This window comes from Thalassophryne amazonica, chromosome 8 (assembly GCF_902500255.1).
Source record: "Thalassophryne amazonica chromosome 8, fThaAma1.1, whole genome shotgun sequence".
In the NCBI taxonomy this organism is placed as follows: Eukaryota; Metazoa; Chordata; class Actinopteri; order Batrachoidiformes; family Batrachoididae; genus Thalassophryne; species Thalassophryne amazonica.
Window position 1 is genome coordinate 115,597,023 of NC_047110.1, and position 144,179 is coordinate 115,741,201.

A 144,179-nucleotide genomic window follows, 5' to 3' on the forward strand; every position below is an offset into this window, starting at 1 on the left:
AAAATTTTGAATTTTTTTTTCACTCTCTCATATATTTTATTCAACCAGGTGAGCTTCAAGGCCCTGCTAACATAATTTTATTTCCTGCCTATTAAAGTGATGTTGAAAATAAAGATTACTGCAACTGATGGCAAAAAATTGCATTTTTTATTACTATATTGATAATCATTATTGTGTGGACTGCTCTGGTCTGCACTGGACGGTTCTGGACGGTAGATAAACGCGAGGCAGCGAGTTTGAAGCAGAACACCGGCCTGGTGGAGCTTCCAACGGCTGCGACCACAACTCGAGACCGAGGTCGAGCGCGGGCCTCCGAGCGAAAACGGACAACGACCGTTACACAAAACCACAAGGAGCAAACGATCCTCAGGCAACCATGGAAACCTTCGTCCAACAGACGAGCGTTCAAATCATTATGACGGTAAAACGTCACTTCTATATTATGAGTTACGACGTTAACTGCTTGGTTATTTTATTTAGTAAGACAAAGTACTACAAACATAAAATGAACATTTAATTACCCGGATAACAAAATTGAGTATAAAAACTTTTCCACTGTGGTCCGTAAACTCGGATGACAAAACAGAAGAAAATAGAACCACAGACGCTCGACAGTAGCTGTGCTAAGCTAAGCTAATGCTAACGAGAGAGAACACCTACCGGCAGAAAAGGATCTAATAGCCGCTGATCCCGACTTGATATGGCGCAACAAACACCAGCATGACTCCGTGACAAACACCGAGTATGTGTCGCTGCGGTGGTTTACAAATTACAATCATCCAGTTTAACATCGAAGCGCCAAAAACAACAACAACAACATAAGAACTACAGCGAAGCTCGAATCTCCCCGCGCCAAGCCCCTCGCCCCGCCCACATAACAGTGACGTCTACAACTACTCTTCGTCTGATGGATTTAGAGAGGCTTGGAAACCGGAGAGGGGCATTACCGCCACATACAGTACTGGAGGGCGCACAGCAAACTTTCAGGGAGGAAAAAACCTCTATGGGAACCATCCCCTTATCGTGGTGGAGAGGTTTGTGTGCCGCTATGAACCTGACAGCTGTGTTGTCTGGAGCCTTTGTTTGACTGCCTCAGTGACTTCCACCAGGGAAATTACTGAAAATCCTCCATCAGCTTCCAGCTCTGCCCCAACTATAGAGGGCGCTCCGGTCTGATGCAGGAGTTCCTTCCAGTGCCGGATTACATCCTCAGTTGATGTCAAGAGAGTCCCATCCTTACTGTAGACAGCTTGGATGGTTCCCCGTTATCCCCTCTTGAGGTGCCTCACAGTCCACCAGAAGCACCTTGGTGCCGACCGAAAGCCCTTCTCCATGGTTGCTCCAAACTCCTCCCACACCCGCTGCTTTGCCTCCCCCACAGCAGAGGCTGCTGCCCTTCGGGCCTGTTGGTACCTTGCAACTGCCGAGATAACTTATCCCGGAAGGACTCCTTCAGTCGGACGGCTTCCCTGACCACCGGTGTCCACCACAGTGTTCGAGGGTTGCCACCCTTTGAGGCACCTAAGACCTTCAGGCCACAGCTCCCCACTGCAGCTTCAGCAATGGAAGCTTCGAACATTGCCCATTCTGGTTCAATGCCCCCAACCTCCACAGGGATGCTAGAGAAGCTCTGCCAGAGGTGTGAGTTGAAGATGTGTCGGACAGTGGGCTCCTCCAGATGTTCCCAGTTCAGCATAGGGTGCTCTGGTACCACTACACTTATGAGCATCCTTATGTTCGAACATGGTGTTAATTATGGACAGTCCGTGACTAGCACAGAATGTTGTGTGGGCCACCAGAAGAGGAGGTACTGCTGGCCCACCACCAGTGGGCGCCCTGCCTGAAGTGCGGGCTTCAGGCACGAGAGGGCGCTGCCGCCATGGACACAGCCGGGGGTGACAGCTGTCACTCATTATCTCTTGACAGCTGTCACCCATCTACTCTACATCATCTCACTCCATAAAGACCAGACCAGTCCGTACGTTTGACTGTAAATGAGAACCATGTGGAATCAATTTGTTTCTTTGTTTTTGACAAGATGACTCACCCTGTGATCCTGGGGCACCCCTGGCTGCAACAGCACAGCCCTAATATCAACTGGATCAATGGGACAATAAGCGAGTGGGGATCATCTTGCTCTGGGAAATGTTTGATCAGGTCAAAATCTCCACCGCTTGCTGTTCCTCCTGATCTCGTGAGAGTACCAGCCTGTTATCATGATTTAGCGCTAGTATTTAGCAAGGCTTAAGCAAAATCACTTCCACCTCATCGTGTTTATGACTGTGCCATAGATCTCCTGCCTGGGGCAAGTCCACCCCGGGGAACACTGTATTCGTTGTCAGGCCCAGAACGCACTGCTATGCAGGAATATATTCAGGAGTCTCTTGATGCCGGGTTGATTCGGCCCTCTTCATCACCCGCGGAAGCGGGGTTTTTCTTTGTTGAAAAGAAAGATAGAAAGCTTTGTCCTTGCATAGATTATCATGGGTTAAATGATATTACCGTGAAGAATCGCTATCCGTTACCTTTGTCATCTGCGTTTGAATCACTAGAGGGCACCAAAGTGTTTACAAAATTGGATCTCCGGAATGCATATCACTTAGTCAGAATTAAGCAAGGAGACGAGTGGAAGACGGCATTTAATACACCTACGGGGCATTACGAATACCTGGTGATGCCTTTTGGCCTTACTAATGCACCAGCCATTTTCCAGAACCTCGTTAACGATGTTTTACGTGAATATCTAAACAAATTCGTCTTCGTTTACTTAGATGACATTCTAATTTTCTCATCTGATCTTGAAACCCACATCCAGCATGTAAGGTCTGTGCTACGCACCCTGCTGAAGAACGATTTGTACGTAAAAGCTGAGAAATGTGAATTCCATAGAGCCACAGTGTCTTTTCTGGGGTTCGTTATTACAGAAGGGAGGATCCAGATGGACCCTGATAAGGTAGCGGCAGTACGTGAGTGGGTGGTACCCAGCAGCCGTAAGGAGGTGCAGAGGTTTCTTGGGTTTGCTAACTTCTATCGTAAATTCATCCGTAATTTCAGCTCGGTAGCCTCTCCACTTTATCATGTGACCTCGTCCCTTCGAGCGTTCAAGTGGACGCCGGAGTGTGATGAGGCATTCAGGGTCCTAAAACAATGCTTTACGTCAGCCCCTGTGCTGCTCCTTCCTGACCCCGCTCGGCAGTTTGTGGTCGAGGTCGATGCTTCTGACGTTGGCGTGGGAGCCATTCTGTCACAGATGTGTCCCACTGACAGAAGGCTACACCCGTGTGCCCATCTGTCTCATAAGTTAACTGCAGCAGAACGCAATTACAGCATCGGCGACCGGGAACTGCTGGCGGTAAAGGTGGCCTTGGACGAGTGGCGGCATTGGCTTGAGGGGGCACAGATGCCATTTCTAGTCTACACTGATCATAAGAATTTGGCTTATTTATGCACAGCTAAGCGCCTCAATGCCCGCCAGGCCCGTTGGGCGATATTTTTCAGTCGCTTCGACTTTGTCATCACCTATTGGCCCGGTTCTAAGAACGGAAAACCTGATGCATTGTCTAGACAGTATGATGGTCCTAATGCCCGGTAGAGCCTGGTAATATCCTACCTCCATCTTGTTTTATCTCTGCCATCACCTGGGAAATTGAGACTCGGGTAAGGTCCGCACTTGTTAATGAATCTATTCCCGCCGAATGTCCTTTGGGGAAATTGTTTGTCCCAGGAGCCCTCAGGGGGGAGGTCATTGATTGGGGGCATAGCAGTCGGTTTTCCTGCCATCCAGGAATTAAGAAAACCATGTTTGTTGTGCAGCAACGGTTTTGGTGACCTTGTATGGAAACTGATATTGCAGAGTTTGTAAATGCCTGTCAAGTTTGTGCCATGCACAAGTCTACCACACAACCTCCTGCTGGTATGTTGTTGCCACTGTCAATTCCCAAACAGCCTTGAACTCACATTTCCATAGATTTTGTCACTGGCCTTCTGCCATCTAATGGACACACGGTAATCCTAACAGTAGTAGATCGTTTGTCAAAGATGTGTCATTTTGTGCCTCTGTCATAGTTACCATCTGCTAAGGAACTCACTGAAATCATGTTTACTCATGTGTTCGGTCTTCATGGTTTTCCACAGGACATTGTTTCAGACCGGGTTCCTCAGTTTGTGTCGGGTTTCTGGAGGGAGTTCTGCCGTCTCCTCGGGGCCACATCCAGTCTCACATCTGGGTACCATCCTCAAGCTAACGGTCAGACTGAATGCTTTAAACAAGAATTGGAAAAGTGTCTCAGAATTTTATGTTCTCAACATCCTTCCACTTGGGCATCTCAGCTATCTTGGATTGAGTTAGCACATAATAGTCTGCCTTCTGCTTCATCTGGGTATTCTCCATTTCATGTAGTTTTTGGCCATCAACCATCTCTGTTTTCACCCGTTAGCCTGCGTTCCCCGGTTCCCTCGGCCCTCAGTCTGATCGTTGGCTGCCAGCGAACCTGGGAGAAGGCTCGTCGAGCCCTCGGTCGTTCTTCCATTTTGTATAACGCCGCAGCAGACCGCAAGCGATCAATCGCTCCTGCCTATTCTGCAGGCCAAAAGGTTTGGTTGTCTACTTATCTCTCAGTGGGGTTCCACAAAAATTGGCTCCCAGGTTTGTTGGTCCCTTCTCCATATCCAAGGTTATCAACCCTCGTCTCCGGTTGCTCCCATCCATGCGCATTCATCCCACATTTCATGTTAGCAATATCAAACCTTTCCGGTCTGGTTCTTTGTGCCCTCTGGCCGTTCCCACACCTGCCGCCCAGTGCATGGATGGGGGGCCTGTTTTTTCTGTTCGGCGGCTACTTGCTTCGCGCCGTCGGGGCCGTGGGTTCCAATATTTGGTTGACTGGGAGGGTTACGGCCCCGAGGAGCGGTCATGGGTTCCCTCTCGTTTTATTTTGGACCCCGGTCTTGTCCGTGATTTTCATTTGGCCCACCTGCTGCTCCTGGGCCATCTGGAGCCGGCCCTTGGGGGGGGGTCCTGTCAGGAATTGAGTTTTGTCTGCTTTTATTTCTTGGCTTTGTGGGGTTTTTTTTCAGTTGTTTTCTGTTTTGTTTGTTCTCTTGTTGGAGTTTTTCCTCTTTGGGTCTGTCTGTCACTTTTTCTCTTGTCTGTCTCTGCTGGCTCTTGGTGGTGGGTGTTTCCCTCTCTCTGGCCACACCCTCATTCTGGTGTATTTCATGCACACCTGCTCTCAATCTGCACCTCATCACCTGGGTGTATTTAAGCTCCTCATTTTGCTTTACTCCCTCGCCAGATTGATGCGCCTAGTGCCTTCTCTCCAGCTCTGTATCTTGTTTTCTTGTTCGGCCTGCTTCATGTGTTTTTTGACCACCTGCTTGTTTCCTCGACCACGCGTTTGCCTGATGTTCCTAGTTTTGTTATTCCTGTTGGACTGCCTTTCTGTGTACCGGACCCCGTTTACTGTTTCAGTAAACTGTTTTTACATACAGAGCCTGTTGTCAGAGTCCTGCATTTGTGTCCAGCCTGCACTATCTTCCAGACCTGATAGGGGGCCTAAGACGGACCACTGTGGAATCTCAAATTTCATGTCACTAAGGTTAGAGGTAGTGTTACTGTACAAAACACAGTGAGAACGACTGGTCAGGTATGACGTCAACCATGCAAGGGCACTCCCAGTAATCCCAAAATGATTGTCCAGCCTATCGAGTAGAATATGATGATCCACGGTATCAAACGCAGCACTAAGATCTAATTGCACCAAAACCGTAGTGGTATCCGAGTCCAATGCTCGCAGAAGGTCATTCACAACTTTAGTGACCACCGTCTCTGTGGAGTGATATTTTCTAAAAGCAGACTGCAGTGGCTCAAAAGATTATTCTCAGTAAGATAGTCCACGAGCTGCTGTGAAACCACTTTTTCCAAAATTTTAGAACAAAATGATAGATTCAATATCTGCCTATAATTTTTCAATGCAATAGGATCAAGATTAGATTTCTTAAGTAATGGTTTAATCACTGCAGATTGGAAACATTCAGGAACTGATCCAGAAGTTAAAGAAAGATTAATCATTTCCAGCACAGTCGGCCCAAGAGTGGGCCACAGGTCCTTAAACAGTTTTGTTGGTATAGGACCAAATAAGCAGGTTGTGCTTTTTGTAGACGTTATGAGTTTCGTTAACGCGCCTAATGAAATACTGAAATACTATATTCTGTAAATCTAGATAATACCTCAGTAATGGCACCCACCTCAATAGCAGGGTGTAGTGGCTGGGCCAAGGCATGCTGAGATATGCTCAACCGAATGTCTTCTATTTTCTTCTCGAAATAATCCAAGAAGTCCTGTGCTGAAAAGGGAGAGCAACTAACAGGTGGCTTTCCATGAATGAGAATTGCTACCATGTCAAACAAAAACTTTGAGTTATGCTTGTTTTTAATTGATCAATTCAGAATAATAGGTCCACTTTGTAGCCAACAGTGCATGTTTATAATACATCGCTGCAGTAATAGACAGGGTTGTTGTTCCACTAAACGTGGCAGCGAAACTGTAAACCTAATAAGTGAGTGATCAGAGACCACTGATGCAAGTGGCTTAATATTGATATTTGTTACAGCAAAGCCACGTGCAGGAACCAGATCCAGGGTATTTCCACTAATGTGCGTCGAGTCCTGAATGCATTTCTGAAATCCTAATGCATCCACAATTTCCATAAATAATATGCAGAGGGGATCAGAAGACTTATTTATATGAATGTTAAAGTCACCCATGATCAGAATGTTATCTGCACTAGTCAACAAGTTAGAGATGAACACACCAAATTCATCTAAGAAATCAGAGTATGGGCCAGGAGGCCTATAAACAATGAGAAAATAACATAACTGATTTCCATTTTTCTGATCCTGACAACACGTGGCATCGTGGGCAGAGCGGAGAATCAGATGCTCAAATAAATTATATTTGTGACCCCCAACAGTTAATAAGGTAAACTTAGATTTATATATAAAAGCAACACCCCCGTCTTGCTTTGTATTATGAGAAACATGACTAAATGTGTACGCCAGTGGGCAGGCCTCATTTAAGGGGAGGACAGCTGTAGGTTTAAGCCAGGTTTCAGATAACCCAATCATATCTAAGTGATGATCCATAATTAGATCATTAAACACCAATGACTTCAAGGACAGTGATCTGATGTTAATGAGACCCAAACTAAGGACCTCAGTGGGGATGACAGTTTATAATGAAGCCATGTAGAGATTGAGGTCCTCAGCAGCTGGCGACACAACACATCGCTGGCTGCTGAGAAACCTTTTGCCTCTCTTGAGCTTCCAACCGCATCCTCGCACATTTTGTGGATGCACAAGGGAAGCACAAAGAACTTCATCCTGTATAAAGACTGCACAGGAGTGGGCTCACCAGACAGCCCTGAGGGGCACCAGTGCTGAGTGTGACGGGGGAGGAGAGGCAATGGCTGAGCTTAACAGCTTGTGAGAAAGTCCATAATCCAGGTGCAGGGGTGAGTGTGGAGGCCCAAGTGGAGTAGTTTCTTTATCAGTATGTCTTGTATGTAGTTCTGAATGTAGAACTGTAATCAATAAAATGCATTTGAATGTAGGATCTAGGTGTTCCTGAGCTTTGTGAACAATAACAGTGATGGCATTCTCTGCCACCCATTTTCTGTGTATGTAAATTAGTTGGGGTCAAATATGGGTGGGAGGCAGGTTTTAATGTGCCTCAGCACTGTCATCTCTCAAGGCATTTTGTGACAATAGGAGTGAAGACGACAGGTCTGTAGCCATTCAAACTGTCTACAACAAGTTTCTTTGGGACTGGGATGATCATGGCTGATTTAAAGCCGGGTGGAACAATGGCCAGTGACGGTCACCTCATGTTGGCAGCAAACAGCAACTCCAGCTCGTCCATTTTGTGTGATGGACTTGGCATTGAAGAGGAATGGGGCTTTTTCCTCAGCTGGGCGAGCAGGTCCACCTGACAGCTTCCTCTCTCGATGGACCACAACTAGATGTTGTTGACTCTTTCAAGTACCTGGGCTCCAACATATCTAACAGCCTGGACACTGAAAACACTGTACAATTTGATAAAGTGACCATTACGATGTCCAGGCTGGCTGAGAGAGAGTGGAAAAACAGAGAGACAGCAGGTGCATTTTGTAGCAGCAGCATCGTGTCTCAGAACTTCCTGTGGCACTTCCTGTGGCATCTGTATGTGCCACAGCAGATGCTGGTCTTTTATTTACCTGCCGAGGCAGATGCTGGTGTTTTTGGTTGATTTATTTATTTCAGATGTGAACATGTAAAAGCATCAGCAGACCAGAGATGAAAAAATAAAAATACAAGTATTAAAAAAATGCCTTCAAAATCATTCATTCATAACAAGTGAATCCAGGACTAGTCCAAAGTGCCAGCAATGACAAGAATAAGTAAAAATCAGATCCAACCAGTGAAACAATACTGTAAAAAAAAGTCTGTGAAATTAACAGGGAAATCCTGTGAAATGCCGAAATAAACCCTGTAAAAAGAAAACAATAGAGTCGTATTTAAATGACAGCAATAATTTGTAAAATGTGGAATGAACGTGAACTGTGAATTTAACAGTAGAAATATGTGAAAATACTCATATGCCATTGTATTTACAAACAGCTGTAGTTTAAACACCAGCTGTAATAACACCAAAAAAAATTAGAATGAACAACATTAAAACAAGATCACATTTGAAAACATCGTGCTTTTTGAAGTTATCTTATTACAGTGGTACAGTGTTGCTATAATGTGTATAAGGTAAAACAAAAAAGATAATTTTGAATATGGAGTTTAACCCATCAATTACAAAATCTTAACTGATATTTCATTCTACAGATCTGTCGGGATTATATTAAAAAGTTTGAGTCCAAAAATAATGAAGGTGGGTTCTCAGTGAGTCTGAGTTATTGGAAGCAGTAAGTCTCAGGATCTGAGGTCTACAGGAGAAACATATGTTAACAAGAGCAGTATGAGATTTCTGACATCCGCCAATCCGGATCCGGCTCACCTCCAAAATTCAGTGGTGTATTCTAGGCCCTAATATCTATCTGTGGTGAAAATCTCATCAAAATCCGTACAGTAGTTTGACAAAATCCTGCTAAAAGACAGATGAATAAATAAATAAATAGATGCCGATGATTTTTATTACATCCTTGGCAGATGTACAGTAGTGTTCAGAATAATAGTAGTGCTATGTGACTAAAAAGATTAATCCAGGTTTTGAGTATATTTCTTATTGTTACATGGGAAACAAGGTACCAGTAGATTCTCACAAATCCAACAAGACCAAGCATTCATGATATGCACACTCTTAAGGCTATGAAATTGGGCTATTAGTAAAAAAAAAAGTAGAAAAGGGGGTGTTCACAATAATAGTAGCATCTGCTGTTGACGCTACAAACTCAGAACTATTATGTTCAAACTGCTTTTTTAGCAATCCTGTGAATCACTAAACTAGTATTTAGTTGTATAACCACAGTTTTTCATGATTTCTTCATATCTGCGAGGCATTAATTTTGTTGGTTTGGAACCAAGATTTTGCTGGTTTACTAGTGTGCTTGGGGTCATTGTCTTGTTGAAACACCCATTTCAAGGGCATGTCCTCTTCAGCATAAGGCAACATGACCTCTTCAAGTATTTTGACTGATCCAAACTGATCCATGACACCTGGTATGCGATATATAGGCCCAACACCATAGTAGGAGAAACATGCCCATATCATGATGCTTGCACCACCATGCTTCACTGTCTTCACTGTGAACTTGAATTCAGAGTTTGGGGGTCGTCTCACAAACTGTCTGTGGCCCTTGGACCCAAAAAGAACAATTTTACTCTCATCAGTCCACAAAATGTTTCTCCATTTCTCTTTAGGCCAGTTGATGTGTTCTTTGGCAAATTGTAACCTCTTCTGCACATGTCTTTTATTTAACAAAGGGACTTTGCGGGGGATTCTTGAAAATAAATTAGCTTCACACAGGCGTCTTCTAACTGTCACAGCACTTACAGGTAACTCCAGACTGTCTTTGATCATCCTGGAGCTGATCAATGGATGAGCCTTTGCCATTCTGGTTATTCTTCTATCCATTTTGATGGTTGTTTTCCATTTTCTTCCACGCGTCTCTGGTTTTTTTGTCCATTTTAAAGTATTGGAGATCATTGCAGATGAACAGCCTATAATTTTTTTGCACCTGCGTATAAGTTTTCCCCTCTCCAATCAACTTTTTAATCAAACTACGCTGTTCTTCTGAACAATGTCTTGAACGTCCCATTTTCCTCAGGCTTTCAAAGAGAAAAGCATGTTCAACAGGTGCTGCTTCATCCTTAAATAGCGGACACCTGATTCACACCTGTTTGTTCCACAAAATTGACAAACTCACTGACTGAACCCCTGGCAAAAATTATGGAGGATGTTCATTCAGTTGTTTAATTTTGTAGAAAAAAAGCAGATCACAGACATGACACAAAACTAAAGTCATTTCAAATGGCAACTTTCTGGCTTTAAGAAACACTATAAGAAATCAGGAAAAAAAAATTGTGGCAGTCAGTAACGGTTACTTTTTTAGACCAAGCAGAGGGAAAAAAAATATGGACTCACTCAATTCTGAGGAATAAATTATGGAATCATGAAAAACAAAAGAACGCTCCAACACATCACTAGTATTTTGTTGCACCACCTCTGGCTTTTATAACAGCTTGCAGTCTCTGAGGCATGGACTTAATGAGTGACAAACAGTACTCTTCATCAATCTGGCTCCAACTTTCTCTGATTGCTGTTGCCAGATCAGCTTTGCAGGTTGGAGCCTTGTCATGGAGCATTTTCTTCAACTTCCACCAAGGATTTTCAATTGGATTAAGATCCGGACTATTTGCAGGCCATGACATTGACCCTATGTGTCTTTTTGCAAGGAATGTTTTCACAGTTTTTGCTCTATGGCAAGATGCATTATCATCTTGAAAAATGATTTCATCATCCCCAAACATCCTTTCAATTGATGGGATAAGAACAGTGTCCAAAATATCAACGTAAACTTGTGCATTTATTGATGATGTAATGACAGCCATCTCCCCAGTGCCTTTACCTGACATGCAGCCCCATATCATCAATGACTGTGGAAATTTACATGTTCTCTTCAGGCAGTCATCTTTATAAATCTCATTGGAACGGCACCAAACAAAAGTTCCAGCATCATCACCTTGCCCAATGCAGATTCGAGATTCATCACTGAATATGACTTTCATCCAGTCATCCACAGTCCACGATTGCTTTTCCTTAGCCCATTGTAACCTTGTTTTTTTCTGTTTAGGTGTTAATGATGCCTTTCGTTTAGCTTTTCTGTATGTAAATCCCATTTCCTTTAGGCGGTTTCTTACAGTTCGGTCACAGACGTTGACTCCAGTTTCCTCCCATTCGTTCCTCATTTGTTTTGTTGTGCATTTTCGATTTTTGAGACATATTGCTTTAAGTTTTCTGTCTTGACACTTTGATGTCTTCCTTGGTCTACCAGTATGTTTGCCTTTAACAACCTTCCTATGTTGTTTGTATTTGGTCCAGAGTTTAGACACAGCTGACTGTGAACAACCAACATCTTTTGCAACATTGTGTGATGATTTACCCTCTTTTAAGAGTTTGATAATCCTCTCCTTTGTTTCAATTGACATCTCTCGTGTTGGAGCCATGATTCATGTCAGTCCACTTGGTGCAACAGCTCTCCAAGGTGTGATCACTCCTTTTTAGATGCAGACTAACGAGCAGATCTGATTTGATGCAGGTGTTAGTTTTGGGGATGAAAATTTACAGGGTGATTCCATAATTTATTCCTCAGAATTGAGTGAGTCCATATATTTTTCCTTCTGCTTGGTCTAAAAAAGTAACCATTACTGACTGCCACAATTTTTTTTCTTGATTTCTTATTGTGTTTCTTAAAGCCAGAAAGTTGCCATTTGAAATGACTTTAGTTTTGTGTCATGTCTGCAGTGTTGCCACAGTTACTTTGAAAAAGTAATCCAATTACTGATTACTGATTACTCCTTGAAAAAGTAACTTAGTTACTTTACTGAATACTCAATTGTAAAAGTAACTAAGTTAGATTACTAGTTACTTTTTTAGTTACTTTTCCCAGCTGCTGACAACAACCCTCTGCCACCTCAACATGACAATGATACTTGTTTTGCCAAAACTTACTTTATAGTCACCGTTTCTTGACTTCAATGAAAATAAATAGTTGTTTTATAAAAAGTAAAATAAAGACCTCTTTCTTGACCTCATATTTAACTGTTGACAGCACTGTAACAGTAAAACTTGCAATTTTGAACCTACATTGTTTATAAATGTAACTATTAAATTCATTCTAGCATTTTTCTAACATTTAAATTCTCTCTAAATATTTTACTTGTCGAAATTAATATTATTTTAAGTAGTATTAGTAGTTGTAGTAAAAAAAGGCTTCAAAACTGGACCTTTAATCTAGGGGTGTTGTGGGGGGGCACATCCCTGCCCCACGCCCCCATTCCATCTGGATTCGCCCCTGCTTTGGCGTTTGAGCACAAAGAATGGATAACATTTATTTATGCAGAAAACGTGACCAGATTTACAGGTAAGAAAGTTTTATTGTGTTTTCACATCATGTGGTCCTCAGAAAGAGAGTTTAGGTGCATTTGAGTGGAAAATAGTGTTAGTTGTTGATGCGTCGCGGAGGATCAGCTGTTTTTAACGAGCAGATACAGAGCGGCTCAGCTCAGAATTCTAAATAAAGGAGGAAAAAAAGTATAAAAATGTCTTTGTAAAGCTCAGTGCAGGTGTGCTGTTATCACTGCGCTTTAAGAGGAGACGACGAGTCGAGCAGCTGCAAAAAACCGCGGATGAAAAGCTCACAGCTCACTGAAAGTGGGCAGTTCAGTCGAACCCCGACCTCCTGCCCACAGACCAAGTTTAATGCTGCTATCGACCCACAATGAAAAATAATAGTAACACACAGTGACATGGAGAAGTAACTTTAATCTGATTACTGATTTGGAAAGATTAACGCGTTACTAAGTAAGGCGTTACTTAGTAACGCCTTACTTAGTAACGCCTTACTAAGTAAGGCGTTACTTACGCGTTACTAAGTAAGGCGTTACTTAGTAACGCGTTACTAAGTAAGGCGTTACGGGCATCACTGCATGTCTGTGATCTGCTTTTTTTCTACAAAATTAAACAACTGAATGAACATCCTCTGAGGCCGGTGATTCCATAATTTTTTGCCAGGGGTTGTATTATTGTGAACACCCCCTTTTCTACTTTTTTTTACTAATAGCCCAATTTCATAGCCTTAAGAGTGTGAATATCATGAATGCTTGGTCTTGTTGGATTTGTGAGAATCTACTGAATCTACTGGTACCTTGTTTCCCATGTAACAATAAGAAATATACTCAAAACCTGGATTAATCTTTTTAGTCACATAACACTACTATTATTCTGAACACTACTGTAGTTGTTCTTGGACACTTGAGCTTTTTGAGACTCAGTACTTTTATTTGAGTTCTTTTTTTCCAGCAATAGCTGACTTTAAAGTCAACCAGTAACATCACTGTTTTTTTTTTTTTTAACCAGAATTAGAGCAGCTTTAAAATTTGATCCTGCACAAATTGAAATTGTCCTTTATCACCATTTCCCCCTGTTTTTACCCCATAACTCCAGAACATTCAGTCAGTTTGTCCAAACCATCATTTTTTTGACTCTTTATGATCAGACACAAAATGTTGTTATCGGGTCTGAATGACGGATTTCGCTGGATGCAAATGCAGGACTCAGACAACAAGCTCTGTAAGAAAAAGCAGTTTACTGAAATGGTAAACAAGGTCTGGTACACAGTAAGGTAGTCCAACAAGAGTAACAAAATCAGGAACATCAGGCAGAAGGTGTGGTCAAGAATACAGGCAGGTCGTAACAGACGTGAGGCAGGCGGGTCAAGAATACACAATACAGAGCTGGACAGAAGGCACTAGGCGCATCAATCTGGCGAAGGACTGAGGCAAACAGAGGAGCTTATAAACACCCAGGTGATGAGGTGCAGATTGACAGCAGGTGTGCTTGGAGCGCTCCAGAAAGAGGGTGTGGCCAGAGAGAAGGAAACACCCACCACCAAGAGGCAACAGAGACAGACAAGAGAGAAAAGGATAGACAGACCCAAGCAAGAAATAAAACAAAACAGAACAATTAAACCAAAACCAAGAAAGCAGCAAACAGAACCCAAAGCCTGACAGTGGTGTAGTTTACAATATGACTGGTGCATTTTTAAATGTTGACCTCTAACTGGCTACAGCTGCCACCCTGTATGGCCACCATACATTTGCAAGTCCCCATACTGTAGATTAGTGACCAAAATTGTTGTGTGGGCCGCCAGAAGAGGAGGTACTGCTGGCCCACCACCAGAGGGCGCCCTGCCTGAAGTGCGGGCTTCAGGCACGAGAGGGCGCTGCCGCCACGGACACAGCCGGGAGTGACAGCTGTCACCCATCATTTCATCACTCCATAAAAGCCGGACGTCATCTCCACCTCATTGCCGAGATATCATCTACCTGTGAAGGTAATTCTCTGCTAAACTGAAAACACTGACTAACAGTCTGAACTTCTTTGCAGCTGTTTTCCTGTAAGTGTTTCCTTATCTGTGGGATTGGCGTTTGATGTGATCAGCGACGGCTTCGCTTCACACTCCAACCAGATAAGTGGTTAACAGGAGCTGCACGTGTGTGTGATTAGAGGTGGAGGTGACTTTCCACCTTCTGACTGTTTTTGTTACTGGGTGTGCACACACCCACATCTCACTGTTTGTGCTCCTCACCAGCAGTACCAGATCCGACAGTCGGGGACGGTGATCAGCTGTGAATTCGGGACTTGGCTCCAATATTCACCAGGTTCTGTGGCGGTGGAAATCGTGTGGTTCCGGCTCTTCTCAGGACAGACGTCTTCTATCCTCGAGCCTGCCCACACGTCACCTTTGTGTATTGACTGCTGTCAGATTCTGTGATTGTCTGTATAATCGTTGTGCACATTCACAACATTAAATTGTTACCTTTTGGCTCATCTATTGACCATTCATTTGCGCCCCCTGTTGTGGGTCCGTGTCACTACACTTTCTCCAACAAAAATGCCAGATCAGCAGTTTTACCACACTGGGTGTTACTCACCTATCTGACCTACAGTCTTAAAGTATAAAGTACCTCAAAGTGATACTTGAGTGAAAGTAGAAGCATCTTACCATAAAATTACTTTGGCAAAAGTTAGTCTCGTTTAAAAATATTACTTGCGTGAGTCTTAAAGTATCTGACATTTACTGTACTTAAATATAAAAAGTAAATTTCTCATATAAAATGTACTTTAAGTAAAAGTAAAATCTAAAACGAGTGGAGAGTGAAACGGCAACGCAAACAGAAAGTCAGTGTGGTGTCTGGAGAAACCAGGAGGGGGCCTCAGCCCCTTTTCCTGGAAGACCCACACACACTTTTCTGTTAAACGCAACAGCCAGGCTCTTGTCAAACAGAACAGTCATTTATAGTTACACAGTTGTGTCAAATTTAAGGAAAAGTTAAAAAAAAAAAAAAAAAAAAAACCTCTTCAAGCGTCCCTACCAACCACTGCAACGCAACAAAATGCATAAAATGCGTAATGCGGCGGTCTTTGTGCTCTTGAATCCAAAAAGTGGCGCAACTTTTCCTTCTCTGTGAACATTTCAAATAAAATAATGAAACGAAACAGCTACGCCGGCCAGTTTTGTCGGTACTGAAGTTTTCCCCTTAAGTGTGTGCTAACTCCAATCATGCGCTGGAGTCCAGCAGGAGCTGATCCGTGTGTGTGTGTGTGTGTGTGTGTGTGTGTGTGCGCACATTTGGAGTCCAAAGCTGAGATGGTTTTCATCCTCCACAGTCTCATCTGCCTCAACGGAGGCACAGATTCAACCTGTCGTCTTTTATATTGTTCGTCTTTTAAACTTGTTATATGTCAAACATGACACTTGATGCTGCAGGAGAGGAAGGCGCTGCACTCCGGCTGTAGAGAACTGTATCTGCTGCTCTTTTATATTGTAGTAACGAGTAACGAAGATGGTTAAGGGAAATGTAGTGGAGTAAAAGTGAAAGTTGCCAGAAATGTAAAGTACAGATATAACAATAATTCCAATGAAGTTGGGACGTTGTGTAAAATGTAAATAAAACAGAATCCAATGATTTTCAAATCCTCTTCAACCTATATTCAATTGAATACACCACAAAGACAAGATATTTAATGTTCAAACTGATAAACTTTATTGTTTTTGTGTAAATATTTGCTCATTTTGAAATGGATGCCTGCAACAGGTTTCAAAAAAGCTGGGACAGTGGTATGTTTCCCACTGTGTTACATCACCTTTCCTTCTAACAACACTCAATAAGCGTTTGGGAACTGAGGACACTAATTGTTGAAGCTTTGTAGGTGGAATTCTTTCCCATTCTTGCTTGATGTACGACTTCAGTTGTTCAACAGTCCGGGGTCTCTGTTGTCGTATTTTGCACATCATAATGCGCCACACATTTTCAATGGGCGACAGGTCTGGACTGCAGGCAGGCCAGTCTAGTACCCGCACTCTTTTACTACGAAGCCACACTGTTGTAACACATGCAGAATGTGTCTTGGCATTGTCTTGCTGAAATAAGCAGGGATGTCCCTGAAAAAGATGTTGCTTGGATGGCAGCATGTGTTGCTCCAAAACCTGGATGTACCTTTCAGCATTGATGGTGCCATCACAGATGTGTAAGTTGTCCATGACATGGGCACTAACACACCCCCATACCATCACAGATGCTGGCTTTTGAACTTTGCTCTGGTAACAATCTGGATGGTCTTTTTCCTCTTTTGTCCAGAGGACACAACATCCATGTTTTCCAAAAACAATTTGAAATGTGGACTCATCAGACACAGCACACTTTTCCACTTTGCGTCTGTCCATTTCAAATGAGCTCGGGCCCAGAGAAGGCGGCGGCGTTTCTGGATGTTGTTGATGTATGACTTTCACTTTGCATGGTACAGTTTTAACTTGCACTTGTAGATGTAGCGACGAACTGTGTGAACTGACAATGGTTTTCTTAAGTGTTCTTGAGCCCACGCGGTAAGATCCTTTACACAATGATGTCGATTTTTAATGCAGTGCCGCCTGAGGGATCAAAGGTCACGGGCATTCAATGTTGGTTTTCGGCCTTGCCGCTTACGTGTAGAAAGTTCTCCAGATTCTCTGAACCTTCTGATTATATGAGCCAGAACATCTTCAGCCCCAGGCCCCAGTGGTATTCCATACCTCGTGTACAAGCGCTGCCCTCAACTCCTTCGGCACCTTTGGAAGATCTTGAGAGTGATCTGGCATAGGGGAAAAGTAGCAGGTCAGTGGAGATGCGCAGTGTGTGTGTGTGGATCCCCAAGGAAGAGGACTCCAAGAACATCAGCCAGTTTAAAACCATCTTGCTGCTAAGTGTCGAAGGTAAAATCTTTTTCAGCATCCTGTCACGACGACTAACAGAGTTCTGTTATGTGTCGGACGCAGCCCGGAGAACCGACCAGCGTTTGAAGGACCCAGTATGAAATAAGCAGAGCACGGTACAAAGGATAACTGAATTTAATAAACATAACAGTGATGTGCTAAATACAACAAATGAGTGCGCGGTCTGGCGTGGTGGATAAGCGGTGCGCTCCTAGCAGCGCAAACGGTCCGGAGCCAGAACCAGTTCGGACCCAAGGACCCCGCCGACGCCCCCCAGGTGGCCGCGACAAACCGAGTCTGTGAAAGAAGAAACCATCATGTGAGTCCACACTCCACACACAGAGAGACCACTCAAAGGTGTACATAAACAGCAAACATTTCCTGGCTTAATCACTTAATCAGCTTCCCACCCTGCAGGCATGGAACACCCAGTTCACATTATCACTGCAGTGGAAGCTGAATAAACGACTAACATAACAGCTCAATATAATAAGGTGTGAGGGACACCACATTTACTGACTGTACAAATGTTAGTCACAAAACCTAACGTACCTCAGGAAGTGTGCTGACGAGCGTGAGACCTCACCCCCTCCTCTTTCACAGACCATGGCATCAAACCTGGAAGTTCTCTGCATCCATAATGATGAGATGGCTCTCAAGACGACGATCTCACCCGTCTGGTCACAAGGTCGAGTCTCTGGCAAATACACACTGTGTACTCCAGACTTAAATGCCACCATGCTCCAATCCGTGTAGATGCACCACAGCTGTGAGTCCTGACGAGCTGCACATGATCAGCCTCAGGTGATCAGGGTGAGGTCCTGATAACTCAGCCACACAGCCACTCAGTCCTAAATGCGTGCCACCTGGAAGGAAAAACAAAAGACAGCACAGAAGACAGAAACAAAAGGCAGCCAGGCCCCCCCAGCCATACAACAAGTTCCTTCTGAAGAATCGTTATATTGATACATCTGTTCAAAAGGGTGGGATCCCTGGGGTGCCCGGCTGTTTGGAACATACTGGTGTGGTGACACAACTCATCAGGGAGGCTCGCGAAGGGAAAGATCTCACTGTACTCTGGCTGGACATCGCCAATGCAAATGATTCCATACCTCACAAACCTGTTGCACTCACCCTCCATCAACATCATGTTTCCAATAAAATCACAGACCTTATCAGGGATTATTACAACAATTCCAGGCTAAGAGTCACTGATGGGTCAGGTACATCAGACTGGCATCAACTTGAGAAAGGAATAATAACAGGCTGCACCATCTCAGTCATACTTTTTGCCCTTGCCATAACCATGATAGTTAAGTCAGCAGAGGTGGAGTGCAGGGGATGGCTTGGTCTGCTGCACAGTTTGAGCAGCTCCACCCTATATGGTACAAGTAGCATCCACCATCTTCCATTCAGCGGGGTCATGGTGTCAAGTCCTGCAGTATAGGGAATCCAGGGATTCAAAGGTGGCAGTGGCTGGCATCCAGGTGCATACAGGTAGGAAATGGAGGGCAGACAAAGCTTTGGAGGTGGCAGAGTCATGGCTGAGGCAGAAGGCAGTGATGGGGTCCATAGCCATGGGGCATGCAGGGATTGGCTACTTTCCAGTAACCAGGGTGGACAAGGCCAAGGGTAAAGAGTGACAGCGTCTTGTTCAGGAGGAAGTGTGGGCAGGCATGGAGGAAGAACGAACTAGCAGGATGGTGGGAATGGTGCAACAAGGAGCTTGGACTAAATGGGAGAATGTCCTGCAACGAAAGATCACCTGGTCCAACATCTGGAAAGCAGACCTCCGGTGCATCAGGTTTTTAGTCCAGGCTGTTTATGAAGTTTATGGGTGATCAAAATGGCCCAGGGGATCACTGGTTGCTCTCTGCCCAGCCTGGAGGACATTGCCAGCTCTCGCTACCTCAGCAGAGCTGTCAGCATCAGCAAAGACACATCCCACCCCAGCAACCACCTGTTTGACCTACTACCCTCCGGCCGACGGTATAGGTCAATCAAAACTAGGACAGACTCAGGGACAGCTTTCTCCCCAGAGCGATCACTGCTCTGAATAATAACAAATCACTCTAATCCGCACCTTCAAGTTTCTTGTGCAATATCTGTAAACCATGTGCAATATTCCCGTGCAATATGATTCCACAGTTGTATGTAATTCTCGTTTTACATTTTACAGGGTCCACATTTCATTTTATTTTACCTGATGTTTATATTAGTTGTACATATACTCTAAATAATTTATTGTTAAATTTCACTATCTTTTATTTGGCAAAAAATTACTCGCACCACAGAAAGCACCTTTTTGGAGTTGCACTCAAATCTCGTAATGCAAATTACAATGACAATAAAGGCAAGTCTGCTGTTCTTAAACTGTTGCACTATTTTTTCACACAGTTGTTCACAAAGTGTTGATCCTCACCCCATCTTTGCTTGTGAACGGTTGAACCTTTTGGAGATGCTCCTTTTATACCCAATCATGACACTCACCTGTTTCCAATTAACCTGTTCACCTGTGGAATGTTCCAAACAGCTGTTCTTTGAGCATTCATCAACTTTTCCAGTCAGTTGTTGCCACTGTCCCAGCTTTTTTGAAAAGCGTTGCAGGCATCCATTTCAAAATGAGCAAATATTTGCACAAAAACAATAAAGTTTATCAGTTTGAACATTAAATATCTTGTCTTTGTGGTGTATTCAATTGAATATAGGTTGAAGAGGATTTGCAAATCATTGTATTCTGTTTTTATTTGCATTTCACACAACATCCCAACTTCACTGGAATTGGGGTTGTACGTCAAAATTCTACTTTAGTACTGCAACAAAGTAGAAATACTTTGATACATTACAACACTGCTGGCCTACGGACTGACTTTAATCTGAGCATGTTTTCTTCTAAATGTTGTGGTGACCCTTCAGGGTGTAAAAAAAAAAACACACTTGATGAGCTGTACACACAGTAAATGACAAATGACAAAAGGTGTAATTCAATTCAAAAATGTGTAATGAATAAAGAACCTTCCAGATTTACACTCTGTCTAAGGACAGAAAAACAAAAAGCTGCCATGCACCTGCTGCTACTCCCAAGATTAAATCTCCTGTATACAAGTTTTGAAGAAAGGAGCAAATGCTACATCCACCCAATATTAATGACTTTTTAACCTTTAAAACACTATTTGTGGCCTATAATTTATTGTATTAAGTGGTCATTTAATTCATTAAGCATATTTAACATTCAGTTTTATTATAAATAATCTATCATACAGTTGAATTTAAGGTTCATTAAACTGGGGGGGGGGGGGGGCAAGTTCACTGATATATTTGAACATTTTTAAAAAGTAAAAGAAAAGAAAAGTAAAGAATGGCTTTCCCTAGTCACTAATTACTTTTATAAAGCTGTAACTCAGTTACTAAGTCAGTTACTTTTTGGGAGAAGTAACAAGTAACTAAACAGTTGTATGTAAAAATTTGTGCCCCCCTGATGATTTCCATGATTTTCCTTTTATAAATCATTGGTTGTCTGGATCAGAAATTTCAATTAAATATATCATATAGCAGAAAAACACAGTGATATTTGAGAAGTGAAATGAAGTTTTTAGGATTTACAGAAAGTGTGCAATAATTCTTTGGCAGGTGCATAAATTTGGGCACCCCAACAGAAAAAATACATCTATATTTAGTAGATCCTCCTTTTGCAGAAATAACAGCCTCTAAACGTTTCCTATAGCTTCCAATGAGGATTCTGGTTGAAGGTATTTTGGACCATTCTTCTTTACAAAACATCTCAGGTTTGTTGGTTTCCGAGCATGGACAGCCCGCTTAAAATCACACCAATCAATTTCAATTTCAATTTATTAATTTATATAGTGCCATCTAATGACATAGTCGTCCCAAGGCGCTTCACATAACACACAATTTATGACAACACAAAGTAATTTTGAAATCAAAATTTAAAATCATAAGGGCACAATAAAAAGGTAAAACACAGTAGAATAAAAAGAAATTACAAGGCAAACATAAAAACAGAATAGATTAATGATAAGACAGTCTAAAAAAGTGGGTCTTCAATCTTGATTTAAAAGTCTCCACCGTGTCAGACTGCCTAATAACTGCAGGTAGATTGTTCCAAAGATTTTCAATAATATTCAGGTCTGGGGACTGAGATGGCCATTCCAGAACATTGTGCTTGTTCCTCTGCCTGAACGCCTTAGTAGATTTTGAGCAGTGTTTAGGGTTGTTGTCTTGTTGAAAGATCCAGCCCCGGCACAACTTCAACTTTGTCACTGATTCATGAACATTAAATGGACTGCATTTATACAGCGCTTTTCCATCTGCATCAGATGCTCAAAGCGCTTTACAAATAATGAAGTGAGGCTGCTGCCATATAAGGTGCTCACTACACACCAGGAGCAAGGGGGGATTAAAGATCTTGCCCTTAGTGATTTTCCAGTCAGGCTGGGATTTGAACTGAGGATCTTCTGGTCACAAGCCCAACACCTTAACCACTAGACTCAGGTCATTTGAGAGTTGTTTAGAGGCTCCCATGTTGTCACTCATTAGAAGAGGCGCAAAGAGGGGAAACATTTGCAAATGGCCACCTTAAATACCCTTTCTCATGACTGGATTCACCTGTGTAAGAAGGTCAAGGGTCAATGAGCTTACCAAACCAATTTTGTGTTCCAATAATTAGTGCTAAATGTATTCAAATCAATCAAATGACAAGGGTGCCCAATTTTTTGCACCTGCCTAATTTTGTTTAAATAATTATTGCACACTTTCTGTAAATACTAAAAACTTCACTTCTCAAATATTAGTGTGTTTGTCTGCTATATGATATATTTAACTGAAATTTCTGATCCAGACAACCAATGATTTATTAAGGAAAATCATGAAAATTATCAGGGGGACCCAAACTTTTACATACAACTGTCATTACTTTTTAAAGTAACTTGCCCAACACTGATAACTAATATGCAACTTTTGTGAAATGCTGATGTCATAGCCGTTATGCACATTCCATGTTTTCTTTTCCGTGTGAACGGCGGGCAAGATGGTGGAGGGAGCAGACATGATGTAACTGTGCTGAAGAAACTCAGTCTGGACTAGCATTCATGAACAAGAACATCTCTATAAAAAAGTAAAGACACACCAAGAATCACAGCACCTTCCCAAAGCACATGGAGACCAACCTTAAAGGCACTAAAAACATTCAGACTTCACCTATGAAACCCCAGCACCCCCCAAAAATGAAGTCAGATGAAAGTGCTACAGTTCTTGTTGCAGTCAGCCCTCTTCAAAAGTCAATACTTGATCTCAAAGCTGATGTACAACAAAACACATTAGCTGTGATGAGTCTCACTAAAGCGGAATTCAACCCTGCAGAAATCCAAGAATGCAAAGGGAAAATAAAGAAACTGGAAAACAAAGTAATCCACCTCCAAAAGACAAACACAGAGCCGGAGAGAAAGACAAACATTTGTCTGTGGTCCCAGCTCTCTTCGGGTCATTGACCAGGTCCTCCTGTATAGTTCTGAGCTTTCTCAGAATCATCCTTACCAAGGTGAGATCTTGCATGGAGCCCCAGCCTGAGGAAGATTGACAGTCATCTTGTGTTTCTTCCATTTTCTAATAAATAATCATAACTGTTGTTGCCTGCTCACCAAGCTGCTGCCTGTTGTCCTGTTTGTGCAGGTCTACAGTTTTGTCCCTGGTGTCCTTAGACAGAAAGGACATTTCTCTTTCATCTGTGATGGGCCTGAGAGACTTAACAAAAAGACAAAGTTTTGTTTCTTGTTCTGTAAAGGGAAAAAAGCTAATTTTGTTTTCTTGAAAGAAACACATTCTAAGAAAGAAGCCACTGTTTTTTAGTCTGAGCATCAGCAAAGTTTACTTCAGTCATGGCACTTCATCATCAGCAGGGGTCGCTGTTTAACACCTTTCCAGGCCAGAGTGTGTCAGATGAGCACAGTCACCGATTGATCCTTAAAGAGAGTTATGAAAAGACCTAAAGGACAAAAACTGTTCTTGTTTATGATCGAATTTCCAGTTGATTGATCATCCTTGCATATAACTATTTATTTTTTTCTTTTCTTGTTTTTGTAACTGTTGTATGATTCTACGTGCTCCTCATGTTGTTTTGCTGTTACTCAAGTTTGTTAAAATGTACCCATGTTTGTTATTTGGTATGATAATAAAATATGTTAATTTAAACTCACTTGTTTTCAGGGGTTTCATGTGTGTGTGCAGGTATTTCATGAAATGACACTGCTTATGTTAAAGTTGTGTTTCTGTGTGGAAAGTAATGAAGTTAAAGAGGCATCGCCCTCTTATCTGCACACTTTACATCTGATTGATCACTTTTGTGGATCATGATGTGTCACAACATTTTGAAAACCTTCACACTGGGTTACAATGTTCTGCAACGCCACGATTACCACACATTACTCACTTGACATGTCCCGACTGGGTATCCAATTTTTTTTTTTGTAAAAACAGTTAAAAAAACAACGGTGAAAATTACTTAAAATCAGTGTTGCCACAGTTACTTTGAAAAAGTAATCCAATTACTGATTACTCCTTGAAAATTAACTTAGTTACTTTACTGATTACTCAATTGTAAAAGTAACTAAGTTAGATTACTAGTTACTTTTTTAGTTACTTTCCCCAGCTGCCGACAACAACCCACGTCAACATGACAATGATACCTGTTTTGCCAAAACTCACTTTATAGTCACCCTTTCTTGACTTCAATGAAAATAAATACTTGTTTTATAAAAAGTCAATCAATCAATCAATCAATCAATTTTTTATATAGCGCCAAATCACAACAAACAGTTGCCCCAAGGCGCTTTATATTGTAAGGCAAAAGCCATACAATAATTACAGAAAAACCCCAACGGTCAAAACGACCCCCTGTGAGCAAGCACTTGGCTACAGTGGGAAGGAAAAACTCCATTTTAACAGGAAGAAACCTCCAGCAGAACCAGGCTCAGGGAGGGGCAGTCTTCTGCTGGGACTGGTTGGGGCTGAGGGAGAGAACCAGGAAAAAGACATGCTGTGGAGGGGAGCAGAGATCAATCACTAATGATTAAATGCAGAGTGGTGCATACAGAGCAAAAAGAGAAAGAAACACTCAGTGCATCATGGGAACCCCCCAGCAGTCTAAGTCTATAGCAGCATAACTAAGGGATGGTTCAGGGTCACCTGATCCAGCCCTAACTATAAGCTTTAGCAAAAAGGAAAGTTTTAAGCCTAATCTTAAAAGTAGAGAGGGTGTCTGTCTCCCTGATCTGAATTGGGAGCTGGTTCCACAGGAGAGGAGCCTGAAAGCTGAAGGCTCTGCCTCCCATTCTACTCTTACAAACCCTAAAAGTAAAATAAAGACCTCTTTCTTGACCTCATATTTAACTGTTGACAGCACTGTAACAGTAAAACTTGCAATTTCTAACCTACATTGTTTATAAATGTAACTATTAAATTCTTTCTAACATTTAAATTCTCTCTAAACATTTTAGTTGTCGAAATTATTATTATTATTATTATTATTATTATTATTATTATTATTATTATTATTATTATAAGTAGTATTAGTAGTTGTAGTAAAAAAAAGGCTTCAAAACTGGATCTTTAATCTAGGGATGTTGTGGGGGGGCACATCCCTGCCCCACGCCCCCAGCCCATCTGGATTCGCCCCTGCTTTGGCGTTTGAGCACAAAGAATGGATAACATTTATTTATGCAGAAAACATGACCAGATTTACAGGTAAGAAAGTTTTATTGTGTTTTCACATCATGTGGTCCTCAGAAAGAGAGTTTAGGTGCATTTGAGTGGAAAATAGTGTTAGTTGTTGATGCGTCGCGGAGGATCAGCTGTTTTTAGCGAGCAGATACAGAGCGGCTCAGCTCAGAATTCTAAATAAAGGAGAAAAAAAGCATAAAAATGTCTTTGTAAAGCTCAGTGCAGGTGTGTTGTAAGAGGTGAGGACGAGTCGTAGCTGCTGCAAAAAAACGCGGATGAAAAGCTCACAGCTCGCTTAAAGTGGGCAGTTCAGTCGAACCCCGACCTCCTGACCACAGACCAAGTTTAATGCTGCTATCGACTCACAGTGCAAAAATAATAGTAACGCACAGTGACATGGAGAAGTAACTTTAATCTGATTACTGATTTGGAAAGATTAACGCGTTAGATTACTCTTTACTAAAAAAAGTGGTCAGATTAGAGTAACACGTTACTTAGTAACACGTTACCGGCATCACTGCTTAAAAGATGGCTGTTATGACTGTATACAATGTTGTATTATATACTTACAAGGTCTGTTAGAAAAGTATCGGACCCTTTTATTTTTTTCAAAAACCTGATGGATTTGAATCATGTGTTCTTGCATAAGCAAACCTTGAACCTTCGTGTGCATGCGTGATGTTTTTCACGCCTGTCGGTTGCGTCATTTGCTTGTAAGCAGCCTTTGTGTGAGGATGGGTGGAGTCTCTTGTTGTTTTTTCTTTGCAAGGAAAAAGATGGAACAACTGGAGCAGCGCGACTGCATCAAATTTTGCCACAAACTGGGCGACAGCCAGGTGGAAACCATTCGGATTATTCAGACGGCTTTCGGTGATGATCCTCTGGGCATCACACAGATTAAGGAGCGGTACAACCGGTTTAAAGACGGCCGCACAACGGTGGAGAGCGAGCCACGCTCTGATTGGCATCACCACGCTGAAACGACCGGATCATTTCCAAAGTGAACGCTGTGATGATGTGGGACCGTCGTGTGATTATCCGAGAAATTGTGGAAGAGGTGGACATCAGCACTTTTTCGGCACATTCCACTGTGACAGAAGATTTTGCCATGAAAAGAGTTGCAGTGAAATTCATCGGCACGAAGCTGATGGTGCAGCAAAAGCGCCTTTGTGTTGAAGTCTCACAGGACATGTTGTAACATGCCCAGCTCATCAACCATTCAGAAGATTCAGACGGCTTTCAGTGGTTTTTCAGTCGTGTGACTATCCGAGAAATTGTGGACAAGCTGGACATGTCAGGGCATGTTACAACAAGTCATGTGAGACTTCAACACGGAGGCGCTGTTGCTGTGCCATCAGCTTCGTGCTGATGAATTTCACTGCAACTCTTTTCATGGCAAAATCTTCTGTCACAGTGGAATGTGCCGAAAAAGTGCTGATGTCCACCTCTTCTACAATTTCTCGGATAATCACACGACAGTTCCACATCACCACAGAGTTCACTTTGGAAATGATCTGGTCGTTTCAGCGTGTTGATGCTGATCGGAGCGTGGCTCGCCCTCCACCGTTGTGCAGACGTCTTTAAACCGGTTGTACCGCTCCTTAATCTGTGTGATGCCCAGAGGATCGTCACCGAAAGCCGTCTGAATAATCTGAATGGTTTCCACCTGGCTGTCGCCCAGTTTCTGGCAAAATTTGATGCAGTTGCGCTGCTTGTCGTTCCGCCATTTCCTTGCAAAGAAAAAACAACAAGAGACTCCACCCATCCTCACGACGCAATCGACAGGCGTGAAAAAAATCACGCATGAGCACGAAGGTTCAAGGTTAGCTCATGCAAGCACACGTGATTCAAATCCATCAGGTTTTTGAAAAAAATAAAAGGGTCCGATACTTTTCTAACAGACCTCGTATTATTACATCTTGTGGGTGTCGTTGTTGTGCTACACTCAGGCGTCTGACAGCACAGCAGAGGAAGTTGAAAGTTGGACTACTATGAGAGCTTTCCTCATATCCCAGATTTAGCTGCAGGAAAAATGCTTTTAAAAGCAACAGAATTAAAGCTGTTATTTGTGTGAGAGTCCGTACGGGTCACTTTCTGAACTCTCCGGGTGTGTGTCCTCTCTGGTGATGACCCTGCATCAAGATGAAGGTTTCATTTGTCCTCCAAACTCTCCACCATGCACTGCAGTTTGTCCACCAGCACTGCAGAACACACAGACTGATTCTGTCAGCAGAAACACTTTGTAACCACACATTAAATCGAGAAATCACTCAATAAAACTGTGAAATGTGTCGTGACTTATTGTCTGACATTAGTTCCCATCCCTGCTGTGAGGTGCAACAACATATTAAGATTTTGAACATGGTCAAACTAAACCTTTATGCTGATGATGTGACAGTGTTCATAACGGTACCTCCTGCTGATGGCCTGCTAAAGCTCTCGAAGGCCCGGCATGCATTGACCAGCTCTCCCAGTGCATCCGGACAGTCTTCAGGAAGAGGCTCTGGACACTTTTCCACACAAACCTTGTCATAGATTTGCTGACTTGAACAACCTGAAATAATAGCACCAACAAGAAAAGAGTCCGATAAGAGCAGGGACACAGCTGTAAGTTTTTTTTTTTTTTTCACCAAAAATTAACTTCTCAAATAAATAAATGAGACCTTGCTGCACAATTGCGTAGCTTTTGTCACCATCTAGCAGGAGCTGTGAGCATTTCAGGGCTGTTGTGTGCACATCCTACTTGAAACCCAAAATTCAATTAAAGAAAAGAAAAAAAAGATATTTATAAATGGCAGAAATGCATGATTTTTTTTTTTTTGGGGGGGGGGGGGGTACGCAAAGCTTTGACCTCTCAGTATTAATATATAAATAGTTTGATTATGAGAGTTTTACAGATGCTAAAGGTTTTGCTGTACAGGTGAACGAATGGACGGTTGGAAGGACAGCAACGTCTCTTGACAAGTGCAACTTACAGTTGTGAATGATAATAATAATAATAATAATAATAATAATAATAGTGGCATGAAGTAAGTCATTAATATATGAGAGAGACTCTTCAGCTGCTCGCTTGTTTTCACTTGGGGTCGCCACAGCAAATCCGAGATGGATCTGTATGTCGAATTGGCAGATGTTTTATGCTGGATACCCTTCCTGACGCAACTCCACATTACATGGAGAAATGTGACAGGGGTGAGATTTGAACCGGGAACCTGACATACTGAAACCAAGTGCACTAACCACTTGGCCACCACCCTTGCAACTCATTAATATATCTTCTTCTTTGTCTTTCAGCTGCTCCCGTTAGGGGTCGCCACAGCAGATCAATCGTTTCCATCTCACCCTGTCCTCTGTAACTTTCTCTGTCAAACCAACCACCCGCATGTCCTCCCTCAGCACATCCATAAACCTCCTCTTTGGTCTCCCTCTTCTCCTCCTGCCTGGTGGCTCCATCCTCAGAATCCTTCTCCCTATATACCCTGGGTTCCTCCTCTGCACATGTCCAAACCATCTCAATCTCACCTCTCTGACTTTGTCTCCAAACCGTCCCACCTGAGCTGTCCCTCTGATATGTTCATTCCTATTCTTGTCCATTCTCGTCACTCCCAAAGAGAATCTCAAAATCTTCAGCTCTGCCGCTTGTCTTTTTGTTAGTGCCACGGTCTCTAAGCCGTCCAACATAGCTGGTCTCACTACTGTCTTGTAGACTTTCCCCTTCACTCTTGCTGATATTCTTCGGTCACAAATCACTCCTGCCACCTTTCTCCACCCACTCCACCCTGCCTGCACTCTCTTCTTCACCTCTCTACCACACTCTCCATTACTTTGAACAGTTGACCCCAAATATTTAAACTCATCAACTTTCACCATTTCTACTCCTTGTAACTGAACTATTCCACTGGGCTCCCTCTCATTCACACACATGGACTCAGTCTTGCTTCTACTGACTTTCATTCCCCTTCTCTCCAAAGCATATCTCCACTTCTCCAGACTAGACTCAACTTGCTCTCTACTCTCACTGCAGATCACAATGTCATCTGCAAACATCATAGTCCATGGGGACTCCTGTCTGATCTCATCCGTCAACCTGTCCATCACCACTGCAAGCAAGAAAGGACTCAGAGCTGATCCTTGGTGTAATCCCACCTCCACCTTGAATGAGTCTGTCATTCCGACTGCGCATCTCACCGCTGTCACACTATTCTTGTACATGTCCTGCACTACCCTAACATACTTCTCTGCCACTTCAGACTTCCTCATACAATACCATAGCTCTTCTCTTGGCACCCTATCATAAGCTTTTTCTAAGTCCACAAACACACAATGTAACTCTTTCTGTTCTTCTCTGTACTTCTCCAACAGTATACTCAGAGCAAACATTGCATCTGTAGTGCTCTTTCTCGGCATGAAACCATATTGCTGCTCACAGATCTTCACCTGTTTTCTAAGCCTAGCTTCTACTACTCTTTCCCATAACTTCATGCTGTGGCTGATCAACTTTATGCCTCTGTAGTTACTGCAGCTCTGCACATCACCCTTGTTCTTGAAAATAAGAACCAGCACACTTCGTCTCCACTCCTCAGGCATCCTCTCACTTTCCAAGATTTTATTAAACAATCTGGTTAGAAACTCAAATTCAAATTCAAATTTATTAATTTATATAGCGCCAATTCACGACAAAATCGTCTCAAGGCGCTTCACAACATAAAAAACAATTAAAAATTTAAAACACAATAAAAACAACCATAAAAGAAAGACAGCAGTAAAAGAATAGAAGATTAAAAACACATCATAACACTAATGATAAAACAGGGAAAATAAATGAGTCTTTAAACGTGATTTAAAGGTCTCCACAGTGTCCGACTGCCGAATGTGTGCCGGCAGATCGTTCCACAGAGCTGGGGCACGATAGGAAAAAGCTCTGTGACCGGCAGACTTTTTATTCACCCTGGGAACACACAGAAGTCCTTCACCCTGAGAACGCAGGGCCCGAGCTGGTACATAGGGGCTTATCAAGTCAGCCAGATAGGGAGGTGCAAGTCCATGAACAATTTTATAAACTAAAATCAGTACTTTAAAATCCAATCTTGCAGAAACAGGAAGCCAGTGCAGGGACGCCAAGATTGGCGTAATGTGGTCAAACTTTCTGCTCCGTGTCAAAAGTCTGGCAGCAGCATTCTGAACCAATTGAAGACCCCTGATCCTGGACTGCGGTAAGCCAGAGAATAGAGCATTACAATAGTCCAATCTAGAAGAGACAAACGCATGAATCAAAGTCTCAGCATCTGCCATAGACAGAATAGGACGAATCCTCGCTATATTTCGCAAATGGAAGAAGGCAGTCCTTGTAATGTCTCTAATGTGGAGATCAAAGGACAACGCAGGATCAAAAATTACTCCAAGGTTCCTCACTTTATCCATATGATGTATAACACACGGACCTAAGCTAAATGCTAGCTGATCAAATTGATGCCGATATCTTGCTGGACCAAAAACCATAACTTCAGTCTTATCAGAATTTAAAAGTAGGAAGTTACTAGACATCCAACTTCTTACTGATGCAAGACAATCTTCCAAGGATTTTATGTGAGTAAGATTACCAGCAGTTATTGGCATATACAATTGAGTGTCATCAGTATAGCAATGAAAGGGAATCCCAAAACGCCACAATATATTCCTGAGGGGTGCTACATAAAGAGAAAAAAGCAAGGGGCCCAAAACGGATCCCTGAGGAACCCCAAACTTCATGTCTCTACGATCGGAGGAGGTTCCATTACACAATACACAGTAGGAACGACTGGACAGGTACGACGTCAACCATGCAAGAGCAGTTCCAGTAATCCCAAAGTGATTCTCCAGCCTATTGAGTAGAATATGGTAATCCAGTGTCAAATGCAGCACTAAGATCCAGCAGCACCAGGACCGTAGTGATATCCGAGTCCATTGCTCGCAAAAGGTCATTCACTACTTTAGTAAGTGCTGTCTCTGTGGAGTGAAATTTTCTAAAAGCAGAATGCAGTGGCTCAAAAAGATTATTCTCAGTGAGGTAGTCCACGAGCTGTCGCGAGACCACTTTTTTCAGGATTTTAGAACAAAATGACAGATTTGATATCGGTCTATAATTCTTCAATACACTAGGGTTGAGATTAGATTTTTTAAGTAATGGTTTGATCACTGCAGACTTAAAACATTTAGGAACAGATCCAGAAGTTAATGAGAGATTTATAATTTCCAGCACAGTTGGTCCAAGAGTGGGCCACAGGTCCTTAAACAGTTTTGCTGGTATAGGATCAATTAAACAGGTTGTGCTTTTAGTAGACGTCACGAGCTTCGTCAGTGCGCCTAGCGAGATACCATCAAAATCTGTAAATCTGGATACCACCTCAGTGGGCGCATCCACCTCCACAGCAGTATGCAGTGGTTGGGCCAAAGCCTGCTGAGATATACTCAACCTAATATCCTCAATTTTCTTCTCGAAATAATCCAAGAAGTCCTGTGCTGAGAAAGGAGAGTGAATAACAGGTGGCTGTCCATGAATAAGAAGTGCTACAGTTTCAAACAAAAACTTGGAATTATGCTTATTTTTATTAATCAAATCAGAATAATAGGCACGCTTTGTAGCCAGTAGTGCCTGCTTATATTCCAAGACAGCATCTCGCCATGCAAGATGGAACACCTCTAACTTAGAACTACGCCATTTCCGTTCAAAACCTCGAGCCTTCTGCCTAAGGTCACGCAGGTAACCATTAAACCAAGGTGAGTATGCCTTGGGAAGGCGTGTCCTCAAGAGAGGAGGCGCAACCTTGTCCAGTGTGGCCTTGAGCGCTGAGTTCAAGCCATCCGCAAGACTATCTACTGATTGAATATTCTCTAACCCCGAGGCCAAAATTTCAGGCAGTCTGGCTTCGAGTTCTATCATAATTGAAGGAGTAATGCGTCGCCGCAAAGAAAGACAAGGCTTTTGATCCACTAGGCGTGGCAACATAAATGCACACCTAACAAATGAGTGGTCAGAGATCACCGAGGCAAGAGGCAAAATGTCAATGTTTGTGACAGCAAGGCCACGTGTGAGTACCAGATCAAGGGTATTTCCACTAGTATGTGTTGAATCCTGAATACATTGCTGGAATCCCAGTGCATCCACAAGTTCCATAAATGACTTGCAAAGGGGATCAAAGGGCTTATTTATGTGAATATTAAAATCACCAATAATCAAAATGTTGTCCACACTAGCTGACAGGCTAGAGATGAATGCACCAAATTCCACTGTCATCTCTCCTAGACATTTCCATGCCTCCACTGGAATGTCATCTGGACCAACTGCCTTTCCACTCTTCATCCTCTTCATAGCAGCCCTCACTTCTTCCTTACTAATCTCTTGTACTTCCTGATTTACTCTCACCACATCATCCAGCCTTTTCTCTCGCTCATTTTCTTTATTCATCAGCTCTTCAAAATATTCCCTCCAACTTCTCAGCACACACTCCTCACTTGTCAGCACATTACCATGTGCATCTTTTACCACCCTAACCTGCTGCACATCCTTTCCAGCTCTGTCCCTTTGTCTGGCCAATCGGTACAAGTCCTTTTCTCCTTCCTTACTATTCAACTTCTTGTACAGCTCGCAATATGCCTTTTCCTTCACTTTTGCCACTTCTCTTTTCACCTTACACCGCATCTCCTTGTACTCCTGTCTACTTTCTTCATCTCTCCAACTATTCTTTGTCACCGACCTCTTTCTCCTTATGCTTTCCTGGACCTCTTCATTCCACCACCAAGTCTCCTTGTCTTCCTTCCACTGTCCAGATGTCATACCCAGTACTGCCCTAGCTGTCTCCCTCACCACGTCAGTAGTACTTTTCCAGCTGTCCAAAATTGCTTCCCCTCCAACCAGTGCTTCTCTCACCTGCTCGCTAATTTCACACAACAGTCTTCTTCCTTCAGCTTCCACCATATGATCCTTTGTTGAGCTCTCACTCTCTTCTTCTTCTTTACCTCTAAAGTCATTTGGTAAAAGTAAATCTCTGAAAGATGCAAAATTACAGAAATTGTTTTTTGACAATTAATTTCTAAGTATGATAGCTACCTTTTTGCCCTTCAGGGAGGCCTAGTGGCCCCAGGATTCTCCTATAACTGTTGTGTGGGCTGCCAGAAGAGGAGGTACTGCTGGCCCACCACCAGAGGGCGCCCTGCCTGAAGTGCGGGCTTCAGGCACGAGAGGGCGCTGCCGCCACGGACACAGCCGGGAGTGACAGCTGTCACTCATTATCTCATGACAGCTGTCACCCATCTACGCTTCATCATACTACTCCATAAAACCCGGATGTCATCTCCACCTCATTGCCGAGATATCATCTACCTGTGAAGGTAATTCTCTGCTAAACTGAAAACACTGACTAATAGTCTGAACTTCTTTGCAGCTGTTTTCCTGTAAGTGTTTCCTTATCTGTGGATTGGCGTTTGGTGTGATCAGCGACGGCTTCGCTTCACACCCCAACCAGATAAGTGGTTAACAGGAGCTGCACGTGTGTGTGATTAGAGGTGGAGGTGACTTTCCACCTTCTGAATGTTTTTGTTACTGGGTGTGCACACACCCACATCTCACTGTTTGTGCTCCTCACCAGCAGTACCAGATCCGACAGTCGGGGACGGTGATCACCTGGGAATTCGGGACTTGGTGGCTCCAGTATTCACCAGGTTCGGTGGCGGCGGAAATCGTGTGGTTCCGGCTCTTCTCAGGACAGACGTCTTCTATCCTGGAGCCTGCCCACACGTCACCTTTGTGTATTGACTGCTATCATATTCTGAGATTGTCTGTATAGTCGTTGTGCACATTCACAACATTAAATTGTTACCTTTTGGCTCATCTACTGACCGTTCATTTGCGCCCCCTGTTGTGGGTCCGTGTCACTACACTTTCCCCAACAATAACATGCAGCACACACCAGAATATTTACAGAGGAATCTTTGAAATGGTGATAGAAGCACCAAATTTGGCACAAATACTCATGAAGGTGCCTTGACACTTGCACATATTTGATCTGCATGCTGGTATGCAATCTGCTGTACCACAGAGTCAACTTATTGTAAACCATTATAAACTGTGCACGGCTGCATTCAAGTGTGCAAAGAAAAATTTGAAATGTTCAAAATCTCTGGCCGGCATTAATTTTGTGAACTTCACGTGAACATTGCACCAACAATTCAAAAACACTGTGTGTCATTGTGAGTCACTGCATCAGTGCAGCGCATCACAGCGCAGCTCATCTGAAGGATTATAACAAGATGTTAAATCTATCAAAAACATAATTTTACAGATACTCATAAGAAGGAATGAACATGCAACTGTTTTACCAAGCCATTACAATATAAACATTACAAATAATTACCTTTGAGACATTTCCAAATGCGTTCTCCACCTCATGAAGCACATGAGAGAGAGAGAGAGAGAGAGAGAGAGAGAGAGAGAGAGAGAGACAGAAAAGCTGCAGCTGTAGAAAATTTCTCTGTGATTCTAGAGCGATTAGAGGTGGTTTCATCTGCTAAGTTCTGAGAGTAAATGATTAATCCACTATAAAATAATTATTTCATATAGCGCACCATCCAGCAGGACAAAGCGGTCGTATTTGCATGACAAATTGCGCAGCAGTGCGAGGGTTAAATGCATTCAAGTGCCAAGGTGCCTTTAGACATCAACTCTTTTGAAAAAGCAGACGGGCCAATTGAATTTGCAATTGGTGACCAGATGGGGTCATTGCAGAATTCCACAGGGGTTAAAACTTAAAAATGCTCCAATCATATTGAAAAATATGCCACATTATTTGTCTGGTGCCCAACAAATTCTGGGAAAAGACCTTTCTATATCACATGTATATTGCTTTCTATATCATTCTCATATCACTTCCTGTATCACTTCCTACATCACAACCTACATTATTTCTACATCACTTTCTACGTCATGTCCTATATCACTTTCTACATCACATCCTATATCACTCTCCACATTACTTCTTATATCACTTTCTACATCACAATCTGCATCACATCCTATATCACTCTCGCCGGGTTTCTGTCTCTGTTGGTTCGCTTTAGGGTGAGTTATTTTTTCAAGTCTTCAGCACCATTTCTGCTCATCTCATAGTGACATGGAGTCAATGTGAAAAAACAGAACACCACCTGTTCTTTGTTTTCTTACGTGCTGAATCCATTAAACACAATCACACTGATTAAAAAACGAGCTTGGCATTTTTAACCCCCCCCAAAAACACACACAGAGTAGTTATATTTTCCACATACCCGCCCGCGATCAAATCATGAGTGGACACCAGTAATCTGCTGGGAAATAACGATACCTTCTGAAAGAAGTTACTGTTGGAGGAAGTTTGAAATGCAGACTTTTTTCTTTTCCTGAATCCATTTTTACACACATTTGTGAGCAGCCTTTTATCACGGCGATGAGTTACTGATTTACCGGATGGGATTACGTCTAAAATTCAATCGGCCGGTTGCTGCTGCTTTGATACTTACCATCAAAGGGCTTCTTCCTTGTTGCAATTTCCCACAGGACAATTCCAAAGCTGAGAAACAGAAATCGAGGGTGGTTTAATTCCTATTCTTTATTTCATTCATTTGATTCATTAATAGGAATCAGGTTAGAGAAACAGACAAGTAAGAAGTTAATAATAAGAGACTAATTTGTTTCAAGAAGTGAAGTGAGCAACACAATCAATCACATCAGATGTGCCACTGAGCAAGGCAGCACCTGCTTTAAGGTGGCAAAGTGTTCTGACCTGTAAATCTCACAGTCTTTGCTGTAGGGGTGGTTGATGTCACTGAGTTTCTGGGGACACGAGTAGCAAAGAGACTTAATCTCTTTGCCCTTTGTCATCTTCTTCAGCGATGTCTCTGTTTTAGCGAGTTCAAATCCTCCAAGCTGCACCACAACATACCAACACAGACAAAACCTCACATCAGCTCAGCGAGCAAATGTCATCCAACAATCCCATAATGCATTGGTTGGTTGGTTTGTTACATGTTGTATGTGTTACATGTGTTGCATTTGTTAGATTTGTTGCACATATTACACGTGTTGCATTTTTTGCATGTGTTATATTTGTTGCATCTGTAAGGGCCCCTTCACACACAGTATGAATGTGGTCAAAGTGTGCATGAAGCAGGAATCATATGCAATACATGTAAAATCGTAGCTGCCTCTAACACCTCGTACACCTGTTGCTATAACTATTTATGCACACCAGCAGCTGAAAGACAGAGTGTGCCTTGTGCGAGCCCATCAAACCCTCTCGTGGCAGGTGTTGGCCAAATTCCAGCTGACAAACATAAACATCTAATGCCACTCACATGGCACTTAGAAAATGTGTGGCCATTTGCGCTGTTGGCACGAAAACAGTTAGCAGACGATCACTGTCGAGCTGGATGTGAAATTTGTCTAAGTGCCCCCACGAGTGTGACTTTTCAAACAGACACAGTGACACGTTGGTGTGTGTGCTGAACTGACGGGGTGTGTCTGCCCACAGGAGCCGTTGTGGAGATCTGTGGATCTGGACGTCCCAGCTGGAGAACACGTACTGTGATTGGACGGACATGAACTAACAACTGTCCACTGTGATGCGCGTGTGTCTGGTTGCTGTCCTCACGTGGACATACATAAAAACATATATCACTGTTGCAATAGGCTGCAGCGAGTGAGCACACACTGCGCACATTGACAGGGTGTCCCAGGTGAAACGGACCGGCTGAACACGCCGCCAGCAGATGTGGACATGATAAGAGCGCCCTGCTTCTCATTCAAGTCATTTCATGTCTGTACATCTGTGACCATGGGTCATCTACAGAGGAATAGACAGTTCATTGTATTGTATTGTCCGCTTGATAAGAGGGATTCAATAAAATGCGGTGTTTGTATATGGTGTGTGGTTTTATTTTTTTTAAATACGTCCATGTCCTTCTTGATATCAGGCATTTTCCCACAGCTTTTACAGGACGGCGATGGTAGCTCAGTGGTAATATTTCTGGCTGGCAATCGGAGCTTTTGGAAACTGCATGTTCGAATCCCGTGGGTGGTATGTATTTTTTATTTTTTCACAGCAGCTGTGCGATGTGGTTACACATGCTGCAGCTGCTCGCGCTGTGTTTCTGCGTGCATGAAACCATCGCAGCGGCATAGTTCAAGCCTGCCCGTCAGCCTGATATTTTCGTGGTTCCCTCATACGAGCTGTTCTGCTGTGATTTGCCCTGATTTGTACTTATTCTCCCAAGTACAACTTGCTCCCAGAAAAATTTCCAGAGAGAGGCAACTGGGAATCATCCAAATCATAGGAACCAGGAGCAGGTGTCATGATTGGGTCTGTGGGGGTTTATTGTTTGCTCTTTTGTGTATTCTGTTAGTTTTTGCACTGGGGTTTGGTGGCTGGATTTCTTTTGTGTTGTTTGGTGTTGGGCGTTTCCCTCCTGTCTGCCCTTCCTGTGGCCACGCCTCTTTCTGGATCTTTCCTCACACACCTGCGGTGCATTTACCCTGATCACATCCCATTTATTAGTCACACCTTCTTCCTCTCTCTCTTGTGAGATTGTTGTGCCTCTTTTGAGTGTTTGTCTTCAGAGTTTTCACAGTCCTGTTTTTGCTTTACCGTGTATCGACCTGTCTGCCTGTTTCTGGAACTTGTCTCTGCCAAATGCTTCAGTTACTGTTGCTATTTTTGGACTGTCTTTTTGTGTACCGACCCATGCAAGCCCTGACATTAAACTCTGTGAAGCTGAGACCTGAATGCTGCATTTGTATCCAACCACTCGGTGCCGTCTGGCCCGTCAGCAGGAGGTCCACTCTGAGCTCTTTCTGGACGTCAAAGGTCAACACCCCATCCCTGTTGGTGTTTTTACATGTTCACATGTTGGCAAACCGCATGTTTTCATGGAAAGGATTACAGAATTACAGCGTCTCACTACATCAGCTTGTCAGACTGGGCGGAGGCCCGTCTACCATGGTGGCTGGACCCACAATGCAAACTCCCGGACTAGGTTTAGGTGTAGGAGAAAACATGGTCTTTATTTCAGGCTCTGGTTCGGTACACATGTGATCAAGCCGCGGAGCAGAGGTACAATCAGGATCAGGCAAAAATGCAGTCATAGTTGAGCAGGGGTCAGAGGCACAAGCAAACACAGACGTCCGGGACGAGGCAAAAGGCATGGTCGAGAAAAACAGAGCAGAGGTACGATACACGGTGAAGCAAAAATCTGAACTGACAAAGGCGCTGGAATGTGTACGAGACAACAAACTGGCAGTGAGCTGTGAGACTGTGATGGTTTACATAAGGAGCAAACAAATTAGGGTGATGTGAAGCAGGTGCGTGGAAGTCACTGGAAGGGGGCGTGACCAGGGGAGCCAAAGGCTGTGCAGAGTACAAGATAGTGAAGGAAGGAAAGCACAGAGTGGAGTGAAGTAACAGACAAATACACGTGAGCTGGAGCAAGAGTGGGAGTGAATGAAAACACAAAGCAAAAATAAACAAGGTGGGAAACAAAGACATGGGACAGGTGCAGGACGTGGAGTGAAAATAAGTAACTGAGCGTGAGACAAGGAATGAAGACATGACGGGAGGTGCGAAGTGGAAACAAATGGCAAAAACAGAGCAGAGCTAAATTGTAAATCATGGTCAGAATATCATACAACACCAGGAACCAAAATCAAACATGAGCACAGAAGCAACTACAACTGCTCAGGAAATCAATACAAAAGCAGAATAAAACAGGAACAGATTAATAAACAGAAATCAAAACCCGTTATAAAAGTATAACAGAAAACAGATGAAAGCTAGAAGAGAAACAATGAAAACACAAACCGGCAGAACAAAACTAGAACAGAACTGGACAAAGGCTAAAGTATGGAAAGTAACAAAGAGATAAGAAAAACATAACAGAATAACTCATGATGAAAATAATCACTGATAAATCCAAACTGAAGCAGACGGAAAACCACAAAAAGGGGAAAAACAAGGGCTCAGCGCCCAGACCCGGCCAAATCCATGACACAGCTTCCGTCTGCTGCTGCAGAAGCCACTCAGAGTTCCTGACAATAAGTGACACTTGGAATCACCAACATGACGAGTTAAGCATGTGGATCAGCTGGCAGGAAATGAGCTTGGTGAGCTTGAATGTGACAGAAAAAACACAGAATTCCTCCGTTATTATGAATCTTATAATAATTGCTGGTACGTATCTGTGCATGTGTCACGCGGGGGTTTCTGGACTATGTCTCAGCGGCTAATCTGCTTGAAATGTGACATGCTGGGGGTGTAGCGGTGCATAATTCATTATCGTCCCAATCGGGCCAGAACCCTGAAAGTTATCGGGGTCTAAAAAAAACACCTTTTCCATATGGGACTGAGTTCAGCCAAATTTGGTAAGTGGGTTCAGCTGTGTGTTGCCAAGTACATGCCTGAATTAGGTCCCAATCAGGCTGGAACCCTAAAAGTTACTGGGGTCAGAAAAATACACCTCGTCCCAAAAGGGAAAGTTTTCAACCTATCTAATGCTTCTACAACCCCTGGCAAAAATGATGGAATCACCGGCCTCAGAGGATGTTCATTCAGTTGTTTAATTTTGTAGAAAAAAAGCAGATCACAGACATGAGACAAAACTAAAGTCATTTTAAATGGCAACTTTCTGGCTTTAAGAAACACTATAAGAAATCAAGAAAAAAAGATTGTGACAGTCAGTAACGGTTTTGTGTCATGTCTGTGATCTGCTTTTTTTCTACAAAATTAAACAACTGAATGAACATCCTCCGAGGCCGGTGATTCCATCATTTTTGCCAGGGGTTGTATATTCAAAGGTCAAAATACAAACTGTATGTAAATCTGAGGTGCTTATCCAGAGTCTAATGACTGTCAGTCTCTGCTCAGTGCACCAAACATTTACACTTTTTACTGAATCACAGATTAATTTTACAAGAAACTGTTCAGTCTTCAGCAGTAACCTTTTTTAGAAGACTTTTAAAACCTGATCTCTGGTTTCTCTTTGTGGCCAGATAAATGAAACATGAGAATGACGGCAAGATTAATGGGAGTGCAACAGTAATAACACTGTCTTACCTTGACTCTGTAGCCTTGAGCCACCAGAAACTTGTTGCTATTGATGCATCCATGAACTTTACTTTTTTCTTCTGTTTGGTGCAGTCTGAGAAACAACAGCACCACTCATTAACATGCAGGCGACGCAGGACCGGTGCAGGTCCTGACCTCTGCAGCAGGCGGTCAGTTCCTGACCTCTGCAGCAGGCGGTCAAGTCCTGACCGCTGCAGCAGGCGGTCAGGTCCTGACCTCTGGAGCAGGCGGTCAGTTCCTGACCTCTGCAGCAGGCGGTCAGGGCCTGACCTCTGGAGCAGGCGGTCAAGTCCTGACCTCTGCAGCAGGCGGTCGGGTCCTGACCTCTGCAGCAGGCAGTCAGGGCCTGACCTCTGCAGCGGTCAGGTCCTGACCTCTGCAGCAGGCGCAGGACCTGACAGTTGCAGCAGCAGGCGGTCAGGTCCTGACCTCTGGAGCAGGCGGTCAGTTCCTGACCTCTGCAGCAGGCAGTCAGGGTCTGACCTCTGAAGGAGGCGGTCAAGTCCTGACCTCTGCAGCAGGCGGTCAGGTCCTGACCTCTAGAGCAGGCGGTCAGTTCCTGACCTCTGCAGCAGGCAGTCAGGGCCTGACCTCTGCAGCAGGCGGTCAAGTCCTGACCTGTGCAGCAGGCGGTCAGGTCCTGACCTCTGGAGCAGGCGGTCAAGTCCTGACCTCTGCAGCAGGCGGTCAGGTCCTGACCTCTGCAGCAGGCGCAGGACCTGACAGTTGCAGCAGCAGGCGGTCAGGTCCTGACCTCTGCAGCAGGCGGTATACTACAGTAAACTTAATGAACAACAGGCAACTTATGATTCCAGTGTTGTAGAACATTGACTGTGTAATTCAGGCTTAACACACAAATCAACCTTATTCCAGCAGGACTAATGAGGGAAGCCACCAAGAAAGGCCAATGACACCATTTTGGTTGTTTGTTTGTTTTTGAAGAGAACAAACACAAATCAAATCAAAACAACAACATTAGATTCTCAAATTCTTCCTTTTTTCTATGACCCCTCTGATGGAGCTGGAGGCGTCAGTGGCTGTGATTAGAGAGATTGACTATGTTTACATGCAGCAAATAACCCTTTCATAACCGGAATATTAGCAATAATCCGGTTGCGCACGGCCATGTAAACACCCACAAAAACCTGAATATGGTCATATTCCGGTTTGTAAAAACCCCAAATATGATCCCTGGGTTACTCCTTTTCTAACCCGAATATCAGGTCATATAAACGCGCATCGGGATATCCCCATAAAAAGGAACATTATTTTGTGTTCTGTGCATGTCCTAGCCGCAAGGAATCTTGGTCTTTTGAGTACGGCAACTACTTGTATGCGGCGCACGCAACCCACCGGAGACCACAGAAGCAGAGGTAAACAGCGCATTGTGTTCTGCGTCCTTAACAGGCGGGCCGGTTGCGGCACCGGTTGGCATCACTGTGATTGCTCTGCCTCCGATGTGCTTACTGAATCTGCCGGCTCGGTAAACGCCGCAGTGGGCCACTTCACACCGCCCCCCTCTCTGCTGTGTGGAGTTGCGCCAACTCTGGCAACAGGTCCAGAGACTACGCTTGCTGTTTTGATGTGGAGCGCTCCGGCATTTGCGGAAAAATCCCCAGCGCTGCAGGGTCTCAGTAACCGCAGCCACAGAGCTCCATGGCCATGACTTGGATTCTTTGCGGGTCCCGCATCCGTACCGCCGGAGGCAGTGAGTGAAGGGAGAGCGCGCGCATTGAGCTCTGCGTGTGTCTGTTATAATCTTCTCGCCCAGATGAAAAAAGAGAGTGTTTACACAGGAGAGAAAAATGAGAAAATGCCTGTTTGAGAAAAGTGTATAAAGTGTGTAGTGAGGGGTTTTACACGAAGCAGAATTTGCACGAACGCCAGATCAAATCAAGCACCGGTGGAAGACGTGTGTCGCTGTTGAGATGGGGAGATTCCAAATGATACCAGTGACCATGTGTACAGGAGTAACTCTGTCTGCTTAAGCATGTAAACGGGTTATTCCTAATGATTCAGAAACCGGAATATGGACCTTAACCCGAATATTAACGGCATGTAAACGTAGTCATTGATGCTCCACCGATCACAGCTTCACGGTGGAGCCAAAGGCAGAAAGACGACAGACGAAATCCAGGTCTGAGTTTCCTGGAAGACAGGTGCACTTAAAATAGATTCCTCTGCCTTCATTTATCAAACTGTGTGCTAAAGGTTCTAAGTTGTGTTGTAGGAACAGTCTGTGTGTTATTCAGTGCGTGTTCTCGTCAGCACTTTGGTCTCTTCAGGACGTTATTTCTGCGAGTATCAAGATGACTTAAGAACGTCTAATCAGTGGTGGCCACACTGGGCCTATGGTTGGGATGAAGTGACTTGGTTTTGGTAAGGACCCATCAGTATCCAAGGTCAGAGATCAAGGTCAACATTTTGGCTCCAGTTCTAATATACAGAGAAATGGCTTTTAAGAAAAGCAGGTTGTGTGTGGGAGCGAGAACCGGCGCCAGGCGTCGCTGCATTTTAAAGAAATAAGTCTGGGTATTTTGTTTTCAGTGAACCTGACTGTTCCAAAGCCCATCTGACATTCTGGACATTTTGACAAGCCTGTGATGTCCCTCTCTGAGGACTTTTCTGCTCATCAGATTTGCCTCATTGACCCACCAACATGCACAAAGACGTCACAATTTGTCCAGACTCACCGGTAGAGTCCACGAGCTGCATCCCAGCACATACGCGCTTTCCTGGTCCAGGACAGTTTGCAGGAGGAGTCCAGAACCTCCCGGAGGCTCCCCTTCTCACAGTACTCCATGACGATGAGGAACTGTGGTTTGGGTCCTACAGGAGGTGCCAGTGACACGTCAGTGCGGTGATTGGCAGGTGCTGGTTGTAGTGTTGTGTCCACTCACCGTCCTCGTCCTGGACGCAGATGCCAAACATTCGTAGGATGTTGGGCGACTCAAACCGCTTCATGGTTTCCACCTCCTTGTTGAAGACGGCTCGTATCTCACTTCAGAGAGAGATGTTTTAGAGATCAGTCGACATGTGCCTGGAGGATCAAACCTCAACAAATCTAATTCAGTCTATCAATTCTCTGTCAATTTTCATTCATTCATTTTCTGCCACTTATCACAGTCACCATGGCAGCAGACCAAGCAGCTCACCCCACACTTCCCCATTCTCGGCCAAATCATGTTAACTCTTCCTGGGAGATCCCGAGACCTGCCCAACCCAGCTGAGACATATACGAAGGCTGTCAATAAAGTATAGGTCCTTTTTATTTTTTTCAAAAACTATATGGATTTCATTCATATGTTTTTACGTCAGACATGCTTGAACCCTCGTGCGCATGCGTGAGTTTTTCCACGCCTGTCGGTGACGTCATTCGCCTGTGAGCACTCCTTGTGGGAGGAGTCGTCCAGCCCCTCGTCGGAATTCCTTTGTCTGAGAAGTTGCTGAGAGACTGGTGCTTTGTTTGATCAAAATTTTTTCTAAACCTGTGAGAAACATCGAAGTGGACACGGTTCGAAAAATTAAGCTGGTTTTCAGTGAAAATTTTAACGGCTGATGAGAGATTTTGAGGTGATACTGTCGCTTTAAGGACTTCCCACGGTGCGAGACGTCGCTCAGCGCTCTCAGGCGCCGTCGTCAGCCTGTTTCAAGCTGAAAACCTCCACATTTCAGGCTCTGTTGATCCAGGACGTCGTGAGAGAACAGAGAAGTTTCAGAAGAAGTCAGTTTCAGCATTTTATCTGGATATTCCACTGTTAAAGGAGATTTTTTTAATGAAAGACGTGCGGACGGGTCCGCGCATCGGGACGCAGCCGACGCGGTGCGGCGGCACAGGAAAAACACCTCCATGTTGATAACCATTTGTAAAATCCAGGTGGCTTTTGATGGCTTTCAGTGGAGTGAGTATATGAGAAATTGTTTAACAGCTGGACATGTTCCAACTTGTCCTTAAGGCTTCCAACAGAGGTGTTTTTCCTGTGGCGGAGCGTCACGGCGGCTGCGTCCCGACGCGCGGACCCGTCCGCACGTCTTTCATTAAAAAAATCTCCTTTAACAGTAGAATATCCAGATAAAATGCTGAAACCGACTTCTTCTGAAACTTCTCTGTTCTCTCACAACGTCCTGGATCAATAGAGCCTGAAATGTGGAGGTTTTCAGCTTGAAACAGGCTGATGACGGCAGCTGAGAGCGCTGCACGACGTCTCGCACCGTGGGAAGTCCTTAAAGCGACAGAATCACCTCAAAATCTCTCATCAGCCGTTAAAAGTTTCACTGAAAACCAGCTTAATTTTTCGAACCGTGTCCACTTCGATGTTTCTCACAGGTTTAGAAAAAATTTTGATCAAACAAAGCGCCAGTCTCTCAGCAACTTCTCAGACAAAGGAATTCCGACGAGGGGCTGGACGACTCCTCCCACAAGGAGTGCTCACAGGCGAATGACGTCACCGACAGGCGTAGAAAAACTCACACATGCGCACGAGGGTTCAAGCATGTCTGATGTAAAAACATATGAATGAAATCCATATAGTTTTTGAAAAAAATAAAAAGGACCTATACTTTATTGACAGACCTCGTAATCTCTCCAACATGACCTGGGTCTTCTCTGGGGTCTCCTCCCAGTTGGAGTGACCAAGGAGCATCCTCACCAGGTGTACAAACCACCTCAGCTGTCTCCTTCTGATGTAAAGAAGCAGCTGCTCCACTCAGAGTCTTTCCAGGATAGCTGAGCTTCTCACCCTGTCCAGGAGTGTAAGTCCAGATACCCAAAGGAGGAATCTCATTTTTGCTGCTTGTATCTGTGATTTTATTCTTTCAGTCGTTACCCAAAGTTCAAGGTGAGGACAGGAGAGGAAATTGACTGATAAATTGAGAGTCTGACCTTCCAACTCAGCTCCTTGACCGCAATGTTCTGAAAAACATCAAACTCCACCCCAATCTGCCCATCAAGCTCATGCTCCAACTTACACACACCCGTGAACAAAACCCAGAGATACTTAATCTCCTCCTCTTGGGGCAGTAACTCTCCCCTGACGCAGAGGGGACAATCCACCCTTTTTCAACAGAGGACCACGGTATCAAGATTTGGAGGCACTGATCCTCATCCCAGTTGCTTCACACTTGGCCTCAGACCTGCTCAGTATGCAGAACATAATCACATCATCCACAAAAAAAAAAAAGAAAAAAAAAAAAAGAACCGGACACCCTCCAGTCCCTGACTGCACCCTGAAATACCGTCCTTGAACATCACAAACAGGATTGGTGACAAGAGACACCCACCGGGAGCAGGTCTGATGTGATGGTGAGAATGCGGACAGAGCATATGACTTTGGTCATACAGAGACCGGATCGTGCGAGTCTAATTTCTTATGTCTGGGCTTTTGGTTTATTCATTTCTTGATTCAGGTTTTTAATAAATAATCATTTTGTATTTTCTTGTGTTATCTACTTTTGGTTTCTTCTCTTGTGTTAATAATTCTGGTTCCTCCCTGTTTTACTCACTTGATGTTCACTTCCTGTTTTAGTTTGAAATTCTCTTCCTGTGTGCTGCTTTCCTCCTGTTACCTCACTCTCCTGCTGTGCTTAAAGTTTCTCTCTCCAGCTCCTTGGAACATGTGCGTTCTTATTACGTCCACCAGGGAGGATGTGATAAAATCATAGGTGTTTGTCTGTCTCTCTGTTTTCAGGAATACCTCAAAACTACTGCACAGATTTTGATGAAATGTTCACCACAGGGTCATTCCATGTGAAATCATCCAAGCTGAGGCACATTTGCTGGCTGACCCCCTCAGATTTTTTTAAACAATTCACAGATGTAAATCCATCAATATAATGGAGAAATCCAAAGTTTTGGTCCATAGGTCAAAACAAATTGAAACAACAGCCCATGGGAATTTTATTTTTTTTTTTGGTTTGTTTGTTTATTCTTAGATTTTGGATAATTGGGTTTTGGCCAAGTTTGAGCTTCTACTGCAGGTGCTCTGTTGAATGTGGGAAGCTGGTATTTGCTACTGAGAGCTAACTTTTCCTATAGAACCAGAAAATGCAGTCATTGTTATATCTACACTAGTTTTGGTACAATAGAGGGCTCAAAATTGCCGAAAACCAATAATTGCAAATATTTTCACATCTTTTAAGCATCATTGCTCAAGAAATCTGCAAGATGGGGAGTTAATATTTGGCACAATTATAATGACAATATGTTTTTACAAGGAAATCCTACTTTTATATACACATTTTAAACAGAAATGCTACAGATGAAATTTTTCTGTGCCGCCTTTTGAAATTTTACCAAAAATTGATCATTTTCAAGGTCATGTTTGACCATGTTGACAGTAATTCAGCTCTTTCATATTTGTACCACATAATGTCACAGATGTCAGCATGATGTGGTATGAAAATGGTTTTGGTGCTAAGCTTTGTTTTTAATTACGAATTTTTATGCTACAATAGATTTTTACTGAAACTTTTTGTGTCTTATACCCCATCAAACATAGCTGGAATCACGCAGAGTGGCATCGGATTTATGAGTCGGTGCACATCTGAAAAGTGTTCTGACACTCAAAATGTTCTGACAGCCATCTGCGGAAATCAACACAGTTGGTCAAAATCGGCCGGCGGCCCCGAGTGTGAAGCATATGTTCAAAACTCTCTGGGCGCTGTTGAGATGGCAGTCCATGTATAATCTGACCGCAATTTACATATTCTGACGGCATCAAAACAGCATCTGAAACAATCTGATCGTGGTTGATTGAGCTCTGAGATCAATCAGTCACAGCAAAGCCTGTCGGCATGTTGTGTCATGTTTGTCCACCTCCACTGGATCCTGGCCAGGAAGGGCCAAGGAAATGTTATGTAATAACATGTATGTGGCACTGTGCATGTGTCAGAGGTACAGTGCAGCGCCCAGCAACGCAGCTGAACAGGATGTCACTGCTGTAACGCATGCATTATTACACATACACCTCCTAAGTCTGTAGCAGGTATGATGTGGAAATGTTTGCCCAGCACATGATGACATAAATAAACATGTAACTCACCTTCCTTACCTTGCGTTCCACAGTGCAGGGCAGACAGTTGGTCAAGTCCCTTTCACCCGGCTGCGTGCGTGCGTGCGTGCGTGAGTGAGTGAGTGAGTGAGTGAGTGAGTGAGTGAGTGAGTGAGTGAGTGAGTGAGTGAGTGAGTGAGTGAGTGAGTGAGTGACAGCTCCAAAGTCTGTGCCGTCTGACAGCAGTCTGTGTCATCTGAGTGTTGTCTGAAATATCTTTGAGCTGCATCCTGCAGGTGTGCACGAGGCAGTCCGGATGCGTTCGGACCATGGCTGACCACGCCTCTTTTCCTCCCGACTGCATTGGATTATGGCAATATTTGCCATGTCGGAATGGCTTCTCCACATTCTTGCAATGTGTGATGGAACTTTACTAGCTCCAGACCTTGTCATCATTGTTCATTGAATCTTTAACCCCTTAATGCCCATCGTCGCATATATTCTACAATCTCTGACTCAAATATGCAACTTACCAAATTGACCTGTATGCCTGTTGTCGCAAATTTGCAACATACCATCATTATTACAACATTATAACATAAAGTCATTACCAGAATACCGAATATTACTATCTAGTTTTTGTGCAAAAGTGAAATGAATAATCTCAACATTATTTACCATCTACTTAAAGGCAAAAACACACACAAAACATTTTTTTATATACAGCTATATAAATTTGGGCATTAAGGGGTTAATAACAGTCAGTATTACCTTATGTGCCCCTCCAAAAAGTATTCCTTCATTTTTATTAGCAATAATTGATACTTTATTGATTGATATATATCACCTTTTAAAGTTATTCCATTGATTTTGTGATTCTGACATGTCTGTCTCTTTCCTTAAATAGACATAATTTAATCATGATGACATAGTTAAAATTTGTCTGGACCGGCTTTGGAAAATTATTGTGCACGTTAGGTAAATATAAAAAGGTGAAGGTAAGTTGGGTTGTCATAGCTGCATCAAGTCAGATAGTGACATGGAGTGCCAGGATTTACTTCCATGTGATCTGGGCAGCACTTTACATAATAAATGCCACAAAACCACTTGGGCTAGAAAAACTGGGATACTTTACATCAATGATCTTACCAGTGAGGACAAGGTGGGATTGGTTTGGTGGTCTGGAGTATAACTATAACTCCATTTGTTTGCATCATGAGAAGATGTATTTATCTGGATATGAAAGTCGGCAACATGTCTGCGCAGATCCTAAAAATGTTCATGCCAAGAAAAGAACTGGTGAGTAGTAGTTTTCTTTGCATTAGCATGTAATATTGAAAATAGTGATAAGTTCCGCTCGACATGAAATGAGCTTAACAAAATATTCAGAGTTAAAAAACAAAGCTGAGCACCAAAACCATTTTCATACCACATCATGCTGACTTCTGTGACATTATGTGGTACAAATATGAAAGAGCTGAATTACTGTCAACATGGTCAACCATGACCTTGAAAATGGTCAATTTTTGGTAAAATTTCAAAAGACGACACAGAAAAATTTCGCCTGTAGCATATCTGTTTAAAATGTGTATATAAAAGTAGGATTTCCTTGTAAAAACATATTGTCATTATAATTGTGCCAAATATTAACTTCCCATCTTGCAAATTTCTTGAGCAGTGATGCTTAAAAGATGTGGAAATATTTGCAGTTATTGGTTTTCGGCAATTTTGAGCCCTCTATTGTACCAAAACTAGTGAAGATATAAAAATGACTGCATTTTCTGGTTCTATAGGAGAAGTTAGCCCTACCAAGTAAATACCAGCTTCCCACATTCAACAGAGCACCTGCAGTAAAAGCTCAAACTTGGCCAAAACCCAATTGTCCAAAAACTAAGAAAACAAAAAAAATTCCCATGGGCTGTTGTTTCAATTTGGTTTGACCTATGGACCAAAACTTTGGATTTCTCCATTATATTGATGGATAAACATTAGTAATTTTTTTCCTAAAAATCTGAGGGGGTCACCCAGCACCCCTGGATGATTTCACATGGAATGACCCCACTCATGGATATTGGGCCATGGAAGACTCTACTGAATTTTGGAGGCGATCTCCAAAATATTTTGGAGATCGCCTCCAAAATATTTTGGAGATCGCCTCCAAAATATTTTGGAGTGGATCAGGATCAAGATCCAGAATCTGAATTATTTCTTAAATTTTCACCATTTTGAGGATCATATCAAATCTGCTTGATGGATTTTGACAAAATGTAAATTCCATGTGGCTGTTGTACAAATAAAGAGTTAGTGTATGAATTTGTCAGTGATCTGGAACAATATGGTTCTGGTTCTGCAGCAGAAAGATATGACATCAAGATGTAAACCAACATCAGGAAGACGCGGCTCTGTTCAGCTTTTGAATTAAATATCACATTGTAACATCGTGATCAGTCCAACTGTTCTGGATCAGGGTGCAGTTATGGCATTGTGCTGTGGAATCCAGATCCGGGTCAAGTCTGGGTCACAATGTCAATCACATATCTGTTATTTTGAGTCCTTGTCAACCCTTGGAAGACGTCAGAAATCTCCAGTTGCTCTTTTTTCCCAGTATTTTCCTTGCTGCTACCCTGTTTCATGTCAGCTGCTTTCTTGCTGGTTTTGCCTGCCTCCTCCTGGTTGGCTACCTTTCTGTGTGAGGAACATTTCTGCCTGTTTCTTAGGTCCTGCCACTGCTTTCACAGACTCCTTCGTTCCGCTGACTGATGTGCTGTGGTTGTGACTTTGGCCTGCTTAAGAACTTTGAGTGAAGAATGTTGGAGACCTGTTCTCTGCACTGGGGTCATCAGTACTCAGCTTGTGACACGAAGGGTCACATGGCTGTACTTTAGATCCTGCACAGTTATCTAATGTACAATGTTGTTCAGATTCTGAGTGTGTGTGCTCCTGTAGGTTTTTTCTGTAAAAGCTGCAGAAGACCTCAGTCTTCACAAATACCCCAGATGGACCTGGTGTCGCAGACCAAGCGGTCCCCCCTAAAAATCAGTCTGCCCTGCCTTCACTGCATACCTTGTTTCGGACCACAGCAGCACATCTGAGACAGAGTCTCTTCACCCAAAATTATCAAATGGATTCATGTGATTATGACAAGTAAAACCTCTTAAATCATTCTAAAGTCAGTTTGAAGCAGAAACAAGGCAATAATCAGTGACGCTTTGAAATGTCCGACCTGCAGTGAACGCATCAGCTAGCAACTCGTTTAGCTGCAGCGCTCTGATCGCTTCCTCTGCCTTTTCTGATGAAATATTGCTGAATTTATGTGGAAATGATTCTTGTACAAAAGCTTCAGATATCTGTCGCTGAGACAAATGATGACTGGAGGCAGTTTGAAGCAGAAACAAGGTAATAATCAGTGAACCGCGGCTAATGACGCATGCACAGTCAAGGTAGGGTGGACCGATTTTTAGAGGGGACCGTTCGGTCCGCGACCCTGGTTGTAAAAGCTTCCTGAGGATGCACTCGGGCCTGTGGGTGAATAATAAAAACCCCAGACTGTCCACTGTCCTCCTTGTGACCATTGTAAAGACTCATCAGACTCTATCTGATGAAGTATGCAGGATCAGTCTGGATCATATCAGCCAGAAGGTCAAAGGTCACCCTGCCAGGTTCCCCTGAAAAAACAAACACAGCCCCCTGTTGGGGAAGGAAGTTTTACTGACCCGGGACTGGTGTTGATGAGGTCAGTGTATCTCTTGATGGCCACAGTGAATCCATGGAACTCTCCTTTGTAGACTTCTGAGGTCGGGGTCTTCATGAAGGGTTCTTTGGGATAACTGTACTTCAGCTCCTGTGGTTTGATCATTCGGATCACTTCACTCATCACGCTGGGTTTATTTACTAAGAAAAACATGTTATGTGGACAAGTGAGAATAAAAAAGACAAATGATTGTCCATTCTGAGTAACGAGTAAAGACACGTCAGTTTACATGGAATATTTAATAAACAAAAGGAAAAAAAATCAGTGACGTAAACGTAAACAAATACAACATGGTGCAGCAGCTTTAGGATTTACATCACTTGAAAACACACACACATAGAAGTGTTTGTACACGCACACATATATACGAGGTCTGTTAGAAAACTATCCGACCTTTTTATTTTTTTTCAAAAACCATATGGATTTGAATCACGTGTGATTGCATCAGACAAGCTTGAACCTTCGTGCGCATGCGTGAGTTTTTTCACGCCTGTCGGTTGCGTCATTCGCCTGTGAGCAGGCTTTGAGTGAGGTGTGGTCCACCCCTCTCGTCGTTAAGGAAATGTCTGAATGATTTGGATCTTTGCTGCATCAATTTTTTTCCAGAAACTGTGAGAGACCTCCAGGTGGACACCATTCGGAAAATTCAGATGGCTTTCAGCGACAATTTTATGGGGATTACACGATTAAGGAGTGCTCCAGACAGTTTAAAGACCGCCCACAACTGCTGAGAGCGTGCTGCGCTCCGAGCGCCGATCAACAGGCTCAAACCCTGCTGAAACAACCAGATCATTTCCAATGTGAAGGCTTTGTTGATCCAGGACGTCGTCTGACTTTCACAAAAAGGCAGAAGACGTGGACATCAGCACTTTTTTGGCACATTCCACTGTTACAGGAGTTTTTTTCATGGAAAAAGAAGTGGATGAATGCGCCACCGTGCCGCTCATGGTGCGGGACAAAACCACCTCCGTGTTGGTCTCACAGGACGGCTTTGAGATGGCTTCCGGTTGCAGAACATGTCCTGTGAGGCTTCATCACGGCGTTGCTTTGCGCCATACGGCTCCGCCGTGACGTGCGGAATTCCTCCGCACGTCTGTCTCAATGTGCCGAAAAAGTGCTGATGTCCACGTCTTCCACAATTCCTGTGCTAGTCAGACGACATACCGGATCAAGACAGCATCCAGTTTAGAAATGAACGGCACATTCCACTGTTACAGGAGTTTTTGTCATGGAAAGAGGAGCGGAGGAATTACACGCGTCGCGGCAGAGCCGCATGGAGCAAAGTAACACCGTGATGAAGCCTCACAGGACATGTTGGGGCTTGTCCAGCTCATGCTCAATTTCTCGGATATTCACATGACTGAAAAGCAACCGGAAGCCGTCTGAAAGCCACCTGAAAGCCGTCCTGTGAGACCAACACGGAGGTGGTTTTGTGCCGCGCCATGAACGGCATGGTGGTGCATTCATTCTCTTCTTTTTCCATGAAAAAACTCCTGTAACAGTAGAATGTGCCGAAAAAGTGCTGATGTCCACGCCTTCTGCCTTTTTGTGAAAGTCAGACGACGTCCCGGATCAACAAAGCCTTCACGTTGGAAATGATCTGGTTGTTTCAGCCTGTCGATCGGCGCTCGGAGTGCGCCGCGCTCTCAGACGCTGTGGGCGGTCTTTAAACCGGCTGGAGCACTCCTTAATCTGTGTAATCCCCATAAAATCGTCCCTGAAAGCCATATTAATTGTCTGAGTGGTGTCCACCTGGAGGTCTCTCACAGTTTCTGAAAAAATTGATGCAGCAAAGCTCCAAATTGTTCCACCATTTCCTTAACGACAAGAGAGGTGGACCAGTGCTCACTCAAAGCCTGCTCACAGGCGAATGACACAACCGACAGGCATGAAAAAACTCACGCATGCGCACGAAGGTTCAAGCTTGGCTGATGCAATCACACGTGATTCAAATCCATATGGTTTTTGAAAAAAATAAAAAGGTCCGATACTTCTCTAACAGACCTCATATGTATATATAGATACAAGGTTGGGTAGGATTACTTTGAAAGAATACATGTGGATTACATGTATGTATGTCCATACATTTGGATTAGTTGTAATCTGATTACTTTTGGATTACATTTCAAAGTAATCCTACCCAACCTTGTATATATATATATATATATATATATATATATATATATATATATATATATATATATATATATATATATATATATATATATATAACTAACTAAAAGATACATCCTGAGATACACTGGGACACATCTTCAGTGATGTTCCGGAGCTCATCAGACGTTTCGAGTCTTTCAACATCATATGGTCTCCCTCCGGCGAGCCAGCAAGGGTTGATCAGACCCCGGCTTGTGTCCCAGTAGCATTTGCCCACAGATCGCTCCTCCTGATCCAAAGCATCTGGAGGCTCTCTCTGCTGCCTCCATGGTGGACTTGATGGCTTTCCTTTTTGCAGCCCTCGTGATACCAAGCAGCCAGTACACCTTGCATAGTGAGCGGCCAGCAAAACCCCTGCACCCCACTTCAATGGGCTCACAGCGTGCTTTCCAGCCTCTTCTTTGGCACTGCTTGACCAGCTCCTGGTACTTTGATCATTTTCGCTCATTTGCCTCCACTATGTGATCCTCCCAGGAAACTGTCAGCTCAATCAATAGCACCTGCCTTGAAGAAACTGACGAGAGCACGATATCTGGCCTCAAAGCAGTTGTTGCGACATGGTCTGGGAACTTGAGCTGTTTGTCCAAATCCACTTGTAGATCCCAGTCCACTGCTGAGGTGAAAAGGGCAGCTGCAGGTAACTGAGATGGTACACCCAGTTATGATGCCCTTTTCAAGGCGGTGCCACTCTGATGTTACACTCCCAGAAGTGACTCTGCACCTGAAATTCCCGTAGTAGTTCAGGATGAGGTCCTGGGTACATGATGTCGATCCAGGGTAGTCTCCATGAGCTTGTGAGGTATGGAACCATAGGCATTGGCCAGGTCAAGCCAAAGCACCACAAGGTCTCCCTTACCCTCCTGTGCCTCCCTAATCAGCTGGGTGACAACCCCGGTGTGTTCAAGGCATCTTGACACCCCTGGGATCCCACCTTTCTGGACCGAAGTGTCAATGTAATTATTCTTAAGGATGAAGTCTGTCAACCTTCTGGAAAGGATGTTGAAGAAAATCTTCCCCTCTACACTAGTAGCGAGATTGTACTGAACTGCTCTGACTTTGTGGAATTCTCCTCCTTGAGTATCCAGACACCCTCCGCCTGCCTCCACTGGTCCGCAACAGCTCCTCTGTGCCAAATCACACACAGGATCTTCCAGAGGATTCCAAGAAGCTCCAGGCAGCGTTTGTACACCTTGTAGGGTAGTCCACTGGGTCCTGGAGCTGATCGTGCTCTGGCTGCAGTCACCACCTCTTGGATTTCCTTTCAGGTGGGCTCAGAGGTGATGAAATCAACAGTGGGAGATGGCATGTCCAACAAGGCAGTTTGAGGCCCTAGCTCATGCTCTCTTTCAGGGTCGTTCAGGTTGCTTTCCAGGAACTGGTCTACCTCTTCCTTGGAGCAAACGAGCCGCCCACTGTGCTTCTGCCCCAACAGCTGTTTGGTGAATCCGAATGGATTAGCTATGAATGCAGTTCGCTTTCTCGCTCTCTCTCCTCCGTCTCCTGTGCCATTCAGCTCTGCGCAGGGTCATGAGTTCAGGTCATCTTCCTGATGGGGTTGTGTGTGTGTGTGTATATATATATATATATATATATATATATATATATATATATATATATATATATATATATATATATATACAGAATACAATGATTTGCAAATCCTCTTCAACCTAAATTCAATTGAATACACCACAAAGACAAGATATTTAATGTTCAAACTGATAAACTTTATTGTTTTTGTGCAAATATTTGCTCATTTTGAAATGGATGCCTGCAACACATTTCAAAAAAACTGGGACAGGGGCAACAGTGGTCAAAGAACACCTGTTTGGTACATTCCACAGGTGAACAGGTTAATTGGAAACAGGTGCGTGTCATGATTGGGTATAAAAGGAGCATCCCCAAAAGGCTCAGCCATTCTACAAGCAAAGATAGGGTGAAGATCACCACTTTGTGAACAACTGCATGAAAAATAGTCCAACAGTTTAAGAACAATGTTTCTCAACGTTCAATTGCAAGGAATTTAGGGATTCCATCATCTACACTCCATAATATAATCAGAAGATTCAGAGAATCTGGAGAACTTTCTACATGTAAGCGGCAAGGCTGAAAACCAACATTGAATGCCCGTGACCTTCCATCCCTCAGGTGGCACTGCATTAAAAACTGACATCACTGTGTAAAGGATCTTACCGCGTGGGCTCAGGAACACTTCAGGAAACCATTGCCAGTTAACACAGTTCGTCGCTACATCTACAAGTGCAAGTTAAAACTCTACCATGCAAAGTGAAAGCCAAACATCAACAACATCCACAAACGCCGCCGCCTTCTCTGCGCCCAAGCTCATTTGAAATGGGCAGACGCAAAGTAGAAAAGTGTGCTGTGGTCTGATGAGTCCACATTTCAAATTGTTTTTGGAAATCATGGACGTCGTGTCCTCTCGTCAAAAGAGGAAAAAGACCATCCAGATTGTTACCAGCGCAAAGTTCAAAAGCCAGCATCTGTGATGGTATGGGGGTGTGTTAGTGCCCATGGCATGGACAACTTACACATTTGTGATGGCACCATCAATGCTGAAAGGTACATCCAGGTTTTGGAGCAACACATGCTGCCATCCAAGCAATGTCTTTTTCAGGGACGTCCCTGCTTATCAATCAATCAATTTCTTTATATAGTGCCAAATCACAACAAACAGTTGCCCCAAGGCGCTTTATATTGTAAGGCAAGGCCATACAATAATTATGTAAAACCCCAATGGCCAAAACGACCCCCTGTGAGCAAGCACTTGGCTACAGTGGGAAGGAAAAACTCCCTTTTAACAGGAAGAAACCTCAAGCAGAACCAGGCTCAGGGAGGGGCAGTCTTCTGCTGGGACTGGTTGGGGCTGAGGGAGAGAACCAGGAAAAAAGACATGCTGTGGAGGGGAGCAGAGATCAATCACTAATGATTAAATGCAGAGTGGTGCATACAGAGCAAAAAGAGAAAGAAACAGTGCATCATGGGAACCCCCCAGCAGTCTACGTCTATAGCAGCATAACTAAGGGATGGTTCAGGGTCACCTGATCCAGCCCTAACTATAAGCTTTAGCAAAAAGGAAAGATTTAAGCCTAATCTTAAAAGTACAGAGGGTGTCTGTCTCCCTGATCTGAATTGGGAGCTGGTTCCACAGGAGAGGAGCCTGAAAGCTGAAGGCTCTGCCTCCCATTCTACTCTTACAAACCCTAGGAACTACAAGTAAGCCTGCAGTCTGAGAGCGAAGCGCTCTATTGGGGTGATATGGTACTACGAGGTCCCTAAGATAAGATGGAACCTGATTATTCAAAACCTTATAAGTAAGAAGAAGAATTTTAAATTCTATTCTAGAATTAACAGGAAGCCAATGAAGAGAGGCCAATATGGGTGAGATATGCTCTCTCCTGCTAGTCCCCGTCAGTACTCTAGCTGCAGCATTTTGAATTAACTGAAGGCTTTTTAGGGAACTTTTAGGACAACCTGATAATAATGAATTACAATAGTCCAGCCTAGAGGAAATAAATGCATGAATTAGTTTTTCAGCATCACTCTGAGACAAGACCTTTCTGATTTTAGAGATATTGCGTAAATGCAAAAAAGCAGTCCTACATATTTGTTTAATATGCGCTTTGAATGACATATCCTGATCAAAAATGACTCCAAGATTTCTCACAGTATTACTAGAGGTCAGGGTAATGCCATCCAGAGTAAGGATCTGGTTAGACACCATGTTTCTAAGATTTGTGGGGCCAAGTACAATAACTTCAGTTTTATCTGAGTTTAAAAGCAGGAAATTAGAGGTCATCCATGTCTTTATGTCTGTAAGACAATCCTGCAGTTTAGCTAATTGGTGTGTGTCCTCTGGCTTCATGGATAGATAAAGCTGGGTATCATCTGCGTAACAATGAAAATTTAAGCAATACCGTCTAATAATACTGCCTAAGGGAAGCATGTATAAAGTGAATAAAATTGGTCCTAGCACAGAACCTTGTGGAACTCCATAATTAACTTTAGTCTGTGAAGAAGATTCCCCATTTACATGAACAAATTGTAATCTATTAGACAAATATGATTCAAACCACCGCAGCGCAGTGCCTTTAATACCTATGGCATGCACTAATCTCTGTAATAAAATTTTATGGTCAACAGTATCAAAAGCAGCACTGAGGTCTAACAGAACAAGCACAGAGATGAGTCCACTGTCCGAGGCCATAAGAAGATCATTTGTAACCTTCACTAATGCTGTTTCTGTACTATGATGAATTCTAAAACCTGACTGAAACTCCATTCCTCTGCAGATGATCAGTTAGCTGTTTTACAACTACCCTTTCAAGAATTTTTGAGAGAAAAGGAAGGTTGGAGATTGGCCTATAATTAGCTAAGATAGCTGGGTCAAGTGATGGCTTTTTAAGTAATGGTTTAATTACTGCCACCTTAAAAGCCTGTGGTACATAGCCAACTAACAAAGATAGATTGATCATATTTAAGATCGAAGCATTAAATAATGGTAGGGCTTCCTTGAGCAGCCTGGTAGGAATGGGGTCTAATAAACATGTTGATGGTTTGGATGAAGTAACTAATGAAAATAACTCAGACAGAACAATCGGAGAGAAAGAGTCTAACCAAATACCGGCATCACTGAAAGCAGCCAAAGATAACGATACGTCTTTGGGATGGTTATGAGTAATTTTTTTTCTAATAGTTAAAATTTTGTTAGCAAAGAAAGTCATGAAGTCATTACTAGTTAAAGTTAATGGAATACTCAGCTCAATAGAGCTCTGACTCTTTGTCAGCCTGGCTACAGTGCTGAAAAGAAACCTGGGGTTGTTCTTATTTTTCTTCAATTAGTGATGAGTAGAAAGATGTCCTAGCTTTACGGAGGGCTTTTTTATAGAGCAACAGACTCTTTTTCCAGGCTAAGTGAAGATCTTCTAAATTAGTGAGACGCCATTTCCTCTCCAACTTACGGGTTATCTGCTTTAAGCTACGAGTTTGTGAGTTATACCATGGAGTCAGACACTTCTGATTTAAAGCTCTCTTTTTCAGAGGAGCTACAGCATCCAAAGTTGTCTTCAATGAGGATGTAAAACTATTGACGAGATACTCTATCTCCCTTACAGAGTTTAGGTAGCTACTCTGCACTGTGTTAGTATATGGCATTAGAGAACATAAAGAAGGAATCATATCCTTAAACCTAGTTACAGCGCTTTCTGAAAGACTTCTAGTGTAATGAAACTTATTCCCCACTGCTGGGTAGTCCATCAGAGTAAATGTAAATGTTATTAAGAAATGATCAGACAGAAGGGAGTTTTCAGGGAATACTGTTAAGTCTTCTATTTCCATACCATAAGTCAGAACAAGATCTAAGATATGATTAAAGTGGTGGGTGGACTCATTTACGTTTTGAGCAAAGCCAATAGAGTCTAATAATAGATTAAATGCAGTGTTGAGGCTGTCATTCTCAGCATCTGTGTGGATGTTAAAATCGCCCACTATAATTATCTTATCTGAGCTAAGCACTAAGTCAGACAAAAGGTCTGAAAATTCACAGAGAAACTCACAGTAACGACCAGGTGGACGATAGATAATAACAAATAAAACTGGTTTTTGGGACTTCCAATTTGGATGGACAAGACTAAGAGACAAGCTTTCAAATGAATTAAAGCTTTGTCTGGGTTTTTGATTAATTAATAAGCTGGAATGGAAGATTGCTGCTAATCCTCCGCCCCGGCCCGTGCTACGAGCATTCTGACAGTTAGTGTGACTTGGGGGTGTTGACTCATTTAAACTAACATATTCATCCTGCTGTAACCAGGTTTCTGTAAGGCAGAATAAATCAATATGTTGATCAATTATTATATCATTTACCAACAGGGACTTAGAAGAGAGAGACCTCATGTTTAATAGACCACATTTAACTGTTTTAGTCTGTGGTGCAGTTGAAGGTGCTATATTATTTTTTCTTTTTGAATTTTTATGCTTAAATAGATTTTTGCTGGTTATTGGTAGTCTGGGAGCAGGCACCGTCTCTACGGGGATGGGGTAATGAGGGGATGGCAGGGGGAGAGAAGCTGCAGAGAGGTGTGTAAGACTACAACTCTGCTTCCTGGTCCCAACCCTGGATAGTCACGGTTTGGAGGATTTAAGAAAATTGGCCAGATTTCTAGAAATGAGAGCTGCTCCATCCAAAGTGGGATGGATGCCGTCTCTCCTAACAAGACCAGGTTTTCCCCAGAAGCTTTGCCAATTATCTATGAAGCCCACCTCATTTTTTGGACACCACTCAGACAGCCAGCAATTCAAGGAGAACATGCGGCTAAACATGTCACTCCCGGTCCGATTGGGGAGGGGCCCAGAGAAAACTACAGAGTCCGACATTGTTTTTGCAAAGTTACACACCGATTCAATGTTAATTTTAGTGACCTCCGATTGGCGTAACCGGGTGTCATTACTGCCGACGTGAATTACAATCTTACCAAATTTACGCTTAGCCTTAGCCAGCAGTTTCAAATTTCCTTCAATGTCGCCTGCTCTGGCCCCCGGAAGACAATTGACTATGGTTGCTGGTGTCGCTAACTTCACATTTCTCAAAACAGAGTCGCCAATAACCAGAGTTTGATCCTCGGCGGGTGTGTCGCCGAGTGGGGAAAAACGGTTAGAGATGTGAACGGGTTGGCGGTGTACATGGGGCTTCTGTTTAGGACTACGCTTCCTCCTCACAGTCACCCAGTCGGCCTGCTTTCCCGGCTGCTCGGGATCTGCCAGGGGGGAACTAACGGCGGCTAAGCTACCTTGGTCCGCACCGACTACAGGGGCCTGGCTAGCTGTAGAATTTTCCACGGTGCAGAGCCGAGTCTCCAATTCGCCCAGCCTGGCCTCCAAAGCTACGAATAAGCTACACTTATTACAAGTACCGTTACTGCTAAAGGAGGCCGAGGAATAACTAAACATTTCACACCCAGAGCAGAAAGTGCGGGAGAGACAGGAGAAGCCGCCATGCTAAATCGGCTAAGAGCTAGTAGCTGCGCTAAGCTAGCGGATTCCTAAAAACATGCAAAGTGAATAATGTGTAAATAATTTAGAGGTGATTCAGCAGAAGGAGTGCTTTAGTTAAGGCACGTAAAGATTACACTGGGAAACAAATCGTAATCTAGATAACTAGATCAATCTAACTGCGCAGATTAAACAGCTAACAGATACAGAAAAACACCGCTGTGCTCCGGAACAGGAAGTGATACAATACCGCAGTGAGAGCCAACCACCAGTAGAGGCAAGCAAGAGGATCAGCAAGACAATGCCAAGCCACATTCTGCACATGTTACAACAGCGTGGCTTCGTAATAAAAGAGTGCGGGTACTAGACTGGCCTGTCTGCAGTCCAGAACTGTCGCCCTTTGAAAATGTGTGGCACATTATGAAGCGCAAAATACAACAACGGAGATCCCGGACTGTTGAACAAATGAAGTCGTACATCAAGCAAGAATGGGAAAGAATTCCACCTACAAAGCTTCAACAATTAGTTTCCTCAGTTCCCAAACGCTTATTGAGTGTTGTTAGAAGGAAAGGTGATGTAACACAGTGGGAAAGATACCACTGTCCCAGCTTTTTAGAAACGTGTTGCAGGCATCCATTTCAAAATGAGCAAATATTTGCACAAAAACAATAACGTTTATCAGTTTGAACATTAAATATCTTGTCTTTGTGGTGTATTCAATTGAATATAGGTTGAAGAGGATTTGAAAATCATTGGATTCTGTTTTTATTTACATTTTACACAACGTCCCAACTTCACTGGAATTGGGGTTGTAAATATCCTGTAAATGAAGTGAGACTGGGGACTTTGAATGTTGGCAGTCTGACTGGTAAAGGGAGAGAGCTGGCTGATATGATGGAGAGGAGAAAGGTAGACATATTGTATGTGCAAGAGACAAAGTGGAAGGGAAGTAAGAGCAGGAGCCTTGGCAGTGGGTACGAGTTGTTGTACCATGGTGAGGACAGAAAGAGAAATGGTGTTGGGGTCATTTTAAAGGAAGAGTATGTTAAAAGTGTGTTGGAGGTTAAGCGAGTGTCTGACAGGGTGATGAGTGTGAATTTGGAAATTGAAGGGGTGATGATGAATATCATCAGTGCATATGCCCCACAGGTAGGTTGTGAGATGAAGGAGAAAGAAGATTTCTGGAGTGTGTTAGATGAGGTGGTGGAGAGTGAACCCAAGCATGAAAGAGTGGTGATAGGAGCAGACTTCAATGGGCATGTTGGTGAAGGGAACAGAGGTGATGAGGAAGTATTGGGTAGATATGGTATCAAGGACAGGAATGTTGATGGACAGATGTTAGATGATTTTGCAAAAAGGATGGAAATGGTTACTTTACAAAAGGGAGGAGCACAGGGTAATATAAGAGTGGAGGAAGGTGCACACAGGTGGACTACATTCTTTATAGGAGGTGCAAGCTAAAAGAAATCAGACTGTAAGGTGGTGGCAGGAGAGAGTGTAGCTAGACAGCATAGGATGATTGTTTGTAGGATGACTTTAGAGGCAAAGAGGAAGAATAGAGTGAGAGCTCAACAAAGGATGAGATGGTGGAAGCTGAAGGAGGAAGACTGTTGTGTGAAATTCAGTGAGCAGGTGAGAGAAGCACTGGTTGAAGGGGAAGCAATTTTGGACAACTGGAAAAGTACTGCAGATGTGGTGAGGGAGACAGCTAGGGCAGTACTGGGTATGACATCTGGACAGTGGAAGGAAGACAAGGAGACTTGGTGGTGGAATGAAGAGGTCCAGGAAAGCATAAGGAGAAAGAGGTTGGCGAAAAGGTTTTGGGATAGTCGGAGAGATGAAGAAAGTAGACAGGAGTGCAAGGAGATGCGGCGTAAGGCGAAAAGAGAAGTGGCAAAAGCAAAGGAAAAGGCATATTGTGAGCTGTACAAGAAGTTGAAGAGTAAGGAAGGAGAAAAGGACTTGTAGCGATTGACTAGACAAAGGGACAGAGATGGACGTGGCAGAGCTGAAGATGTTGCAATTCCCAAAACATGAGCTGATACGACCTCCAATAAAATAAAAGTCAAACTAAATGTAAAAATCACTGGGGGAGGGGGGGGTGTCTTGGTGTTAAACAGGTGAGGTTAAACTTTCTTGTTGAGTTTAGTCTGTGACTCCCATTCAGCGACTGATTGACTTACTCATCTCCAGGACATTCTCCACGTTGGCTTTGTGTTCGTTGAACTGTCTCAGGATGGTCTCAGTTTTCTCCTGCTGGTCTCTCATGAACTCCAGAAGCACTGGAGAACAAAGAGAAACAAACCGCACCCCATTCAGTCTTGTGATGCAGAATGGATGATTATGTTTCCGGGTTTCTTGTCCAGGTTCTTGTCCCACGTAGTCCTTTCTGTGTGGAGTTTCCCATGTTCTCCCATGTTCTTATGAACGTTGGTTAGGTGAGGAGGAGACTAAGGAGTTTAAGAACATTGTAGGTTAGTTGAGGAGGAGACTGAGGAGTTTAAGAGCATTGAAGGTTAGGGGATGAGGAGATTGAGGAGTTTAATAAAATTGAACATTAGGTGAGGAGGAGACCGAGGAGCTTAAGAATGCTGAAGGTTAGGGGAGGAGACAGGCGTTTCAGAACGTTGAAGGTTAGGTGAGGAAGAGACTGAGGAGTTTCATAACGTTGAAGGTTAGGTGAGGAGGAGACCAAAGAGGAATGCTGAAGGTTAGGGGAGGAGACAGGAGGAAGTGACTGAGGAGTTTAAGAACACTGAAGGTTAGGTGATGAGGAGACTAAGGAGTTTAAGAATGCTGAGGGTTGGGGGGGAGACTGAGGACTTTAAGAACGTTGAAGGTTAGGTCAGGTGGAGACTGGAGAGTTTAAGAATCTTGAAAGTTAGAGTAGGAGGAGACTGAGGAGTTTAAGAGTGTTGAAGGTTAGGTAAGGCGGAGGCTGAGGAGAAGATGGCAGAAAAGACGAAGGGGAAGCAGAGATATTCTCCGTATGTAGGATGACAGTGAGTCAGTAACACACTACCCGCTTGATCTACGTAATTATTTTATGTTAATTTACTGTCTTAATGTATTTATAAATTGTCTAGGTTCATGAAAATTCAGTAAGGTATGTCTTATATATATATCATGTCATCATATATACACTAGTTAATATTATCATTTTTATTATTATTATCAATATTATTATTAATTAATATTATTGTTTTCTTTTATGATTACTTCTATTTGGTCATTTGATTTTTAAATTACCATAATGGAAATAAGTGTTTTCACTTTCTTGTGTCATGCACATATTTTTAACATATTTACAATTATATTATGTGCTCACAATGAACGTACTAAATAAACTCACACACGTTTTTAATATATAAATATTCAGCATGTGAATGATGTTCATTCAAACATTTTCAAGCTGTGTAACAATTCATTTAATTTTGTTGAGTTTCATTATCATACCAATGACCGGAAAATCACTAAGGGCCCTTGGGCAAGGTCCTTAATCCCCTAGTTGCTCCTGGTGTGTAGTGAGTACCTTGTACCTCGACTCACAGACGGACTCACGGTGCCCTCTGTGAACAGCTCAACATCACATTCTGATCAGCTTTCTGTCTAACTGATCAGAGTTTATCAATGAAAAACTGAAGAAACTGCTCACAGGTCGACCTTGTAGCATTGAATAGGTGACTGTGTGAACAGATGTATGTGTGACTGTGTGAATAGATGTACGTGTGACTGTGTGAACAGGTGTGTGTGACTGTATGGGCAGATGTATGTGTGACTGTGTGAATAGATGTATGTGTGACTGTGTGAATAGATGTACGTGTGACTGTGTGAACAGATGTGTGTGTGACTGTATGGGCAGATGTATGTGTGACTGTGTGAATAGATGTATGTGTGACTGTGTGAATAGATGTACGTGTGACTGTGTGAACAGATGTGTGTGTGACTGTATGGGCAGATGTATGTGTGACTGTGTGAACAGATGTGTGTGTGACTGTGTGAATAGATGTACGTGTGACTGTGTGAACAGATGTGTGTGTGACTGTATGGGCAGATATATGTGTGACTGTGTGAATAGATGTATGTGTGACTGTGTGAATAGATGTACGTGTGACTGTGTGAACAGATGTGTGTGTGACTGTATGGGCAGATGTATGTGTGACTGTGTGAACAGATGTGTGTGTGACTGTGTGAGCAGATGTATGTGTGACTGTGTGAGCAGATGTATGTGTGACTGTGTGAACAGATGTATGTGTGACTGTGTGAGCAGATGTATGTGTAACTGTGTGAACAGATGTATGTGTGACTGTGTGAGCAGATGTATGTGTAACTGTGTGAACAGATGTGTGTGTGACTGTGTGAACAGATATATGTGTGACTGTGTGAACAGATGTATGTGTGACTGGGTGAATGTGTACATGGGTTCTCACTTGTCTTCAGCTCTGCGTCGTCCTCCTTCCCGTCATCCTCGTCTTCTCTCATCCTGGACGTGGCTTCGAACACCCGGTAGAGGATGTCTCTGTGCTCCACCTGCAGAGCTCCGGACAGAATCTGGAAGGCGTCGTTGAGACGCTCGTTGATGCTGCTGAACTCGTCTCCGTGGCTGCTGGACTTCAGAATTCGCTCCACCAGGTTGGCTGAGGCGTACTTCCTGATCAGGTTCTGCGCCGACTCCAGAGTGTATTTGAGCTCTCGGAGAGCCTGGTGTACGTCGGCAGAGATTTGGCTTCTTGCCCTCTTTTTGATGGACTTCAACAGTTCCTCCAGAGCATTGACTCGCTTGGCAACACGGCAACAGCGCTTCTTATTGGCCTTCACATTCTCCACCAGGCTGTGGATCTCCAGCACCATGGACAGGATGGGATCCACCAGGTCCATGACTACCTGGACAGACAGGAAGTCAGAACAGAGCCATGGCAACAGAGACACACAGATCAGGAGGCAAATAAACGAGTTCCTCAATCTGAATGAATGAATTCAAAGTGTTGAGGTTTTTATCTGCACATATTCTGAACCGCCTGAGGACAAACGGACTCCTAACGTGCTCATTGAACACATGTCGGGACAGACACTAGGAACTCAGAGTCAGAAAAGCTTTTATTGGCCAATTATCTAAAAGAAAACAAGGAGTCTGACTTCGGTCTGAGACGAACGCTCTCCTGCACGGCAAGTAGAAACATCGAATCATCCACAGTCAGAAAATGTGCAATCAGAGAAAAATACTTGGCAGTTTTAGACAGCGAGTGACCCGGGGCCGAGTGCCTCCTGTCAATATAACACGACATACACGATTACTTCATCTCATCGGATCAGAAAAAGCTCACAAACATTTCAGAAGTGATGTGGACGATTTTATGGTGTCTTTTGTAGTCCACAAAACCGGGTCTTTTCCCGCTTTTTTTTTTTAAATTCACAGTTTTAGCGCCATATTCTGTGTTTTCAGCAGGTTGTAGAGAAGCTTGAATCTTCGACTGGACTCTTGTAGAGAAGAATAAACAAAAGCCACAAAAGCTAGAGTTTTAAACTTAACCAGACCCCTCCTACCGAGAGGCAGACTGCTATAGGCTAGTGACTAAACAATAGCTCTAATTAGCACCTATTGTGCTCTAGTTAGCACCCTCCTAATGACAGGGCAGCTGTCCCTCCTAATGATGGGACGGACACCTCACCTGCCGGCTTCCTTGACGACTCTCCTGATGACGTGAATGACTCATTACCATGAACAAAAGACTGAAACTGCTTCAACCTGAGTACCCCATTGTAAACAGGGGGCAAAGCGTGTCTCAGACTCCCTCCCCGGTTAAGGCTGGGTTTCAACTGTTTCACATAGAATGCCTCCTTGACCCCTCTCTCAAACCATTTCTTCTCTCTGGCTAATATTTTAACTTCCTTGTCCTCAAACATGTGGTTAGTGTCTGTAAGGTGGAGATGAACTGCAGACTGAGGTCCACTGGTGCCCTCTCTGTGGTGCTGGTATAGCCCTTTGTGTAAAGGTTGCTTAGTCTCACCTATGTAGTGTTCGTTACAGTTTTCCTGACATCTGATAGAATACACTACATTGCTCTGTTTGTAGCTAGGGATCATGTCCTTATGGTAAACTAATTTCTGTCTGAAGGTGTTAACCGGTTTAAAGTAAACTGGGATTTTGTGCTGTTTGAAGATCCTCTGTAGTTTTCCCCCTACTCCTGCTAAATAAGGGAGAGACACTCCTCTTCTTCTTGTCTCTGTCTCCTGTCTATCTGGTCTCTTTGTTCCCTGGGACTTCTGCACTTCGTCCAGGGACCATCGTGGGTACCCACATACTGTGAGGGCTTTCCGGAAAAGTTGTTCTTTAGCCCTTCCCTCTGCAGTTGTGGGCACCTGTAGGGCTCTGTGTTGAAGCGTCCTGATCACCCCAAGCTTGTGTTCAAGGGGGTGGTTTGAGTCAAAGAACAGATATTGGTCAGTGTGCGTGGGTTTTCTGTAAACCCCTGTCTGGAGCTGGCTGTTCACTCCAATCGTAACATCACAGTCCAAGAAGGCTAAATGGTTGTTGCTGGCATCCTCACGTGTGAACTTGATATTGGAGTCCACCAAGTTGATGTGTTCTGTAAAGTCCTCATCCTCCTGTTACTTGATTTTAACCCATGTGTCATCAACATATCTGAACCAGTGACTGGGACAGATGCCCGTGAAAGACATCAAGGCTGTCTTCTCCAATCGCTCTATGTACAGATTGGCCACAATGGGGGATACCGGAGACCCCATCGCACAACCATGAATCTGCCTGTAGTAATTCCCCCTAAACAGGAAATACGTGGTGTTAAGACAGATCTCCAAGAGTTGGCAGATGTGGTCTGGTGTGAGTTTGGTCCTTTCAAGTAGAGACACATCCTCCAGCAGTCTCTGCCTCACAGCAGAGACAGCCTCAGCAGTGGGCATGCAGGTGAACAACGATGTCACATCAAATGACACCATAGTTTCATCTGCCTCTAGCTGTAGGTCCTTGATCTTGTTCACAAAATCTTGTGTGTTCTCCACATGGTGGTCTGAGTTACCCAGTAGAGAAGCCAAAATCCACTTGAGGTGTTTGGCCAAATTGCATGTGATGGAATCTGTGCTACATACAATAGGCCTGAGTGGCACGTCCTGTTTGTGGATTTTGGGCAGTCCACAGATGCATGGAGTGGCGTCCCCAGGGTACAGTCTGTAGTATGCCTTCCTGTCGATGAGTTCCCTGCAGAAGTCCCAGGAAACAAAAAGACCAGATAGACAGAAGACAGAGACAAGAAGAAGAGGAGGGTCTCTCCCTTATTTAGTAGGAGTAGGGGAAAAACTACAGAGGATCTTCAGACAGCACAAAATCCCAGTTTACTTTAAACCGGTTAACACCTTGAGACAGAAAATACACTCAACAAAAATGTAAAAGCAACACTTTTGGTTTTGCTCCCATTTTGTATGAGATGAACTCAAAGATCTAAAACTTTTTCCACATACACAATATCACCATTTCCCTCAAATATTGTTCACAAACCAGTCTAAATCTGTGATAGTGAGCACTTCTCCTTTGCTGAGATAATCCATCCCACCTCACAGGTGTGCCATACCAAGATGCTGATTAGACACCATGATTAGTGCACAGGTGTGCCTTAGACTGTCCACAATAAAAGGCCACTCTGAAAGGTGCAGTTTTGTTTTACTGGGGGGGATACCAGTCAGTATCTGGTGTGACCACCATTTGCCTCATGCAGTGCAACACATCTCCTTTGCATAGAGTTGATCATGTTGTCAATTGTGGCCTGTGGAATGTTGGTCCACTCCTCTTCAATGGCTGTGCGAAGTTGCTGGATATTGGCAGGAACTGGTACACGCTGTCGTATATGCCGGTCCAGAGCATCCCAAACATGCTCAATGGGTGACATGTCCGGTGAGTATGCCGGCCATGCAAGAACTGGGACATTTTCAGCTTCCAAGAATTGTGTACAGATCCTTGCAACATGGGGCCGTGCATTATCCTGCTGCAACATGAGGTGATGTTCTTGGATGTATGGCACAACAATGGGCCTCAGGATCTCGTCACGGTATCTCTGTGCATTCAAAATGCCATCAATAAAATGCACCTGTGTTCTTCATCCATAACAGACCCCTGCCCATACCATAACCCCACCGCCACCATGGGCCACTCGATCCACAACATTGACATCAGAAAACCGCTCACCCACACTGCCCTGAACAGTGTGAACCGGGATTCATCCGTGAAGAGAACACCTCTCCAACGTGCCAAACGCCAGCGAATGTGAGCATTTGCCCATTCAAGTCGGTTACGACGACGAACTGGAGTCAGGTCGAGACCCCGATGAGGACGACGAGCATGCAGATGAGCTTCCCTGAGACGGTTTCTGACAGTTTGTGCAGAAATTCTTTGGTTATGCAAACCCATTGTTTCAGCAGCTGTCCGAGTGGCTGGTCTCAGACGATCTTGGAAGTGAACATGCTGGATGTGGAGGTCCTGGGCTGGTGTGGTTACACGTGGTCTGCGGTTGTGAGGCTGGTTGGATGTACTGCCAAATTCTCTGAAACGCCTTTGGAGACGGCTTATGGTAGAGAAATGAACATTCAATACACGAGCAACAGCTCTGGTTGACATTCCTGCTGTCAGCATGCCAACTGCACGCTCCCTGAAATCTTGCGACATCTGTGGCATTGTGCTGTGTGATAAAACTGCACCTTTCAGAGTGGCCTTTTATTGTGGGCAGTCTAAGGCACACCTGTGCACTAATCATGGTGTCTAATCAGCATCTTGATATGGCACACCTGTGAGGTGGGATGGATTATCTCAGCAAAGGAGAAGTGCTCACTATCACAGATTTAGACTGGTTTGTGAACAATATTTGAGGGAAATGGTGATATTGTGTATGTGGAAAAAGGTTTAGATCTTTGAGTTCATCTCATACAAAATGGGAGCAAAACCAAAAGTGTTGCGTTTATATGTTTGTTGAGTATAGTTCACCGTAAGGACAGGATCCCTAGTTACAAACAGAGCAATGTAGTGTATTCTATCAGATGTCAGGAAAACTGTAACGAACACTACATAGGTGAGACTAAGCAACCTTTACACAAAAGGCTATACCAGCACCGCAGAAAGGGTGCCAGTGGACCTCAGTGTGCAGTTCATCTCCACCTTACAGACACTAACCACATGTTTGAGGACAAGGAAGTTAAAATCTTAGCCAGACAGAAGAAATGGTTTGAGAGAGGGGTCAAGGAGGCATTCTTTGTGAAACAGTTGAAACCCAACCTTAACCGGAGAGGGGGTCTGAGACACGCTTTGTCCCCTGTTTACAATGGGGTACTCAGGTCAAAGCAGTTTCAGTCTTTTGTTCATGGTAATGAGTCATTCACGTCATCACGTCATTGCTTGCCTCTACTGGTGGTTGGCTCTCACTGCGGTATTGTATCACTTCCTGTTCCGGAGCACAGCTGTGTTTTTCTGTATATGTTAGCTGTTTAATCTGCGCAGTTAGATTGATCTAGTTATCTAGATTACGATTTGTTTCCCAGTGTAATCTTCACGTGCCTTAACTAAAGCACTCCTTCTGCTGAATCACCTCTAAATGATTTACACATTATTCACTTTGCGTGTTTTTAGAAATCCGCTAGCTTAGCGCAGCTACTAGCTCTTAGCCAATTTAGCATGGCGGCTTCTCCTGTCTCTCCCGCACTTTTCTGTTCTGGGTGTGAAATGTTTAGTTATTCCTCGGCCTCCTTTAGCAGTAACGGTACTTGTAATAAGTGTAGCTTATTCATAGCTTTGGAGGCCAGGCTGGGCGAATTGGAGACTCGGCTCTGCACCGTGGAAAATTCTACAGCTAGCCAGGCCCCTGTAGTCGGTGCGGACCAAGGTAGCTTAGCCGCCATTAGTTCCCCTCTGGCAGATCCCGAGCAGCCGGGAAAGCAGGCCGACTGGGTGACTGTGAGGAGGAAGCGTAGTCCTAAACAGAAGCCCCGTGTACACCGTCAACCCGTTCACATTTCTAACCGTTTTTCCCCACTCGGCGACACACCCGCCGAGGATCAAACTCTGGTTATTGGCGACTCTGTTTTGAGAAATGTGAAGTTAGCGACACCAGCAACCATAGTCAATTGTCTTCCGGGGGCCAGAGCAGGCGACATTGAAGGAAATTTGAAACTGCTGGCTAAGGCTAAGCGTAAATTTGGTAAGATTGTAATTCACGTCGGCAGTAATGACACCCGGTTACGCCAATCGGAGGTCACTAAAATTAACATTAAATCGGTGTGTAACTTTGCAAAAACAATGTCGGACTCTGTAGTTTTCTCTGGGCCCCTCCCCAATCGGACCGGGAGTGACATGTTTAGCCGCATGTTCTCCTTAAATTGCTGGCTGTCTGAGTGGTGTCCAAAAAATGAGGTGGGCTTCAGAGATAATTGGCAAAGCTTCTGGGGAAAACCTGGTCTTGTTAGGAGAGACGGCATCCATCCCACTTTGGATGGAGCAGCTCTCATTTCTAGAAATCTGGCCAATTTTCTTAAATCCTCCAAACGGTGACTATCCAGGGTTGGGACCAGGAAGCAGAGCTGTAGTCTTACACACCTCTCTGCAGCTTCTCTCCCCCTGCCATCCCCTCATTACCCCATCCCCGTAGAGACGGTGTCTGCTCCCAGACCACCAATAACCAGCAAAAATCTATTTAAGCATAAAAATTCAAAAAGAAAAAATAATATAGCACCTTCAACTGCACCAAAGACTAAAACAGTTAAATGTGGTCTATTAAACATTAGGTCTCTCTCTTCTAAGTCCCTGTTAGTAAATGATATAATAATTGATCAACATATTGATTTATTCTGCCTTACAGAAACCTGATGGAACAGGATGAATATGTTAGTTTAAATGAGTCAACACCCCCGAGTCACACTAACTGTCAGAATGCTCGTATAACTCACAAACTCGTAGCTTAAAGCAGATACCCCATAAGTTGGAGAGGAAATGGTGTCTCACTAATTTAGAAGATCTTCACTTAGCCTGGAAAAAGAGTCTGTTGCTCTATAAAAAAGCCCTCCGTAAAGCTAGGACATCTTTCTACTCATCACTAATTGAATAAAATAAGAACAACCCCAGGTTTCTTTTCAGCACTGTAGCCAGGCTGACAAAGAGTCAGAGCTCTATTGAGCTGAGTATTCCATTAACTTTAACTAGTAATGACTTCATGACTTTCTTTGCTAACAAAATTTTAACTATTAGAGAAAAAAATTACTCATAACCATCCCAAAGACGTATCGTTATCTTTGGCTGCTTTCAGTGATGCCGGTATTTGGTTAGACTCTTTCTCTCCGATTGTTCTGTCTGAGTTATTTTCATTAGTTACTTCATCCAAACCATCAACATGTTTATTAGACCCCATTCCTACCAGGCTGCTCAAGGAAGCCCTACCATTATTTAATGCTTCGATCTTAAATATGATCAATCTATCTTTGTTAGTTGGCTATGTACCACAGGCTTTTAAGGTGGCAGTAATTAAACCATTACTTTAAAAGCCATCACTTGACCCAGCTATCTTAGCTAATTATAGGCCAATCTCCAACCTTCCTTTTCTCTCAAAAATTCTTGAAAGGGTAGTTGTAAAACAGCTAACTGATCATCTGCAGAGGAATGGTCTATTTGAAGAGTTTCAGTCAGGTTTTAGAATTCATCATAGTACAGAAACAGCATTAGTGAAGGTTACAAATGATCTTCTTATGGCCTCAGACAGTGGACTCATCTCTGTGCTTGTTCTGTTAGACCTTAGTGCTGCTTTTGATACTGTTGACCATAAAATTTTATTACAGAGATTAGAGCATGCCATAGGTATTAAAGGCACTGCGCTGCGGTGGTTTGAATCATATTTATCTAATAGATTACAATTTGTTCATGTAAATGGGGAATCTTCTTCACAGACTAAGGTTAATTATGGAGTTCCACAAGGTTCTGTGCTAGGACCAATTTTATTCACTTTATACATGTTTCCCTTAGGCAGTATTATTAGAGGGCATTGCTTAAATTTTCATTGTTACGCAGATGATACCCAGCTTTATCTATCCATGAAGCCAGAGGACACACACCAATTAGTTAAACTGCAGGATTGTCTTACAGACATAAAGACATGGATGACCTCTAATTTCTTGCTTTTAAATTCAGATAAAACTGAAGTTATTGTACTCGGCCCCACAAATCTTAGAAACATGGTGTCTAACCAGATCCTTACTCTGGATGGCATTACCCTGACCTCTAGTAATACTGTGAGAAATCTTGGAGTCATTTTTGATCAGGATATGTCATTCAATGTGCATATTAAACAAATATGTAGGACTGCTTTTTTGCATTTGCGCAATATCTCTAAAATTAGAAAGGTCTTGTCTCAGAGTGATGCTGAAAAACTAATTCATGCATTTATTTCCTCTAGGCTGGACTATTGTAATTCATTATTATCAGGTTGTCCTAAACGTTCCCTGAAAAGCCTTCAGTTAATTCAAAATGCTGCAGCTAGAGTACTGACGGGGACTAGAAGGAGAGAGCATATCTCACCCATATTGGCCTCTCTTCAATCAATCAATCAATCAACTTTTTTCTTGTATAGCGCCAAATCACAACAAACAGTTGCCCCAAGGCGCTCCACATTGCAAGGCAAGGCCATACAATAATTATGAAACACAGTCTACGTCTAAAGCAACATAACCAAGGGATGGTCCAGGGTCACCCGATCCAGCCCTAACTATAAGCCTTAGCGAAAAGGAAAGTTTTAAGCCTAATCTTAAAAGTAGAGAGGATATCTGTCTCCCTGATCTGAATTGGGAGCTGGTTCCACAGGAGAGGAGCCTGAAAGCTGAAGGCTCTGCCTCCCATTCTACTCTTACAAACCCTAGGAACTACAAGTAAGCCCGCAGTCTGAGAGCGAAGCGCTCTAATGGGGTAATATGGTACTACGAGGTCCCTAAGATAAGATGGGACCTGATTATTCAAAACCTTATAAGTAAGAAGAAGAATTTTAAATTCTATTCTAGCATTAACAGGAAGCCAATGAAGGGAGGCCAACACGGGTGAGATATGCTCTCTCCTGCTAGTCCCCGTCAGTACTCTAGCTGCAGCATTCTGAACCAACTGAAGGCTTTTTAGGGAACTTTTAGGACAACCTGATAATAATGAATTACAATAGTCCAGCCTAGAGGAAACAAATGCATGAATTAGTTTTTCAGCATCACTCTGAGACAAGACCTTTCTGATTTTAGAGATATTGCGTAAATGCAAAAAGGCAGTCCTACATATTTGTTTAATATGCGCTTTGAATGACATATCCTGATCAAAAATAACTCCAAGATTTCTCACAGTATTACTAGAGATCAGGGAAATGCCATCCAGAGTAACGATCTGGTTAGACACCATGCTTCTAAGATTTGTGGGGCCAAGTACAATAACTTCAGTTTTATCTGAGTTTAAAAGCAGGAAATTAGAGGTCATCCATGTCTTTATGTCTGTAAGACAATCCTGCAGTTTAGCTAATTGGTGCGTATCCTCTGGCTTCATGGATAGATAAAGCTGGGTATCATCTGCGTAACAATGAAAATTTAAGCAATACCGTCTAATAATACTGCCCAAGGGAAGCATGTATAAAGTGAATAAAATTGGTCCTAGCACAGAACCTTGTGGAACTCCATAATTAACTTTAGTCTGTGAAGAAGATTCCCCATTTACATGAACAAACTGTAATCTATTAGACAAATATGATTCAAACCACCGCAGCGCAATGCCTTTAATACCTATGACATGCTCTAATCTCTGTAATAAAATTTTATGGTCAACAGTATCAAAAGCAGCACTGAGGTCCAACAGAACAAGCACAGAGATAAGTCCACTGTCCGAAGCCATAAGAAGATCATTTGTAACCTTCACTAATGCTGTTTCTGTACTATGATGAATTCTAAAACCTGACTGAAACTCTTCAAACAGACCATTCCTCTGCAGGTGATCAGTTAGCAGTTTTACAACTACCCTCTCAAGAATCTTTGAGAGAAAAGGAAGGTTGGAGATTGGCCTATAATTAGCTAAGATAGCTGGGTCAAGTGATGGCTTTTTAAGTAATGGTTTAATTACTGCCACCTTAAAGGCCTGTGGTACATAGCCAACTAATAAAGATAGATTGATCATATTTAAGATTGAAGCATTAAATAATGGTAGGACTTCCTTGAGCAGCCTGGCAGGAATGGGGTCTAATAAGCATGTTGATGGTTTGGATGAAGTAACTAATGAAAATAACTCAGACAGAACAATCGGAGAGAAAGAGTCTAACCAAATACCGGCATCACTGAAAGCAGCCAAAGATAACGATACATCTTTGGGATGGTTATGAGTAATTTTTTCTCTAATAGTCAAAATTTTGTTAGCAAAGAAAGTCATGAAGTCATTACTAGTTAAAGTTAATGGAATACTCAGCTCAATAGAGCTCTGACTCTTTGTCAGCCTGGCTACAGTGCTGAAAAGAAACCTGGGGTTGTTCTTATTTTCTTCAATTAGTGATGAGTAGAAAGATGTCCTAGCTTCACGAAGGGCTTTCTTATAGAGCAACAAACTCTTTTTCCAGGCTAAGTGAAGATCTTCTAAATTAGTGAGACGCCATTTCCTCTCCAACTTACGGGTTATCTGCTTTAAGCTACGAGTTTGTGAGTTATACCACGGAGTCAGACACTTCTGATTTAAAGCTCTCTTTTTCAGAGGAGCTACAGCATCCAAAGTTGTCTTCAATGAGGATGTAAAACTATTGACGAGATACTCTAACTCCCTTACAGAGTTTAGGTAGCTACTCTGCTCTGTGTTGGTATATGACATTAGAGAACATAAAGAAGGAATCATATCCTTAAACCTAGTTACAGCGCTTTCTGAAAGACTTCTAGTGTAATGAAACTTATTCCCCACTGCAGGGTAGTCCATCAGGGTAAATGTAAATGTTATTAAAAAATGATCAGACAAAAGGGAGTTTTCAGGGAATACTGTTAAGTCTTCTATTTCCATACCATAAGTCAGAACAAGATCTAAGATATGATTAAAGTGGTGGGTGGACTCATTTACTTTTTGAGCAAAGCCGATAGAGTCTAATAATAGATTAAATGCAGTGTTGAGGCTGTCATTCTCAGCATCTGTGTGGATATTAAAATCGCCCACTATAATTATCTTATCTGAGCTAAGCACTAAGTCAGACAAAAGGTCTGAAAATTCACAGAGAAACTCACAGTAACGACCAGGTGGACGATAGATAATAACAAATAAAACTGGTTTTTGGGACTTCCAATTTGGATGGACAAGACTAAGAGACAAGCTTTCAAATGAATTAAAGCTCTGTCTAGGTTTTTGATTAATTAATAAGCTGGAATGGAAGATTGCTGCTAATCCTCCGCCCCGGCCCGTGCTACGAGCATTCTGACAGTTAGTGTGACTCGGGGGTGTTGACTCATTTAAACTAACATATTCATCCTGCTGTAACCAGGTTTCTGTTAGGCAGAATAAATCAATAAGTTGATCAATTATTATATCATTTACCAACAGGGACTTAGAAGAAAGAGACCTAATGTTTAATAGACCACATTTAACTGTTTTAGTCTGTGGTGCAGTTGAAGGTGCTATATTATTTTTTCTTTTTGAATTTTTATGCTTAAATAGATTTTTGCTAGTTATTGGTGGTCTGGGAGCAGGCACCGTCTCTACGGGGATGGGGTAATAGGGGGATGGCAGGGGGAGAGAAGCTGCAGAGAGGTGTATAAGACCACAGCTCTGCCTCCTGGTCCCAACACTAGACAGTCACAGTTTGGAGGATCCCAAAAAATTGGCCAGATTTCTAGAAATGAGAGCTGCTCCCTCTAAAGTGGGATGGATGCCGTCTCTCCTAACAAGACCAGGTTTTCCCCAGAAGCTTTGCCAATTATCAATAAAGCCCACCTCATTTTTTGGACACCACTCAGACAGCCAGCAATTCAAGGAGAACATGCGGCTAAACATGTCACTCCCGGTCTGATTGGGGAGGGGCCCAGAGAAAACAACAGAGTCCGACATTGTTTTTGCAAAGTTACACACCGATTTAATGTTAATTTTAGTGACCTCCGATTGGCGTAACCGAGTGTCATTACTGCCGACGTGAATTACAATCTTACCAAATTTACGCTTAGCCTTAGCCAGCAATTTCAAATGTCCTTCGATGTCGCCTGCTCTGGCCCCCGGAAGACAATTGACAATGGTTGCTGGTGTCGCTAACTTCACATTTCTCAAAACAGAGTCGCCAATAACCAGAGTTTGATCCTCGGCGAGTGTATCGTCGAGTGGGGAAAAACGGTTAGAGATGTGAACGGGTTGACGGTGTACACGGGGCTTCTGTTTAGGGCTACGCTTCCTCCTCACAGTCACCCAGTCAGCCTGCCTTCCCGACTGCACGGGGTCTGCCAGGGGGGAACTAACGGCGGCTAAGCTACCTTGGTCCGCACCGACTACAGGGGCCTGGCTAGCTGTAGAATTTTCCACGGTGCGGAGCCGAGCCTCCAATTCGCCCAGCCTGGCCTCCAAAGCTACGAATAAGCTGCACTTATTACATGTACCGTTACTGCTAAAAGAGGCCGAGGAATAACTAAACATTTCACACCCAGAGCAGAAAAGTACGGGAGAGACAGGAGAAGCCGCCATGCTAAAACGGCTAAGAGCTAGTAGCTACGCTAAGCTAGCGGATTCCCAAACAGGGAATCCGACACTAGACAGGCTGTGGAGCAGCACAGGTAACGCACGACAACAGTGCTAAAATAAAATAAAAATCCACTGAACAGGCTGTGGAGCAGCACAGGTAACACACGACAACAGTGCTAAAATAAAATAAAAATCCACTGGACAGGCTGTGGAGCAGCACAGGTAACGCACGACAACAGTGCTAAAATAAAATAAAAATCCACTGAACAGGCTGTGGAGCAGCACAGGTAACACACGACAACAGTGCTAAAATAAAATAAAAATCCACTGGACAGGCTGTGGAGCAGCACAGGTAACACACGACAACAGTGGTAAAAAATAAAATAAAAATCCACTGGACAGGCTGTGGAGCAGCACAGGTAACGCACGACAACAGTGGTAAAAAATAAAATAAAAATCCACTGAACAGGCTGTGGAGCAGCACAGGTAACGCACGACAACAGTGGTAAAAAATAAAATAAAAATCCACTGAACAGGCTGTGGAGCAGCACAGGTAACGCACGACAACAGTGGTAAAAAATAAAATAAAAATCCACTGAACAGGCTGTGGAGCAGCACAGGTAACGCACGACAACAGTGGTAAAAAATAAAATAAAAATCCACTGAACAGGCTGTGGAGCAGCACAGGTAACACACGACAACAGTGGTAAAAAATAAAATAAAAATCCACTAGACAGGCTGTGGAGCAGCACAGGTAACACACGACAACAGTGCTAAAATAAAATAAAAATCCACTGAACAGGCTGTGGAGCAGCACAGGTAACACACGACAACAGTGCTAAAATAAAATAAAAATCCACTAGACAGGCTGTGGAGCAGCACGACAACAGTGCTAAAAAATAAAATAAAAATCAAAATCCACTGGACAGGCTGTGGAGCAGCACAGGTAACACACGACAACAGTGCTAAAAAATAAAATAAAAATAAAAATCCACTGGACAGGCTGTGGAGCAGCACAGGTAACACACGACAACAGTGGTAAAAAATAAAATAAAAATCCACTAGACAGGCTGTGGAGCAGCACAGGTAACACACGACAACAGTGCTAAAATAAAATAAAAATCCACTGAACAGGCTGTGGAGCAGCACAGGTAACACACGACAACAGTGCTAAAATAAAATAAAAATCCACTAGACAGGCTGTGGAGCAGCACGACAACAGTGCTAAAAAATAAAATAAAAATAAAAATCCACTGGACAGGCTGTGGAGCAGCACAGGTAACACACGACAACAGTGCTAAAAAATAAAATAAAAATAAAAATCCACTGGACAGGCTGTGGAGCAGCACAGGTAACACACGACAACAGTGCTAAAAAATAAAATAAAAATAAAAATCCACTGGACAGGCTGTGGAGCAGCACAGGTAACACACGACAACAGTGCTAAAATAAAATAAAAATCCACTAGACAGGCTGTGGAGCAGCACGACAACAGTGCTAAAAAATAAAATAAAAATCAAAATCCACTGAACAGGCTGTGGAGCAGCACAGGTAACGCACGACAACAGTGCTAAAAAATAAAATAAAAATAAAAATCCACTGGACAGGCTGTGGAGCAGCACAGGTAACACACGACAACAGTGGTAAAAATAAAATAAAAATCCACTGAACAGGCTGTGGAGCAGCACAGGTAACGCACGACAACAGTGCTAAAAAATAAAATAAAAATCCACTGAACAGGCTGTGGAGCAGCACAGGTAACGCACGACAACAGTGCTAAAAAATAAAATAAAAATCCACTGAACAGGCTGTGGAGCAGCACAGGTAACGCACGACAACAGTGCTAAAAAATAAAATAAAAATAAAAATCCACTGGACAGGCTGTGGAGCAGCACAGGTAACACACGACAACAGTGGTAAAAAATAAAATAAAAATCCACTGAACAGGCTGTGGAGCAGCACAGGTAACGCACGACAACAGTGCTAAAAATAAAATAAAAATAAAAATCCACTGGACAGGCTGTGGAGCAGCACAGGTAACACACGACAACAGTGGTAAAAAATAAAATAAAAATCCACTGAACAGGCTGTGGAGCAGCACAGGTAACGCACGACAACAGTGCTAAAAAATAAAATAAAAATAAAAATCCACTGGACAGGCTGTGGAGCAGCACGACAACAGTGCTAAAATAAAATAAAAATCCACTGGACAGGCTGTGGAGCAGCACGACAACAGTGCTAAAAAATAAAATAAAAATAAAAACGAAAGCGTTAGCAAGCTAGTTAGCTTGCCAACGCTGATGAAGGTTAGCTGATAAAAGAGCTCCGTCGCGATGCTTCGACCGTTAGAGGTCTTCTTTAGGCGTTGGAGCACGGTGAAAAAGTAAAAAAAAGTAAAAAAGTCTTGAAAAAGACTGTTAATTCAAAGAACTCAAACAGCTCAGTTCAAACAGCTAACAGATACAGCAGAACACCGCTGTGCTCCGGAACCAGAAAAAAGTCCACCCTCCACCACAATCCAATCTCTTCATTGGCTTCCTGTTAATTCCAGAATAGAATTTAAAATTCTTCTTCTTACTTATAAGGTTTTGAATAATCAGGTCCCATCTTATCTTAGGGACCTCGTAGTACCATATCACCCCAATAGAGCGCTTCGCTCTCAGACTGCAGGCTTACTTGTAGTTCCTAGGGTTTGTAAGAGTAGAATGGGAGGCAGAGCCTTCAGCTTTCAGGCTCCTCTCCTGTGGAACCAGCTCCCAATTCAGATCAGGGAGACAGACACCCTCTCTACTTTTAAGATTAGGCTTAAAACTTTCCTTTTTGCTAAAGCTTATAGTTAGGGCTGGATCAGGTGACCCTGGACCATCCCTTAGTTATGCTGCTATAGACTTAGACTGCTGGGGGGTTCCCATGATGCACTGAGTGTTTCTTTCTCTTTTTGCTCTGTATGCACCACTCTGCATTTAATCATTAGTGATCGATCTCTGCTCCCCTCCACAGCATGTCTTTTTCCTGGTTCTCTCCCTCAGCCCCAACCAGTCCCAGCAGAAGACTGCCCCTCCCTGAGCCTAGTTCTGCTGGAGGTTTCTTCCTGTTAAAAGGGAGTTTTTCCTTCCCACTGTCGCCAAGTGCTTGCTCACAGGGGGTCGTTTTGACCGTTGGGGTTTTTCTGTAATTATTGTATGGCCTTGCCTTACAATATAAAGCGCCTTGGGGCAACTGTTTGTTGTGATTTGGCGCTATATAAATAAAACTGATTTGATTTGATTAGAGCACAATAGTTGCTAATTAGAGCTATTGTTTAGTCACTAGCCAATAGCAGTCTGCCTCTCAGTAGCAGGGGTCTGGTTAGGTTTAAAACTCCAGCTTTTGTGGCTGCTGTTATTCTTCTCTACGAGAGTCAAGACAGAAGTCAGACTACTAGAGCAAGAATTTTAGCTGAGGAAGCTTCTGCGATTTGAAGTGAAACGTCCTCGCGTCAAGCAACCCAGTCAGTCGAACATTCAAGCTTCTCTACTATGAAAACCACCTGGACAACTGAGAGCCTACACAGAAACTTTTCAGCAAGTTATTCCAATGAAGACATCATCAAACACAGGGGCGGCTGCATGATGATTGGATGATCTGTCTGAGGCTGAATCCCTTTTTGATTGACAGCGAAATGAGCGAATCAGCGATCTTTTGGTGTAAACATCCGTGGGAGCATTTTTTAATTTTCATTCTGTTCTGAGTTGAACTGGAGACTTTCCTAATCCTCTTAGCGGCATTTTCTTTTTTAAAAACGACTAGCGACAAATTGAGCTTCTATTTCTGGTGTTTTTTTTGTAGCTGCTTGTGTTTGCAGACTGACTTCTATCACTCTTTCTGACTTCTATCTCAGTTTCTGTTCCTACCGAGCAGCGGGTGCTGCTGAGCTCCTCCACCGTCACAAAGCGCTCACAGGCGGACAAACTTCACACGAGCCTCGCGCCAGTCCCAGCTAGCGAGCTAGCTAGGTAGCAAGCTGCACATAATGGCAGACAATTTGAATGTTGTGGACCAGATTTTGGTGAAGCCATTTGATAGTCTTCCTTACGAAGAAGCCGTGGCTGCTGTCATGACTTCAGCTCTCAATGGTTTGCAGGCCAAAGTTAAAACAACAGCCCCCAGGTCAATGTTTGTGCATTGCTCTGCTCACAGACTGAATCTGGTTCTGTCTCAGGGGGCTAAATGCTTATCTGAGTGCAGAATATTTTTTGCATCACTCTCTGGGTTTGCCACATTTTTGTCAAAATCCACAAAGAGGATGTCTTTTCTTGAGTCTGCAGGCTGCTCAAGGTTTCCCAGAAATGCTCCTACTGGATGGACTTTCACATCACGGATAGTGAGCACTGGGGCAAACAGTTATGATGCCTCCTGCAAACGTTTGAGATGATCATTGCAGATAAGTCCATGGATGATGACACATTAGACTGTGCCAATTTCTTTGTGTTTGTTATTGCAGTAGTCATTAAAACCGGAAATTTGTTCTTGAAAATAGCTGTTGTGAGTTAATTTGTGGGATTGTGGGTGTTCAGGACAAAGTTAGTGTTTCCATGGGTGGTGGGGCGGAGGGAGGTGGTGGCCACGTTAGTGTGTGTGTGTGGGGGGGCCGCACGCAGGGGGTTTCGCCCGGGGAGTAAATCACTCTAGGACCACCACTGATCAAACATATGCAAAGTAACGTACAAAAATTCGTATATAACTCATGTAATCATGATCACGTGACCAGAAAGAAAATGGCAGATGTCCTGAGCAGACACAGAAGGCGGGTGTTCTTATTCTGACGGGTGATTGTGAGCGGTGAATGAGAAGTGCGAGTGGCTTGTGGATATTCGTAGGACTGTGCGTGAAATATGTTGTGTAACTTTACGTATAACATATGATCTGCTTTAGAAGTTACGTAGTTTTCAGCTTCCTGTTTTATTTTGATAGTGTTGTTTGACTTCCTGTCTGTGCCTGCTCCTCCTCTCTCGTCTCCCTGTTCCGGATCCTCTTTGTTGCCTCATGCTGTTGCTCTGTCACGTTTTCGGCTGTGTTCTTTCCTGATGTTTGATCTGTTTATCTTTGGACGTGGTTGTGGGGTCGGACCAATTCCTGGTCTGTCAGCTTGAGCCTCGTTTTGTGTTTTATCCTCTGGATACTGTTGCCGTTGCAAACTCTGTTTTTGTGAATTGAAACCCGACAGATGTAGCCACGGCGACCGTCCAAGTCTTCAGGGTCCTGCTGTTTCCTGTCTGGTTGTCAGACTTGGACTCTAACCAGTGTCCTAAGGTGAGGCCTGGGAGTCTTTGGTCCCAGGTCTCTGTGGAGGATTCTTGGGTCCTGCTGGCATGACGTTGTGCCAAACGGTTACTTTGTGAGAATAAGATGACAGGGGCATCAGCGCCAATATTTTGGCTATGTGGTGTTATTCTTTGGTCATGATGCTCGTTGAGGACACGCCCGCACTTCACCTGGCTGCAGCAGCTCAATGCTGAAGTGGAGATGAACCGGTCATCTGCCTGGGTGGTTGCCATCCAGGACCTAAGACAGTTCTGAGGAGTTGTGGACTGCGGTGACATGTGACCTGACCCTGACGATGGTGACCTTTGTGGCGTGAATCACAATCTCCTGGGAGCGTTTAATTATTGAGCCATTTGTTTCATTCATTCATTTGTTGGCAAACGTCACGGAGCTTCTCTTCCCTCACGATGTCAGATCACATTAAAGGATTCTGGCAAAAACATTTTCTGTTTGTGTCACTTTTCAGCAGCTTCTCCACTCCACGCACAGCAATGATCTCATAAAGCTTTTATCACCAAACTCAGCCAATCACATGCAGATGGAACAGTCACATTCCAGATGATCAAGTTTTACTCACCTGTGGGAAAGTCAGCCGTCCGTCTGAGCACACTGTGACTGTGAAACAGAAACTGGAGGTTTAGCTCCTCCTCCTGCGGTTGGTAACTTCCTGCTCCTGTGACTGTTTCCCCCTTTGAGGTTTTCCTGAGCTGCTTCTGTTCTGACACATCAGCTGAGCAAAACTCAAACACCACCCACAGGATTTCTTATCAGCTCACTGCTCCCGTGTGTCTGAGCACGGGCACGACTGAGCGCCATCAGGTGTCACTCTGGTTCCAGATCAAACTGGACGGTGCCATTTAACTTCAAACACATTCAAACATGAATCACTCTTGACTTTTGCTGGTTTATATTTGTCGATGTGTTTTGACGCTGAATGGTGCTGTTTTTATATCATGTGGCGTCAAAACACATCGACAAATATAAACCGTCAAAAGTCAAGAGTGACTCATGTGAAGCAGCGATGTTCGTTGTGCAGCTCTACGGTGACATCAGCAGTTTCCCAATTCTGCTGGACTGTTCCCTTAAACCGCCTACTTTGAACAGTACTATTAGACGGTTCTTCTTGCCAGGGTTGTTGGAACTGTCAGGTGCCAAAAAAGTTAATGACTTGTTCCCATTTAATTTTGGTATTCCTCAGGGATATGTTCCGGGTCCTATTTTGTTCATTACTTCAATGATGATGTTTAGTAAAGCTTGTGGAGTAGAGGGACCGAGGCACGTAGAGCTACGACCTAAGTCAGCTCCATAATGTGATGCATGTGCCATCTGCCACTCTGTTCTCAGAACTGTGGAATCTTTCAGGCGTCTGTTAATCTGGCTATTCATTTGGCTTCCCCAAATACAGCTGCACTTCAAGGTCACTGTGATAAGAACCTCCTCAGAAGATCAACACTTAAGCCTCGCTCCCTGGTCTTCCCCCCTCCCCTCAGCTTCTCCAGCTCTGACGTGAACTGTGTTAGAACTGTCCAGGACTTTCTCAGACTGCGCAGGGCTGTTCCCTTCGCCCTCCAGACTGTCGGACAAGGCCGTTGACGGCGCCGAACTGGCTGCCTTCCGGAGTGTTCTGATAAACTGGTCCTTTCAAATCTCGGTTGTCGTCCTGTGTCCTTGTTTTGTCTCTGTGATTATTGTTTTTTGTGCTGATGGGATTTTTTTTTCCTCATTGCCGCTGTGTAATGCAGCAGCTATGAGGGGTTTTTTTCTTCTCCTTTTCCCTCATGTTTTGCTTTCATATATATGTTTTATGTACCGGGCCGGCCTGTGTGTTGTGTGTGTTGTTTGTTATGGGTCGGTGTTGGTTTGCTCAGCCCTGCTGTTGACCAAGGCAGGGATGTACATCTGGAGCTGGTCCCCGGGCGCCTAATGGCGACCTCTGCTCCTACTGGCAAATAGGATGGGTTAAATGCAGTAGCCACATTTCATTGTGCAGGAAAGATGTTCTTCTGTTCTGTGCATATGACAATAAAATTTCCTTGATTCCTTGATGTTGGTCTGACCTGACCTGGCTGTCCACGGGGGGCAGGGGCTCCAACCCAACTCCTACAAAGCTTCTGGTGCAGTTACACAGCAGCTTGGTCCTCCTCAGAGATTAGCTTTGAGTGAACCTGTGTTATGATTTGCTGCTTGATTGGAGGAAGTAGGTGTAGAAAATGAATGAATGAACAAAATAAAATACATTTCTAAGATCATTTTTTCAGACCTGAAGTCCATTTTTTTTTTTTAAATCACAGGGAGGAAAGACTTTCTCGTTATTCAACTGAAAATGTTCCAAAATGGTACATGTAGTATATGGATACAGCAGAAGCTGGCCAGATGCAAACTGGCCAGCTTCTGCTTGGGACTCCGACGAGGGCGGTCGCATCTCCTCCACTCTCCCTTATCTCTCTGCTTTAACCTTCTAGTCCCTACTTCACCAGACTTGTGAATTCCTCAAAACTATATTGGATTCTGGATCTATTGGACTACTATTGGATACCATGGAATTGATCAGCTGGTCTCTGAACGCTATTGACAACAAAACGGGGGATCCTGCCTGCCCAGATGGAACGTATCCTGCGGGCTATGTCCTCAACTCCTGGAGTTCCTGGCGTGTGGCATGCTTGGCGCCTTTCTCTGTAGAGGACGTCGAGGACCTATTCATTTTTGGTCTTATGGTAACAGGGCTGGTACTTTTTGGCTTATGTGCTGCCCTGATCTACCAGAAAATTTGCAAGACGGCGGCTTCAAGGACCACGGGCCCTCGCTTGTCCGTCATGATTAACGAGGTTGGCAAGGCAGTGCATTCTCAGACTGCAAATTGGATGACACCCTGGAGCTGATGCGTGCCTTGCAGTTGAAGCTGAAGGTTTCGGAGGCCGGTGAATATTCTTAATTCAAAGTTAGGAATATTCTTAATTTATAATTGGGATTTGGCTGAGTGTGGGGAAACTATAAAAAGTGTTTTTCACTGCTCGGCTGCAACACTACAGGCTATCTAGCATCAAGGTCAATTGCCCACTGTTTTTCCTCCAGTGGAATTTATCCAGGCTCTGGTGAGATTATTTGGCTCCATTCTTATCTCAACCCACAAGGACAACAAACTGACAGACTTACACATGGACCAAAGCATGCTCCAGCTCCTCTTATCACTCTCTGCCCCTCCCTCCCTGCGGCAGGCCTCGTCATGTACGTGTCAGACGCTAGCCGGGTGGCTTATGTGATTAATTTGCTTCGAGGAGAGGCACGCGCCTGGGCTACGGTGCTCTGGGAGCAGAACTCACGGCTCCTAACGTCTTACGCTGGGTTTGTGCGGGAGTTCAAACAGGTTTTTGATCATCCCAACAGAGGCGAGACTGCTTCGAGCGTGCTGCTGTCGATGAGACAGGGGCGCCGGAGTGCAGCTGCGTATGCAGTCGACTTCCGCATCGCGGCAGCGAGGTCCGGCTGGAATAACGTTGCGCTCCGCGCCGCCTTCATGAACGGACTGTCTCCGGTCCTGAAGGAGCATTTGCTGGCTAAGGAGGAACCGCGGGATTTCGATGGGCTTGTCGATTTGGTTATACGCTTAGACAACCGTTTGAATGAACACCGTCGGGAGCAGGCCGGGGGGCGTGGCCAGGCCCGAGCCGCCCCTCTCCCTTCCGGTTCCGAAAGGGTGTCGTCGTCCCCACGCTTCACTGCCAGAGAGCTCCGTGTGGCAACAGCTCCCCCTGCTGACGAAGCTATGGACACGAGCAGGGCCAAAATGAAAGTAAACATCAGACAAAGGAGGCTGGCCCGTGGGGAGTGTTTTTTCTGTGGCTCATGTGAGCACATGCAAAAGGACTGCCCCAAACGGTCAAACTACAACGCCCGTCCTTAGAAACTGGGCTAAGGGTGGGCCATAACACACACGCGGGGAAGCCCCGCAAATCTGCACGAATCCCAGTAACGATACTGAGTGGGGATTTAACCCTTCACGCCCCAGCACTGGTAGACACGGGATCGGAAGGGAATCTGCTGGACAGCAGATGGGCAAAGGAAGTGGGGCTCCCTCTGGTGGCTCTGCCTTCACCTTTGAAGGTGCGGGCACTAGATGGCACCCTACTTCCATTAATTACACATCAGACACAGCCCGTGACCTTGGTTGTGTCTGGGAATCACAGGGAGGAGATCGTGTTTCATGTAACAGTGGAGCGAAACCTGCCACCGGGAGTGCTTAGGATCCTCGGTTCCACCCGGCATGACGGCTACTGAGGAGGTCAAAGTCCCCCCCAATCTGTCGGCGGTGCCAAAGGAGTACCATGATTTTGCTGACGTCTTCAGCAAAGATCTGGCACTCACTCTTCCCCCACACCGACCGTATGATTGTGCCATCGATTTGATCCCGGGCGTTGAGTACCTGTCCAGCAGGCTGTACAACCTCTCACGTCCGGAACGCGAATCAATGGAGACCTACTTCCGGGACTCCTTAGCCGCTGGGCTGATCCGGAACTCCACATCCCCGATGGGTGCAGGTTTCTTTTTCATGGGCAAAAAAGACGGCGGACTCCGTCCATGCATCGATTACAGAGGGCTGAACGAGATCACGGTTTGCAACGGTTTGTTACCTCTGTTGGATTCGGTGTTCACACCCCTGCATGGAGCCAAAATCTTCACTAAACTTGATCTTAGGAATGCGTACCACCTAGTTCGGATCCGGAAGGGAGACGAATGGAAGACGGCATTTAACACCCCGTTAGGTCACTTTGAGTACCTGGTCATGCCGTTCGGCCTCACTAACGCCCCCGCGACGTTCCAAGCCTTGGTAAATGATGTCTTGCGGGACTTCCTGCATCGGTTTGTCTTTGTATATCTGGATGATATACTCATCTTTTCTCCGGACCCTGAGACTCATGTCCAGCATGTACGTCAGGTCCTACAGCGGTTGTTAGAGAACCGGTTGTTCGTGAAGGGCGAGAAGTGTGAGTTCCACCGCACTTCTTTGTCCTTCCTGGGGTTCATCATCTCCTCCAACTCCGTCGCCCCTGATCCGGCCAAGGTCGCGGCGGTGAGAGATTGGCCCCAACCAACAAGCCGAAGGAAGCTGCAACAGTTCCTCGGCTTTGCGAATTTCTACCGGAGGTTCATTAAGGGGTACAGTCAGGTAGTTAGCCCCCTGACTGCCCTGACCTCCACTAAAGTCCCCTTCACCTGGTCGGATCGGTGCGAAGCCGCGTTTAAGGAGTTGAAACGTCGGTTCTCGACTGCACCAGTTCTGGTGCAGCCTGACCCTGATCGCCAGTTTATTGTCGAAGTGGATGCCTCTGACTCGGGGATAGGAGCCGTGCTGTCCCAGAGCGGGGAGTCCAATAAGGTTCTCCATCCTTGTGCCTATTTTTCCCGCAGGTTGACCCCAGCCGAGCGCAACTATGACGTGGGCAATCGGGAACTCCTCGCGATGAAGGAGGCTCTTGAAGAGTGGAGACACCTGTTGGAGGGAGCGGCATTGCCCTTCACGGTTTTCACAGACCATCGGAACCTGGAGTACATCCGGACTGCCAAGCGGCTGAACCCCAGGCAAGCCCGCTGGTCTCTGTTCTTCGGGCGCTTTGACTTCCAGATAACATAACGCCCCGGGACTAAGAACCAACGATCGGACGCACTGTCCCGGGTGCACGAAGAGGAAGCCAAGGCTGAGCTGTCGGATCCAACCAAGACCATCATCCCCGAGTCCACTGTCGTGGCCACCCTCACCTGGGACGTGGAGAAGACCATCCGGGAGGCCCTGGCAAGAAACCCGGACCCGGGGACCGGCCCTAAGAACCGATTGTACATCCTACCAGAAGCCAGAGCTGCCGTCTTGGACTTCTGTCAGGGGTCCAAGCTCTCCTGTCATCCCGGGGTGCGTAGGACCGTGGCAGTTGTCCAGCAGCGCTTCTGGTGGGCGTCCCTGGAAGCCGATGTCTGGGACTACGTCCAGGCCTGTACCACCTGTGCCAGGGGCAAGGCGGACCATAGGAGGACCACGGGCCTCCTCCAGCCCCTGCCGGTGCCTCATCGCCCCTGGTCCCACATCGGCCTGGACTTCATCACGGGCCTCCCGCCATCCCAGGGCAACACTGTCATCCTCACGATAGTGGACCGGTTCTCCAAGGCGGCCCACTTCGTGGCCCTCCCGAAGCTCCCGACGGCCCAGGAGACGGCAGACCTCCTGGTCCACCACGTCGTACGTCTGCATGGGATACCATCGGACATCGTATCAGATCATGGTCCCCAGTTCTCCTTGCAGGTCTGGAGGAGTTTCTGTAAGGAGCTGGGGGCCACCGTGAGTCTCTCGTCCGGGTACCACCCCCAGACAAACGGCCAGGCAGAACGGGCTAACCAGGAGCTGGAGCAGGCCCTTCGCTGCGTAACCTCAGCGCACCCGGTGGCCTGGAGTAACCATCTGGCCTGGATCGAGTATGCCCATAACAGCCAGGTCTCGTCTGCTACCGGCCTCTCCCCGTTTGAGGCGTGTTTGGGGTACCAGCCCCCATTGTTCCCGCTTGTGGAGGGAGAGGTTGGAGTGCCCTCGGTCCAGGCCCACCTCAGGAGGTGCCGCCGGGTGTGGCGGACTGCCCGTTCTGCCCTGTTGAAGGCTCGGACGAGGGCCAAGGCCCATGCAGATCACTGGCGTTCCCCGGCCCCTGCGTACCAGCCCGGGCAGGAGGTGTGGCTATCCACCAAGGACATACCGCTCCAGGTCGAATCACCAAAACTCAAAGACCGCTACATCGGACCGTTCACCATCCTCAAGGTCCTCAGCCCGGCCGCAGTGAAGCTGCAGCTGCCAGCTTCACTGCGGATCCACCCTGTCTTCCATGTGTCCCGTTTGAAGCCCCATCACACCTCTCCACTTTGCACCCCTGGACCTGCACTGCCTCCTGCCCGGATCATCGACGGGGAGCTGGCATGGACCGTGCATCGGCTCCTGGACGTCCGTCGGAAGGGCCGGGGGTTCCAATACCTGGTGGACTGGGAGGGGTACGGACCCGAAGAATGCTCCTGGGTGAAGAGGAGCTTCATCCTGGACCCGGCCCTCCTGGCTGAGTTCTACCACCGTCACCCGGATAAACCTGGTCGGGCACCAGGAGGCGACCGTTGAGGGGGGGGTCCTGTTGTGTGGGCCGCCAGAAGAGGAGGTACTGCTGGCCCAACACCACCAGATGGTGCCCTGCTTGGAGTGCGGGCTTCAAGCACGAGAGGGCGTCGGAGCAACGGAGAGTGACAGCTGTCATTCATCATCTGCACCAGCTGTCACTCATTTACCACATCACCATAAAAGCCGGACCACAACTCCACCTCCCCACCGAGAAATCAGCAACCAAGAGGTAATCTTCTCTGTGGTAATTTTCTCTGCTAACGTAACTCTTCCTTGCAGCCGCTTGCCCTGTGGTGTCCTTATCAGAGCTGGAGTAAGGGCGTGACCGCGACGACTTCGCATCATGCTCCGTAGCAGATAAGTGGTTACACAGGAGCTGCATGAGTGTGTGATTGGAGGTGGAGGTGCTCCCTCCTTGGAGAACATTGACTGTGAGTGGACTACTGAGTGTGCGGATTCACACTCACCTGGATTTTCTCTGTTCTCTGCCAGCAGTACCAGGGTCGACAGCTGAAGGCAGAGGCCACCTGGGGACTCGGGACTTGGCGGCTCCGGTGTTCTTCAGGCCCGCTGGTGGTGGAAGCTGTGTGGGAATCAGCTCTTCTCTCGCCAGAGGTCTTCTATCTTCGAGCCTGCCCACACGTCACCTGGTGTATCATTGGGAATCCATATCTCTGTCTGTATTCCGTTGTGTGTTTCCACAACATTAAATTGTTACTGGTTGGCTTATCCATTGTCCGTTCCTTAGCGCCCCCTGTTGTGGGTCCGTGTCACGACACCTTCCCAACAGAAACAATTTTATTCCCATTAGAATGGGAATACGAGGTCTGTCAATAAAGTATAGGTCCTTTTTATTTTTTTCAAAAACTATGGATTTCATTCATATGTTTTTACGTTAGACATGCTTGAACCCTCGTGCGCATGCGTGAGTTTTTCCACGTCTGTCGGTGACGTCATTCGCCTGTGAGCACTCCTTGTGGGAGGAGTCGTCCAGCCCCTTGTCGGAATTCCTTTGTCTGAGAAGTTGCTGAGAGACTGGCGCTTTGTTTGATCAAAATTTTTTCTAAACCTGTGAGACACATCGAAGTGGACACGGTTCGAAAAATTAAGCTGTTTTTCAGTGAAAATTTTAATGGCTGATGAGAGATTTTGAGGTGATACTGTCGCTTTAAGGACTTTTCACGGTGCGAGACGTCGCGCAGCGGTCTCAGGCGCCGTCGTCAGCCTGTTCAAGCTGAAAACCTCCACATTTCAGGCTCTATTGATCCAGGACGTCGTGAGAGAACAGAGAAGTTTCAGAAGAAGTCGGTTTCAGCATTTTATCTGGATATTCCACTGTTAAAGGAGATTTTTTTAAATGAAAGACGTGCGGACGGATTGCAGCGTCGGCTCGCAGCCGCCGCGACGCTCCGCCACAGGAAAAACACCTCCGTTGGAAGCCTTAAGGACAAGTTGGAACATGTCCAGCTGTTAAACAATTTCTCATATACTCACTCCACTGAAAGCCATCAAAAGCCGCCTGGATTTTACAAATGGTTATCAACACGGAGGTGTTTTTCCTGTGCCGCCGCACCGCGCTGGCTGCGTCCCGATGCGCAGACCCGTCCGCACGTCTTTCATTAAAAAAATCTCCTTTAACAGTGGAATATCCGGATAAAATGCTGAAACCGACTTCTTCTTTAGAAAAAATTCTGATCAAACAAAGCGCCAGTCTCTCAGCAACTTCTCAGACAAAAGAATTCCGACGAGGGGCTGGACGACTCCTCCCACAAGGAGTGCTCACAGGCGAATGACGTCACCGACAGGCGTGGAAAAACTCACGCATGCGCACGAGGGTTCAAGCATGTCTGACGTAAAAACATATGAATGAAATCCATATAGTTTTTGAAAAAAATAAAAAGGACCTATACTTTATTGACAGACCTCGTAACCTCCTTGTGTCTGATGATTTGTGGACGTTCATGCTGGATTACAGTTGCAAATATCCATTTTAAAGCTCAGTTTGCAACCGTATAACCAGCAAATCATCAGAGACAACACGGTTATTCCCTATTTTTATAGCAAAAATCATACAAAGGCAGATACAAGTACCAAATGTGGTGGGATGGTTTCCAGGGTCATTGTTAGAGTAATTATGCACCTGACTGTATATCATCACAATATAATCATAATATCATTAGTGAAAAAGTCAAAGTGAAAAAGGAGAAGATGCAGTGAGTGCGGCCAAGTGTTGATTATTTGGGGGACACACTTACTGCTGAAGGGAGACAAATCCAGCAGCAGAGGAAGTTGGCTATTGTAAACACTCCCAAGCCTGTGACCAAGAAACAGATGATGGCCTTTTTGGGCCTTTGTAATTACTCCAGGGCGTGGATCCCATCCTACGCTGCCAAAACGCAACTGCTGCTGAATTTGATCTATGACACCCCCATGGGACTGACAGACAGGATCACGTGGACTAAAGAAGCAGAAAAGCAGTTCTGTGATTTGAAAGTGGAACTATCGTCTTCTACTGTGCTCTCACTTCCTGATTATTCTAAACCGTTCACACAAACAGTTGATTGCAGATCTGGCTTTATGCAGTCAGTGCTCCTACAACCTTACGGAGGCAAATTGAAACCAATTGCATTTTATTCAAAGAGGTTAGACCCTGTGGCACAGGCACTGCCCCCTTGTGTTCAAGCTGTGGGTGCCGCAGCTGTGGCCGTTGAGTCATCAGCTGATGTTGTTTTGTTTCACCCCACAACACTGTTAGTGCCACATGCCGTGGATGTGTTATTGCTACAGGCTAAAATGAATTTTTTGTCACCAGCCAGACATTTATCTTATACTGCTACGTTGCTGTCACAACCCCACGTGGTCATAAAGCGAAGCACCACACTGAATCCAGCTACTCTCCTCCCCACTGAGGAGGAAGGAAACCCCCACAGCTGTGTTGTTGTTACTGAAAGTCTCCAACTCCCCAGAGCCGATTTGACGGATACTCCCCTATCTGAGGGAGAAGTCTGGTTTGTTGACGGTTCTTGTTCCAGGAACGCTAAAGGAGAGACGCAGACAGGATATGCTGTAGTGACATCACAGAACGATGTAACTAAAGCAAAACAGATAACACACACACACATTCAGCTCAGGCCGCTGAGCTCATTGCTTTGACCAGAGCTTCTATCCTAGACAAAGGCAAAAAAGTAACCGTTTACACAGACAGTCAATATGCATTCTCAACAGTCTTTTTCTTCGCTAAACAAAGGGAGCGAAGAGGAATGGTGACGTCTACAGGCAAGCCCGTAACACATGCTGCTCTTCTGAAAGGCCTTTTATCTGCTATATGTTTACCCACTTCATTGGCTCTGGGCAAATGTGTAGTACACACCAAAGGTACACACATGGTGTCTATTGGTAATAGATTCGCCGACGAGACTGCTAAAACCGCAGCCTCAGGCACATTTGGAATATCTGACATCTATTCCGCAGAAGTTGACCCCACCTTGATTGACGTTGAGATACTGAGGAGCTGCCAACAGGGAGCTCCATTAACAGAGAAAAGACTTTGGACAGATAAAGGAGCTGTGCTCAACACGAAGCAACTTTATTGCAATACTGACAGGCCGGTCCTACCCCGTAGATTGTTCAAAGCAGCAGCCGTTTTGTCGCACGGGCCGAGTCATGTATCCACAGGAGGGATGATAGCCCTCATTAGCAAACAATTTGCAACGTTTGGGTTTAATACTTACTCAAAACACTATTGTATAATGTGCCCAACATGTATTAGGCACAATCCACAGGGGAACGTGAGACCAAAACTAGGCCAGTTTCCACAGCCAAAATATCCATTCCACACACTTCACATGGATTTCATTGAACTCAATCAGAGTGGACCATATAAATACTGGTTGGTCCTCATTGACGCTTTTTCCAAATGGGTTGAAATTGTTCCATCTACAAAAGCTGATGCACTAGCTGTATCAAAAGCCATTTGTAAGACTATTGTGCTAGATTATGGCATCCCAGAGACCATTTACAGTGATAATGGTCCTCATTTTGTAAATAAGGTGATATCAAGGATGGCAGATAATTTGCAAATAACTTTGAAAAACCATTGTGCCTATCACCCACAAAGTGCAGGGTTGGTAGAGAGAACTAATGGAACTGTTAATAACAGACTCAAAAAATGCATGGAAGAAACGAGAAGGCCATGGCCAGAATGGCTTCCTGTTAATTCTAGAATAGAATTTAAAATTCTTCTTCTTACTTATAAGGTTTTGAATAATCAGGTCCCATCTTATCTTAGGGACCTCGTAGTACCATATCACCCCAATAGAGCGCTTCGCTCTCAGACTGCAGGCTTACTTGTAGTTCCTAGGGTTTGTAAGAGTAGAATGGGAGGCAGAGCCTTCAGCTTTCAGGCTCCTCTCCTGTGGAACCAGCTCCCAATTCAGATCAGGGAGACAGACACCCTCTCTACTTTTAAGATTAGGCTTAAAACTTTCCTTTTTGCTAAAGCTTATAGTTAGGGCTGGATCAGGTGACCCTGAACCATCCCTTAGTTATGCTGCTATAGACGTAGACTGCTGGGGGGTTCCCATGATGCACTGTTTCTTTCTCTTTTTGCTCTGTATGCACCACTCTGCATTTAATCATTAGTGATTGATCTCTGCTCCCCTCCACAGCATGTCTTTTTCCTGGTTCTCTCCCTCAGCCCCAACCAGTCCCAGCAGAAGACTGCCCCTCCCTGAGCCTGGTTCTGCTGGAGGTTTCTTCCTGTTAAAAGGGAGTTTTTCCTTCCCACTGTAGCCAAGTGCTTGCTCACAGGGGGTCGTTTTGACCGTTGGGGTTTTACATAATTATTGTATGGCTTTGCCTTACAATATAAAGCGCCTTGGGGCAACTGTTTGTTGTGATTTGGCGCTATATAAAAAATTGATTGATTGATTGATTGAATGTTTGCACCTGGTTAAACTCTACATGCGTATTACACCAGCAGGAACAGGCCTCACACCATTTTAAGTTTTATATGGTAAACCTTATAGGTTACCAGTGTTCCCAAAAGACTTAGAAATTGCTGATGAAGAGACCACATTAGCCGATTATATGAGAAAGTTACTACAAGAGAAAGATGTGTCAAAAGCACATTTACTGCCATCTGATTCTTTGTCCCCACAGGACAGTCCACTGGTTCAGCCCGGTGACTGGGTGTTCGTGAAAGTCATCAAAAGAAAGTGCTGGTCCAGCCCACACTGGGAGGGGCCATACCAAGTGCTGCTGACGACACCCACCGCTGTGAAAATCGCCGAGCGACCCAGTTGGATCCACCTAAGCCACTGTAAGCTACAGCGTGTGCCAGACCCTCCAACGAGTAGTGGGGAAGTCTGACTACAAAGGGGTTTCACCATTTAGGGGTGATTCGTCTCAACGTCAGTGAAGTAACCACCTGATCCCTACTCATTTAGTGTGAGGTGTTTTGGTGACACTGTAAGCTGAGCAACAATGTTACTGGAGGATGCTCCGATGGGACGGCGTGTTCCGACTGGAAAACAGCAGCAAGAACGTCTTGGTCACCAGCATCGCAAAAGTAACTGTTGTGTTGTGGTCTTAGTGTGTGGGATAGTGATTGGATTTCTCACATTGATTGGTCTTCTCACGTGGTGGCTGACCCCAGAGTGGGTGAGAAGAGGAACACCCCACGACAGACACCGTCGATCTGAAGTACTTTCTGGTGATGCTCAGATGCATCACTACAAAGGCAATATCTGGTGGCGCTATATCAACTACACCGCCACCTCCAACAACATGACCAACTGCTATGTTTGTGCTCGTATGCCAACATCGACATCTCACCACAACGTCTACACGACTACCCCCAAGGCCGTGGAGATAGGATGCCTGATGGCGATGGCTACGTACCCCGGCAGGGGTAAGACAATGACACAAGCGGACTACTCACAGCCATATGAGACAAAGGACCCTCTACTCAACCTCGAGTGCAAAAAACCACGTCCCACTGTGTACCAGGCTTGGCCACAAGCGACCTCACCTCAGGTGATGGAGGGTGTCGCCCACTATGGCTTCTATGATGGGTGTGTAATAGGACGTGGAACAAACAATGTAGGAAAAATACCACCCTCTCTCTATAACTTTACTTACACGTATTGTGCATACGTTAATGAGACGGCTGCTCTGTACTGGCACGATCTTGCCTTGTTCAACAAGGTCAGCAGGGTTCAGATGTCAGACAGAGCATGGTGTAAAGACAGCCCGTATAGATGTTTTTGCACATCCACTGCTCCGTCATCAAAAGGTACCAGAGTCCTGTTAAACCACAATTGGCAGTGTGGCACAAACATATACATCAGTCTACCTCCAAACTGGTCTGGAGTCTGCAGTTTGGTGATATTGCATCAGGCTCTGGTGTACATCCCGAGAGACCATCTTCTCAAACTACCCGACCAGCTCCAACCAACTCAACCTGACTACCTGAGTGAACCCGAGACCCCAGCTCATCGTCGGACCAAGCGAGGTTATGAAGAAATTCCGAAGGACCACCACATCTTCTCCACAGGACAAGACATCGCCATGGCCCTCTTTCCTAACTTTGGGATCTCCGCTGTAAGAAGAGAAGTGGAATTCACTAGATACAAATTCCTGCTGTTCATGAATTCATCCTTGACCTTCGCAAAGGCCACTTCGGAGGAACTCACCGCTCTACGACTGATGGTGCTCCAGAATCGCATGGTTCTCGACCTTCTGACCGCACCACAGGGAGGTGTGTGCGTACTAGTGGGAACTGCATGCTGCACCTTCATACCGGACAACACTGCAGACAGCGGAACCATCCAAAGGGCCATCGCTGAAATGACCACCACCAGGAACGCGGTGCTGACTACCATGAACTCAAAGAGCTGGGACTTCTGGTCTTGGTTCGCATCAGGAACTTGGTGGCAACTCCTTTTGAAAACGTGTATACCACTCATTGTTTTGATTGTGTTTTGTGTTCTAATGCTCTGTGTGCTTCCATGTATTCGTAGCATGTTCTTTCGAGTGATGACTCGTTCCTTCCTACAGCACCAAGTCCTGAAGCAACAACAGCAAGAAGAACCCCGTGAACCTGAACCTATGCAGCTTGTCGGTATCAGTGCGGTATATGAAAATGTGTGATGCTTTTATGATGTGCTTATTGAAATTGTGAAAACAAGTGACAAGCATCTGATGTTCTGCATTCACATACGATAAACAGGAGGGAAATGTTAGAGTAATTATGCACCTGACTGTATATCATCACAATATAATCATAATATCATTATATTATCACCAACACAACTTTATATATATATATATATATATATATATATATATATATATATTATATATATATATATATATATATATATATATATATATTGTCACAACGTATATTATCGTTTGTTCTGCATCACATGTCATATGCATGCATATATCTTTTGCACAGTGTAGTCCTGCACGTCTCTGTTGATATCGCAGCCTTGCAGTGAGGTTGTCTGAGGTTTGATGTGGGGAGTTTGGGCTAGCAATCACAGCAAACCCACAGATAAGATTTGTATTAAATATTGTAGCCACCAGCTGCACAGGATGTTTGCTTCCACTCAAGGCGTCTGACAATGTCACTATGACACTATGATAACACCATCTGTTTGACTGTTTGAATGAATAAAAGGATGCTGTACACAGGGAGACAGTTGGACGAGAGTCGAGAGAGAGGTGGTGACTGCTCTGAGACTGCTCTTCCCTCTGCATGCAGCTGACAAAAGATTTGCTGGTCTCGCGTCCATTCATTTTTAAGTGTCCGTAAGGGGTAATGTGTTTTGACCCTGACAGTCATACTGACCAAATCTGAATGAATGGCCACTTGAAAATTCAAGTTGGCGGCCATTTCCAAAATGACCAACTGAAGCACTCCTATTTGATTGTTTTGAGTCATATTCGTGGCGAACTGTACATTAGCCTTCACAGTGGGTCTGTGTTACAGCATCAGTCAAATCTAAGGTGGCACCCCATTTCAACATGGCCACCAAATCAACCCCAAAGTGAGGTGAGTGTTGAGCTTCAGAAGCAGTTGGCTCTCCAGACTCTTGCACTTGAGTCGTGATCTTTTGGCAGTGAAGAGAGGAGCTGCAAGGCTAAAGAGTCTTTGGCAGGCTGCAAAAGTGGGAAACTTGTGTCAAGTCTCAGTTATATCTTCTTTATTTGAGGAAAGGACTGCAACAGATCCATACCTCAGGTGGATGGGCCTGAGATCCGTACCTCCTATGGGTGCCCTGCCTGCCCTGCATGACAGGATTAGCGTTGTGTGGGCTGCTGAAGAGGAGGTACTGCTGGCCCACCACCAGAGGGCGCCCTGCCTGAAGTGCGGGCTTCAGACACGAGGGGGCGCAACCGCCTCGCAGGAGCAACCGGGAGTGACAGCTGTCACTCATCATCAACACCAGCTGTCAGTCATCACCACCATAAAAGCCGGGCAGCAACTCCACCTCGCTGCCGAGATATCGTCTTACCTTCAGGTAAAACTCTCTGCCGTAGTTTTGGTGCCGTACGCACACGATTGTTCTGAACATTTTGCAGGCGAACCTGTTGACTGGTCTGCAGCTGGAAGCTGGGAGGAGACGACGCTCTTTGCTCCTCGGATAAGCAGTCACTCAGGCACTGCACGTTATTGTTCCTGTTTCGGAGGTGGAGGTGTTTTTCCCACCCGTTAACGGAGAGACTGTTTGCTGACTGTTGTACTGCGTGTGTACACACACATCCACCATTAACTGTTTCTACCTCCTGCCAGCAGTACCAGGTCTGACAGCTGGAGACGGTGGCCACCTGGGGACTCAGGACTTGGCGGCTCCGGTGTGCTCCAGATCCGCTGGCAGTGGAAAGCGTGTGGGATCCGGCTCTTCTCTGGACAGACGTCTTCTATCCTCGAGCCTGCCCACACGTCACCTTTATATATTGACTGAATTCAAAATCTGTGATTGTCTGTATTTCGTTGTGCACATTCACAACATTAAATTGTTATCTTTTTGGCTCATCCATTGTCCGTTCATTTACGCCCCCTGTTGTGGGTCCGTGTCACTACACTTTCCCAACAATTAGAAAGAATTTTACTGATCCCTTGGGAAGACTCCCTCAGGGATGTTGAGGTTCCAGCAGCATTGTATAGCAGCACACAGGGTAAGAAGCACACAGAGTATCAAAAGTGAAAGTTTAAAAAAAAAAGTTTGCAAATATAAATACTCATCTACAGCCGCTTATCAAGGCCCACATTCCTCATAAGGATCCATCGCTGTGCCCAGAATTCCCTTTCCTGGGCCACATTAACCACCGCTGACTGGGGGAACCTGAGGCATTCCCAGGCCAGTGTGGAGATATAATCTCTCCACCTAGTCCTGGGTCTTCCCCAGGGTCTCCTACCAGATGGATGTGTCTGGAACACCTTCCCTAGGGAGACACCCAGGGGGCATCCTTAGCTGATGCCCAAACCACCTCAGCTGGCTCCTTTCAACATGAAGGAGCAGCGGCTCTACTCTGAGCTCCCCACGGATCAAATCAAATCAAATCAATTTTATTTATATAGCGCCAAATCACAACAAACAGTTGCCCCAAGGCGCTTTATATTGTAAGGCAAGGCCATACAATAATTATGTAAAAACCCCAACGGTCAAAACGACCCCCTGTGAGCAAGCACTTGGCGACAGTGGGAAGGAAAAACTCCCTTTTAACAGGAAGAAACCTCCAGCAGAACCAGGCTCAGGGAGGGGCAGTCTTCTGCTGGGACTGGTTGGGGCTGAGGGAGAGAACCAGGAAAAAGACATGTTGTGGAGGGGAGCAGAGATCAATCACTAATGATTAAATGCAGAGTGGTGCATACAGAGCAAAAAGAGAAAGAAACAGTGCATCATGGGAACCCCCCAGCAGTCTACGTCTATAGCAGCATAACTAAGGGATGGTTCAGGGTCACCTGATCCAGCCCTAACTATAAGCTTTAGCAAAAAGGAAAGTTTTAAGCTTAATCTTAAAAGATGACTGAGCTTCTTACCCTATCTCTAAGAGACACCAACCACCCTCCTAAGGAAGCCCATTTTGGCCACTTGTACTCGCGATCTAGTTCTTTCAGTCGTGACTCAACCCTCATGACCGCGAGTGATGAGTGAGTGAAATATAAATACAACCACAGTTCCAATGAAGTTGGGGCGTTGTGTGGAATGTAAATAAAAACAGAATACAATGATTTTCAAATCCTCTTCAACTTATATTCAATTGAATACACCACAAAGACAAGATATTTAATGTTCAAACTGATAAACTTTATTGTTTTTGTGTAAATACACTCAACAAAAATGTAAAAGCAACACTTTTGGTTTTGCTCCCATTTTGTATGAGATGAACTCAAAGATCTAAAACTTTTTCCACATACACAATATCACCATTTCCCTCAAATATTGTTCACAAACCAGTCTAAATCTGTGATAGTGAGCACTTCTCCTTTGCTGAGATAATCCATCCCACCTCACAGGTGTGCCATATCAAGATGCTGATTAGACACCATGATTAGTGCACAGGTGTGCCTTAGACTGCCCACAATAAAAGGCCACTCTGAAAGGTGCAGTTTTGTTTTATTGGGGGGGGATACCAGTCAGTATCTGGTGTGACCACCATTTGCCTCATGCAGTGCAACACATCTCCTTCACATAGAGTTGATCAGGTTGTCAATTGTGGCCTGTGGAATGTTGGTCCACTCCTCTTCAATGGCTGTGCGAAGTTGCTGGATATTGGCAGGAACTGGTCGTATACGCCGGTCCAGAGCATCCCAAACATGCTCAGTGGGTGACATGTCCGGTGAGTATGCCGGCCATGCAAGAACTGGGACATTTTCAGCTTCCAAGAATTGTGTACAGATCCTTGCAACATGGGGCCGTGCATTATCCTGCTGCAACATGAGGTGATGTTCTTGGATGTATGGCACAACAATGGGCCTCAGGATCTCGTCACGGTATCTCTGTGCATTCAAAATGCCATCAATAAAATGCACCTGTGTTCTTCGTCCATAACAGATGCCTGCCCATACCATAACCCCACCGCCACCATGGGCCACTCGATCCACAACATTGACATCAGAAAACCGCTCACCCACACGACGCCACACACGCTGTCTGCCATCTGCCCTGGACAGTGTGAACCGGGATTCATGCGTGAAGACAACACCTCTCCAACGTGCCAAACGCCAGCGAATGTGAGCATTTGCCCACTCAAGTCAGTTACGATGACGAACTGGAGTCAGGTCGAGACCCCGATGAGGATGACGAGCATGCAGATGAGCTTCCCTGAGACAGTTTCTGACAGTTTGTGCAGAAATTCTTTGGTTATGCAAACCGATTGTTTCAGCAGCTGTCCGAGTGGCTGGTCTCAGACGATCTTGGAGGTGAACATGCTGGATGTGGAGGTCCTGGGCTGGTGTGGTTACACGTGGTCTGCGGTTGTGAAGCTGGTTGGATGTACTGCCAAATTCTCTGAAACGCCTTTGGAGACGGCTTATGGTAGAGAAATGAACATTCAATACACGAGCAACAGCTCTGGTTGACATTCCTGCTGTCAGCATGCCAATTGCACGCTCTCTCAAATCTTGCGACATCTGTGGCATTGTGCTGTGTGATAAAACTGCACCTTTCAGAGTGGCCTTTTATTGTGGGCAGTCTAAGGCACACCTGTGCACTAATCATGGTGTCTAATCAGCATCTTGATATGGCACACCTGTGAGGTGGGATGGATTATCTCAGCAAAGGAGAAGTGCTCACTATCACAGATTTAGACTGGTTTGTGAACAATATTTGAGGGAAATGGTGATATTGTGTATGTGGAAAAAGTTTTAGATCTTTGAGTTCATCTCATACAAAATGGGAGCACAACCAAAAGTGTTGCGTTTATATTTTTGTTGAGTGTATTTGCTCATTTTGAAATGGATGCCTGCAACACATTTTAAAAAAGTTGGGACGGGGGAACAAAAGTCTGGGAAAGTTGATGAATGCTCAAAGAACACCTGTTTGGAACATTCCACAGGTGAACAGGTTCATTGGGAACAGGTGAGTGTCATGATTGGGTATAAAAGGAGCATCCCCAAAAGGCTCAGCCGTTCACAAGCAAAGATGTGGTGAGGATCAACACTTTGTGAACAACTGTGTGAAAAAAATGGTCCGACAGTTTAAGAACAATATTTATCAACATTTAATTGCAAGGAATTTAGGGATTCCATCATCTACAGTCCATAATATATAATCATTCAGAGAATCTGGAGAACGTTCTACATGTAAGCAGCAAGGCTGAAAACCAACATTGAATGCCCGTGACCTTCGATCCCTCAGGTGGTACTACATTAAAAATTGACATCATTGTGTAAAGGATCTTACCGTGTGGGCTCAGGAACACTTCAGAAAACCATTGTCAGTTAACACAGTTCGCCGCTACATCTACAAATGCAAGTTAAAACTCTACCATGCAAAGTGAACAACATCCAGAAACACCACCGCCTTCTCTGGGCCCGAGCTCATTTGAAATGGGCAGATGCAAAGTGGAAAAGTGTGCTGTGGTCTGATGAGTCCACATTTCAAATTGGTTTTGGAAATCATGGACGTCGTGTCCTTTGGAGAAAAGAGGAAAAAGACCACCCAGATTGTTACCAGTGCAAAGTTCAAAAGCCAGCATCTGCGATGGTATGGGGGTGTGTTAGTGCCCATGGCATGGACAACTTACACATCTGTGATGGCACCATCAATGCTGAAAGGTACATCCTGGTTTTGGAGCAACACATGCTGCCATCCAAGCAACATCTTTTTCAGGGACGTCCCTGCTTATTTCAGCAAGACAATGCCAAGCCACATTCTGCACGTGTTACAACAGCGTGGCTTCATAGTAAAAGAGTGCGGGTACTAGACTGGCCTGCCTGCAGTCCAGACCTGTCGCCCATTGAAAATGTGTGGCGCATTATGACGTGCAAAATACGACAACGGAGACCCCGGACTGTTGAACAACTGAAGTCGTACATCAAGCAAGAATGGGAAAGAATTCCACCTACAAAGCTTCAACAATTAGTGTCCTCAGTTCCCAAACGCTTATTGAGTGTTGTTAGAAGGAAAGGTGATGTAACACAGTGGGAAACATACCACTGTCCCAGCTTTTTTGAAACCTGTTGCAGGCATCCATTTCAAAATGAGCAATTATTTACACAAAAACAATAAAGTTTATCAGTTTGAACATTAAATATCTTGTCTTTGTGGTGTATTCAATTGAATATAGGTTGAAGAGGATTTGAAAATCATTGGATTCTGTTTTATTTACATTTTACACAACGTCCCAACTTCATTGGAATTGGGGTTGTACACAAATATAAATACCAGACATACTGATCAATACTGGTTTACTGGCTCCTACTGTTGCTCTCCTTCCTGTCCTCTGTCTTCCTGTTCCTCCTCCTCCCCCTGAGTGAGGAGTTGTACAGTCTGATGGTCTGAGGGACAAAGGAGTTTTTCAGTCTGTTGGTTCTGCTCTTGGGAAGGAGCAGTCTGTGGCTGAAGAGGCTCCTCTGGTTGCTGATGACGGTGTGCAGAGGCTGACTGGCATCATCCATAATGTCCAGCAGTTTGTCCAGTGTTCTCTTCTCTGCTACCATCACCATAGAGTCCAGCTTCATGAGTCCTGTCTTACTTATATATTTCTTATTCATATCAAAACACAATTTTATTCTTCTGTTAACATTAAAAGTGAAATATCTCGTATGTATATTGGCCTTTTTATTGCCAAATTATGAGACTGCACAACTGTTTATATGGTATGTTTATAGTATATCTTTTTATTTCCGTGAAAGCACAATTTTTATTTTTACTCCTGTTTTATTTGTTTTATGTCACAGTTGATTTGGCAACAAACGTATGTTTCCCATGAAAATAAAAACCTTTGAACTGAGAGAAGTCTGCACACACACACACACACACACACACACACACACACACACACACACACACACACACACACACACACACACACACACACACACACATACACACACACACACACACACACACACACGCACACACACACACACACACATTTTTGTTTCTTGATGATGGTTTTGAGTTTTGGTCTAAATCTGGTATCAGTTTTTACAGACGGTCCTTCCGTGGGTTCCAGGCGGGTCCACACAGACTGGACACACTTTCACCCGCCGTTGATTTGACTCGGGTCCAAACAGGACCTCAGAGGTCTGGTGGGACTGGAGCCTGTGAGCATCGCGTGATGTGAAAACAGATCCTGAAAACAGGTTTGTGACCAAAGAGCAGTTAAAGGACTGAAGCTGTGGCACCAACTAGCAGCTTTGGGACCCTTGATGACATCATCCAACAGATTCCACTTTCCAACAGGCATGACAAGTTAAACCCCGGAGGATTGTGGGAACTTAAAGGTGGAATTCCAGTCATACACGGGGCTTAGCTGACACAATGGCACATGTGTCCCGAGTCCTGTCTATATTTAAGACAACCGGACTCGGTGTCCAAGCTGGACCAATCAGGAAGCAGCTGCCAGCTAAATATTAAAGCTGTGTTTTTTGGGTTTGTGCAGACGACGAGGACGCAGCTCAAAGGTAAGTTTGAGACCTGCAAGCGTTTGACTTCAACTTTTTTGTGTTGATGACAAAATCATCATCTCAACCAATCAACAGAACAGGGCGGAGCTTATGTAACCAGGTGGCAGTCACATGCTGGCGAGATGGGATTAAATTTGGGACTTTAAATCTGCAAGTTTTCATTTTGCACTTTAAAATAATTTTAATGTTTTTCATGGGAGCTTTTTGTTTTCAGACAGTGAGACACAGACAGACAGACAGTGATACACACAGACAGACAGAAAGGGAATCACACAGACAGAGAAAGACACAGACAGACAGACAGACAGACAGACAGGGAGAGAGTGAGAGAGACACACAGACAGACAGACAGTGATACACACAGACAGACAGACAGGGAGACACACAGACAGAGAAAGACACAGACAGACAGACAGACAGACAGGGAGAGAGTGAGAGAGACACACAGACAGACAGACAGGGAGACACACAGACAGAGAAAGACACAGACAGGGAGACAGACACAGACAGACAGGGAGACAGACACAGACAGAGAGAGACAGACAGACAGAGAGAGAGAGACACACAGACAGACAGGGAGACAGGCACAGACAGACAGGGAGACAGACGGAGACACACAGACAGACAGGGAGACAGACAGAGACACACAGACAGACAGAGACACAGACAGACAGGGAAACAGACACAGACAGACAGGGAGACAGGCACAGACAGACAGGGAGACAGACGGAGACACACAGAGAGACAGGGAGACAGTGATACAGACAGACAGGGAGACACAGACAGACAGAGAAAGACACAGACAGACAGACAGACAGGGAGAGAGTGAGACACACAGACAGACAGACAGACAGGGAGACACACAGACAGAGAGAGACACAGACAGGGAGACAGACATACACAGACAGAGACACAGACAGGGAGACAGACAGACAGACAGGGAGACAGACACAGACAGACAGGAAGACAGAGAGAGAGAGACACACAGACAGGGAGACACAGAGACAGAGAGGGAGACAGACGGAGACACACAGACAGGGAGACAGACAGAGAGAGAGAGACACACAGACAGACAGGCACAGACAGACAGGGAGACAGACGGAGACACACAGACAGACAGGGAGACAGACAGACAGACAGAGACACACAGACAGACAGGGAAACAGACTCAGACAGACAGGGAGACAGGCACAGACAGACAGACAGAGACCCACAGACAGACAGGGAGACAGACACAGACAGACACGGAGACAGACAGAGAGAGACACACAGACAGGGAGACACAGAGACAGACAGGGAGACAGGCACAGACAGACAGGGAGACAGACGGAGACACACAGACAGGGAGACAGACAGAGAGAGAGACACACAGACAGACAGGGAGACAGACACAGACAGACAGACAGAGACACACAGACAGACAGGGACACAGACAGACATGGAGACAGGCACAGACAGTCAGACAGAGACACACAGACAGACAGGGAAACAAACACAGACAGACAGGAAGACAGAGAGACACACAGACAGACAGGGAGACAGACACAGACAGACAGACAGAGACACACAGACAGACAAGGAGACAAGCACAGACAGACAGGGAGACAGACGGAGACACACAGACAGACAGGGATGTCTCCCTGTCTGTCTGTGTGTCTCTGTCTGTCTGTCTGTGACAGACGGAGACACACAGACAGGGAGACAGACAGAGAGAGAGACACACAGACAGACAGGGAGACAGACACAGACAGATAGACAGAGACACACAGACAGACAGAGACACAGACAGACAGGGAGACAGACACAGACAGACAGGGAGACAGACAGACAGGGAGGCAGGCACAGACAGACAGACAGAGACACACAGACAGACAGGGAGACAGGCACAGACAGACAGACAGAGAAACACAGATAGACAGGGAGACAGGCACAGACAGACAGAGACACAGACAGACAGGGAGACAGACACAGACAGACAGAGACACACAGACAGACAGGGAGACAGGCACAGACAGACAGACAGAGAGACACAGACAGACAGAGACACAGACAGACAGGGAGACAGACACAGACAGACAGAGACACAGAGACAGACAGAGACACAGACAGACAGGGAGACAGACAGAGAGAGAGACACACAGACAGACAGGGAGACAGGCACAGACAGACAAGGAGACAGACGGAGACACACAGACAGACAGGGAGACAGGCACAGACAGACAAGGAGACAGACGGAGACACACAGACAGACAGGGAGACAGACACAGACAGACAGGGAGACAGGCACAGACAGACAGACAGAGACACACAGACAGACAGGCAGACAGGCACAGACAGACAGACAGACAGACAGAGATACACAGACAGACAGGGACACAGACAGACAGACAGACAGACAGGGAGACAGGCACAGACAGACAGACAGACAGAGACACACAGACAGACAGGCAGACAGGCACAGACAGACAGACAGACAGACAGGGAGACAGGCACAGACAGACAGACAGAGACATACAGACAGACAGGGACACAGACAGACAGGGAGACAGACACAGACAGACAGACAGAGACACAGAGACAGACAGTTGGAGTGTGTAAGTGTTTGTTGTTGTTGCCTCAAACCAAACGTTGCTGCTGTCAATATGTGGATCAGGTGACCAGAAAGTTTCCTGAGGTTGGACTCGGAGTCCTCGGAGACGCTGTGAACTGAAGACTCTTCTTTGACAGTCACAGAGAACATGCGGGTCTCTGTGACACTGTCCCTCGACCCGACTCCCTCGATGCTGTGATATTTGTGGACTCAGTGAGGAAAGAGTGTCTGCGTGTGTGATGATCCTAGATCGAGACTAAGATCCAGGATTTCAGTGACTTCCTGGACTTAAGACTCAAATGTGAAGTGAAATCTGATGATCTGAACTCATTATTATTACTAATGATTAAGTAATGAATTAACTCCAGCGTGGTGTCACTAAGACTCTCGGTGTCCAAATCCTTCTGGACGTGTCTGTGTCCACAGCGATGGATCCTTATGAGGAATCTGATGACGATGAGCTCAGTGATGAAATCATCCAGCTCAGCATCCATCAAGCCTGCCAGGACACCGCCGCTTCCACCTCAGCCGCCAGGTACCAATCCCCCAAACCTCCAACCCTGAAGGTTCTGGTCCAAGCTCATCCCGACTCTTTGTTACTGCCCCTTTAACAGCCGTGAAAACCTCACAGTCCTGTCTGCCATCGAGCAAGGCAAGTCAACCACAACCCTCAGCATACTGTGTGTCTGCTTACTTGTCTCCCTATCTGTCTCCCTCCCTCTCTGTCTGTCTCATTGTCTCCCTGTCACACTGCTGATTGGTGTAGATCATTTTATTCATGTTATGTCACAGAATGGGCGGGGCTGGGGAGCAGCTGTTTGTCTGCAGACATGAAACAAAACCAGCAAACAAATCATCAAATTACACACAAGATTATATATATATATATATATATATATATATATATATAAAGAGCAGGAAGAGAGACATGAACACACCTGCACACACACTAAGAAACTTGCTCAAAGGCATCTCACTGTCTGATGGGGAAATGAACCAAGAACCCTATAGTCCCACTGAGGCGATGAGGAAGATTAATTTAGTCCATGGTGACATTGTGCGGGGGGGGCTCACCCCAGGGTCAGATGGGGACTGACTGGCCGCAGTGGGGTGGAGGAGGTAGTGTTTCAGGCAACTGACCACAGCGACTGCGAGCAGCAGAGAGGTGAGTTAGAACTGACATTTTTTAATAATAATGTGGGCATTTCCTGTTGGTCACGAGTTGAGGACCGACTGCTTCCTGTTAGAGGGACACCCGTCACCGAGTAAGTGAATCTGAAAGAAAGGTTTGAAATCTGAGTATTCCTGGCAAGAGTTACATCATGGAGGTTTCCGGTCAGGTTTGGCGGAAGGTGCTGGAACCCACCCTCCGGGCTAGGGTTAACAAGATGGAAACACAAAATGTTAAAATTGTTGTGTGGGCCGCTGAAGAGGAGGTACTGCTGGCCCACCACCACCAGAGGGCGCCCTGCCTGGAGTGCGGGCTCCAGGCACCAGAGGGCGCTGCCGCCTTATGGGAGTAGCCTGGGTGACAGCTGTCACCATCACCAGACACAGCTGTTCCACTCAGCACAGAGGTATATCAGGAGGACGGCGTCTCCACCTCAGTGCCGAGATATCGCCTAAGACTGAGGTAATATTCTCTGCATTTATATTCTGAACAACCAGCTAAACTTGTTAAACCTTTTCAGGACTGTTGACTACTGATAGCTTCATTGCTTGGATAAGTACTCACCTTCCTGCTGTACTTTGACAAGAGGTGGAGACGGCTTCTCCCCTCTCCGTTACTGGGTGCGGTCGCATCCACACCTGTGTGTTGTTGCTCTCTCCCGCCAGCAGTACCGGATCCGACGAGCGGAGGCAGTGGCCACCTGGGAATTCGGGACTTGGCGGTTCCAGTATTTCCAGGGTTCGGTGGCAGAGGAGATCTGGGTGGTTCCGGTTCGACTGAGACGGACGTCTCCTACCTTCGAGCCTGCCCACACGACACCAGCGGATTCGACCCCAAATTGTGATTGTTGTATTTATTGTGCTCGTTTCACAATAGTAAACCTTGTTATTTACCTTCTCCATTGTCCGTTCATTGCGCCCCTGTTGTGGGTCCGTGTTCCTACACTTTCACAACAAAAATACTGTATTATACATGGCAGCAATGATTTTTCAAATGTTTTCTGAACTGTTCAGGTTAAAAATGATCCAGGAACAAAACTAGTTCCTAAAACCAGGATAGAAACATTTTGCTTCCTGTACAGTGAGTGACGTGGTGCAGGGTTCATTCAGTCCGGGACATTTCTCTTGGTTCTTCACTCTGTACTCTTCTAGAATGCTGAGTGTTGTGTTGTCGGGTAATTCAGGTGAGGTCTCAGTGCTCCAGCAGATGCTGAGGTTCACCTTCGCCTTCAAGGAACTGGACAATCGCGGGTGGCTTCCTGTCCACCGAGCAGCACTACAGCCGGACCCAGAGGTCTTGAAGACAGTTCTGAGACGTAAGTCCCTCAACCATTCAGTGCTTCTTCTGTTTCTTACTTGCAGCCACTGAGTTAACGGGACCAGAGGCCGGCAGGCTAGACTCTGGAACCACGAGAACCACTGGAACCAGACCCTAGCAGAGGTCCTGCTGCGCTGGCAAAATCTAGTTCCAGATCACACCCAGACTTTAAATTCAGTGAAAACCAGCTAATTAGGTTTGAATAATGCTGCTAAGGTGGAATCGGATCCAAAGGGGTCGAGGTCACATCAGGTCAGCCGGCAGTGAGGTGGCGGTTTGAGAGCCGGGATAGCAGAGCTGGACTGAGTTCTTTGTTTTGGGTCAGTGGCTGTTCAGGGGCTGAACCTGGAGGAGCGGACCGCTGCAGGCGGAGAGACGCCACTGACGCTCGCCGTTAAAGCCAGACTGCTGCAGAATGTGAAGAGTCTGCTTGAACACGGCGCTTCACCGAACACCACCAACGCCAAGAACCAGACGCCGCTGCTGCTGGGTAAATGCTCGCCAACATCTCAAAGTCACCGGTTCATACATCACAGGCCAGAACCCGCAGAGAAGCACCGGCTCAGTGTGGACTTAAAGATGGTGCCGCCACAGTTACTTTGAAAAGTTACTTTATTAGTTACTTTTCACAGTTATTTCACTAGCAGCTGCTGACAACTTGTAACTAATAAGGAATGTAACCAGTAACATAACTTGTAATCTAACTTGGTTATTTAACCAAGTTAGATTACTAGTTGCCTTATTAGTTACAAGTTGTCTGCAGCTGCTAGTGAAGTAACTGTGAAAAGTAACTTTTCAAAGTAACTGTGGTAACGCTGCTTCCAGAGATCATACGACAAAGTTCTGTTTGAAAAATCTCTTCAGTCATAAAATTATATTTTCTGTTCCTTCAATGAAATGAATGAACGCTGCAGAACATTGGACAAATGCGTTTCCACACAGGAAACGTCTCTAGGTAAGGCTAGTTTCTCACAGACTCACGGACGCTGAAGAACATAGCGCATTTCTGCTGCTTTTGAGGAAGAACTGCAAAAAAGAAGGGAAAAAAGAGTAGAAAGGAAGAAGAAAAGGTCCACTGTTTGGGTCAGAGAGTGTTTGTGAGCCTAAAAGAACTTTAGCGACGTGTTACAAATGTTTACAAACACTTATAAATTTTGAAGGTACAAAATTTATTTGGGGCAAGAAACACTGCTTGCAATCCTAAAAACTGTTTTGCAACCATTTAGCTTCACAAAACCCAACATTTGCGACGTCCGCTGCTCTGTGACATCTGGGTCGTCATTGATCCGGTGAGATTGATCCACTTCCTGTTGGTCTAAAACAAATTCCACCCTCTTGTTTGCAGCGGTGAGGGCCGGCTGCTTTCAGACCACGTGCACACTGGTCACACATGGCGCCTGGGTCGAGCAGCTTTGTCAGAAGAAGTGGACGGCCATGCATGAAGCCGCCAGGGTCGGCAACGTGGACATCATCATGGTGCTCCTGAGGAACGGTGGACGGGTGAACCAGAAGGACGTGACAGGAGTGACGCCGCTGGCTGTGGCTGCAGAGCATGGACACTTCCACATCACAGAGATTCTGCTGAACTGCGGTCAGTTTGAGTCCAGTTCAGTGACCAAGATGCATCTGTTGGACCCTGAAGACTCTCAGTGAGGAGAAGCTGAAGCAAAAGCAGCTCGGACTTCTTCAGCCTGAAACAAACTGTTTTAGGATTCAGATTCTAAAGCTGTCAGTCTAAAGCACGGCGGCACAAGAACTTACTTCCTTGAAGGTTCTGGTCCAAGCCCACCTGTGCCCTTTTAAACCATTTTAAACCACTTAGTTGAGTGGAGAAACATCTTGATCAAGGACTGAAACAAGAAGTCCAGCTGCTTCTGCCTGAATGTTTAGCTGAGACAGATAAATGAAATCCTGGTTTTCAGGATAAATTTGGGTCCAGATGATCTTACATGTGTGTTTAGAGTAATAACTCTCTGAGTACTGCGTTTTTTTTTTTTCCTTCAAACTGACGTCTCCTGTCAACTGTTCCTACTCAGGCAGCAGCGTGAATTCACAGGCCTGTAATGGGGAGAGTGTCCTCCTGGATGCAGCAGGATCTGGAAACACCGCTTGTATTCAGCTACTACTGGACAACGGTGCCAACCCCAACCTCCCCAGCATCACTGGACACCTACCAATCCACAAGGCGGCGTACGCCGGGCACTATGAGTCAGTACGGCCCTTCCAGCACTCACACCGATGGTTGGGTTTGAAATTTGTCAAATGATCTTTAGGCTCGGTTCTTCAGGTGACTGAAGTCCAAAACCTGCTGAGAACACCAGACACGTCTGTTAGTCACGTCCCTGACAGCAGCACGTCTCGGGTAACGATTGGTGATGAAGAATCCTTTCTGTGTTGAACTTTATCCATGTTAATTCTTGCATAAGTACACAAGAGGAACTAGAACTAAAGATGAACTACAAGCAAAACGTTTGGGAAATTAGTGTCGTTTGTGAGCCAGTGAAAAAAGTTAAAGCTCGCTCATGACTGTAAGGTCATAGATTAGACTCTGGGAGTACATCTACTGCCCTCATTATCATTCAGTTCAGTTCAGTTCAGTTTATTGGCCATTTGCAGTTACAGAAACCACATTGGAAAAATGGTGCAAGAAGCTCAAGTGCGCTGTTGACGTTAAAAACTATACCAGAAGACGTGAACAAACAATTTAACAGACACACTGTTGTATGGCTGGGGGGGCCTGGCTGCCTTTTTGTTTCTGTCTTTTGTCCTGTCTTTTGTTTTTCCTTCCAGGTGGCTTGCATTTGGGACTGAGTGGCTGTGTAGCTGAGTTTATCAGGACCTCACCCTGATCACCTGAGGCTGATCACCTGCGGCTCGTCAGGACTCACAGCTGTGGTGCATCTACATGGATTGGAACATGGTGGCATTTAAGACTGGAGTACACAATGTGTATTTGCCAGAGACTCGACCTTGTGACCAGACGGGTGAGATCGTCGTCTCGAGAGCCATCTCATCATCAGTGGATGCAGAGAACGTCCAGGTTTGATGCATGGTCTGTGAAAGAGGAGGGGGTGAGGTCTCACGCTCGTCAGCACACTTCCTGAGGTACGTTAGATTTTGTGACTAACATTTATACAGTCAGTAAATGTGGTGTCCCTCACACCTTATTATATTGAGCTGTATGTTGGTCGTGTAATCAGCTTCCACTGCAGTGGAGTTTTGTGAACTGGATGTTCCATGCCTGCAGGGTGGGAAGCTGATTAGTAATTAAGCCAGAAAGTGTTTGCTGTTTGTGCACCTTTGAGCGTTCTCTCTGTGTGTTGAGTGTGGACTCACATAATGATTCCTTCTTTCACAGACTTGGTTTGTCGCGGCCACCTGGGGGGTGTCGGCGGGGTCCTTGGGTCCGAATTGGTTCTGGCTCCGGACCGTTAGCGCTGCTGGGAGCGCACCGCAAAACCACCACGCCAGACCGCGCACTTTTATATTTTTTCACATCACTGTTATGTTCATTAAACTCAGTTATCCTTTGTACCGTGCTCTGCTTATTTCATACTGGGTCCTTCAAACGCTGGTCGGTTCTCCGGGCTGCGTCCGACACATAACACACACGGTAAACAAATGCCATGTAAATTCTAAAAGATCTAAAAACTATATCACGAACAAGAAAACAACCAAACGCCTGAGGAAAACAAATATGTACAAATCTAAAATTAAGGAGTTCATAAAAAAGCAAACTAAAAACAAATTAAACAATGGAAATATCAAAGTGCATTGTTAATGTGTAATAAATAAATAATAAATAAAATGCACTATATAAAGTGCATTGTGCAAATCCAAAATTCAAAGTGTGCCATTCAGAATCCTCACAGCTTGTGGAAAAAAACTCCTCGAGTGTCGGACAGTAGAGCATTTAACACAACAGAATCTTTTTCCAGAGGGAAGAAATTCAAACATGGCCATAGACGGATGACTTGAAGTGTCATTAATGATCTGCAAAGCCCGAGTTATAAGTCTGGCTTTGTAAATCACCTCCAGTACTGGCAAAGTGCAGCCGATGGTCCTGCTGGCCGAGCGGACCACTTGGTTTAAAGTCTTTTTTTCTTTTACAGTGAGATTACCAAACCACACAGTAAGACAGCTTGAAAGTTCACTCTCAATTACGCAATGATAAAAGTTTAGGAGAATCTTTTTGTTTTGTGTAAATTCTCTCAGCTTACGTAAAAAGAAGAGACGCTGCCTTGCTCTCTTAACAATATTGGAAGTATTTGAGTTCCAATTCAAACCATGGGAAAGAAACACACCCAAGAATTTACATTTCTCAACAATTTGCACCTCAGAGTTATGGATAATAATAGGATCATGGTTCCTATTGTGACTTCAGTCAGTCACAATAGGAACCATGATCTCAAGAGAACTGCATGACTGAAGTTCTCTTGAGAAAAAATGTTAAAGCTCAAATGATCCACAAGAGCTGAACAGCTGCCGGTAGTTCAGACTGTGGACCTACGTACTGTGTTAGTGTCAAACTGTCTGACCATCGGAAGAATTAAACCTGATCTGGTCAATTCCTGGACTGGGAACTACATTTCCGGTAGCAACATGAACTTGCACACTTGTAAAGGGGGAAGTGTCCTGGATGCGGCTGGATCCGGAAATCCCACCACATTCAGCTGCTCCTGGAGAACGGCGCTGACAGCAACCTACCCAGCAGTGCAGAACTACAGAAGGCGTCAAGTTCTTTTGACGGAAGCAGAAGATGCTCACCTGAAAAAGGACATTCCACGTGATGTTGGTGGGCATGTAGGATGTCCGTGCATGACAGCCGTGTCAGAAGGACGCGGCTTCAAACAATTTCCTGTTCATGTTGCATATTGTCCTCTGGAAGGCAGCAGCACAGTTAGCCCCCCGAGTCCAGAAACAAGTCTTCAGATTTAGTTCTTTACCATGCAAATCTTTTTGCACAGGTTGGAGTGACCTCTCAGGAGAGGACCCTGATTAGAACCAGGTCTCTACAGAGGCTCCTGTTTAGTACCAAGTCTCTACAGAGGCTCCTGTTTAGTACCAGGTCTCTACAGAGGCTCCTGTTTAGTACCAAGTCTCTACGGAGGGTCCTGTTTAGTACCAGGTCTCTACAGAGGCTCCTGTTTAGTACCAAGTCTCTACGGAGGGTCCTGTTTAGTACCAGGTCTTGGTATGGTTGTAGGACTTTAGTCAGAAGAAAGGCTACTTTGAGGGAACATGGGATTTGAACCTGCAGCCATGTGGCGGTGTTCCAGCGCACAGGTGCCTCAGAGTGGATCACCTCAGAGGCCATGTCTCAGCTGGCTTTGGCAGATAGATGGTTAGTACCAGGAGGAGGGGGTGGGTCTTGCTGGGTGGTTGCCGGTCAGAAGTTAAACCCGGGTGCAGGGCAGCAGCACGTGTTTCCGACCCGTCCATCAGATTGACACAAACCGTGTCATTCATTATTCCAACATGTAGTTTTCTGTTGCTTGCAGCGCCCTGAAGATGCTGATACCTGTGACCACCAAGAAGGCCATCAAAGAGGCGGGTCTGAGCCCGGTCCACTCTGCAGTGGAGGGCGGCAGTCACCACTGCCTGAAGCTCCTGCTGGCCTCTGGCTTTGACATCAACTACAAAATGGACAAGAGAAACTCCGAGAACTACCGAGACATGAGGAGGACCGCCTTGTATGTCGCGGTCTCGAACGGCGATGTGGAGTGCACCAGAATCCTGCTGGCTGCTGGGGCTAAGACAGAGCTGGACCCGCTGTGTTGCCTCCTGGTGGCCGTTCGGTCGGGTCGCTACGAAATCGTGGAGCTGCTGCTGGCAGCTAAAGCGGATGTGAACTGTTACTTCACGGTGGTGAGCGACACAGTTTTCCCCACGGCGCTGCAGTACTGCCTAAAGGACGAGGTGATGATGCGGCTGCTGCTCAACAATGGCTACAAAGTGGAGACCTGCTTCCTCTGTCATCATGATGACACCTTTGATACAGAGGATGACGGAGACGGAAAGATTCCAGTGAGTACCAACATATTCTGTGGTCACACACCCACTGTGGACGTGAAATTTTAATTCTAGTCACAGCCTGCAGGGGGCGACACGTTGCACAGCAGCACTGTTGGTTGTCCATTTGGCTGCTCCCGTTTTTTGTGTTCGGGGTCACCACAGCGGATACAACCACATCCGCATTGATATTTGGCACAGGTTTAACGCCGGATGCCCTTCCTGACGCAACTCCAGTGTTACCCGGAGAAACACACACAGCCGCTGGTGTTCCAAAGAGGTCTCCCATCCAAGTACTAACCAGGTCCCGCACTGCTTAGCTTCTGAGATCTGACGGGATTAGACTGATGTTCACCTCTCTCTCTCTCTCTCTCTCTCTCTGCACCTGTCTCACTGTGTCCATCTGTTTCTTTGTCCCTGTCTCATGATGTCCACCTCTCTCTCTGTCCACCCGTCTCATGAAGTTCACCTCTCTGCACTTGTCTCACTGTGTCCATCTGTCTATTTGTCCCCCTATCTCATAATGTCCTCCCCTCTCTCTGTCTCTGTGTCCACCTGTCACAGTTCTGCGAGTTCATGAGTCTCTGCTGTCTCGTGCACCTGTCTGGGAGCGTGGTCAGGATCCTGCTGGATTACGTCAACCACGTCAACATCTGCTCCAAACTCAGACGGGTCCTGGAGAAGCAACCAGAGTGGCCCCAAATATCAGACATCCTCAGTGAGTGTTTCCATGTTAAAGCTGGTCAGTGGATCAGTGAGGTCCAGAGAAAGTTCAGTTCAATTTATTCATACAGCACCAAATCACAACAAGATGCTTGGTAAGATCTAATCTCACCGACTCCCTGAACAAGAACACAGGCGACAGTGGGAAGAAAAAACTCTGATGATATTGAGGAAGAAACCTCAAGCAGACCAGACTCAGAGGGGCAATCCACTGCCTAGGCCACATCGTCACATCGACAGCGACACATCGCCAGTGTAACCCCTAGTGACACAAAGTAATCCTGCACCCTGAGAACGCAGAGCCTGGGTCGGTACGTAGGGTTTAATTAGGTCAGCTAGGTAGGGAGGTGCCAGTCCGTGAACAATTTTATAGACTAGTAGCAGAACCTTAAAATCTGATCTCACTGGGACAGGAAGCCAGTGAAGAGACACCAAAATGGGTGTAATGTGGTCAAAGTTTCTGCTCCCTGTCAAAAGTCTGGCTGCAGCATTTTGAACCAGTTGGAGAGCCCTAATCTTTTCCGGATGAAAAAAAAAGATTAGGCATCTTTTCCGGATGCCCCCTGGATGCCTCGCTGGAGAGGTGTTCTGGGCACATCCCATCGGGAGGAGGCCCCGGGGAAGACCTAGGACACGCTGGAGGGACTACGTCTCTTGGCTGGCTTGGGAACGCCTTGGGGTTCCCCCGGAGGAGCTGGGGGAGGTGTGTGTGGATCAGGAGGTCTGGCCGGCTTTGCTTGAGCTGCTGCCCCCGCGACCCGACTCCGGATAAAGCAGAAGAAAATGGATGGATGGATGGATGGATGGATGGATGGATGGATGGATGGATGGATGGATGGATGGATGGATGGATGGATGGATGGATGGATGGATGGATGGATGGATGGATGGATGGATGGATGGATGGATGGATGGATGGATGGATGGATGGAGAGCCCTAATGCTGTACTGCGGTAAACCAGAAAATAGAGCATTGAGAAAGACATCTCAACCAGGCCGGGGTTCCTCACAATGGACTTCAGACCTGAGAACCAGAGGCTCAGTTACGAACCATGCGTACGAACATTCTCACGCAAAGTGTGGAATTTATCAACATGTACTTAGAAATATGTGTAAATATACACACTGCATTTAGAGGTGGAACAGAGGAACTGTAGCTAGCTCACAGCATGAGCCCTTGTCCTCAAATGATCTTTATGTCCTGTAATTAATCATCACACAGTCAGTAATTATGTGGACTCAGAAACAGACGTGTCCTCTCGTTGGTGTCAAAACCTACAAAGATGTGTGTGTAACCTTTGACCTCAACAACAAGCAGCTCAACCTCCACCTGCTGCCCCAAGACTAGCTAAAGTCCAAAACAAAAGGGGACACCCCCCACAGAGAAACACAGAAACCACAACAACAGTCAAGGATAGGGGACAGACCGCTATGAAAAAACAGAGCTGGAGAATGGATTCTGAGACAACTGCAACAATAAATAATTGTCTACTTTGTCTGTTAACTGTAAAGTTTGATGCTGGTCCTTGCGGTGAACTCATTAAACTTTACCGTAAATGAATCAGAAATGTTGGATGCATCAGGGACAACAGAGAGGATGAGTACAGGAGCCTAGTGAAGGACTTTGCTGCCTGGTGCCACACAAACCATCTACAGCTCAACACCTTGAAGACAAAGCAGCTGGTCATTGACTTTGGGAAGTCTAGACCAAGACCAGTTCTGATGGAGGGAGCTGAGGTGGAGGCTGTGGATTTCTACAAGTAGCTCAGGCTGTGGCTGGACAGCAAACTGGACTGGACAACCCACACCAACCACTTGTACAAGAAGGAACAGAGCAGGCTGGACTTTCTGAGGAGGCTGCTGTTGTTTAACATCTGCAGGAAACTCCTGTGGATGTTCTACCAGTCCATAGTAGCTGGCGTCCTCTTTTACACTGTAGTGTCCTTGGGTAGGGGGCAGCACATCCAAGGAGGACACATCCAGACTGGACAAACTGATCAGGTGGGCTGGCTCTGTGGCTGGCATGAAGCTGAACTCTTTGTTGACGGTGGCAGAGAAGAGAACACTGGACAAACTGCTGGACATTATGGATGATGCCAGTCAGCCTCTGCACACCGTCATCAGCAACCAGAGGAGCCTCTTCAGCCACAGACTGCTCCTTCCCAAGAGCAGAACCAACAGACTGAAAAACTCCTTTGTCCCTCAGACCATGAGACTGAACAACTCCTCACTCAGGGGGAGGAGGAGGAACAGGAAGACAGAGGACAGGAAGGAGAGCAACAGTAGGAGCCAGTAAACCAGGATGCCTGGTATTTATATTGTGCATTTGTATTTATATTTGCAAACTGTTTTTCTTAACTTTCACTTTTAATACTCTGTGTGCTTCTTACCCTGTGTGCTGATATATAATGCTGCTGGAACCTCAATTTCCCTGAGGGAGTCTCCCCAAGAGATCAGTAAAGTTCTACCTAATGGAATCTAAAGGTTCTCAAAGCTTGTTAATATTTTTGTCCATCAGTGATTTGACCTATGAGCTTGAAAACTGAATCACTTCTTGCCCATCAGGATATGAATCCTCTGTAAAAAAAAAAAAAATCTTAACGACATGAAAATTTGTGGGTTCCAGGCTGTTCACAAACAAACAAACAAACACGGGTGAAAACACCACTGTAGTGACCATTCACATTTTTAAACAGAATTCACCAAACAAGAGTGTCATGTGTGAGTGCAGCGGTTTTTCCTGCTCTGCACATCGCGGCGTGTCGCCACAGTGAGCTCCCGCCTCATGCATTCATGTCTCTGATGAACTGAGGTTAACAAGGCTCATCCTTGGCCTGACGACGTGTATTCTGTGCAAACCGACGTCTGCTGACAGAGCCCCTGCGTGGATGGTGACCAACTGTCTGTGATACACATGTAATTAAGCCGTCTCTCACACGTTTCCTGCCTTGCCTGCTGTAAAATACAACAGAAGGCCTGCTCGACCCCCAGGTGCTGCCTCCTCTGCCAGGACATCTGAAACTGTATAAATATCTGTAATTACTGTGAATAAAATACTTGACTTGCTCACATTCTCTCACACATGACTATGACGATGCTGCATGAACGAACATGCAGCTGGAAATAACGGCGCACACCTGCGCTGCTAAAAATGGGGAAATGTGTCTCTGTTCACCCAACACAAGTTCCACACTCGTGGTCACTACATGACCACCAGCGTCCACACCGGTGATCCAGAGGCGATCACCACAACCTCTACACCTTCGCTGACGGAGTCATTAACGGCTCTTATTGGTGGTTGGGTTCAAAACTACTGGTAGACTCGTTGTCGCCACATAGTGGTGCTGCTCATTGCACCTTGACTGTTTCCCTAAAATTTTATTTCTTCACTCTTGTTTTTGAAAGCAAATGGATCGAGGACATGCATGAGCTCTAGAAAAACATCAACAGCTGATCCTGACGTGTGACTGAACGCCGTGAGCCTGTTGGACAGATACGAAGATTTGTTTTTTGTGGTCTTACAGATGAAACTTTGTTCCTACGACAGCGTTTAGAAGCTTCTCCACAGACGGTTTGGTCTCAGAGGATCCTGGTTCTGAGGTTTGTTTTGGCCCGTTGGTCTCAGAATCAAACTCTGATGGTTACGTAGATGTGAAAATTTGGCCATGATTTAAAAAGGCCACAAATCTGAGACGTCTGCTGTCAAGACAAGACAAACGTCCACTTTCCTATAAAAATACTAGCCCAAAGCTCTTGGTCTGGACCTCACTCAGGGCTTGAACTCTTGCAGCTTGTAGGTGTTTGTGGCCCGACAGTTCTGATGGACTTCCTCCAGTCTGGTACAGAACCCGTTTTTTTCCTTTCAGTCTTGTTTTGTCCTTCCATCTTCACACTTTCCTGCCTTTTTCTTACATTCTTGTCTCACCTCGACCTTCTCTCCAGGACTATCTCAGATGTTTCTCCTACTTATGTTCTTCTCAGTTTCTCTTATTTCTTATTCTCACCATCTTTTCGTCTCTCAGTGCCACCGCAGAGCGCCCTCTGCTGGATGTGCTGTGTTCACGTCAGCAGGCTGTTAGGTACATTTATATTTGGGGAAAATAAGTATTTGACCCCCTGTCAGTTTTGCAGGTTTTCCCACCTACGAAGAATGTAGAGGTCTGTAATTTTTATTGTAGGTTCACTTCAACTGTGAGAGACAGAATCTAAAAAAAAAAAAAACGTCCAGAAAATCACATTGTATGATTTTAAAGAATTAATTTGTATTTTATTGCATAAAATAAGTATTTGAACACCTGTGAAAATCAATGTTAATATTTAGTACAGTAGCCTTTGTTTGCAATTACAGAGGTCAAACATTTCCTGTAGTTTTTCACCAGGTTTTCACACACTGCAGCAGGGATTTTGGTCCACTCCTCCATACAGATCTTCTCTAGATCTTTCAGGTTTGGAGTTTCAGCTCCCTCCAAAGATTTTCTATTGAGTTCAGGTCTGGAGACTGGCCAGGCCACTCCAGGACCTTGAAATGCTTCTTACGGAGCTCCTCCTTAGTTGCCCTGGCTGTGTGTTTGGGGTCATTGTCATGCTGAAGACCCAGCCATGACCCATCTTCAATGCTCTTACTGAGGGAAGGAGGTTGTCAGGACTGGATGAGGGCAGGACACAAATGCAGGCTCGACAAAAGGAAATATACTTAAAGGGTGGTTTATTCAGGCTAGGGATCGTTAACAGCAAGGCAGTCCACGGAGCAAAAGTACTTGACAAGGATTAAGCTAAAGACGTGGTCCAAAGAACAAGCAAGGTCAAAACACGAGCAAACAGGTATGTCAGAGCAGAGGCAAAAAACAGGATCCAAACATGACAATAAGAGATAGTACAAGGAAAACCATGAACACCACCCTAACTTGATCAAAACTGAAAAGCATACAAGAACGTGATAAGTGAATCATGGGAAATATTACAATAAACCTACTAAGAACAGACAGAAGAACTACAAGAAAACAAAACTGAAAACCAAAACCAGAAATACCCAAATACTTAACAGAAGAGAGAACAGTAACATAAGCAAACAAACACTAAATGCTGAAACATAAAAACAGACTGTGGATAAACTAGAATGGAACTAAAACATAGCTGTAAAGTAACAAAGAAAGAAAGTGACAAAGCAATATGAGAACATTGAATAAACATGAAGAAAGAGGCAATAACAAAACAAGACTAAAACATAACTGAGGTGAAAAGTAACAAAGGAAGAAAGTGACAAAGCAAAAATCAGAACATGGAAAAAAAAAACCCCACATGAAGAAAAAGGTAATTAACAAAACGAGGCTGATGCCAAAGGAACAGAACTAAATGAAGAAGGGACATATGGGCTGAAGCCTGGAAACGGCCGGGACATGACAGAGGTTGTTTGCCAAAATACATGACCCCATCCATCCTCCCTTCAATACGGTGCAGTCGTCCTGTCCCCTTTGCAGAAGAGCACCCCCAGAGTATGATGTTTCCACCCCCATGCTTCACGGTTGGGATGGTTTTCTTGGGGTTGTTCTCATCCTCTAAACATGGTAAGTGGAGTTGATTCCAAAAAGCTCTATTCTGGTCTCATCTGACCACATGACCTTCTCCCATGCCTCCTCTGGATCATCCAGATGGTCACTGGTGAACTTCAAACGGGCCTGGACATGTGCTGGCTTGAGCAGGGGGATCTTGCTGCCCTGCAGGATTTTAAACCATGACAGCATCATGTGTTACTAATGTAATCTTTGTGACTGTGGTCCCAGCTCTCTTCAGGTCATTGACCAGGTCCTCCTGTGTAGTTCTGAGCTTTCTCAGAATCATCCTTACCCCACAAAGTCAGATCTTGCATGGAATCCCAGGCCGAGGGAGATTGACAGTCATCTTGTGTTTCTTCCACTTTCTGATAAATAATCATAACAGTTGTTGTCTTCTACCAAGCTGCTTGCCTGTTGTCCTGTAGTCCATCCCAGCCTTGTGCAGGTCTACAGTTTTGTCCCTGGTGTCCTTAGACAGCTCTTTGGTCTTGGCTATGGTGGACAGGTTGGAGTGTGATTGACTGAGTGTGTGAACAGGTGTCTTTTATACAGGTAACAAGTTCAAACAGGTGCAATTAATACAGGTAAAGAGTGCAGAATAAGAGGGCTTCTTAAAGAAAAATGAACAGGTCTGTGAGAGACAGAATTCTTGGTTGGTAGGTGTTCAAATACTTATTTGCAGCAGTAACATACAAATAAATTTAAAGAAAATCATACATTGTGATTTCCAGATTTTTTTTTTTTAATTCTGTCTCTCACAGTTGAAGTGAACCTACAATAAAAATTACAGACCTCAACATTCTTTGTAGGTGGGAAAACCTGCAAAACTGACAGGGGGTCAAATACTTATTTTCCCCATCGTATGTTCAGTCAGTGTCCTGTTGTGTGTGTGTGTGCATGTGTGTGAGCCTGATCTGCTCATTTTTCTAACCACTTCCACAATAGCTTTTTATACAAGACCTAAATAGATCCCTGTCATCTGATTGGTGGTTTGTATGTCATGTGATATTGCTCATTTGTTCCATTTTGGGTCCATACGTTTTTATGTTTTGAACCATTGTACGCCGCAACCACCTTAATGTAAAAACACAACGCATTGTGTTTGCGTCTCTGTGTGCATGCAGCAATCAAGCTTCGACGGACCGCACACTCACACGATCACTATCACAACCTTTGACACGACCATGTTTAAAAACAAACATGGTGGGGTTTGTTTTGGTGACAGACAATGATTTGAAAGAACATATTGATGGTGCTCATTCTTCTAACACACACACACAGACAAATCCCGTACGCCATAAGCTGTCTGGAGGCACTTGCAGTATGACAATGAACTATTTTAGGTGTCATATAAAACAAATAATGAATTTTTTTTTTTCATTTTTTCATGTGTAATGGTAAAAGTATTTATTGAGACTCGCTGAACGGAACATTTCATCTTTCACTTCATGAAATATTCTTTCCAATGCATGAATGAACAAAACATTCGTATAACACTGAAAGCTCATGATCACATCCCCACAGACACATTAGCTACAAGAGACTGCAGCAAAGTGAGGAGCTGTTCAGACGTTTTACAGCAACAAGACACAACATTCATTATGCTGAGACCCTGATTCATGCATTTATCTCTTCTAGATTGGACTACTGCAATGTTCTATTTTCTGGTTTACCACAGTCCAGCATTAGGGCTCTCCAATTGGTTCAAAATGCTGCAGCCAGACTTTTGACACGAAGCAGAAAGTTCAACCACATTACACCCATTTTGGCGTCTCTTCACTGGCTTCCTGTCTCTGTGAGATCAGATTTTAAGGTTCTGCTTCTAACCTATAAAATTGTTCATGGACTGGCACCTCCCTACCTAGCTGACCTAATTAAACCTTACGTACCGGCCCGGGCTCTGTGTTCTCAGGGTGCAGGACTACTTTGTGTCCGTAAGGTGAATAAGAAGTCTGTGGGTCACAGAGCTTTCTCTTATCGTGCTCCTGTTCTGTGGAATGATCTCCCTGCATCAATAAAAGTCAGATTCTGTGGAGACTTTCAAGTCCAGACTTAAGACGCACTTATTTTCCCTTTCATATGACTACCATACAGGCATAGTATGTTACTATGCTTTTTACTCTTTTAATTCATTTTATTAGTAAACAGAGCGTGCCGCGGCCTCAACTTTATCTAAATTCTGGGTCTTTTAGTGAAGTTTAGGGCTAGTGGCCGGTGATCACCTTAGTATTTCTTCTGATTTTCTTGTTTAATGCTGACAAATTATACAGTATTTGTTGTCTTTCTGATGTCTGATTCTGTTTTTTCTCTGTTTAAGGTGCAGCTCCATCCAGAGGTGGGTGTGGTGTCTGTTTCTGAAACCGTCTTGTGCACTGGCAACATTTCCTGTATATTTGTTTTGTAATTTGTGTCTGTATCATGGCCCAAGCAGAGGGTCACCCCTTTGAGTCTGGTCTGCTTCAGGTTTCGCCCTCAAATCATCAGAGGGAGTTTTTTTCTTACCACTATCGCCTGTGTTCTCGCTCTGGGGGTTGGTGAGGTTAGACCTTACTTGTGTGAAGCACTTTGTGGCAACTTTGTTGTGGCTAGCATACTGGTATAGTATGTTACTATGCTTTTTACTCTTTTAATTCATTTTATTAGTAAACAGAGCGTGTCGCGGCCTCAACTTTATCTAAATTCTGGGTCTTTTAGTGAAGTTTAGGGCTAGTGGCCGGTGATCACCTTAGTATTTCTGTGTTTCTTGTTGTTTAATGCTGACAAATTATACTGTATTTCTTGTCTTTCTGATGCCTGATTCAGTTTTTCTCTCTGTTTGAGGTGCAGCTTCATCTAGAGATGTGTGTGGTATTTGTGCTGGAGACCTTCCTGTCCTGTGCACCAACAGCATTTCCTGTATATACGTTTTGTGAATTGTTCTGTAATTTGTGTTTGTATCATGGCCCAAGCAGAGGGTCACCCCATGAGTCTGGTCTGCTTGAGGTTTCTTCCTCAGAGGGAGTTTTTCTTACCACTGTTACTCTGGGGGTCGGTAAGGTTAGATCTTACTTGTGTGAAGCACCTTGAGGTAACTCTGTTGTGATTTGTGCTATATAAGGGTGATTCTTAGACTATGGGCACTTATTATGTCCTTTGATCATATTGTATGAAAAACAGAAAAAAGGGGAAATTTCACACTTTTATAGTTATCTTTACAATGAAAGTGTGTTAAGAAATTTGTTCTAGTAGTCTGATGACTTTTTCACCTTTTTTCAGCATCATTATGCAAATATTGCCGTTTTGTGCTTGTCCCACACCCAGACTTTTGATCTTCAATGATAAAAATGAATGGTAAAGAAACATTTTTTTCTAATGTTTTAAAATATCTCTGAATAAAATATCAGTAAAATAATCAAAACATAATTGGGGTATTCAATGTCATACAACTGTTGTGATTTTTTTTTAAACAAAATGTAGTTGTCCCACACTATTGCCGTAATTTCCACCACAACACTGTAATGTCCCTTTAAACAGTTTGTATGAAAGATTGTTTGGGTAGTTTCTATGGAGATAAACAGTGACATCAGAGCACACGTATATAGTGCCAAATCACAACAAACAGTTGCCCCAAGGCGCTTTATATTGTAAGGCAATGGTGTGGTGGAAATTACATTTACAAGGCCAATAGTGCCCGTAGTTAAAGAATCAGCCATAAATGAAAATAAATTGAAATTGAATTATGTCACCAGCTGGGCGTGGCAAAAATAGAAGAGGGGTCCATTTTATGCAAATACTGAGTGACGTGAGACGGGGACTGACAACCTGAGTAAAAAGGCAGCGAGGCATCAGCTGACAGCTTGTGGAAACAAAATAGTCCAAGATGGTGGAAAATGTCCAGCAATAGCTGTAATTCTTGATTTTTTTTCCCCCTCATATGTTGTAAGAGTTAATGAGAAATAAACACATAAATCTAAAAACTCAGTTTTTGTAACCAGATTAAACTTCTCAGGTGATTTACAGACGTCTTACGGAGACGTTAGCATGCCACGAAGTGGTACAGGAACGTCACTGTGACAGAAGCTGGACTCAAACAAATCAAGAGAACTTTGGTTCCGTTAATCAGTTAAGTTTTGGGTTTTCCCTCGTAATCATCAAGCATCTCACACATTAGCACCAAATAACTACGAGCTGGCCACGCCCCCAGAAACACCCCTCAGGCCACAAAATGCCAGGGGCTCGTCACCCTCACGTCGCTAATGTGACAGTCGAATATTAATTCGAAAACATTTACAGGCTGACGGCCATCAGTTTGGTTACCTAAAAACTAACAAACATAAATAAACCTGGATCCTCTTTCCCCCCCAGTGGATCAGGTTGGGGTGTTAAAAACCCCTGACCTTCACGGTGACCTTGAACCGTAGCTCTTGGCTCACACTCCTGGTCGGCTCTTCAATCAGTCACGTCCAAACCGTCCTCATACATTCATCAACCTGATGCTAATGAGGACTAAAGTGTAAGTTGTTTCTGACTCTGGACTTCAGTGATCATTCAGACCAGAACCTTTGAGACCTGATAGCTGGTCCAAGTCTGACTTTCTGAACCTTGCTCTCCAGACAGTCCTCGCTCTCTCAGGCACCTCTGCAGACTGGAGATACGGCGGCGTCTGACCCTGAAGAGAATCAAAAACCCCGACGTCATGAACTCCGAGGTTTTCCCCCCCAGAGTGAGGAGCTTCCTCCTGTTCCAGGAACTGGATCTGTACAACCAGAACACCAAACACATCATGTGAAGAAGACGTGACCGCCACAGACCACACGCCCAAGACAAATATCTGAAGGTATTTTTTTTTTTTTAAATGCTCAAATGCAAAACATTGTTTCCTGTTTCCGAATAAACAAATGCCTGTAAAGACCTTTTGCTCCATCACTGAATTAGTAATTTGACTGTCAGTTTGTCTCATTTCCTGCAAAAGTTCCTCTCAAATGAAGAAACAGTCTAGTTTAGCTGGTTTGTCACCATCTAGTGGACGATATGAGCATTTCAGAGCTTCTGGTACATGTCAGACTTGTTATTCATAAATATCACATTTCAAATGGGAAACAGTGACTCAGTGGTTAGCACTGTTGCGTCACAGCATTAAGGTCATGGGTTCGATCCCCACCTGAGGCCTTTCTGTGACATATAATGCAAAAGACACATTAAATGGGGTTTTCAATGTTAAATTCAAATAGCCATAAAATCTGTAATCTGGATCAGATCCAGATCAAACTTTGTCAGTCGATAAAGGATACCACCCAACATAACACTGACCCTCTTTGATCCTTTTTGACTGAGTTATGAAATTTTGAAAATTCATTCAATGTTAAAAGGATAGGGATTTTTCCAGTTTTCCAAGATTTTTCCTGACTTTGATGTTGAAAATTGAATCACCTCTTGCACATCAGGATATGAATTTTCCATAAAAATTTCAAAATGATTTTTTGAAAATTGTGGGTTGCAGGCTGTTCACAAACCAACGGGTGAAATAATAACCTCTGCCCAACTTCACTGGTGGAGGTAAAAAAAAAAAAAAAAAAAAAAAAAAAGGCATTTTCTCTTAGCACTAGTGACACACAGCTGCTTGCACCTTTGCTTCCCTTTAGGTGTTCGTTTGGCTGGAGAAAAACGCAGAGCAGTAGATCTGGACTGTGCAGAGTGTGTGGTCAGAGGTGAACCGCTGTAATGCATCCTGTGTTTGTTGACAAAAATCTGCACACTAAAGACTTGAGTCTTTCCCAGGATGAACCTGCTAACAGCGTGCAGCTTTTCTAAAGTGAACACACATCAGCTGGAGTGGACAGTGTGACGTGTCACGCCTTGATGAAAGTCTTCACAGAATCTGACTTTTATTGACGCAGGGAGATCATTCCACAGAACAGGGACACAATAACAGAAAGCTCTGTGACCCGTAGACTTCTTATTCACCTTAGGGACACAAAGTAATCCTGCACCCTGGGAACGCAAAGCCCGGGCCGGTACGTAGGGTTTAATTAGGTCAGCTAAGTAGGGAGGTGACAGTCCATGAAAAATGTTATAGATTAGTAGCAGAACCTTAAAATCTTATCTCACTGGGACAGGAAGTCAGTGAAGAGATGCCAAAATGGGTGTAATGTGGTTGTACTTTCTGCTTTGTGTCAAGTCTGGCGGCAGCATTTTGAACCAGTTGTAGACCCCTAATGCTAGACTGCGGTAAACCAGAAAATAGAACATTGCAGTAGTCCAATCTAGAAAATACAAACACATGGATCAGGGTCTCAGCATCAGCCATAGACAGGATGGGACGAATCTTCGCTATATTTCACAGGTGGAAGAAAGAAGTCCTCGTAATATCTCTAATGTGGAGGTCAAAGAACATAGGATCAAAAATTACCCCAAGGTTCCTCACTTTGTCAGTGTGATGTATGACACACGAGCCGAGGCTGTGTTAACTGGTCAAATTGATGCAGATGTCTCACTGGACCAAGAACCATCATTTCAGTCTGATGAGTTTAAAAGTAGGAAGTTAATAGTCATCCAGCTTCTCACTGATGCAAGGCAATCTTCTAACAATTTTATGTGGATGAGATTACCAGCGGTTTACCCTGTACTTACTTTCCAAAGTGGGCCAACTCCTTTCTTCCAGTCCTTTACCATCTCACTGAGGGGTGGGTCACAGGCCAAATGGAGGATCCCGTCTGTCTCAACCCGTACTTCAGCTCCAACAATCTGTTTCCAAGTCTAAAGACTGTCCACCAGCCCCCAAAGCACACAACAGCAGAACCTTCTATTTATTTGCTGCCACCTGCTGGTTACTTTTTGCCATTGTGGCTCCTCAGTGGAGACAGCGCCCATGTCATTGAAATGCCACATGTGGTTCGCGTCTTTAGATTCTCAGTGTGAAGGACTTCAGTCTGTTTGCATAAAAGCTTCATTTGTTGAAGCACTCGGGACCTTGTTTGATTTGAATCTGACTGAGCTCAGCGTGTTCAGAGCTGAAAGCAGGGGAACTCATGAGCAAAAGTATTTGGACAACTCGCTGAAACTTTCTGTCCAGGTGTCTTATTATTTCACAGAGTCAGCAGGTCAAAGGTTGAGCTGATTTAAATTAAAGTGGTACTGTCCTGGCCAAGTGAGGGAAGCCACCAAGACGGTTCAACATTTCTGCTGCTTCAGTCAAAAAAAAAAAAAAAAAAAACGCACTTTATTTCTTTATTAAAGATGTGAAATCTGGAAGAGAACCTGTCACGTGCCAAGTACTTTTAACCACGCCCACCCCTTAATGAGATTAGTTACTCAGACTGACAAACGGATTTAATGATCTGAATGAAGACCAACGAGCTGCTTTCAACTCCAACATGCTGTCGAGACAAAAACGTCTGCGCGACACATTATCGAGCAGGAAATGACACAAATAACCAACGAGCACCGAAAAACAAAACAACAGCCGACAGGAAGGCTGCATGTTTACAAACATTTAAGCTTCTGTCAAATTAAAGACATTTGTTTTGGTTGGGCGGGGTTACGTTGGGGGAGGAGACAGTTTTTTTGTGCTGATGGAGTTAAGTGCTTTTAATGTTCAGATGTCGTGTTTAGCGATAACACGCAATATTGCACAGCTTCATTATCAGAACCATAAAAAACCCCAAAATAAATACACAACGAATCCAAACATTTTCACGTTTAGAGGTTGGAAGAACAAAAGTCGTCCCACTCATCGTCCTCCTCAAAGTCCTCCTCATCCTCATCGTCCTCGTCTTCGCCTGAGAAGACAAAAAAGTAAATTAAGTTATAAACTAAGTCCACCAACACAACAAATAGTTACACACAGAGACAAAAAAACACCAACCATCTGGTGTTTGATTTTGTTTGCAATACGTCTGTCAAACACAAGAATCCACCGAATTAAAACAATGTCCACGCCCCAGAAAAAAGGGCAGTGTCAAGAACATCTACAATACTTTTAAAGAAGTCCTATGTCAGTAATGATGCTGCTCACTACTGGCAGTTAGCTGCTCATGCTGGTTAGGCTTTACTGGCCGCGAATGACAGTGAGCCGCTGGGGGCAGTTGGCCTTTACTGACTATTATTGACAGTGAGCCGCTGGGGGCAGTTGGCCTTGTTGTATTGTAGTAGTATGTTTGTTATAGATTTATCATCTCATATTGTTCAAACGGTGCGCTGACACAACCACTCACTCTGTTCACATCTTTACTCCAATTGACGAGCTGCACGTAATATTGGCGAGCAAATCACGCCACACTGCACGACATTTATGTGTGAAAGAGAATTTTGAAATGTTCAAAATTCTCTTTCGCAACTGCACGCGCTGACGACCATCTCACGTTCAGTCTACACCCATTAAAGACGGGTTTACTCTCCTGCATGACCGTGCATGGTCGAGCAACTGTCAGGGCACCTTTAGTCTTTACTGATTATTAATGACAGTGAGCTTCACTGGCTGCTAGTGACTCTTTCTGGTGGCTAGCCTTTAGCATTGTCTCAGTACGCCGTAGCAAGCGACCTTTGACTGTCACAATCATATCCACAACAAACCCAAACGGAGACCAGAACACTGGTAAAGCCGTAACTGTCAGTTTGAGTGAGCAACTCCAGTTAACATAGAGTTAAGTAGAGTTGCTGGTTTGAATCCTGCTGTGGTCAGTGTGAGGTGCTGCAGAACCTGTGTGCGTCACATGGCACTGGAGTCACCTGAGGAATGGATCGCTTTACTCCTCTTCTGCATTTCTTCTATGAGGGCACCCACGATGCCTGTGGCGGGCACCGGTGTTCCGGACTCCAGTTGGTCAGACACCTGCAGAGACAGATCCAGATGGAGTCACAGAGAGGCCGCTCCCAGAACGTGGATGGCCCGCAGTGTGACTGAGTGAGTCCTGACATCACACTTCTGAAAAATCGCCAGGACAGGAAGTGGTCTAAACCCGACATCATTTAGTCCCTGACGGACTAAATGATGCACTTTCTGGAACTTTCTCACTGTAAAATATTTACTTATAAACATTAAAGTCAGCCCGGTGACAGACTGAACTCCGCCTCTCGCCCAATGACTGCTGTGATAGGCTCCACCCAAGTGACCTTTAACTGGACTACATGGGTTGAGAAAATGAATTAATGAATAACTTACAAACTTCTGTTTGGTTTCATGTCCAGGACCTGATGTCATCGGTTACAATTTTAGAAGCCGAGTGGGCGGAGTCACTCCGTTAGCCAATAAGAACAGCTGGGATTTAAGGTGAAACATGAACAGTGTGGTGCAGGTCTTACAGTCTTGAGCTGGATCCCCTGTCGGATCTGGTCGAGCAGGGCATCCCGGCCCGTACTGGACGCTGGCACTTTGTGGTTCTGCTCCACCTTCTTCAGTTGGGTTCCTCCTCGGATCTGCTCCAGCAGCGCCGACTTCCCATCCCGCCCCAAGGCGGACAAATCCCGGCCTCTGCCGTCCAGTTCCAGAGGGGGCGGAGGAGGAGGAGCTGATGCTGGAGCAGGGGCGGCACTCCCTCGACTCCCTGGAGGCTGTTGGACCAGAGGTGGAGGGGGAGGTGGAGGCAGAGCGACGGGTGACGTTGGGGGAGGAGGCGGAGCCAGTGGCTGATGGGCTCCTCTGGTAGGAGGTGGAGCACGGGGAGCACATGGTCTACAGGGAGGAGGAGGAGCGGCTGAGACAGGGACTCGAGATGGAGGAGGGGGAGGAGGGGCCCCACGGCCTCCTCTGGCTGGAGGAGGAGGAGCTGAATTGTGTAGAGGTGGAGGAGGAGGACCACAACGAGAAGGAGGTGGAGGAGGTGCTGTGGAGGGTGGGACAAAAGACGGGGTCAGAGACAAAAAAAACAAAACAAAACAAAAAAAAAACTATGACATCACTGTGACATGATTATGTTCTCAAGAAACAAAACAAAGAGGGTTTGTCGCCCTCTAGTGGCTTTTCTGTGCAGGTTCTCATTAGAACAGAGAACCAACCTCGAGACACAAAACCAGAGGTGCTCGGCTCTCACCCTGCCTCCTCAGCTCGTTCTTCACCGCCTCCACGCCGCCCTTCTTCTCAATGAAGTCGTAGATGACTTTGGACGTCTCTCGGTCCTTCAGCTGGGCCTCCGAGATGCCGCACATGTCAAAGAGGTTCTTGAGTGCCGGGTCCAGGTTGTTCAGCTGAAATATCAGAACTCGACTTTAAAATCCGCACTGACAATGACGCATGTGCATATGCAAGCGCTGACCCAGTGTAGGACCATATAGACACTGAGTGTTAAACACCGGCTATCAGTGTTAATTTAACACTGGTGATTTTTGTTAAATTGACTGTGTAGAGGTCCTTCAGAGCTGCCTGGGTGTTTTGGTGGCTTCCCTCATCAGCCTCCTTCGTGCTCTGGTTTGGAGATGGACCTCCACCAGACAGATTTATGGCACAGTAACAAACCCCCCCTAAAAAATTGGTCCACCTGCCTTCACTGTGCATGGGTGTCATTTGGGACCACAACAGCACATCTGAGTCTGACTCTTTTCACTCAAAGCGATCGAAGGGAATAATATGATTATTAGCCATCAGATGACAAAGTAAAGCCTCTTAAATCATTTTAAAGTCAGTTTTAAGCAGAAATGAGGTGATAATCGGTGAGTCGCTACTGACGCTTTGAAATGACAGAGGTGCAGTGAACACAGCAGCAGATCATGTAGCTGCGGCGCTCTGATCGCTTCCTCCATCTTTTATGATGAAATAATGCTGAATTTCTGTGTAAATGATTGTTGTACAAAAGCTTCAGATATCTGTCGCTGAGACAGATGACTGGAGGCAGTTTGAAGCAGAAACGAGGTGAAAATCGGTGAACAGGCGGCTGACGCACAGAAATGACGCATGTACAGTGAATGCAGGGGGACAGATTTTTAGGGGGGACCGCTCGGTCAGCGACACTGGGTTTCATAATGACGGCTGTCAGTGTTCATCTCCTGAGCTCTCTGAAGGAAGCTGGCTGTAGAAGTGATGGTTTGTAATAATCCCTGTAGTTCGTCCAGTTACTTCTGGACCAGGCTCTGTGTACACAATCAAACCAGCGCTGATGGACGTACTGTTGAAACCCTCTGAACGACTGCTTGTTATAACCAAGTCAACAAGTTAAGCTTTGGTTGTTTTTGAAGGACAATGAAGAAGAACGGAGTCAAAGGTTTCAGAGCTAAATTATGGTTCTTCAAGTCAGGTTCTTCCTCAGGAGTCACCTCAACAAGGTTCATGGTACCACGAGCAATAATATGAGAAGCTTTGGCCCAAATCAAAAGCCTGGACTTAAAACAGTCCAGCAGAACCTCAGAGTCGAAGCCGTGGACCTGACAGAGGGGTTGGTTTCGTGTGATTGTGGTGTGTGGGTGCACTCACGTCAAAGCCCGTGTTTGGGTCCCAGCCCACGTGCCCGATGTGCCTGAAAAAGACAGACATGTGGTGAGCATGTGCATGCAGGCGCTGCTCTGATTGGTCAGCGTGAGGTGGGTGTGGCTCACTGGAAGTTGCTGGGGGTGCCGATGTCGGCTTTGGTCAGTTTCTTCTTCCTGGCTTTGGTCTTCTTGTCCCTGGCGGTGAGGCTGCTGTGACTCAGCACGTTGTTGCGGTGATGAGGCTGCTGGTGGATTTGCACGTTACTGATCTCTGGGTTCTTGATGTCCACTGTGGCCATGGGCAGAGCCGGACCTGTAGGAAGAACAGCAAGGATGTCGTCACCTGAAACCACCGATCCAGTTCAGAGTAGCTAAACGTGGATCAAAGTGAATCATCGGAGCGCCAACTGTGGCACCGAGGAACCTATCAGTCATCAATACGTGTTGATCACACGATCCCCAACCTGCTGCTGACAGGTTTCAATCGTTTACCACAAAATTATGGGATCTGTTCTTAGGTCAATGATCTAAATGATTTGAGATCAGGTTGAGTTCTGGTTCAATCATCAGTGTCTTTATGACTGTGGGGTGTAAAGGAACATTTCAGCAGCTAGAGGGCGCCACAGACTCAAACCCCTGGACTGGTTTTGTGGCTCATGGTCAACATTTGTTCCTCATTTTCAGAAGATCAACATTCAGAAAAGTAGCAGATCAATCAGTTGACAAATCATTGCGATCAGGAGTTAATTACTGATTGATCATCGTCAAACCCCCGGAATGTGTCCACGCGCGTTGGACTGATTCAGTCTCAAAGTGCCTCACCTTATTTACTAAGAGCAACACTAAGCCCTGTTAATCCAAATCCTCTGACTCGCCACAAACACCCCACGTTTACACCCGCCCCAGAGCCTGACCCAGACCCTGGACCGGACTGACAGCTGTCCCGCCTTCACAGCAAAGTGTGAGAGACAGCATAGTGTGGACAAATTGCAAGGATCTGTTCCTCATATAGAGCCACGTCCACAACTCAAAACCATCTCAGCTCCATGCCCACAGAACAGAACCGACCCAGAACTGCACCCCCCAGCACAAATTCATCTCAGTTCCCTGTCCACAGTCCATCACTAGGAGCTCCCAAACACAACGAAAAATAAAATAAAGGACAGGACAATAATCACAGATCCACATATGGGTCGAGTCATGTTCATTATCTGGAAAAGTGGTTATTAGATTAAAATTTTATCATTTGTTATTCTGTCAACACCAACAGGTGACAGTCAAACAACCGCATGAGAGACCGTCCACGGTCCGAATGTCCTGTCATTCAGTGATGTCGAGTCGATGGGGTGGGGGGGGGGCTCTGAAAAGCAGATTAGTGGCAGTGATGGAGGATTACAGACAGAACCTAACGTGGAGCAGGTCTGACCACAGCTGGCTTCAAAGATGACCGGACACCATAAGGTGCAGACCAAATTAACATGTTCATCCAACCGTTCCAAAGCCAACAACCATATGTCCACAAACTCTGAGTCCACACAGTTTCTGCACAAATGGACTTAAGCCACCGTGCACACCGGAGACCGGTGCCCCCTACAGAGCCTGGCCTGAATTACAAACGATCACAAATGCCCTACTGTTCAAGACAATAAATAAATAGACACCGTGTGAAACATGCACCTGTCTTATGTTGCCGTCGGCTGAGGAGGTCGTTGATGGCGACTCTGAACCTTTTGGCCTCTTCATCGCTGGCAAAGTTCAGACCGATCTGACAAGTCTGGAAAAATAATATGAAGTAAAACAACTGTGACATCAAACATCACAAACTCTTCTTCACACGTACAGTAACAAAAACATGCTGCTTTAATGTCTGTAAGTAACAGATGCACAGGTCAAAAAAACTTTAATGTAGAGTTTACAAACACTGTGCGTGGACTTCACAATAAGAGTCTGCCGTTTGTTTTGTGGTAAGAGTCTGCCGTTCCTTTCGCAGTAAGACGCTGCCGTTCATTTGGGGGGCGCCACTGAGCGATGAAGGAGTAAGATGCATCTTCAAAAGCTCCATCAGCGAAATCCTTTAGAAACTACTTTTAAAGGTCAACAAGTTTGTAATTTATATGTTACAGGAGTGATCTTATTTCTAAAACATTGCAACCGTGCATTTGACTGGATATTTCAACATGAAGAAGGAGAAATCCAACAAACAGAAAACAGTTCAACGAGGCCCAGACAAAGCAGCCATCTTGCTTGAACCGGAAGCTGTTGAAGAATCCAGCGACAACAAGGTGGATCCTTCCAATGGAGCTGTACTAGCAGCTATTACAGCGCTCAGAAGTGAAATGACCAAAATAAAAGATATCTGTGAGAATCTGGACAGACGCACTGAGTGGGTTTATAACGATCAGAGGAGAAATCACTGCAGCTAACAATATCGTTCAAGCATCCATCACTAAGTTTGAAGCTAAATCCCAGATGCTACAGGACAAAGTCACTGATTTTGAGGAGGCGCCATGTGACCTCAAAAGTGATGTTGACACACTAAAACAAAGGAATGAAGATTTAAGAGGAAGAGCACGGAGAAACAACATCAGGATTACTGGCATCTGTGAGGACCTGAAAACGGCAAAACTTAGGCACTTTATTGCCACGTTGTTAAAAGACGTCCTCAGCCTGGATGAAGCGCTGCTCATCGACTGGGCCCACAGAACTCTCCGTCAGCGGTCGAGTCCCTCTGAGCCCACGTGCTCGTTTGTAATACAGCTCCAGGAAATGCTCCATAAAGCTGCTGCAGTGAGAAACCTCCATTACCAAGGAAAAAATATAAGGATCTTCTCCCAACTACCCTCCATTGATGACAAACAAAGAGCCAGGCAGCTATTACGCAACCAACCCGGCGTCAGATATGGTCCACTTTATCAAGCAAGAATCCAGGTGACCCACAATGGCCTCTAGAGATCCTTTACTGACCCACAGAAGGCCTAGGAGTACGCTGAGCGTCTCATGGAATTCGTTCGCATTCTTGCTTGATGTACGACTTTAGTTGTTCAACAGTCCGGGGTCTCCATTGTCGTATTTTGCACTTCATAATGCGCCACACATTTTCAATGGACGACAGGTCTGGACTGCAGGCAGGCCAGTCTAGTACCTGCACTCTTTTACTATGAAGCCACGCTGTTGTAACACGTGCAGAATGTGGCTTGGCATTGTCTTGCTGAAATAAGCAGGGACGTCCCTGAAAAAGACGTTGCTTGGATGGCAGCATGTGTTGCTCCAAAACCTGGATGTACCTTTCAGCATTGATGGTGCCATCACAGATGTGTAAGTTGTCCATGTCATGGGCACTAACACACCCCCATACCATCACAGATGCTGGCGTTTGAACTTTGCGCTGGTAACAATCTGGATGGTCTTTTTCCTCTTTCCCTAAATCCCTAAACTCCTTGCAATTGAATGTTGATAAAGATTGTTCTTAAACTGTTGGACTAATTTTTCACAGTTGTTCACAAAGTGTTGATACTCACCCCATCTTTGCTTGTGAACGGTTGAGCCTTTTGGGGATGCTCCTTTTATACCCAATCATGACACTCACCTGTTTCCAGTTAACCTGTTCACCTGTGGAATGTTCCAAACAGGTGTTCTTTGAGCATTCATCAACTTTCCCAGTCTTTTGTTGCCCTTGTCCCAGCTTTTTTGAAATGTGTTGCAGGTATCCATTTCAAAATGAGCCAAGTATTTGCACAAAAACAAAAAAGTTTATCAGTTTGAACATTAAATATCTTGTCTTTGTGGTGTGTTCAACTGAATACAGGTTGAAGAGGATTTGAAAATCATTGTATTGTTTTTATTTACATTTCACACAACATCCCAACTTCATTGGAATTGGGGTTGCATATTTATTTCAAAATATTCCCATATTTCTAACAAAATTATTTTTTAAAGAAAAGTGACTATTATCCAACCTTTCCTGTGGAATTACAAGACTCAATCATCCATCCAAAAAAACAACAACAAAACCCCCCCCCCCCAAAAAAAAAACACTCAAGTAAATCTAAGCTGAACGGGGTCTATACCTTCCAAACTTCATAATGTATTACTGGGCATGTGCCTTTAAAAGTTTGAATTGTTTTTTACTATAATTCTCAACACCGTCCCCACCTGGGTAGCCATAGAACTGGAAGACTGTGAGCTTATTCACCGGCCGCCCTTGTACTTTCTACAACTTCTCCTGACAAATCAAAATACAGGTAAAATCCAATAATATATAATTTAATCTGCATTTGGAAGCAAATTAAATCACATTTGACTTACAAATCAATGGCCCTTTCTTTTACCAATTGCAAAAAAAAAAAAATCCATCTTTTGCCCCTTCTACAACCCCTTGCAAAAATGATGGAATCACCGGCCTCGGAGGATGTTCATTCAGTTGTTTAATTTTGTAGAAAAAAAGCAGATCACAGACATGACACAAAACTAAAGTCATTTCAAATGGCAACTTTCTGGCTTTAAGAAACACTATAAGAAATCAGGAAAAAAAATTGCAGCAGTCAGTAACAGTTACTTTTTTAGACCAAGCAGAGGGAAAAAAAATATGGAATCACTCAATTCTGAGGAAAAAACAATGGAATCATGAAAAACAAAAGAACGCTCCAACACATCACTAGTATTTTGTTGCACCACCTCTGGCTTTTATAACAGCTTGCAGTCTCTGAGGCATGGACTTAATGAGTGACAAACAGTACTCTTCATCAATCTGGCTCCAACTTTCTCTGATTGCTGTTGCCAGATCAGCTATGCAGGTTGGAGCCTTGTCATGGACCATTTTCTTCAACTTCTACCAAAGATTTTCAATTGGATTAAGATCCGGACTATTTGCAGGCCATGACATTGACCCTATGTGTCTTTTTGCAAGGAATGTTTTCACAGTTTTTGCTCTATGGCAAGATGCATTATCATCTTGAAAAATGATTTCATCATCCCCAAACATCCTTTCAATTGATGGGATAAGAAAAGTGTCCAAAATATCAACGTAAACTTGTGCATTTATTGATGATGTAATGACAGCCATCTCCCCAGTGCCTTTACCTGACATGCAGCCCCATATCATTAATGACTGTGGAAATTTACATGTTCTCTTCAGGCAGTCATCTTTATAAATCTCATTGGAACGGCACCAAACAAAAGTTCCAGCATCATCACCTTGCCCAATGCAGATTCCAGATTCATCACTGAATATGACTTTCATCCAGTCATCCACAGTCCACGATTGCTTTTCCTTAGCCCATTGTAACCTTGTTTTTTTCTGTTTAGGTGTTAATGATGGCTTTCGTTTAGCTTTTCTGTATGTAAATCCCATTTCCTTTAGGCGGTTTCTTACAGTTCGGTCACAGACGTTGACTCCAGTTTCCTCCCATTCGTTCCTCATTTGTTTTGTTGTGATTTTTCGATTTTTGAGACATATTGCTTTAAGTTTTCTGTCTTGATGCTTTGATGTCTTCCTTGGTCTACCAGTATGTTTGCCTTTACCAACCTTCCCATGTTGTTTGTATTTGGTCCAGAGTTTAGACACTGACTGTGAACAACCAACATCTTTTGCAACATTGCGTGATGATTTACCCTCTTTTAAGAGTTTGCTAATCCTCTCCTTTGTTTCAATTGACATCTCTCGTGTTGGAGCCATGATTCATGTCAGTCCACTTGTTGCAACAGCTCTCCAAGGTGTGTTCACTCCTTTTTAGATGCAGACTAACAAGCAGATGTGATTTGATGCAGGTGTTAGTTTTGGGGATGAAAATTTACAGGGTGATTCCATAATTTATTCCTCAGAAATGAGTGAGTCCATATTTTTTTCCCTCTGCTTGGTCTAAAAAAGTAACCGTTACTGACTGCCACAATTTTTTTCCTGATTTCTTATAGTGTTTCTTAAAGCCAGAAAGTTGCCATTTGAAATGACTTTAGTTTTGTGTCATGTCTGTGATCTGTTTTTTTTCTACAAAATTAAACAACTGAATGAACATCCTCCGAGGCCGGTGATTCCATAATTTTTGCCAGGGGTTGTAATCTTGATTTGACATTTTGTGATTGAACTAGACTAGGAATATGTTGCATTCACCATCTGTATGTTGAGGGTAAATTTACTACTTTTGCACAACTACAAAGTTTAAACTACACAATAATATTTTTTTTTAGACTTTCAAGTTAGGGACTATGTACAAATATATATGTCAGGTTTTGAAATAGAACCACAGACTATGATTGATGAATGTTTAAACAAACCCCCACATAAAGATAAATTTATCTCTAATATATACAACAAACTACTAACGATTGCCTCCCCACTTCTAATAAATATAAAAATGTGACAAAGAGTCCGCCGTTAGTTTCACAGTAAGAGTCTGCCATTAGTTTCACAGTAAGAGTCTGCTCTGGCTGAGAATCACACAGATTGACACTGAACTGACTGCAGCAACAGAAAGATGCAGGTTCACTGACAGGAAAATCTCAGACTTGCAGAGCCTCAAAGCGTCCAAACCATGAAGCCTCAGGGGGAAATGCCTGTGAAGGTGGACTCTGACCAAAGGAGAATCTGGACTGGATGAAACCAGCTGCAGTAACAAAGACTTGCACACTTACATCTCCGGTGAATGAAATGAAGTAGGACCTGGAGCTGCTGATGGAGAAGTTGTGGTAAAGTTCCTGCTGGAAGATGGTTTTTCCTTCCTGTAAAATTAAGAGTTGCATCACAAACTTCAGACAGCTCAGCTTCTTCTGACAAACAGGAGACAGATGGGGTGACACTGCCTTACATAGGGACACAGTGACACTCTGTGTGCATTCACCTTGATGTCAAAGACTCTGATGAAGTAGGACCTCTGTGGGTTGTCTTTGACCAGACAGGCCACACCGCAGCATCTCTTCACCCAGCTGAGGGTTCGCTCGGCGCCGTAGACCTGGACCACTGCCGAACACAGAGTCTGATGCAAAGGACAAACAGCTGTCAAAATAACATCCATATTGACAGACACGCCTCCATGAAGAAAGACAAGAACTTTGTCAAAGTCCCCTCCCCACCATCTGCATGTAAGAGTGGGTTCAAAAGTTACACAACTCAAATACAATGGCAGCAACTTACAGCCCAAGATTAAACAAACACACAAACAATGACACACAGGGCCAACAGCACAGAGAGACGCAAACAGTCTGTTTGCTTTAACATTATTATTATCTTTATTGTTGATTTTATATGAGGATATTTTTTTTATACAGCTTCATGATTAAGTGGTGTAGAGGAGGATTTTCTTAAAAAGAAAACCTGAAAGTTCAACTACAATTTGGTACATCTGAGATGCAAGCCGAGATTTGATGTTTTGGTGAAAGAATTAAGTACTTTTATTCAATTTTTGGTGGTTTCTTGTGACATTTTGAACATGAGCTCCTTCCTCAAAACGGTACATGTACTTTTACACTACTTTTGGGGCACCCCTGTGAAAGAAAAAAAAAAAAAAAAATCAAATCAATCAAATCTTGATTGATGAGAAACTGCTGGCCTTGGAAAAAAAATAAGCATAGACTATACTGACATGGGAAACGTGTTTACATTGTCAAAGCAAGTGTTACATAGAGCAAAAAATAAAAATTATGAATACGTACATACAGTTAACAATACTCTACAGCAAATAAATGTGTAAACAGGAGATGTGGGACTGAAAATGGATCAGCCGCATCCCTACCGACAACAGCGTGGAAACACACAAATGCCGACAACAGCGTGGAAAGACAGAGAAAGATGATGTTAAAACGGAGAGAAGCTCAGGACATCAGCAGGACATAATGTATGTGTGCATGTGTGTGAGAGCTCTGAACACATGACCACAAGGGCTGCAACTCGATCACTTCCTAAATCCATTGATTTCTTCATGACCCAGTTAGTTGTTGTCTATAGAATGTCAAAACAGTGAAAAAAATGTTTTTCAAGATGAAGCCGTCAAATTTCTAGTTTTCCTGCCTGAAGGAAAACATAAATAATTAAAATAAAAATGAGAGAAAGTGACTGCAGAAAGGAAAGACTCAGTGATTAATCGATTATCAAAATAGTCGTTGATTTAAGAGTACAGTTGTGCGATTTGTGATATTCTGGTTCAGCGGAGTTGCGTGTGTGTGTCAAGTAACCTCAAAACAGGTGCAGCTCTACGGGTATGTCGACGGTCTGGAGTTGAGGCTCCGCCCCAGTGGGAGGAGACCTGTAAAGCCATGGGATCAGTGTCTTGTGCTAGCAGGAGTAAAGAAGCACATAACCATACAACACACGCACCGTAGCTATGGCCTGCATAATGTTGTTAAAGCACATTTTAAAGCTATACACAATACCGTGAAACCGCGGTATTTCTGCCCACAGTTATCATATAGTCCAAATCTCATACCGGCCCATGACTAGTCCCATTAAATTCACCAGACTCGGTCTCTGTTTAAATGCATTTTAAAAGAGCATGCTTCAAGGTTTATACGAGTTTTTAAATGATGTTAATAGGCCCACTATAACCTGAATTATGATTAATAATTTACACGTTTTTTTTGTGAATTTTATGGTCATATTTGGTGCACGTTATTTGCAGAAAGCCACAGTAAACAGTCTCACATTTCCTCATTCAACTGCGCTGAGAGCTCCGTCTTGCCCAGGAGAGCAGATTAAAAAAAAAATGCCTTGCGCTATATCATTGGTGGAACCCCACAACATAAGCCAATCAGGATCATCAACCCATGTGGAGGCATCTCTGAGGTCCATCCATTTTCTTCCGCTTTATCCGGAGTCGGGTCGCGGGGCAGCAGCTCAAGCAAAGCCGCCCAGACCTCCCGATCCACACACACCTCCCCCAGCTCCTCCGGGGGAACCCCAAGGCGTTCCCAAGCCAGCCGAGAGATGTAGTCCCTCCAGCGTGTCCTGGGTCTTCCCCGGGGCCTCCTCCCAATGGGACGTGCCCGGAACACCTCTCCAGCGAGGCGTCCAGGGGGCATCCAGAAAAGATGCCCGAGCCACCTCAACTGGCACTTTTCAACGTGATCCTCGAGGTATTCCTTCCACCGCCCAACAACATCTGCAGTCAGGGTCAACAGCTCCCCATGTGCACCGCAGACAGTGCTGGTGGAGAGCTGCTTGCGCCTCCTGAGGCGTCGAACGGTTTGCCAGAACTTCTTCAAGGCCAACCGATAGTCCTCCCCCATGGCCTCCCCGAACTCCTCCCAGACCCGAGTTTTCGCCTCTGTGACTGCACGGGCAGTGGCAAGCTTGGCCTGTCAGCTGCCTCCGGGGTCCCACCTACCAACAAAGACAAGTAGGACTCCTTCTTCAGCTTGACGGCATCCCTTACTTCCAGCGTCCACCACCGGGTTTGGGGATTGCCGCCGCAACAGGCACCAGAGACCTTGTGACCACAGCTACGAGCGGCCGCATCAACAATGGAGGTGGAGAACATGGTCCACTCGGACTCCATGTCTCCAACCTCCCCCGGGATCTGGGAGAAGCTGGGAGTTGAAGACCTCGCTGACAGAGGGTTCCGCCAGTCATTCCCAGCAGACCCTCATGATATGTTTGGGCCTGTCAGGTCTGACCGGCTTCCTCCCCTCCCAGCGGATCCAACTCATCACCAGGTGGTGATCGGTCGACAGCTCAGAGGTCTTTCTGGACAAAACACCACCAAAACTAAACAAACTAACACTGCCTTCTGCTGGACAGAAGGAACAATAGCAAAATGAGATTATTCCAATGCACAAAAATACATGTGAAACAAGTCAGAGAATTAAGTGCTTGAAATGAATTATATCTGTTTTTGTTTTTTGTTGTTTTATTTATTTTAATAAATTTAGCTTTGCAAAGGGACTATATGACCCATTCAGAAACACTTCCTTTATAACTTTGACACTTAAGTTTATATGGTGATATATACCGTTACCGTGAAGGGATTCAATTTATATCGTGATATGAATTTTAAGTCATATCGCCCAGCCCTACCTGGAATCTATTATTTCTGTTCTAAACAGAAATACAGCCAAACTTACATCCTTATGAATGGACATTTTTCAGTTATTTATTGAAATGCTGTGATATACAGCCCAGTACTAACTCAACATTTACAAATATGACCGCAGAAACTGTGACCTTGACCTCTGACCTGCAATAGGGTTCAATATTATCTTGTGACCCAACAACCAACTGACAACCGAGTGATGATGGTGATGGGAGAGAAGGTGGGTATGAAGAGGGGAGTATGTAGTACAGTGGCCTTAGCTTCTTCATCCAGCCATTTGTACGTTACTCATGTTTGTGCTTGTTTGAATTGTAGGGTCATGGCTGAGAGTAGCAGTGCAGCGTGACTGATTCGTTGAAGGAAATCACTGCTGCTCTGCTTGGCTCTGATTTGCCTTGTTTATGTCAAGATGTTTATTTGTCACATGCAAATATACAATATATAAAATGCAGTGAAAAGTGTCTTTTAGGGCTGAAACAATTGCTCGAATAACGCGAATAATTCAATTACAAAAAATTATCGAGGCAAATTCTGTGCCTCGAAGCTTTGTTTAAAAGTTGTAGTACATATGCCAGGCCTGTGAGTGGCGCTGTAATGTTCCCAGAAAAACAACAGAAGAAGACTAGAGCATGCGCTCAGGCCGTGTAACAGCTAATAATTTAGCCCTTAAAGCTACCGCTTTCCAATGAGACACAGAGTAAAATAAAGCCTTTTAAGAAAAGAGGCTCCACACTGATCATCTGAAACAGACTTACTGCACATTTAAAGTGAAGCAGTGTGTTTGTCTGTTATTAAAAAACACACAGTCTGCTTGACGTGGTGAGTGACTATTGACCCGACGGCCGGGTTCCTACAGTCGAAGCCGGCTGCTGTTCAGACTCGCACTAAGTGTTTCGCTTTTTCTGGGCAACACACAATGCTTCACAAACACGGTAACTTTAAAAAAAAAAAAAAAAAAAACTAACTGCGAGGCTGCATGTTCAACCTCCTGCTGAAATGCATCTGCTGAATCGCAGAGAAACCGGGATACAAAAAATAATAATAATAATAAATCACATAGGGATCCAGTCCACCAACCTTAAAAAAAAAAAACCTCAAAATGGTTACATTTTACAAATTGGGGAAAAAAAAAAGAAAAAAAAAAGCCACCTCCCATCGCCATTTCAGCAAAATGTCAAGACTTTGGCACAGGGACACTGCCATTGCTTAGGGAGAGCCCTGGACTATTGATGTTGTTTTAAAACGCAAAAGTACTTTTTATCCGATTACTCGATTAATCGGCAGAGTAATCGATAGAATACTCGATTACAAAAATAATCAATAGCTGCAGCCCTAGTGTCTT

The 144,179-nt window shown here is 44.6% G+C and overlaps 4 protein-coding genes across 9 annotated transcripts in view; 1 reads left to right on the plus strand and 3 right to left on the minus strand.

Moving 5' to 3' along the window:
* The window catches only part of rfwd3 (ring finger and WD repeat domain 3), a 40,473-nt gene extending 39,593 nt beyond the window's left edge, over positions 1–880 (minus strand). The window contains exon 1 of the mRNA XM_034177335.1: positions 661–880. The gene's annotated coding sequence lies outside the window, so the exon portion shown is untranslated. The remainder of the gene's footprint in view (positions 1–660) is intronic.
* Positions 881–23,261: 22,381 nt separating this feature from the next.
* Positions 23,262–82,971, minus strand: LOC117516371 (mixed lineage kinase domain-like protein). Of its 3 annotated transcripts, XR_004562376.1 has the most exons (12): positions 82,867–82,971; positions 64,726–65,179; positions 62,479–62,577; positions 51,078–51,255; positions 43,276–43,376; positions 43,069–43,204; positions 40,364–40,448; positions 36,044–36,186; positions 35,781–35,830; positions 27,667–27,807; positions 27,338–27,454; positions 23,262–23,279 (listed from the first exon to the last, which is right to left on the minus strand). XR_004562376.1 is itself a non-coding variant. In XM_034177336.1 (11 exons), the coding sequence occupies exons 2-11, from the start codon at positions 65,171–65,173 to the stop codon at positions 27,405–27,407; spliced, it is 1,431 nt and encodes a 476-aa protein (XP_034033227.1). In that variant the 5' UTR covers positions 65,174–65,179; positions 82,867–82,971; the 3' UTR covers positions 27,046–27,404. The 3 variants fall into 3 exon arrangements, 2 of the variants coding, with proteins under 2 accessions (XP_034033227.1, XP_034033228.1); XM_034177336.1 differs by lacking the exon at positions 23,262–23,279 and having other exon boundaries at positions 27,046–27,454; XM_034177337.1 differs by lacking the exons at positions 23,262–23,279; positions 62,479–62,577 and having other exon boundaries at positions 27,046–27,454.
* Positions 82,972–107,098: 24,127 nt separating this feature from the next.
* On the plus strand, positions 107,099–126,280 carry LOC117516372 (ankyrin repeat and SOCS box protein 15-like). The gene is made up of 9 exons (XM_034177338.1): positions 107,099–107,205; positions 107,285–107,322; positions 109,025–109,156; positions 109,484–109,648; positions 110,504–110,749; positions 111,195–111,366; positions 114,660–115,185; positions 115,735–115,888; positions 126,038–126,280. Exons 1-9 carry the CDS (start codon positions 107,099–107,101, stop codon positions 126,211–126,213), a joined length of 1,716 nt encoding a protein of 571 aa, XP_034033229.1. The 3' UTR covers positions 126,214–126,280.
* A 2,716-nt stretch (positions 126,281–128,996) lies between these two features.
* Positions 128,997–144,179, minus strand: part of LOC117516373 (neural Wiskott-Aldrich syndrome protein-like) — a 16,791-nt gene continuing 1,608 nt past the window's right edge. Inside the window, exons 2-10 of one of the 4 annotated variants that reach the window (XM_034177343.1) lie at positions 139,655–139,789; positions 139,449–139,535; positions 134,508–134,595; positions 132,948–133,134; positions 132,826–132,868; positions 131,453–131,606; positions 130,725–131,245; positions 130,152–130,254; positions 128,997–129,202 (exon numbers count right to left, since the gene is read on the minus strand). In XM_034177343.1, the coding sequence (XP_034033234.1) occupies positions 129,123–129,202; positions 130,152–130,254; positions 130,725–131,245; positions 131,453–131,606; positions 132,826–132,868; positions 132,948–133,134; positions 134,508–134,595; positions 139,449–139,535; positions 139,655–139,789 (1,398 nt within the window). In that variant the 3' untranslated portion in view covers positions 128,997–129,122. Of the gene's footprint in view, positions 129,203–130,151; positions 130,255–130,724; positions 131,246–131,452; positions 131,607–132,825; positions 132,869–132,947; positions 133,165–134,498; positions 134,596–139,448; positions 139,536–139,654; positions 139,790–144,179 lie in introns of all 4 variants that reach the window. The other 3 variants (XM_034177342.1, XM_034177339.1, XM_034177340.1) reach the window with 3 other exon arrangements.

Excerpts from the sequence above, each read along its gene's own strand:
- LOC117516371 (XM_034177336.1), bottom strand. The coding sequence starts at position 65,173 with ATGGACCTGGTGGATCCCATCCTGTCCATGGTGCTGGAGATCCACAGC. Across the intron at positions 51,256-62,478 it reads GGAGAATGTCCTGGAGATGA|TAAATAAACCCAGCGTGATG; the intron begins GTAAGTCAATCA and ends TGTTTTTCTTAG. Across the intron at positions 40,449-43,068 it reads GCAGCTCGTGGACTCTACCG|ACTGCACCAAACAGAAGAAA; the intron begins GTGAGTCTGGAC and ends GTTGTTTCTCAG.
- LOC117516372 (XM_034177338.1), top strand. The coding sequence starts at position 107,099 with ATGGATCCTTATGAGGAATCTGATGACGATGAGCTCAGTGATGAAATC. Across the intron at positions 111,367-114,659 it reads GCGTACGCCGGGCACTATGA|CGCCCTGAAGATGCTGATAC; the intron begins GTCAGTACGGCC and ends TGTTGCTTGCAG. Across the intron at positions 115,186-115,734 it reads ACGGAGACGGAAAGATTCCA|TTCTGCGAGTTCATGAGTCT; the intron begins GTGAGTACCAAC and ends CACCTGTCACAG.